Source organism: Colias croceus, chromosome 24 (assembly GCF_905220415.1).
Source record: "Colias croceus chromosome 24, ilColCroc2.1".
NCBI lineage: Eukaryota > Metazoa > Arthropoda > Insecta > Lepidoptera > Pieridae > Colias > Colias croceus.
The window spans coordinates 7751930-7876451 of NC_059560.1; the positions used below are offsets into that span (position 1 = coordinate 7751930).

General features: G+C 34.6%; 5 protein-coding genes across 7 annotated transcripts; 3 read left to right on the forward strand and 2 right to left on the reverse strand.

Annotated features, from left to right (window-relative positions):
- Positions 1-3037: 3037 nt before the first annotated feature.
- LOC123702964 lies at positions 3038-27047 on the reverse strand. Of its 2 annotated transcripts, none has more exons than XM_045650830.1 (5): positions 26800-27047; positions 7525-7921; positions 7092-7259; positions 4037-4172; positions 3038-3356 (listed from the first exon to the last, which is right to left on the reverse strand). In XM_045650830.1, the coding sequence occupies exons 2-5, from the start codon at positions 7748-7750 to the stop codon at positions 3224-3226; spliced, it is 663 nt and encodes a 220-aa protein (XP_045506786.1). In that variant the 5' UTR covers positions 7751-7921; positions 26800-27047; the 3' UTR covers positions 3038-3223. The 2 variants fall into 2 exon arrangements, with proteins under 2 accessions (XP_045506786.1, XP_045506787.1); XM_045650831.1 differs by lacking the exon at positions 26800-27047 and adding an exon at positions 9980-10287.
- Positions 4738-6291, forward strand: LOC123702967. The gene is made up of 4 exons (XM_045650834.1): positions 4738-4810; positions 5032-5164; positions 5432-5523; positions 6039-6291. Exons 1-4 carry the CDS (start codon positions 4762-4764, stop codon positions 6215-6217), a joined length of 453 nt encoding a protein of 150 aa, XP_045506790.1. The 5' UTR covers positions 4738-4761; the 3' UTR covers positions 6218-6291.
- A 2316-nt stretch (positions 27048-29363) lies between the features above and the next one.
- LOC123702962 (pyridoxal phosphate homeostasis protein) lies at positions 29364-31493 on the reverse strand. Of its 2 annotated transcripts, XM_045650828.1 has the most exons (5): positions 31382-31493; positions 31037-31230; positions 30598-30955; positions 29838-30079; positions 29364-29606 (listed from the first exon to the last, which is right to left on the reverse strand). In XM_045650828.1, the coding sequence occupies exons 2-5, from the start codon at positions 31127-31129 to the stop codon at positions 29538-29540; spliced, it is 762 nt and encodes a 253-aa protein (XP_045506784.1). In that variant the 5' UTR covers positions 31130-31230; positions 31382-31493; the 3' UTR covers positions 29364-29537. The 2 variants fall into 2 exon arrangements, with proteins under 2 accessions (XP_045506784.1, XP_045506782.1); XM_045650826.1 differs by having other exon boundaries at positions 31037-31421.
- A 3069-nt stretch (positions 31494-34562) lies between these two features.
- LOC123702667 (huntingtin) lies at positions 34563-82553 on the forward strand. Its single transcript, XM_045650430.1, has 44 exons — positions 34563-34741; positions 34818-34959; positions 35112-35233; positions 35420-35637; positions 35836-35967; positions 36510-36643; positions 36965-37157; positions 38220-38377; positions 38794-38928; positions 39237-39346; positions 39647-39771; positions 40433-41124; positions 43302-43498; positions 43842-43961; positions 44794-45049; positions 45204-45378; positions 45522-45770; positions 46368-46543; positions 46806-47318; positions 47630-47790; positions 49044-49137; positions 49603-49705; positions 50263-50357; positions 51020-51268; positions 51600-51987; positions 52761-52947; positions 53392-53524; positions 53712-53894; positions 54164-54282; positions 54438-54569; positions 55240-55386; positions 55527-56565; positions 56762-56955; positions 57161-57313; positions 57992-58183; positions 58667-58815; positions 69439-69566; positions 76996-77903; positions 77968-78097; positions 78515-78690; positions 79252-79387; positions 79866-80001; positions 80560-80951; positions 81259-82553. Exons 1-44 carry the CDS (start codon positions 34677-34679, stop codon positions 81667-81669), a joined length of 10047 nt encoding a protein of 3348 aa, XP_045506386.1. The 5' UTR covers positions 34563-34676; the 3' UTR covers positions 81670-82553.
- A 1818-nt stretch (positions 82554-84371) lies between these two features.
- On the forward strand, positions 84372-90670 carry LOC123702961. Its single transcript, XM_045650825.1, has 7 exons — positions 84372-84600; positions 85823-85940; positions 86238-86308; positions 87138-87213; positions 89093-89239; positions 89578-89737; positions 90133-90670. Exons 1-7 carry the CDS (start codon positions 84505-84507, stop codon positions 90269-90271), a joined length of 807 nt encoding a protein of 268 aa, XP_045506781.1. The 5' UTR covers positions 84372-84504; the 3' UTR covers positions 90272-90670.
- The last annotated feature ends 33852 nt before the right edge of the window (positions 90671-124522 follow it).

The following is a 124522-nucleotide window of genomic DNA, read 5'->3' on the forward strand; positions in this document are numbered from 1 at the left end:
TATTCTAACGAAAAAATGTGCTTATTTTACCTCAAAACATTTACTAAAACTCATTTCATAATACCGCAAATGAATTTTATTCAAAGCATTATAAATGGTTCCAGAGTAGGCAATATGCTAATGGTCGGCATAAATTTTAACAATTTTTCATCACAACTTGAGGTAAACTATTATTAGCAAATCAAATAGCTATTGTTGTTAGTTGCTTTGACCAAGCGGAATTATTTAAATGGAAACTGGGACAGATTTTAATATTGTATTTATTATACGGGGTTTAAGTTGGGTACGCTTAAATAATGTTTTAGAAATTTGTAGAGCAAAGTTGCTTTCCTGCTTTTCTGCTTACGATGCATTTTGAAGATTAAAAAGGCATCCGGTCGAGTGTCCAGGTAACTTTTTTTCACGACAGTTTTCTACAAAAATAGGTTACGGTTAAATTTTTAGCAGAAAATTATTCGACATTGAATAATAATAAAAAGGCCAGTTTAAAACATGAAATGAGTAGGTACCTAATGACTATCCATTAATAATTATATTATTTTCGGTTTTTCAATGACTAGTTATCGAACTATTCCATGGATAGTTTATTTCATCTCCATCTCTAAAAACGATCGTGTCTCAATGTACTGATGTTACCCTATTCCTCTAATATGACTGGACCGTTTCTAATGAAATTTGTGTACGTATCGGATAGATCTGTGAATCTGACTACATTTACATATTTGCATAATCCTTAAGTGATAAGAGAAAGGCAGTAACGTTTGTCGGAACAGCTAGATAGATTGTATTCCAGAATGTTGTTCATTATATTTTGTGAAAATAATTGCTCAGTTTTAATAATTCTGTACCTAATTAGTATAATTTTTCTACGTGTACTAATACACATTTATCAATAATAGTAATATTAGCATCAGATTTCGTTTATTACACAAAATTTCTGCGTAGCTTTCATAGATTAATTTTCAACAAATACCTAATTAGGAGACATTTAGGTGATCGTATTTCTTATTAAGTAAGACAAAAATAAAACACAAAATAAATCAAATTTGTATTTATTTCCACCATATTACAAAATATAAAGTACACAATATAAATTAGTAGCTAAAAGCATGTAATTACAGAAACTTAACCTAATGGCACTAATACAATAGAACTTAACTTTGAGCTAGATACGTCCTATGACTAAATTCATTTATTCAATAATATTATAAGTAAAAAGGAGCTAATTAGCCAGACTTCAGTTGTCTCTTTCGCTCACGATGGTTGAATCATGCTATCTCACTTTGGCGTCTAATCGTGTGTGCCGTGCGAAGATCGATGTTGTGTTGGTCTATCTACACCTATTTACTTATAACATCATTGACATTATTTAGTTCAAAATATTAAAGTGAATACGTATTTCATATTAATTGTCTGTACAGTGATTTTGTGAAAATTCATTTTATAGGCTTTTTCTTAGAAAATATTCGAGAATTTTTTATCGATGGTACAAATTAAATTACATATATTTTTAACGTCTCTGGCAAGTATATTATATTATATTGCATTTAAAAAGCGATAAATTTTTCAGTATTTTCAAAAATCCTAAATACTGTTCCTAACATAAAAATTTACCACATTTAGGAAACTGAATAATAGCAAATAAATAGCTTCATAAAAAAAATACAATTTCAAGCCATTATTATTAAAAAAACACATAATATATTCATGAATAATACTGTAAATATATAGTGAAATATCTAGTTCATACGTATTAACATTTTTAAAATATTATCACTCATGTTTGATATAAGGCAAAGATTACATAATAAAGTGTAAGCAATTACTTACTTACAAAAATACAAATACTATAAAAGATATTTAATGGACGGATTTACAGATCTTAATATGAGTCAGCCTTTTACCGTTAAAATACTTATCAATATAAAATTAATTAAAAATATTAAGTTCGCAAGGACGCTACGTGCTATGACAAAAATATTTTGGCGCCTGACAAAAACATTGTCCTAAATTTAGAATTAAAGACTTTTTAAACGGATTTTAAACGCGATTTATTCATAATATTATTTCTCTTCTATTGTCTCCCCGTGACCACGCTCACTGTAAAGTGTTCGAAACGTCGGGAAAATAATATAACGAATAAATCGCGTTTAAAATCCGTTAAGTCTATAATTCTAAATGTATAATACTCGCGTAAAATCAAACACTACAAAATACTATTGCCCTAATTTTTTTTCATTTAATACATATATTTTAAGAATCATTTTCTATATAATTCCATAGAATAACTTTATCAGAACTACCAAACATTTAGAAATAAAAAATTTTCACAGATATGACATATAATTTAATCTAAGTTAAAAAATTTCAATTCCAAAAAAACATAGAACACATGAAAATATTAAATTAAAGTTAATACCGTGATCGTGCAAAAATATCTATAAATTAATGCAGTCTGGTTCGTAACGAAAACTGAACTCAACTACCTGTATACATAAGGTCCAATTCAGTTCAATTTAATTTCAATTCAATTCAAACACTATACAGTTCATCCACTATCCATAATTATAACACTTGAAATTCAAACGAATTGCCACAGAAATAAGGTCCAAAATTCACAGGCATCAATATTCAATCACGTGTCATGCATTAATTGAAATTCAATCCACTGCCCATAGCAATAAAGTCCAATTAACCATCATCTAATCCAACAACTTCTAAACTCAAAACTCAACTTCGCCACATCAAGAAAGTCCAAGTCACCAACAACTTTTACACTCGAAACTTAACCTAATCACCATAGCAATAAGGTCTAAAACAGCACGATATCGTGCGCGCGCGTGAAACGTCATCAAGGAACTCCGCTATGCATGTTGCTATTCAATTTTCAACCTTTCCACTATGCAATACGGTCTAATACATCATAATCCGATCACTGCTGCCACTCAATTTGCGACCCTCTTGCTGTAGTAACAAGGTCTTATATAGCATAACAGGGCCAAAACTTCCACTCGATATGCCACTCGACCTCCCCGCAATAGCAATAAGGTCTAGTACAGCATGATGGCGTATGCGTGACGTCATTGACGAACGCCGCTACTGCTGCCACTCGACATGTGACCATTCCAGTATAGCAATAAGGTCTATTATAGGATGTTAGAACGTCAACCATCGCGCCACTACTGCCACTCAATTAGCGACCCTCTTGTTATAGCAATAAGGGTTAGTATAGCATGATGGCGCCATTAAGTTTCTCCTCGAGCGCGGGCGCTGCGTCACGTGCGGGCGTATCGGCCATTGCACTCAAAATACACACGTTGTTGATAAATGCCGCTATACATGCCGCTACTACTAGCCTGCGAAATAAACATTTAATTATTAATGTACTTGCCACAAAAAATTTAAACACAGTCTAACTTTAAACCAGGGATCTGTCACTTTAATAGTTGTACATGTGAAATACGACAAAACCAGATAAAAGAGAACCCGCGCTTAAAGTTAAGCCCTGTCTAAAGCTTTTTGTGGTAAGACAGTTAAAGTATTAAAAATGTTATACACATAAATCTGAAAATTAAGAACATAAAAATGAAGCTCGAATCCGGGGCAAAATAAGAGTCAAAATATTATTTGGTATTTTACTCCATTTAAGCTAACTATGTTGGTATGGGCGATGTTGGTGGTAGTCAAACACGATTTATTATTGTTACTGCGCGAATACACGGCTCGGTGCGGAGCGGCAACGTCGCTAGCAGCGGGCTCACTGCGGCGAGCGGGTATACCGGGTGTCATCGTTAAGAGTGTACAAGCTATAATTATTTCCTAACTATTAAATATATCAAACATACTTAATGAGGAATTGACAATAATAACTTTGTAAAAATATTCTTAGAAATATAGGTACTAAAATTTTACAATAAACACTCATTTATTTTAATCGCGTCTTATTTCCTTCAAAAAGTCTTTATGAAATGTAATCTCTTCTATATCTATCTAATAAATAACCTATTATTAGTATCTATTTGCAATAAAATCTTACCAAAAGGAGATCCCGAGCTCTGCGGTCATGTCGGAGGACCACTTGTTGGCGAGGTCCTCCTCCGACATGACGTTGTGCTGCAGCCGCAGGAAGAACTCCGTCAGCCACACAGACATCGCGCCCAGGCAGAATAGCACTGAAATAAATTATTATAATGGTAATGTTAAAACAAATATTTTTTTTAACTACCCGCAACATTTTTAGAGGAAACAAATTTATTAAATAACACAGGCATTGCGCCCAGGCAGTACAGCACTGAAATATGCTATAAAAATAAAATATGTCAAAGTTCACTCAACAATCAACTGATTGACAATTGATCAGCTAATTTAAGACTACCTGAAACATTCTTTGTGGAATCGAAACGTATTCAATTCGATACATGAATACTATACGGAGTAGCTCTGAAAATTGGAATACATAATATTGATAATGAGTACGATAGACTTTTATAAACATACACAAATGGAATTTAAAAATTTCAGATTACATTATTCAATTCATCTTTAAGGTACTCAGTTATGAATAAAGGCTTTTACAGAACTAGTACTAGTATTAATTAATAACAGATTGAACAATACCATAACTTCATCAATATCTACTAATTAACTTTCCTCTTATAATCTTTCCAATAAGAATTAACAAATGGTAATTAAACCTAGGCTATTATCACTTCAATGGCGTTTCTATAACACCTTCATTGCATTTACAGATAACTTGAGAACATGAAGGTTTTCTTGTTTGTTTTTCTTATTATAATTAACGACTTATGCTGTAAGTATACGTTATATTTTTATTGTTTACTAGCGGTCCGCCCCGGCTTCGCCCGTGGTACATGTTTACGTTTTCTCTACATAAGATCCATCCTCGTACTTCAAGAAATATAATAAAAAAAGAATTATCGAAATCGGTTCAGCCGTTCTCGATTTATGCGCTTACCAACACATTTTGCGATTCATTTTAATAAGATTATCCAAAGCCCTTTGGAATTTCAGATGCAAAAGCAAACGACGGGTTCTCCATCCCGTATAAGCCGTACCAAAACTTCACATTCGACTACGTTCACCGGGGCACTATGAACATATCCTCTTGTGGCAAAGAGCTGCTCACTTGCTGGGAGATTATCAGGTAAAGAACTAGCTAATATTCATGGTAAATATTAGTTAAATAGTTGATCAACAGTGTTTGCTTAAATATTGAACTGATAACTGTAAAGTCTTTAAATGTTGTCGATCCTGACGATATAAATGAGAATTTTTAAATTAGATTTTTCCTATTTTTTTTCTTAATCATATTTTTAACCGACTCCAAAAAAAGGAGGAGGGTCTCAATTCGGACGGTATTTTTCTTGTAAATTATAATTCGTTATGTGCATTCATGTTCGTTCGGTTGCAGACCAGAGAAGATATGCTACAACAAGAATTACTACGAGTCGATATGCGGCGTTCTGAGGCAAGAGTGCAGCGAGATGTTCGGCCCGGTTGACGGTAAATTTATATTTTTTTAGTATATAAATGAAGTCTGGATATTAAAAATATACAATGCGAAAAAGGTATCAGTTTTTATAATTCTTTATCGGCACGCTTTAAAGCTGATAACAGATAATTGAGTTTCTGGCTGTGCATATGACTACTGACACTTTGTACATATTGCCCAATAGACTTACACTCTAGCCATCATCACCAATATTACATATATATAATATAATCCTTTTTTCACACTTATATCATTATTTTTCATCAACAAATAACCCTCAGAGATCCGCCTCTCAATGCCATGGCAACGCGAACGTTGCCACCTACGTAAATGTCCAATTTGGCGACGTTGCCGAACAGTCACCAAATCAGTTTGTACCAAGTTCTTGGACATGTTGGCCAGCGACGTTGCCGTGCCGTCAATCAAAATCAAATCAAAATTGTTTATTTGGAACACAACAACACATTACAAAAACTTTTTGCACGATGGCACCCATAAATGAGTCAAAGCTACGTCTTCTTTACAGACTACGGCCACCTGATGAATTTCTTCGAAATGGTCTGCGAGTACTACCAGCTTCATACAAGAAAATTCTATAGCGACGCTTTTGGACGAGAACTGGGCGAAATACTTGTGAATAACCTGCAGCCGAACGTTACGAATACCACATTGAGTTTTTATATTAAATCGGATAAAAGCCCGTAGAGTTAAGATTTACGTTTTATTGTTATTTGTTAATGTGTTTTGTGTTTGTTTGAGAATATAAAGAAATGTATGCCATAATAGATTTGACTAAAACGTTTTATAATTGTTCATTTGCCATTTTCAGAAATCTACGACAATAATAGACCACGAATAGTGATTTTTTACATATTTAAGCAAGCTAATTCTTACTTAGAGTAGTTAGCATTAGTTTCCGTTAACAGTAGCTCGTATCAATCGTAATTTATTTTTATGTGTACCTATTGGACACTAGTCTTTTTCGTGCGATATTTAGATATTACAATTAGAATATTTTTTCCCCAAAAAAGTAACAATTACATAAACAAATTCGCTAAATGAAACTGTGACATTATAATGGCCGCTTGAGATAATTAATTAGTGTAAAATGAAAGCACGCAATATTCGCCGCTCCGTGGCCCGTGGGAAGGTCGCTACACTTTCTATTGAATACAATTCCTTAATTCATACCGTTTATTATCAACGGATTACGCGTTAATGTAATAGATGTATTACTAAACGATACGCAGCGTGTATTTTACTTTTTTATTTCTATTATTTTGAACATTTACTTACAATTTCGATTATTAGACAATTTTACAGCGAGCTTGGTCACGAGGAGACTGACTCATGTGGTGTAATCGTTTCAGTTTAAGTACATGTATGAGTTTAAATATGATTTTAAGATTTTCACCACCAATATTACGCTCTTGGAAATGTTACGTGTGTTTGTGTGCGTGCCTGCATGCGTACGTATGATGCGGGCATTTGTTCGAGTGCGTACGTGCGTGCGCGTATGTTTGTATACGAGTGTGAGCGTGTGTATGTGTATGTGTGTGTGTGTGTGGGGGGCACTCACCGGTGGCGCAGTTGCAGACGAGCAGCGGCTTGGGCGAGCAGCGCGCGCGCGCGGCCGAGCCGAGCGCGGCGAGCACGCACGCGCCGCCGCTCGCCGCCAGCGCGACCGCCAGCTGCGCCGCCGCGCCGCACCACGCCCAGCGCCGCGCGGGGTGCGTGCCCGACTTTACTGGAAATCGAGTACACGCAGTATGTGAATAAGGATACGCGTGCGGAATATAAGGCAAATAGATGGTAACTTCAATAGACAATTGATCGCGTTAAGCGGAATTGAAATATGTGAGCTATTAGAAAACAAAAACCATAAAATTATTTGTTGAATAGTTCTGATTGGAAATGGATAACATGGTTAAAGAATTACACAGGTATTATCCAACGCGGAGAGAGAAAAGTTATCTACTAATCGATAAATAATGCTACTGAAAAATACTCACTACTGAAATCAACATTCCTTGATCTGTATCCAAAATCCAACTCCTTGTGACCCTCAAACAATCCAAAGCTTATCCTGCCCATCGACTCTGTGGGGTTTGAAAGCCGTCTTGCCGTCGCGTCCACCCAGTGCTGCGTGCCCAGCGACGCTACAATCAGCGCTATGCACAAACACGAGCCGAAGAACGTCGCGAAAATCATCGACCGCTTGAACAGGTTGAGCTTCATCTTGCCCAGACTCGAACCCACTTATCGCAGTTCACGCAGCGGCCGCTAGATGGCGTTGCGTCACTTGTCCTCACGCGAATCTTCTAATCGAGCGTGGGAGACAGTGAAACGGCCATTGTCTGTCATAACAGAGCTTTCCTATGATCTCCCACGGTGAGATTGATGGAAAAGCTGAAACAATGCGAATGTCATGTGTCAAGTCGCTGATGATATGTAAATTGATGCGAATTGTAGAACGCGTTTAAACGGTTTGAACTTGCTAACATTGTGGAGAAAGTTTCCTAGTAGTTATAGTTATTCGCTTATCACGAAGTATAGGAAATTAAATTATTGGCAATGGTATTTGGCATGCATTGGTAAGAATATGTCTACAGCATTTCTATTATCAGTATGATAGACATGTAATTTAATTATTATTAAAAGTGGTAGTAGTTAAATGTTTATAGTAAATATTGTGAGTTCAATTTCTAGAATTTATATACAGCTTACATTAAAACATTAACCTATCTTAATTACAGGCAATTGTACTCTTATAACAAAATGAATTAAAATAAGTTATGTGACCTATAACTTACAAGTAATCGCGTATAATATAATAATTCAATTGCCCTTTAGCTGGCATTCATACATAAAATATTATTGTGAGTTTTAAAAGTTAAACAATTCAACACAGATTATCTAACAATTATTTAAAACAAATGCAGTAACTGTCAGTTTCTATTACGTTTTCACACCTAATTAACTAATTTAAAGAGGTCAAAAACGTTATATTCGCGGGTAGGTATGGGGAGCCAATAATTGAAATATACGAGTGAATCCGGCCGTAACTAGTGAATCGGTTAAAATTCCCAAAGAATTTATCAGTAAGTTTTTTATCGAGTGAGTTGCATATTATGTGGTTCGCTCTGTAGCGATAACGGGTTGACGTAATATAGGTACAATGCTAAGGTAATTATTATACACACGGTCTTTTTTATGTATTGGAACAACCCATGGGTTGCATGCGAAACCGGGGCAAGTTACTAAGTAAATTAGTTACTTAACGTTGAGCGAAATAAATTTAATACTTTATAAAACAACAACATACCTACATGAGCATGTGCACTAACATTTTCCCTATGTTATGACTAAGTTATTCAATCAGCCTACATATCAATGGGTCGCTTGTAGCCGGCGCCCGACATTCCTCGTATCGGAAGACCGACCGGTCTATCTACGTATCTAGGTATCTATCTATCTATCTAGGTTGTCTTGTTTCATCATAGATTTCACCTCTCATGTTTTATTTAGCACTGCATGTACGTGAGTAATAATATACCGATTTGAACATGCTTATTGAATCTGGTTGGTTGTGAAATAGGTTAGTCTGGTCGTGTAGACGGGTTCTGAATGAGATTTTATATGACACTAGCGGTCCGCCCCGGCTTCGCCCGTGGTACATGTTTACGTTTTCTCTACATAAGAACCATCCTCGTACTTCAAGGAATATAATAAAAAAAGAATTATCGAAATCGGTTCAGCCGTTCTCGAGTTATGGAATTACAACGAAAAGTGGCATTGATTTTTATATATTAGAAGATTAAATATATAACAAGATGTTATGATAGTACCTATTTGTTGCACTTACAAAATTAGCAAGTAAAGGTATTGTCGCAAATATAAAAATACGATCGTGACTTCATAATTATATAGCCGTTATAACTATTTCAATAAATAATAATAATTGTTACATAAAGTATGGAGATACAAATAATTTAAAACAACAATGAATTCTGTAACAAATACTAGTCACACTAACTGGTGGGTTTAACTTTGTCATACAGCAATTCAAAGCAATTCCTTTTAACGAAATACTTACATAAACTTAACCAAACTAAAAATATGAAATATAAGTTATTATCTTTAGCATGTTCAGAAAGGAAAATTATACGTTTCTGTTTAAAAATATCAAAAGTTTCCTTACACCGCGACCGGAAGTATTTTAAGCGCAATCTGAGCGGCAATTTAAAGACTAGGACCTAGGTACCTATTCTTATGACGAAAATTGTGATCTTCACTTATAAATAAGTACTATTCCTCAGAAATTAAATAACCTGCATCATGTTTACATGAGCGACCAATAAACATTTAAACTAATTTTACAAACAGCGTCTGTAGGTGTCTAAAAGTTTGTTGTTCGCTTTTAAAGCAAATTACAAAAAATTACAAATTACTATATACCTAACTTACCTACTCAAAATGTCACCAATTCCACTACAAAATGATATCATACTTATAACAATCAAACACAGGTATCAAAAATTTAATTGACAGAAAGTATTTTCTAGTTATCTTTAACTCACTATTAAAAGCCAATCGTACTAAGAAGGAAAACATGCAAATCTACATCCCACGCACACCAAAAACATCACAATCGAAACTTCTAGAACTAATCACAAAGTACACAATAACGTCCAAAACGCATCGTCATTTGGCAGATGCCGTCACGTGGGGTGAGCACCGCTGGGCACTGACCACCTGTCGACTGACGAAATGACGGTCGATGGTCATGTACCATACAGGGCCCCTACACGTAATTTATCCACTAGTGTGTAACCGCATCTTTCATCGTTGTAATTATTAATTAAATTACACGTATATCATGCGTCCGCACATTTTAGATTAAGCTTTTTACTCAGGTATATTAGAATAAATAAATATTTCAATAGAAATATTTATATTTACTAGCTGCTCCGCGCGGTTTCACCCCCGTGGCTCCACTCCTGTTGGTCATAGCGTGATGATATATAGCCTATAACCTTCCTCGATAAATGAGCTATCTAACACCGAAAGAATTTTTCAAATCGGACCAGTAGGTAGTTCCCGAGATTAGCGCGTTCAAACAAACAAACAAACTCTTCAGCTTTATAATATTAGTATAGATTTATTCATTGAGGACGACAAAAAAAATGAAAGAACTGCGTTCTGTCTTATACCGTTTAGCTACTCAAATAAAAATGTATCAATTCATAATCCATCCCAATATTATAAAGGTGAAAGTCGGTACGTTTGATTGAACGTTCTTTATTCAATCACGCAGAAACAATTACACAAATTGGGGTGAAATCTCTCCGGAGTTTTTGGTTTGATTATATAGAATCGTGTGTACCTACTGGCTCTATTATCCTTCTATAAAACCACTTCTGTTACACTGTACTTTGCATAGTAACAAAATTGGAGCCGCTTAGTGAAGAAGCAATAGGTAGGCGCTTGATTATGCGACTTTTTAAGTTTAAGCTGCGAAATTGTACTAGCTGTGCCCTCAGTTTTACCCGCATTGCTCTGCTCCTAGCTCATGTCTTAGCCTATAGCTTTCCTCGAATAACGGACTATCTAATTGTGATTTTTTTTTAATCGGACCCGTGCGTGGTTTCACAAATTAGCGCGTTCAAGCAAACAAACTCCTCAGCTTTACAATATTAGTATAGATTCCAGAGCCTACGTCATATACTTTTGCTTTTATCAGCATATTTAATGAGCGCTCTATAATTCGACTCAGGCTTACGAATATAATAAGAACAGTGATAGCATTGAAAAGTAAAAGGAAAGTGCTTGTCGGCTTGCATTTACAATCTGGCATATTTTGTTTAATGTATGTACATATTTAAATGTTACACACCTAGCAGAATACTACGTTAGATATTATTATTATAATGGATACCTTGAATTACCTTCTAACTTCTTTAAGGCGATTTTTTTAAACTTTGTCGTTAAAAGTTATACCTACATTGTAATATATACATTGTAGTCATGTCAAAAATTATAACAAGACAATTGTAACTATACAGCATCAAGCAGCCAAAAAACGGTAGTGAATATACACACCAACACAGCACACCACCAACCTACCTACGCTTTAAGAGGATTACAAGAGCTAGCTGAAATTGAGTAACTCGCGCACACATTAACACAATCGTCGACGGTTGATGGAGATCACGCCGGAGTATTGTACTAGATGGCGCCACAGCGACGTGAAAATAAGCTATTTATAACAAAACATACCAAAACGCACAAAGATAACAATTATTACAGCTTGACTTAAAAATAAGGTACAATTAGAGACAAACGATACAATATTTAACATTAAATAGGTCCACTTCAGATTTAGCACGTAAAAATTTATTTAACAAATACAGATCTAAGAAACAACTAGAGGAGACAATTTGTTTATTTTTGGTTTGTTGTATTATTATTGGAAAATAAGGATATGGGTGATTAAGTAAAACTAAATCAATGATACTTATACTTTTTTTATTATTTGAAATAATATGTGATCGACAAAAAAAAAACATATTTTAATCGTAACAGTGTAAAATAAAAATTATTTAAATAAGTATACTTTAAGTAAAATTGTACTAAGGACAAGTGATAACTGCGTTAAAAACAACCGACTTCAAACTTGCACTTGCAAAATTTACAAATACCTACAGACAAAAATGCTCATAAAATAAAAACTACTGGGCCTATCCCAATAAAATTTTTATGGGACCAATTCGACACCATCCTGCGTCGAACAAAAAAAGAATCACGTAAATCGGTTCAGAAACCTCGGATTAATCGGTGTACATACATAAAAAAAAAAAAATATACCGGCCGAATTGATAACCTCCTCGTTTTTTTAAAGTCGGTTAAAAATTGAAACCGACTTCAAAAACTAAAGTAAAAAAAAATGTTGTGTGGTTTTATGAAACCACGGTAAAAGTGAAACTTTTTTTCACACTATAGACATTTAACTAAAAATTATCGTATTTGTACGATAATTATCGTACGGATCGTGCGTCACGCGACACTTTAAAAAACAAGCATAGTCCAGAAGTCTAAGCATAGTCGGGATTCATATTGGATATAATTATTGAAGTGAAACTTCTTTATCGGGGTTAGAAAAAAATTGAGCGTAACATTTTTTCTATACGCGTGACATTTTTCCGTTACGCGCCATCTTTTTCTTATCCCTACCACGCGTGATTTGACGTATTTCTGTAAAGTTGCATACAGTAAATTATTTTTTGAAAAATAAGGTCATAAAGAAGTTTCACTTCTTTTAGCACACGCCACATTTTTTTTTAGTTTAGATTCTTTAATGTGTTTTTATTTATTTACATTTAGTTTTAAGCTGTTTCAGATGAACATTACCGTAATATTTAGTTTTAAGTTTCTTTTCAGGTGTACATTACCATATTTAGTTTAAAGCTTATTTCAGACAGTTACATTATATCGCATTTAGTACTCTTTTAGTTTATATTACACCAAATCAATATACGTATTTATTTTTTTAAAGTTACTATAAGCTACTAAAATCTAAGTAACGTATACAGGTTGGCATATGCTGTGAATCGGTTTGCTGGAAATTTGTACCTACTTCTTTGTCGTAATCATCATCTTTGGTTTCGTTTTCCTCTTTATTTTCACCTTTATCTCCATTTTCGCTATTACTTTTGTCTTTGCTTTCAATTCTGTGTTTGTCTGTATTTTCATCACTTTTCTTTATATATGGTTCTCGAATTTTCATATTTCTTGAAATTCGGGGATCAAGTATCTCAGGTAAAATACAGTCAAAATAGAATTTACTCAATTTGTCTTTCATTTCTTTTTCCCAAAAAGTGTCATCTCGTGCAATAATTTCTGTTTTGAGCTTTTCTTTTTCATTCTCCCAAACGGCAAACAAGCAATATTTTTTTAAGGTCACGTGCAGCTGTCCTTGGACTTGGTAATACCAAGCATGTTTTTTATTGATGACTAGTTCTCCTGTTTTTTTTTTTTGCCAGAAGTTAACTTTTTTTTTTTCAATGGCTGCTGCTATGCCCATTTTGTGTGCTGTCAAGGGACACTTTACTTCAACCACAGTATCCTCGCCAGTTAACCCATCAGGCGTTGCACCCAAAAAACACAATTCTTTGTCTATAAATAAACCACAGGGTTTAATTGTTATGCACTCTTGTACAGCCAATTGAGCCAGTGCTGTTTTTTCATTTTTTTGACCATGGTTAATGGATTCTACGTGATTGATATTGCTTCGATAGAGTATATCTTTTACTAAATTAGCACATGGTGTATTAGTACGCCTTTTTATAACCCTGCCAAAATTGGATGCCGTCAATAAAGACCTTCTCATCTCTAGCCATTCTCCATTAGCACTTTGTAGAATTGTTTTTCTTTCTATCGTGGCTCGCTCTTCATCTGACTTTTTTAATGTTTTCATGAAATCATTTTTCATCTTTTCCAGTATTTCTGCCGGTATATCAGGCTTTTCACATGACTGGCCATAGTCCTTATCTCCTTGCTTTTTACCGAAAACTAGTCGTCTCTTTTTTTTTGTATACCTTTTACTAAGCACTTTTTGTTTAAATTTTCTATCTTCCCATAGTTTTAGTTTACCTCTTGGGCTTTTATTGGTCATTTTCTTATAAAGTTTTGACAGTGCATTTTCTTCATTAAATGACACTGCAGAAGCATCGCATCGCGTCTGATATGAATTTTTAAGGGAAAAATTTACTCTCTTCCCTCCTACGTATTTTGCGATAATGCTGTGATAGCGTTCTACTACGTTACTGTCCACGTCATGAAGTAAACTTCGAGCATGACCAGCAATACCTTGTATAGTTATACAAATTCTTTGCCACAGAGAACTTAGAACAAAATCTTTTGGAATATCCTCTTGTTCCAAAAGTCCCGTTTTATTACAGAAATATGATTTGCATTCAAGGTGATTTCCAAAAGCGTGATGATGTGCTTGCAAAATATCTTCATATAGATATTGCTCTTCTGGGCAGGGATCATTTTTGTTCTTTTTTATTGATTTACTAATACAAGATCTCATAGACAAGATTCGTGACGTAGTTATTACTTTTCTGTGATTTTTCAAAAATTTGGTATCAGTTTGGAGGGACTGTATCTTATTACAAAAATTCCTGAGTAAATGATTCCTACATTCTACTTTCTCCACGGTAATATCTTTATATGGTCTTGCCTGCAAAATTTTAGAATACGTGCTGGAGTCACCGTCAGATATCAATCGTCCGTATATTAGACCGTGTGTTGCCAAAGATTTTTTAAAACCTTCCACTATAATCTCACTTTCCATCCCTGTGGATGGACCGGAGTAGTTTTTGGAGCAGAAATGTTCAGGAACTGTTGTTTTTTTCTTTTCAGCACGATCACAATGGTAACAATATTTGTTACGGACTCCCAAATACAAAAGTTTTCCTGTTTTTCTACCTATGATCGCGGCAGCGCCGGATAAAGCAGAATAGTTTTTTTTGTACGACCTTTTAGAATACACACCATCTGCTATCACATCAATGATTGGCGTGCCATTCTTACAAACTCTGCCTTCTGCTATAGCCATATTCTTCTCTTCTTCAGCTGCTTCGTCCATAGACTGTTGTGCAAGTTGCTGCCAGTTCTCGGATAACAATTTGTGATTCTTTTGATACGTCTTTTGAGACATGATTGGCAAATTTATGGCAGATGAAAATTCTTGTAGCTGAGAATGACCACACCCAATCGAAATGGTACCAGCTACAGCACATGTATTAATTGGCAAACAAGTATCATCGTCGTTATTGATAACAAAATGTCTTTTACACATTTTGCATAAAAAAGTAAATTTAGAAGAAAACCCGTGAAGTTTTTCGCCAACTAATTGAATACAAGTTAGTCCACAGTCCAATGGTCCGTGATTTGATATTTCATATAACTTTTTCAAAAAATAGGAAACGTTAATGATTCTCCGTCCAATTTGGATGTTATTTTCAGGAGTAAAGTTTTCCATCTGTAAAAGTAAATGAACATACCTGTAGCATGAAACATTATTACTAAAAATAATTATAATAAGTAAGTTTGTATTGGCGGAATAACTTACTTCTATTATAAAATTTATACCATCGGTGTCTTGATTTTCAGGCTGGACATCATTTTGACTTTGTAAATTATCATAAGCCACCTAAAATTCCAATATCCCATTATTATATATGTGAAATAAAAATAACTACGTTAAAAACAACCGACTTCAAAAACGGAAAAGTAAAAAATAAAAAAAGATTTGATATTTTTAAATACTACATATTATTTAGATGTAAATTAAATTTTTATGAATTTAAATTTTTATGGGACCATTCCGCATCAAACAAAAAAAGAATCACGTAAATCAGTTCAGAAACCTCGGAGTAATCGACGTGTACTGTATACCTACATAAAAAAAAAAACATACCGGCCGAATTGATAACCTCCTCCTTTTTTTGAAGACGGTTAAATAGGGTTATAATAGGGTGTTTTAAAACTTATTTTTTTTTTGAGTTAATTTTACTTTATAAAAACTAGACTTTATGTATAGCCTATGTCACCCGGACAATTTTTACAAAGCTATTGATACCTCATTCATTAAAATCAGTTCAGTGGAACAAACGAAAATACATACTATACTGCCAAAATCATTACCCTTCATTTTGGCTTCGCCGTAGTCGAGTAAAAGGTGGCACGCATGGCAAGATAATGTTACCATGCAACGTGTGGGGTATACTTTGAAAATTACCTGTGTACTATTATATGCTTCTTCTAGTACTGGCTTAGATGAATTTGAACTTGAATCAATAACTTCACATTCATGATCAGTATGGTATACCACTGTATCCAATCTATAAAAAAATAAAATTACGTGAAAAGCCAGTTCTATTTTGTTTTTAGTTCTATGGTTCTCAAGATAATGTTGGAATATTTGTTTATTTCTTTTTGTGGAAATCGTGAGCTCGATGGTACAAGTAAAAGACTAGGTATACTAGTAGTAGTAGGCAAACAACTTGAACAATGACCTTGGCTGTGCAGAAGCGATATTTTAGATATGCTTGAGAGTTTGCCATTAGTGGACCTGCGCGAAAGTACCCCCACTCCGTCACCCAATGTTCAAGTTGTTTGCCCCTAACTATACCTACCTAACAGTCATACACACTTAGGTATAACAAAAAAAAAATATACCAGCCGAATTGATAACCTCCTCCTTTTTTTGAAGTCGGAAAAGGTAGGTACCCAACATCGCAATTTTCCGATAAATCAGTTTTTACAAAATACTAGCGGTCCGCCCCGGCTTCGCCCGTGGTACATATTCACGTTTTCTCTACATAAGAACCATCCTCGTACTTCAAGGAATATAATAAAAAAAGAATTATCGAAATCGGTTCAGCCGTTCTCGAGTTATGGAATTACAACGAAAAGTGGCATTGATTTTTATATATTAGATTACTTACCTTTAGTATTATTATGCACTAGCTTCCGCTCGCGACTTCGTCCGCGAGGAAATAAGAAAAAGGTTTTTTTCATACGTAATTTTCCGGGATAAAAAGTATCCTATTTTATGCCCAGGATAATAAGGTATAATTATACCAAGTTTCATCGAAATCGAACCGTTAGTTTTCACGTGATGCCTTCACATACAGACAGACAGACAGACAGACAGACAAAAATTTTTTTAATCACATATTTGGGTTTGGTATCGATCCAGTAACACCCCCTGCTATTTATTTTTTCAATATTTTCAATGTACGGAATTGACCCTTCTACAGATTTATTATATGTATAGATTACAGCCTATAGATAAGGGGTGTAGGTACTTACGTCTGTAAAGTAATTTCCGTGTTGATATTTTCGACTTTCTTTCTTCTGTAAAAAATATTGATATGAAAACTTTCATAAAGATAATTAATTTTTTTTATAATAATGCTTTATAATAATATATATACTAAATATCACTAAACATAATATCACTAAAATGCTTCTTACCTTTTACTATCGTTCAGACGCTCTGCGTTTGATTTATATGAACGTTTTTTAGTCCTCGTGACTGGTTTTATTTTATTTCCCATACTTCAAAACTAAATAAAATGAATTCTAAAAATAATTTAACAACAAAAACAAACAATTCTGGCGGGAAAAAATCAGCGAAACAAGCGACACGTCCGTCTAGCAACAGGCCTTGGCCGGTAGTGTCGGTACACAGGGGTTCACGCACACATGCGTACGTTTTTGGAAGGTTTTTGGTTTGGGATTAAGAATTTGCGATTTACACGAAATCTATTGATTGGACTAAAAAAATAAATCGACATTATTTTAGTATGTTGCTTGTAGAATTATTTGCCGTAAAAACAGAATGATTGCATGTAGTTTAGTATGGTTTTTAAGCATCAAAAGATTTTTTTAGAGGTACCTTTGTGATTTTTTTCTATCGAATAAAATAAGTTGTATTGTGTTTTCAGCTCGATATCTTACTAGTATATATCCTGAAGAATATCATATATTTATCTTAGATTTTTTACTACAGTTAATCATATACTTTAAAGCATTATAAAACTCGAGTTTTGCCTCGTTTAGCTCTTCTAAGCCCCTTAAAACGCTAAAGAAAGTACACACTACAAACAACCACATTATTTTAAGCTATCCAAAAGATACAACGTATGTACATATTATACCTATGCTTCCGGCAGCCAATGCCGTCAAGCATGAGAGCCCCCGTGGTCCAACCACCTCGACGACCAGCTTGGCAGTGTGAAGGTTAATCTTGTTGGTAAACTTATGTTAATCTAGTGATAATTCTGTTACGATAGTGTAAAATGCAATAGTGTTATATCAAACTGTTTTTGGTTGTCGATTATTCTTTGAAATTAAACATTAGCCGAGTTGAGTTTTAAGGTGTCGTTTAATGTTTAAAAATAAATGTGAGACCAGGTTCAATATCAAGTTTAGAATGGTACTGTTATACCTACAATAATCCGGTAGGAAAGGAAATTATTATTAGAAAGAACCGACAAGAATGTAGGTTTGGCGATCGCTTTCTTTGACTTATTTTTTAAACATATCAAGTGTTGATATCACATAGTACCCCAGGTTATATTCATTTATAATCTTGAAGGCTTTAAAACGTTTAATTTAACACCTGACTGTAACACTAACCCGCTAACCACAGTCTAGAAGCAAGGGCAGTAACCAACGACCTTTACATATTAAATTGACAATGTAATAACTTGATGCGTGTAACCACTGTGTGGGTATGTTTTCTCATTACCAGGTAATTAAAGGAAAATTAATTTAATTAATCAAGTTTGAATTTGATTTGATTTATTTATGACTTTTGCGACAATATTAAATGATAATAAACCGAATCTTTTAAGGCGTTCGGAAGTAAAAGCGAAGTAAAGAGCATAGCATCAGTAAAGTCTAAAGATTTGCTCCTTTGAGGCAATTAAATACTTAAAAAATTTAATTAATAGCATAGACTTAACAATACATTTTGTTACTCAATCTCGAAAAAAACATACGATTTAGGCACAAAGTTCCTTGAAATAAATAAATAAAACTAATGTAAAATGTAGAATATCTAGAGAAGCTTTATTTAATAGAAGCTTTATTTAATAAGCCAGCATAAATGCTTGTATGTATGTCGATCGAATACGCAAATATGCAGGTCATATCACAATGTGTGAACTAGATAACGCTTGCATTGTAATCCGTTGCAGTCACGTTATAAATGTGCATGTATTTTACATATTGTATAAATTAATTAGAATTTAGATGGATTAGTTGAAAGAACCATTGTTAATTATAAAATTAATAATGATGGTAACAAAGACTATAAATTGAAAGCAAAAATTATATTTAGATCCGTTTTAAAAAAAATAATCTGACAGAGATTTTTGGATCTACATATATATCATTCATCATGATTTGGTGTTATGTAAACACAAATATTGTGTAGGGATTTCTTTGAATTTTCTTCCCTCAGCTAACCTGAACAAAACCGGGAGAAGCAGCAGCCAAAATATAGTTAGTTTTGAAAACAATAAACTATTATTATTTATACAAGCTAATCATTACCGAATCGAATGGACATTCACAGAAACAGTTATTCATTGAAAAGTTCCAAACGATCTACAATAACTGTAAACATTTTATTGTTATTGCATTTTGTTGAACGCTCAATGCAATGAATGGAGTTTACTAATTACAATATGCATAAAATATAATACCTACATAATATTACGCTTCTGTTACTTATTATTAAAATATCACCAGTTTGAAAATTTGGACAAACAATATACAAGCCTCTTTACTTTCTTTAATGGGTATATTAATTTAATAACTTTTAGAAGTGGTTCATTTTTTTCAATACCTAGGTACATTTTATAATTGTTATCTAGGAATACATAGGTCACAAATTGATAACTACGAGAGCGAAATCAAATAAAATGGATCGCGTATAAAATCTGTCATTGATAAATCAATCACGAACATTTAGATCAAGATCACGTATCCAATCACTATCTACAACTGTGCTATCTACGAGATCTTTATGAGACAGTAATCAATACTAATATTATAAAGTTTGTTTGTTTGATTGTTTGTTTGTTTGTTTGTTTGAACGCGCTAATCTCGGGAACTACTGGTCCGATTTGAAAAATTCTTTCGGTGTTAGATAGCTCATTTATCGAGGAAGGCTATAGGCTATATACCATCACGCTACGACCAACAGGAGAGGAGCCACGGGGGTGAAACCACGCGGAGCGGCTAGTAGTGTCCCGCCGCGCGCCGCGCGCCGTTTCACCCGCAGACACCGCCGCGCCATAGGTAAAAAGTTTAATCCCTTATTTCAATTCATCATTGATGACCAGGGATTTATTTCATTTCCTATAGTACCTAGGTACTCAAAGTTTCACTCTGAGTAGGAGCTATTTTGCATTTTATGTAGATCATATAAAATTGCGCCTATTGTACTTATTATTGACTAGCGGTCCGCCCCGGCTTCGCCCGTAGTACATATTTCGCAATAAAAGGTAGCCTATGTCCTTTCTCGGGTATCAAAATATCTCCATACCAAATTTCATGCAAATTGGTTCAGTAGTTTAGGCGTGAATGAGTAACAGACAGACAGACAGACAGAGTTACTTTCGCATTTATAATATTAGTATGGATTTTGTTTATGAATACTATAACTCAATATCGATTGTTAGTGCTTATCCAAATGTTAATTACTAACAGTGATTACAATTGAAACCCCAAACTGGTTTAACCAATAATCAATATTAATCGAAACATTTTAAAATGCATTAAATTTTGTTGATAAACTGATGTCACAAAAAAGGGCTTACTTAAACAATATAATTGTTAACGATTGAAGATAACTACACATATCGAATTTTAACATAACAAAATATAGGTAACAATATAATTTAGGAACTTAAACTCCAGTTTCAGAATGAATTCTACCATGTCCCATCAAATGCTAACTTCTAAGATTAAATGGATAAATGCTGGTTTTTCTTTAACGCATAAGTGAAGCCACGAGCTGCAGCACTAACTTCACTAACTACTTAATCAACTAATAGTAAAACTACTACCTTCTCTTGAACTCTGGTTAAACAGTGGTTCCATACACTCCATATTCCTAATTGATGTTAAAAAGAAACTGTATTTGTTAAACTGTTATATCTAACCGACAGTTAACTTGCCGCGGTTAATTGATCCGTTACAATGCGTAACGTTGTTATGTTAACCGACTTCAAAAAGGTTAGCCATTCGATACGTGTACTTTCAGAGTTATTTGCGAGATCATTTATTATAGGCAATTATTTTCAAGTATATTGAATACACGATTTTCTGCAGTGTGTTTGTTTTTAATTAATTGCTTTTTAAGTGCATTCATTAACGGTAGAACCTGTTTAATTAAAATTACTGTTAAATTAAGCAATTACCGCAAAAACGATTGATTAGATCGTACAATTCAAGAATGCATAAATCAGACAAGTACATAGTATGTAGGTATTTACCATATTTATGGTAATTGTATGCAGAGGTCAATTTCTATGAAAATGAATGCAATTTTAAACTTCACAAAAAGCCCTGAAAGACATTTTTAGCAATTTCATAAATAATTAATTAAGCATGGTAGCCTTATGGTAGCTATCACAGAGAGAGTTTGATCGAATGTGTCCGAAATGGTAATAAAATCCAGCCTTTACTTTTGTCGCACCATACTATAATTATAATCCCCTACACATCAAAAGTGTACAAAATAAAAAGCTCTAAATTACAGCCATTGTCTCCAACACACGACAACATTATCATAAGCAAAATATTCAATGCGCAATTGTTTTCACCGTCGCGTCGGGTCGTCGCAAGAAATATTTCGGGCATAGAAAATTATGCACTTTCGATTGTGAGCGTGGCTACCATTAAAATGTGCCTAATCGTCTCGATTTTCGTTTTCACTCATTACATTGTAAACTATTATATAAATTGCGGTTTGTGGTAGTATGTAGGTATCGCGTAACTTCCTCCTGTTTCGTATATTTGTTATAAATTGTTTATTATGTATGTATTTATAATCATACTAAATCACGCAATAGATGCTACATCCACTTATTATTATAGAAAAAAAACTAAGGATTCATTAGTTACGGCATTTAAAAAAAAAGGTACTGTGTAACTAGTTACCTAGGATAATTGTTGAATTTTACGTACAAATATTTGTGGACTAGACAATCTATCTTAGATGCTGTCAATGTCGTACATTTAAATTTCATGAATGAAAATTGAAATTGTGCCCTACGAATTAATTTCTTATTAAGCCTTTTCCTCCGCAATTAAATCTGCCTTCGTCAAGTAAATTCCTTGCACTTTCTTCTGAATCTTCACTTCATAAAGCCTTACAAATCAAACACTGATCTTTCACAATACGCAATACTAATTTCCATAGTCCATACTACCTCGTATCTGGAGCAGAGTTCAACCAATCAGCTGTCAAAGCGGAACAAAACAAGTTTGCGCCGCGGCTGCGCTCGCTCACGTAACAAACCGGTCCAGCCGTGACTCCGCATGAATTCTATTGACATTTATGTTTAGCATAATATTATAACATTTCTTCATATTGCATTATTGGTCCAATGACCTTCGTAATACAAATTTTATGCAAGGCTCAATGTTTTAGATAATTATGGTAATCGGATGACGGATTCGCTGCTGCCTACGACATACCTACCTGCGTAGTTAAAATTAAAAAATCTTTATGTGCTTAGATTAGAAATATTTAAAGTGATTTTCTTAACACCTATAATTAAGAAGTAATAACGCCTTCCTAAGTAGGTACATAAGCAGATACCTAACTATGTGATGTTTCATTTCCGTAGGAAATTGCATGCAATGAGTTACCTATCACTTGAAGAATGACGTGATTCAAATAATATGTACATTGGTGGAACGAAAATGTTTATTTTAATGATAAGGAGTTTTTTATGGAGCCTTCAATCAAAACCAACTTTTCATTTTCAATTACTGAAATCGTTAGGTACTTTTTATTGTAGTAATATTTCGATTGGATTACAACATTAAATAAATGGTAACTAAGTACCTTTATACTAGATTTTACATGTGCCTATGCCTATGTGTTTTTACCGTTACCATCATTTCTCACAAAGTTAATGTAAAACTACCTACCTACATAGGTACTTGACGTAAAGTTTCAAGAACAGCTGAATATAACAAGAAAATTAGATACGAACGTAACCTCCAGAATATTTATCAATACATTACTCAATTCGGAAATACCAGACCACTTAAATGACTGATACCTAAAGTTAAAAATATCAATTATTATTTTTAACAAAAACGAAAGCGTCTTCAAATTGTCAGAACTAGATCATTAAATCGAACCACACGAAAGAATTAGCTTTCAAATAAAAGACGATTCATCAATATTGATTCACCCAATCGAAAGTTATGAGGTATCAAACACAAAATTGTCTAATGAAACCTCTTTTCTAAAGTCAGTTGACAAATGTCACACTCTCCGATGTAAGTGAAACCTAATCCCGTCGCGAGCTTACTTAATTATGATATAAGTTATAGTTATGCAATGCCATTGTAACCAGAACAATGGTGTGTCAAAGTTGGGTCGTTTTACGTTTACGCCATTTTAACGTAGGAAGCGGAAGGGCCGAGTGAATGTTGCCAAAGTTTAAACAAACGGCACTTTGTTTTGTATCGTTTTAGGAAAGATTTGTTTTGTTCTAGTGAGAATTCTGTGAGATGACTAAGCTGTGAAACCGAAAAAGTTTAAATGGACAATTGAAACCTATGGTTACGTAATATGGCGGATACCTATCATGAAGTTTAATTTTTGATAGTCATAATATCATATTTTAAAGCTTATAACATCTGGGATAAGAGTTAATTTAGTATCTCAAACACAGAATAAATAGGAAATAGAATAGTTCATTCTATAAATACACAACGAAATGACGATGTACTTATAAAAACAATTATTTAGAACTCTCGTTACGATACAGTTTATGAATTTCGTATAATATCTGATATATTATTTTACAATCCTGAGGAAAATAATCCGATTCATAACTTGAACCTTTCGAAGTCCAAGGTCATGATTATAGGTAACTGTTACGTTCTGCCCTGCGTCTCGACATAACATCATACATTTTGCGTGAAAGTCGGTGAAACGCGAGCCCATATTATATGAACGTGTAGAAATTAACTGAGATTTAATTACTCAATTGTACTCGTTTTGCTATGGGAGTGTGTCATAATTGTGTGAGAAGATAATAGCTTTGGATCTTAAATTATTGGTTGCAATGTGTTTATTGGAAGATTCGAGATCGCTTTTACCGTTACACAATGACGCTAAATTCTTTTTGTTTGATTTTCTTATGACATTTTTTTTAAAGCTATTGCATAGCTTCTTTCGCGGGTCTTGAGCGCGGGGACCGAATCGAGAAATTCCGTAACGAAAAAACCTCACGCTCCCCTGTCCGACGGGCGGAGGTGTGGCTTGAAGGCATAGCATGCAATAGCTTTACCGCGGCAGTCCCCGAGTGCTACACGTCGTTTTTGTCTTAATCATTGAAGAAAATTTTTTTTAACGCTTTTGATCTCAGATAGTTCTTACACCCTAATTAATTAGTTAGCCAATTGATAAAAAAGACCTAGCAAAAACGACTTGAAAGAAAAGATATAATCTAAATTTATTACTCAAAGAGCAGGGCTCACTCTAGGCTTATAGCGAAAACCAGATGATTGCAGATGAAATGGGAAAAAAAGATATATCCTACAGAAAAGTTTGTTCGAGTTATTCACAAAAACTAGAAAAGCTTTCTTGATTAAAATCCTCAAATATTCTACTAACATAAAAAACATAGGTACCTAATTTAACTAATTACCCATGATTGTAGTTAACAATAACAACGCTAACTTTTTTTGTTTTAATGAGATTAAGTTAAATAAGGTAGATACAGAGCTTAACCTACATTTTGTTTCAAATTAGGTGAATAATTGCTTACATATTGCTTTCACAAATAAATCACTTGTAAAAAATAAATACTTTAAAAAAAAATCTAATAAGTGCTAATACCTATTTAAGAAAAAATTATGAAGTTAGTTTAGAAATGTTGAATTTTTTGATAACTACGGATAAGTACTAGTTTAATCAGGCCTTAGGACGTACTAACATAGTCCAAAAAAATACTTAATTTAACTAAATGAGCTATGGAGCATTTAGTTAAATTAATAATTAATTGTTAAAGTAAATTCATACTCATATGGATGACACTCTACATGCCAAACTTTGCCTGACAACACATCCGTTTATAGCGAAAACTGCTGATTGCAGATGAAATGAGAAAGCAAAAAAAAAATATGGATGACACAAACACATACATTATTACTATAAGTAATCAATAGCGATTAACAAATAAATGTATCTAAGTTTAGACAGCTTTCAGTGAATAATTACAAACCGTAAAAGAATATCAAGTTCTAAGATCAGTATCATAATGAAGCAACTTATTGTTATGTGTCGAAACTGTGTGAGCCGTTACATAGCTAGTCATCTGTTACATTGAAATATTTGAATGTCGTAACTTGAGTTTTTATATTGGACGAAAGATTAGTGTTTAGATATTACTTTATATGATAGTAGTGTAGGGATATCTATAAGGGTCTAAATTCTAATTTATAGAGCGAATTGTAATTTTCGTCCAACAATCTATCTATAAGTAGCTCTGCCTCGTGGATTTACCCACATGCTCCGCTCCTGGTGGTCTTAGCGTGATGATATATTATAGCCTATAACCTTTTTCAATAAATGGGCTATTAAACACCAAAAGAATTTTTCAAATCGGACCTAGTAATTGCTAAGATTAGCGCATTCAAACGAACAAACTCTTAAGCTTTATAATATTATAGTATAGATGTGGTTGTTGCTGACTTTGCAAGTGGTTAAGTTTCTGTGCCATAACATTAAAATATGGCCAGATATCATTCATATGGTTTAAATTAATAAAAAGTCTAGGCTTTTAAAGAAAGACTTTTTAATATACATATTTTACAAACAAACTATATATTTAGATTATCTGAATTAGCCCTGGTCCCTTTAATTTGGATAATCAACATTCTACTGTAGTTATTTTTAGTATATCAACAGAAGAGGATCTTTGCACAATCGAAGTTTTTTTTTAACAACTACAATGTTTCTATCTACTTTTAAATGCAAAACTATTAGTAAGTACCTAGTTAGTTAATAATTAGAAACACACTCACAAATTTCACTACATTTCATAACAATATTAATACTGGTTTCATCATCAAATAGTTAAATTATTTTCGTGCGTTAACTTAAAAAAAATTCTCATACTAATTAGGTAATTTGTTTCTTTTTCTTAATAAAAGTAAAAAAAAAACCTAATATTTACTGATTCGCTTATCACTGATTTAAATGAGATAACTTTAATAACTTTTAAATTGTTATCGTATTTTTCCCTATATGCACAGGATATCACTACGAATACTTGATCCAAAACTATTGAAATAAAAGATTAAAATATCTAGAAAACAAGAGCAAACATTAATATATCAATAAAGTTTTATAAATATAAACTCCTGCAAATCACTCAAAGTTCAAAATTCAAAAGGTCGCATAATTTTAATAATTAACTTTTTTTTCAGAAAAACAAAATTCTTACCTCCCAAGAAAACAAACTTGTTCGTCGGCCTTGTTTCAATTTTGAACAGGATATGAACTGTTCTCTGTTATATTCATGCACCAAACACAGATAGCTTTTCAATATAGATTATAATTTTATATCTTTTTAAAGTTTATCACACATTTATTCACTTTAAACACTATAAAAACGAAACTTAAAAATAATAATTTCGTAGCGCGTATGATGATGTCAATTCTGTCGACGACAGATTACAAATGACATTTGCGTCACGACTCACGTTCAGAAAATGAAATCGACAACTGTCAAAGTCAAACAAACCACAAAGCTTGGATTTGTTCTTGGCTAAGAGCAATTAACCTATAGAGTTCTTATATTAAGACAGAACAAAATACATATTTTCTTATCTACTTACTCTTAGTCAATAACAGCATAAGCCAGATTGAGATAGCGATAGAGTATCTGCACTGTCTTCAAACGTAGCGCGCCGGCAGTCAGTTTGTTTTCCAACCAGCTGGTGGGCTCAGTGCGTCAAGTGTTTTTAACGAAATATTTAGAAAATATAAAGTGTACAGTGTTTCTTTTTATTTGTCAGTGTGCTAAAATAACTATTGTATGTTTAGCAACCGGCTATCACTAGTCGAATGGGAGTTTTGGATATAAACAATGTAAAAATATCTTTCCATCGGTAAGTGATTTTCAGCAAATTGATAAATATTTATGTTTTAAACCTATTTGAAGGTTTTATCAAGCGCTTTTTTGTAATTTTATGTTGTAACTGTAACATTTACCCACTTTATGGGGTTGTGGAATATAAAATAATGAAATAATTTTTAAAAAACGTCACAATAATATCACGTTTGGCATTTTGTTTACCACCGTAGTGTTGTAACACATCTAGCGTATATTATCGATTTATGACAAAAAATCTATTTCATATTAACGTTGATTTATTTATTTTGTTTCATAAATCAGATTTATATGTAGTTGTTGTTGCAAATAATAGATGTAAATTTTTTACCGCAGGAAAATAAAACATACCACGTGGTTGTTTTATTTGCCCTATGTGTTTTAGTTTTCGTTTGTTGTTTATTAATTTCTCTTTCAGATTATTAATAAATTCATTTTGTTTTAGATTTCCAGAGCTAAATAAAAAATGGGTATAAAACGTGAGACATGAGTTGATTGGACGCCGCCACAATTTGCAATATTGTGTTCACTGCATTTCGAGCCTACGTGTTATCAAGATGGATACTCTAGAAGAATTGTGCAATCTTACGCTTACGTTTTTTTTTTGTTCCTGTAGATAATAAATACATTTGATTAAAGAGAGTGAATTTTTATTTTGAAATTTTTTACACATAAGTTACCTACTTTAAATGTGTAACTATGTGAAAATTAAACGGTTGATTAAATGACAGTTCTCATAGATGAGAAACTACTATTGAAATACATACTTAATATACATGCGTTTTCAAAGAAAAACCCGCATAGTTCCCATTCCTGTTGGATTTACGGGATCAAAAGTAATTTTTCCAAATTTCATTGTAATCGGTTTAGTAGTATTCGCGTGAAAGAGTAACAAACATCCATCCTCAAAAACTTTCGATTTATTAGTAGGATGTTAGGAAAATGTTTTCATTAAGACTGTCCTTTTATTAACTTGTTAAAATGCTGCATGATTCCTTCATGCTGACTGTGCCTTTCTCCTCACTCCTTTAACTTTATCATCATTTCCTTCTTTATTTTAAATTACATTTCAAGTTTTATAATTTCTTTTATAATGTACTAACTTTCCGCCCGCGTTTTTAAAGAAAATCCTGCACAGTTCCCGTTCACGTGGGATTTCCGGGATAAAACCTAACATAAGTGTGTATGTACAAAATTTCATTGTAATCGGTTCCGCAGTGAAAGAGTAACATCCCTTCTCACATAATTTCGCATTTATTATATACGTAGGATTAAACAAATAATGTATTCAACTGAAATTAATTATAAGTTTTGTTTTTTTATTATTTATTATTTCACGAAACCGTAAATGCAAAATACACTCACGATTTTATCGATTGAAGCACATCCCATCACTATCACCTTCTATCTATCTAAATACGTACCTATAGTAAAATGGTGCCATGACTATGTTGAAACGTAGCTTGTTGTCTATAGCTGTCTCATTCTTTCATACGACGTTTTCTTTAGATAGAGAGAAACAAATATATGTAAATTGTATACGCTCGATACAAGTACTCTATAGGTTAATTGCTCTTAGGTTCTTGGATTTGTTAGATCGGGAGTTGCCATACTAATGTCATTTATTATTAGATATTCAGAAAAGATTGATAAAAGCGGTGGAAGTAGAAAAAATTATTTGGTCGTACATCACTACATAGTATAAAACAAAGTTGCTTCCTCTGTCTCCAATTACCCCATATCCCTATGTATGTTTAAATCTTTAAACTACGATACGCATTTTGATGAGTTTTTTCACACAACAGTGTTTTTTTTAATAGATAGAGTGACTCAAGAGGAAGGTTGTAGTTTATAATTTAGTTTTACAGTTGTACTTAAGGACGATAAAACAAAAATTAATCTTCATAATATTTATTCAGAGAAAAGTATAATAGAAAAACTAAATAACAATAAAACGATATATCTTAGCCGTAACGTATCCTAGCATATCAATTATATTGATCAACTACGATAACAAATTTTACTTGTATTTTATGGAAGCCCTGATATTTTATCATTTCATAAATAGCTTAAGCTTTTTTTGGTCTTGCACCAAAGATTGTAGTACCGACACGCACCGTAGTGGCCCCCAACTCAATCTAAAAAAAGTAGTATCATATTTTATTTCGTTTCTTTTACTTAAGTAGGTAGGTAAATGCATTTAGATGCAGCTTACATGCTACTATTTTATAGTATTAACTTATTTTTCAAAACAAAAAACTATTTAAGAGCAAAAATAGTCCAACAACAAATCAAATGTGAATTAACTTTATAATTTGCATTTATTTAAATTAGAACTTGCATTTGAAATAACTAATAACATTACTTACAGCATGTTCAAAATCTGTTGACATTCCCATAGACAATTCAACATTATTAACATCCAAGTTAAGGCTCTCACATACTTCTTGTCTGCATTTAGCAAGCAATATGAAGTCTGGATTCGGCCCTCTGGATACATCATAGTCATATTGGCCGATAGTCATTAGCCCTTTGAAATCTAAGTTGGCACAATTCTCTAGAACATGCTTCACTAATGTTGTTGTTTCTTGTGGCTCTATACCATTTTTTGCTGCAAAATGTGTATTGCTTTTTGAATAAAATAAATTAAAAAATGAAAATATGAATCTGTTTTGTTATATTGAATTGAAAGAGTAATCTAAAATCAATGTATTATCTCATGATTAAATAATATTCATCTTGCCCCTAAATATAAATGAGAATTATCATATAGAAAAATTATTATTAGATAAGTACACAAAAATCGTTTCATAGAAACGCATGCTATATCTGTACAAACACAAATTATTTACATATCAGACTTGATAAGGCCTTTTTAAGATAAGACAGACAGACATAATAACAACAGATGTCATCATTTTAATATGATTGCATATAAAACTTACTACATATCCAACACCAAATTTCTTCTATGAAAAAGCTGAGTTTGTACAATATGATTATTAAGATAAGAATTACAAAAATTTCAAACATAATGAAATGAATGATGCAATGCAGGATTGTATTGCTATTTTAAATAGGAACATACATTTTGGATGTATTGTAGTTGGATTAAACTTTGTCACTAACCTTCTTCAGCACTGGTATTAACTTGCACCATAACCTTCAACTTATCATCAGTTTTACGGAACTTCTCCCACTGTTTGTTCAAATTATCAGCAAGTTTAGCGGAATCCACTGTTTCCACCATATACAAGTTGGGGGACTGGATCAATTTATTAATTTTATTAGTCTGCAAGTGACCAATAAAATGCCATTTTATATCTTTACAGTTTTCCAATATTTGTGGGTCGCTTGCTTTATCTGCAAGCTCGTTGACGTAATTTTCCCCGAAATGGCGCTGTCCAGCTTCATATGCTTGTATGATGAGAGGAACTGGCTTGATTTTAGATGCAGCCACTAGAGTTGGTAGTATTTGTGGTAGATCCTGAAATTAGAAGGTTAAGAATATTATGCTTCACATTAAACACATAACGTAATTGTAATACTGAGTTAAAAAATATCTTACCTTATTTCTCCTTGCTACAGCACCTTCAATACGACTCAAGACATTTTTTAAACCATACATTACATCAACTTCGCATCCACTATCACCAGACATAATCTAATGCTTCTTCCAACTTCTTATTAGAAATCTAATTTATATAGGTAGTTCTGTAACTTTTATTTTACGATTTTATAATCACCAGTTATAGTTGAGCTCTGAAACGTTGGTTGAATTTAAATGATTTGAAATAGCTGCGTTTATAGTTCCTTCAATAATCAATACTATAAAAACACAAATCTTTATAATTATTACTTAGCAGTAACAATTATGAAATAGATAATAATTAATTTATTAGCCGAAACTGACCATGCCGAAACTCGACTTGGCCTGTGACCGCAGACTTGTCACTTGACAGTAAACATATTTTGTCAGTTTTGTTTTGTCATTTTGGCATATTTTGTCAGAAAATTCAAAGTTCAAACTTCAGGTACCTATGTACGTAGTATTTATGTCGTGGTCATATCGTAGATTTGATCATTTCATGATATGAGTGGCCATTTCACGAAATGGTCGCATATCGTGAAATGGCCAACATAGTTTGATCAGATCGTTAAATCGTCAACGTTTCACGATTTGGTCATCCACATTTGGCCAGATCGTATAAAATATAAAGAGTCCATAAAATATTAAAAAATTTCAGAATAACTATATTCTAAAAACTTGTTTAATGTCATTTAAGTTAGTGCCGCGGCAGCGGCCGGCGAATGCCAGAAGCGAATCGTTTTTGCAATAGAAAACAGTTAGGTTAGGTTAGGTTAGACTTTGATAAACAACGCACGAGCCGAGCGAGCAAAGCGAGCGTGCCGCGGCAGCGGCCGGCGAGTGCTAGAAGCGGATCGCATTTTAAAAAACAAACAATTATATAATAACTAATATACTTAGTAGTAGTTTCTTAAATTATTTTATTTAAGTCACATTTTTTCTTAAATACATATAAGATATCCACATTTTCTATAGTACTCGTACCTCTTCGTCGTAAATTCTTTGCTATGACTTTCTTCATAATATTGTTATTAAACGAATTATGAAGTTTTTAACTGCGAATAATTTAATTTTCGCCAGCGGCCGCCATCTTATCACATAAACACAGCGCTTGCAGCGCCTCTACCAACGATTAATGTAACTATTTTACGATATGATCAAATAATTTTGATCATTTCATGAAAAAACCGTGCGTTAATTGGCCATATCGTGAAACGATTTCTTATCATTGATCTGCCCAAACCACATCATGATGTGGCCAAACTAAATTGGCCATTTCACGATATGCGACCATTTCGTGAAATGGCCACTCATATCATGAAATGATCAAATCTACGATATGACCACGACATATATCTGTCAACTGTGCTTCAGGGGTTGCTTCAGGGCTTCAGGGTCAATACCAAGTCAATACTCAATAATATTGACAGTGTTGCCACCTTGATTTTCTAAAAAGGGGTTCAAGGCACACAGAAAGGGTTAAAAATTAATCAAAGAGGTGTAAACACGAATAATTTAGTCGCGAGTAGCACCAAAACCCTTTTAAGTGATTTTTTAAGTTATTGCATAACTTCTATCGCGGGCCTTGAGCGCGGGGACTGAATCCAGATATTTAGTAACGAAAAACCTCACGCTCCCCACTCCGACGGGCGCGGAGGTGTGGCTTGAAGGCATAGCATGCCATAGCTTTACCACGGTAGTCCCCGAGTGCCACACGTCGTTTTTTTTCGTTCGATTAGAAATTTGTGACATAGGTAAGTACAGTAGAATCCGTATATAACTTAAGAGCGTTTTTAATGACATTGAAGGGAATCGACAAACACGTCTTATCACATAATTCTCCCAAACACTGTCAAAAGTGTTAGACACAGGCAAGAAGCTTATATCCTCTAATACACTATAAGCTTCTTGGACACAGGTGTTAGATATCAGTCACTATGACGTATAGACGAACAATTTATTAAACATTGGTCACAATCTTGGTCACAATAAACGACATGTTACTACTACGAAGTCATTTTATCCGAATTTTTATATAGAATTTTATATGAAAACCAAACTTCGCTGTGTAATATTATGTCATAATAAGCGGTTGGTCAATATAACCGGAGTCATTAAAAAAACGTGTGGCACTCGGGGACTGCCGCGGTAAAGCTATTGCATGCTATGCCTTCAAGCCACACCTACGCCCGTCGGAGTGGGGAGCGTGAGGTTTTTTCATTACGGAATTTCTAGATTCGGTCCCCGCGCTCAAGGCCTGCGATAGAAGCTATGCAATAGCTTAAAAAGGATTCTACTGAAACTCCAAATTTGAGCATTTTAATTGGTTGACTAAACTGCACTAGCCAATTATTGGAAGTCTCAGCGCGAAAACAAACCTTCTTTTGGTATGGTAAAATGCCCAAAATATATAAAATTGGCCCCATTTTAAATAAATTTTTTGCTATTCGAAAAAAGGCCAGATTACCCTTTTGGGCCTAATGTGTTGAATTGCCGAAAAAGGGAGCTTTAGCCAGAGGGCAAGTAGCAACACTGAATACCTATTGACAATCTGTGGACAATCACATCCAAATCACATCACAGATTGACGCGTTTTGTAAACCTCCTCTGATTATCGAATCACATTCGTTATTCTGAGGAAACTTCAAATAATGACGGATGAAGTTTGAACTACAGTGTGAACCACACTCTGAATAACAAATCATCACAGCCACAGCCACGGAAATATAGACATACGAAGTAATCTATATCTAATAAATACATATATCTATATATTATCTCTTTAATAAATTCTTTCTGTGTTAGATTTCCCATTTATCGAGGAAGCTTATATACCGCAGCCACACTATGCCCCTCATCCTGCTCATCGCGCTGCCGTTATTCGCCGCGACATTGCCCTCTGGCCACGCACTGCTCTACTCGCGCGATTAATCGCGACGCTCTTCATTTCGCACTCGTATTGCCGGTCCTTTGACTCGCGCGCAAAAGCCGACAAAATAGGGAGCAGTGAGCAGGACGATGAGCACGACGAGTGGCATGACGAGTAACGTGGCCACACTATGTCTCTGCCTACTTTCCTCGTTATTTCCACTACCACTCGTCGAGTGTGTGGCCGCGGCATAAGGCTATAATTATTTGTATTTTATATATGGCGCACACAAACTGTTCCGTGTATGGATGTACATTGTACATCTACATCGAAATCCCAGAAGGAAACAATATTTTAGAAACTTAGTTTAGAAAGATTGTATTTTGTATTTGTAGAATTTAAATCAAAGCTATGTATAATATGTTGTCCTCATTATTTTCTTATCAGATTGTTCATCCCAATGCGAATGCATTACTTATTTAAATTTTTATAATAGACAATTTAAGCAACATAAAAGCATAAAATCGTACCTTGCGTACTAAAGTTTAAAGTCTAAACTGTCATAATATAATCATAAAATTAAAAAGATTTCTGAACGACAACCAGAAACGTCAATGTTACATGAATTGATTTTCTGTTTTCGTCTGTCGAGTGTCGAATTTTCTTGTTTGTATATTGCGTTTCTTTTGCGGAAATCGGTATTTACAAATGAAAATGATTGTATATTCTTCAGTGAAGTAAGAAGTAGCAATGAACGTTCTCGAGAAGGCCGAGAAGGCCCTGGAATATTTAAAAAATTACGAAGGTGTAGCAAAGTAAGAGTTGTAAACTTTTTGTTTTGTTTCTATTGGATTTTGTGGGTTTTTACTGATGAGTGTTGCGTTATTGCAGAGGTCATGAGTTACAAGCTGCAGCTGGGACACTGGGCCGGTGTTTGGGAGCTCTCGGCACGCGACCGAACTGCGCTAGGCATTATGCAAATTTACTTAACGTCGCTGTTCCGACTTTGCTAGCATTGGCTAGCCATGAAAGTGTAAGGAAGCCTATTTCATTGTTATTAATTCCATATAACTTATAAAATATGTTGTTAAGAACCTGAAACTTATTCAAAACATAACTGCTATTAAGAATATACATTTCCAATTTAATATTTAAACATTTAACAAATAATAATTTTGTTTCCAGGCTGAAATAAGACTAGTGGGAGATGAAGCTCTCAACAGAGTGGTTGTTGGTGGATTTGCTTTCAATTCTTATAAGACTAATGCCATACTGCTAAATCAGATAGAAGTGTCTAGAAATGCAAGGTATGTTTAATAGAATAAAGAAAATCTACATAATTAAAATAAATGTATTAGGTATATTCCTTTATTATGTGTTTGTATAGATATCTCTTTCAATTATTTTGTGTGTTCTAAATCAAAAGAAACAATTGATTTAGTTTTAAAAAGCATTTTTGAAAGCTATATTATATGTATTGATAATAATTTTAGATGGATCAGAGCATCGCTAGCCCGTATCTGTCTTGGAGACAGTTGGCTACGCCCTGGTATTGGGAAAATAAGGTCTCAAGCTCAAACCCTTTTCCCAAAGTTGAGTGAAATTGTGCGAACTACAAGTGAACTGCCGCTAATTGTTGAGGCTTTGGAGAGTAACCTGCCGAGAATTTTAAATGCATTGGCTGAATACACAACGGATGAAGAGATATATGGTATGTCCGATATAGATTTGGTATGTGTGTTGATATTTTTCTGCTACAAAACACACTTTAAAGGTGATATGTCACAAGATAAATGTAGTTTTCTAAATCCATTAAAAAATAAACAGCAATGTAGTTTCATGCAATGAATCAAATGTCGGCACACACGCTCTTGTATTAAGTTATTTATGTTGATATTATCCTCTGCAGAGCTGTCGACCGCGCTACTGTCGCACATGCAGTGCGGTGAGGCGTCAGTACGGCGCGCGTTAGGCGCCTGCCTCGCCGAGCTCTGCCAGCACCGGGAGACTGCGCTAGCCACTGTGCTTGACAAGGGATATGGTGAGTTAGCTGTTAACAATGATTCATGATTAAGATGAGATACATAATATTTCAGGACAATTTTACACACGGCACAATCTGATCCCATACTAAGCTTATGCTTGTGTTATGGAAACCAGATGGCTGATAAACAGACATTTAATTTTAAATAAATATTTTTAGTTATAGATAATTAACACCCAGACACAGAGCAAACATCTATCAATGAATCAATATCCATGAAAATTTCATTGCTGTCACCGGTGGTATGAATGAGAATGAGATGTTTCACTTTTCACTGCGATAAAACAACACACTAAGTCACAAATATCATACCGTCACACAGACACAAACTCACATCTTTGTGACGTGATAGAAAAATACACAAGATTAAACAAATTTAAAATAAAATTAAAATTTTCCCCTATCTGTTATAATCTCTCTCTATCAAAAAAATGATCTGGCATTGACAGATCACTTTAAATTTCAGCCAAAGATTATATGATTTTTATTTGATCATAGTTAATTGATATGGCAGTGACAATCAATTATTTTATTTACAGAAAAACTGTGGCCCACGGCAGCTGAAGACAGCATCATTATTGGATGGTTTTGTGTTTTCAAAGCTATCTTCCAACAGAATGAAATCAAGAAATTTAGTGAAAATAATGTTTTCTCTGTTCAGGATTTTTTAGAAGTAAGTTGATACTGCGGATACATTTGTTAAAAAAACTATTTTAGCTTCATCTGTATGTTTGTATGTAACAGAGTCCTTCAGACTCGATTTTGACTCTCTTTAAACAGACAGATTTAATTCAAATTTTGTTCACTTATTTAGTTCACGACGTGTTCTCTATTATTCTCAATAGTAAAAATGTATATTGTTAAAAAAAAAATAATAATAACTTTCAGTCGATTTTATCATTAAAGCATGTTTTTATTATATTTTATTTTATCATGAACACCATTTTTTTGTATCGAAAATAAATTCCAACTAATAATATTTGTTATTTTCCAGTTATATCAACTATGCATACACTACATAGATCTTACAACGACAGAGCATAATGTACAAAACGCAGTACTGGAGTGTCTGACAGTGCTTATATCGCAAGCTCATCATGGATACAGGAAAGCGTTGTTGGATAAACATCCGAGCCCTGTGTGTTTGGATTCAAGGACTAGTGGGAAGGGGCATAAACGGAATTTTAGTGAGTATATCTTTTATTTTATAGTTTTAACTTGTTCTTGTACTGTTTATATAAAAAATATGTATTTATAAAAAAGCATTAGAAGGCTATAAAACTTAAAAAGCATTAGAAGGCTATAAAACTAAAATATCAAATTCAACAAAAAAATTCTAGTCCACAAACACAACAAAATAGGAAAAAAATATTATTTTCTTATAAATATATTTTTAGTTATAATATATCAATCCGGCTCGAAGGACCATATTCTTGCAATATTTCTGTTGAGACTTGAGATTTAAGTTAAATAAAAATCTATCAGGACGATTGTATACTGCTGATGTGAATGTGTTGCGTTTTACAACGGGTTTACTGGTTTATTTTGTTTGAAGCGAATTTTGTATGAGGGTATATGAGAGTTACATAGATATTATATCTTTGCGATATAGTTCATCGCGGTCAGCCGATCGGCGGTTAAATCGTATAACCTAGTGTAAGATCCTTACTTCCCTTTTTAGATGGAGGAATTCCACCATTTTGGTTACTTCTTCCATGGAGTTATCATGTCAACCAGTTATTTCACGATTATTGTTTACCGCAGGCAAAATTTTATCAATAACTTGTATTGATGCATTTTGTATTATATTTTCTAGTTTTTTTTTGTTGTTGATTGAATGTATTAATTTATACCTATATTATTTATAATTAAACTAGTGGTCCGCCCCGGCTTCGCCCGTGGTACCTACATGTTTAAACTATCCTATCTCTCAAGTTGGATCGAACTGCAATAATATAATGGCAGTATATGTGATATAAATCTATACTTAATATTATAAAGCTGAAGAGTTTGTTTGTTGGTTTGAACTCGCTAATCTCAGGAACTACTGGTTCGATTTGAAAAATTCTTTCGGTGTTAGATAGCCCATTTATCGAGGCAGGCTATAGGCTATATATTATCACGCTAAGACCAACAAGAGTGGAGCAATGCGGGTGAAACCGCGGAGCACAGCTAGTATTGTTTATTAACACTTTTAAATTAACATATATTATACCAGTAAATAAACATCAATCGAATGATTGATGCAGGTTACACGAGCGCAGTGTCCGCGCACAGCACGCACAGCACGCACAGCACGCGCAGCGCGGGCGGCGCGGGCGAGCTGGCGCTGCGCGGCGCGCTGCGGCTCGGCTCGGCCCACAAGCTGCACACGCCGACCCACAGCTCGCACGACCTGCCCATACAGGTATATGGAACGGACAAACAAACAAAATTCAAATGCAGTTTCGTATAAAAAAAATATTTTCCGAAAATTTCATGTACGAAAGAGTATGAAACTTCGCAAATTCAAATTCATTTATTTACCAATAAACGCACACAAAAAATTTGTAATGTAGAGAAGGTAGGGCAGAACTTACTACACGTGAATAAAAACAAAACATATTCACGTGTAGTAAATTCACAATCGCCTATCAACAGGTTGTCAAAAAAGTTCATTGAAATTAACACTTATTTCGTGGCATTTATGTTCAAAGTTCATTGAAGAAAACTCTGCCTAATATAAACGTAAGCAGAGTTTTATCTCGGACAAATATTGAACACGATTGTTAGTCTTATTCTTACTTGTACATTTTTTCCTTAACTGGAATTATTCAAATTCAGACGCCCGATACGCCAGAAAGCGACAGCGCGTCTGTGGACGCAGAACAGCTAACGCGTGCGGTGGCCGAGCGCCTGCAGCACTATGCGGATGAAGACGGGGACGTCGTTATGCGGGAGTGTGAGGAGACTGTTAAGGTATAATTAAATTTTAAGTTGCATATTGTTTAAGGTTGTATTTGAATAATTATTGCGAATAAAAAATCGATGATAATTATTAAGGGGGTGATTTTATCGTATATATTTATCTTACAAAAAGAAATGAAATATAATTGAAATTGATCGTTTACCATTTCAATTGATAATATGCTTCATAAATATTATCCAAACCATTTATAGGATTACACATAGTGTAAAGTCTAATACGGTACGGTTATTACTGAATCATATTTCTTATTAACTACTTGATTTTTTCCATTGCCTCAAAATAAACATATCTTGCACAGATAAACATCGGATCAAGTTCAGACGACGACGTAAGACTGAAATACTGCGCACGACTGCTCGTATCCAAGTTCCTTCTCGCTGGCTGTAAAGGGCAACTCGTATCGGATCGGTGAGTGGAAACTTAATTAGCTCTGAAAGAATGATTAGAAAAAACCTTACAATGGAGATAATTTAAAAAATCTTATAGATTGGTGAATTTGTTTAAAAAATTTGAAATATCGCGCACGTTTTTACTAGCTGTTAATTGTTATAGACTATCGAAAAGCCTTGAAATTACATACCATAACAATATTACATACCCAACAAAATGGGGCGTTCAATCCCATTTTTAAGGTGTTTGAAAATAAGTTTTATGTAAGTCTCAATTTAATAAAAACTGCTCGTATCTAAAAACTATATCAAAACCCAGGTCTGTCCGTGTGTCTGTGAAGTCATCTGCGTTGTCGTGTCTCGCGGAGATCCTGCGACTGTACCCGCAAATAGCGACACTGTATCTCGATAAGGACGCTGATACTAAACTATTGAATTATTCTAGTAAGTGTCATTAAATCCTACTCCCACTAATATTATAAATGTGAAAGTTTGTGAGGATGGATGTGTGTGTTGGATACTCTTTCACGCAAATACTACTGAACCGATTATAATAAAATTTAGCACCCATTTAGAGGGTAACTAGGATTAACACTTAGGATAGGTTTTATTCCGGAAATCCGAATGGAAAAGGAACTATGCGGGTTTTTCTTTGAAAACGCGGACGAAGCCACGGGCGGAAAGCTAGTCTCATATAATAATCAGCGTATTAAAAATAATTCGTCAAATGTGTTGTTAAGCTGAACTGATTTCTGTATTTTTTTCAAAACATTCCTTGAAGTACGAGGATGGTTTTTATGGAGAGAAAACGTAAACATGTACCACGGGCGAAACCGGGGAGGACCGCTAGATTGTTTTCACTCTATTTCAAGAAAGCAAAAATATTTGAATAAATGATTCTTTTCTTCCAAAATTTTTAAACATTTGTAATTTAATCCTATAGAAATCTGTTCAATTACGTGTTTATACTGCTTACTTATATATACTGCTAAGAAAACATATGTAATTATTTCGTTTCAAATAATGTGTATTATACCGATAAAAAAATGTAATACAGCAGATGTCGTTTAGTCAGTTAATTCCACCATTCATTGAAATTCCACAGGTTCATCAGAAGGTGCAGAGTCAAACCAAGATACTCTCGACGAGTTCATATTAGAACGAAACGTTTGCTTCCAAGACTCGCTCACAGAATCTCTCAGCCAGGATCTATTAAAGAGCTGTGACAGCACGCAACAATCCAAAACCACGAAAGACACGAAATCCATAGAGAAGTCAATAGAAAGCGAGTTGAAAAGCCTAAAAGACGCACCCAGTAATATGTTGGACAGCAAACTGATTGCCAGCGAACTCAGCGCTGATACAAACATGACGAACAGCAACTTCACAACTAATTCCACGGATGAACAATCGACCGGATATCCGATGTCCAGCAGCGGCGGTATTCTATCTTCCAGCATCGATCTAGATATGAAGTTCGACCATTTCGGCGACTCGACGAACGCCGAAACGGTCAAGTTCGACAAAGAGTTCGATAGACGGCCGAAGAAGATAGAAGTCGAGTCGATGAGCGAACAGAGCGAATTGGAATATCAGCATTTGAGTGATATATTACTATTCGAAGATCACAGTGACCCCCAAATAAGGGGGCTAGTGAGGGTCTGCTTGGGACGCTATTTAGTTGCCGCGTTGGATCTCTCGCACGGGGACTACAGCCGCTGGAGGAGTTACGCGGCGCTGCCCAAACATGTCGCCGAGGCTATGAGTGTGGAGAAGCTGATGGAGGTCATTTTGAAGGTTCGTTTTATGTTATGTGATGTAAAATGTAAAAAACATAGACGTGTGTTGCAAACGTAATACACACGACACGTGACATCACTCATGACATACGACGTGTTAAACATAAAAGGGACGTAAAGGGACGAAGGGATAAATTTATACCTGATACATAATACCTGAACATAATTGATATTTTATGACTTTGCAAACACACCACACGTGACATACCACATACGCGACACAACAACAAGTGACTTTCGACATTCGACACTCGACATTCGACACTCGACATTCGACACAACACGTCACTTTCGACACACGTGACACAACACTTGACAAAACACGTGACATTCGACACACGTGACACTCGACACTCGACATTCGACATTCGATATTCGACACAACACGTCACTTTCGACACACGTGACAAAACACAACACGTGTCATTTGACACACGTGACGAAACACGTGACACAACACGTGACATTCGACACACGTGACGAAAACGTGACATTCGACACACGTGACACAACACGTGACAAAACACGTGACATTCGACACACGTGACTCAACACGTGACATTCGACACACGTGACACAACACTTTCCATTCGACACTCGACATTCAACACTCGACACTCGACACTCGACATTCGACACTCGACATTGGACACAACGTGAATTTCGACACACGTGACACAACACGTGACAAAACACGTGACATTCGACACACGTGACTCAACACGTGATTACGACACACGTGACTTTGCATACACACCACACGTGACATTCCACATACGCGACACAACAAGTGACTTTCGACACTCGACATTCGACACTCGACACTCGACACTCGACACTCGACATTCGACACAACACGTGACTTTCGACACACGTGACAAAACACGTGACATTTGAGACACGTGACGAAACACGTGACATTCGACACACGTGACAAAACACGTGACTTTCGACACACGTGACTCAACACGACATTCGTCATACGCGACACAACACGTGACATTCGACACTCGACATTCGACACTCGACACTCGACATTCGACACTCGACACTCGACATTCGACACTCGACATTCGACACAACACGTCACTTTCGACACACGTGACATAACACGTGACTTTCGACACGTGACATTCGACACACGTGACACAAAACGTGACATTCGACACACGTGACATGCGAAACACGTGACACAACACGTGACAAAACACGTGACATTCGGCACACGTGACACCACACGTGACTTTCGACACACGTGACAAAACACGTGACATTCGAAACACATGACGAAACACGTGACATTCGACACACGTGACACAACACGTAATAAAACAAGTGACATTCGACACGTAACACTCGACATTCGACATTCGACACAACACGTCACTTTCGACACACGTGACATTCGAGACATTCGACACACGTGACGAAAAACGTGACATTCGACACACGTGACGAAACACGTGACATTCGACACACGTGACAACACGTGACATTCGACTCACGTGACACACGACACTCGACATTCAACACTCGACATTCGACACAACACGGGAATTTCGACACACGTGACATTAGAAACACGTGACATAACACGTGACTTTCGACACGTGACATTCGACACGTGACACAACACGTGACATTCGACACACATGACGAAACACGTGACATTCGACACAACACGTCACTTTCGACACACGTGACATTCGACACCCGTGACATAACACGTGACTTTCGACACGTGACATTCGACACACGTGACACAACACGTGACATTCGACACACATGACGAAACACGTGACATTCGACACAACACGTCACTTTCGACACACGTGACATTCGACACCCGTGACATAACACGTGACTTTCGACACGTGACATTCGACACACGTGACACAACACGTGACATTCGACACACTTGACGAAACACGTGACATTCGACACACGTGACACTCGACACTCGACACTCGACATTCGACACTCGACATTCGACACAACACGTGAATTTCGACACACGTGACATTCGAATGACATTGCGATGACAATTTGTTATCGTTACTCGTTATTAACCAACTTCAAAAAAAAGGAGGCTCTCAATTAGGCCGGTATATTTTTTTTAACTTTTACGACTGTTTTTTTGATTGGTGCTACACATAGCTTATTATAAATGGGCAGGGTCTATCGGACGAGATCCACTCGGCGGTGAACCACACGCTGTTCACGCTGGCCCCGCTCAGCACAGCGCTGGCGCACAGCGCGGCGGCCGGCGAGCTGGGCGCCGTGCTGGCTGCGCTGGCCAACGTGCACACCAACCCGTACTGGCTGTGCCGGCTCAACCTCGCCAAGGTGTACGAGAAGATGCCCTATGCTAGGTCAGATATTAAACTAGTATTGTGTAAAACGTATAAAATAATTAATTACCTATAACCAAGAAAATGTTGAAAATTAATAGAATCTCCCTAAAAAATGTACAAGATCAATTTAAAATATTATTTTACCTTAAAAAATCTACCGTTTTTAATCAGTAGCATTAGAACAAACTATAATTCTTCGGGCCGATTCTGGCTGGTTGATCAATAATGTTGAGAGATGAGAGTCTCTGTAACAATAAATAATTTCTGTTGTGAGATTCATATAATTATGTTGCTACATCACCATCACTTTTCACTTTTCAATTTATTGACGGAACAAAATTAACAATTTTCTTTTTTTCAGATTATTCATGCTGAGTCCAAACTACAAGCAACAGAGTAAAGTAATAATGGACACCTTATACCGTCTGCTCGCTGACACAGACCAAAAAGTACGATCCGCGGCAGCTAATACCATCGCTGTGTGAGTTCTTTGAATAATACTAAACTGAAACTCAAAGATAAATTGTTTCGATTTGGCTTTAAGAAGAGCTTTTATCGATAAATTATAGAAATAAATACCTACTTTACCAGCATTTACATTTATTATTCATCTGCAAATATAATCTTAAACATAAAATGGCAAATGGTAATTGGTAACCCACAGAAGTTAAAAAAAAATCTAATAAAAAAAGCGTCTTGAATTTTACAACTATTTTTTACGTACTCAGCGCATGCAAAACCTTTGATCTTAGTGCACCAACGAAGGGACAGCCTGTACATAGTGAACTTTATATAATATTATGTTTGATCAATTTTAAAAATTCAGTCTAACAAGAAAAATAAAATCAGCAATTTTTTTTTGTTTGGATTTACTGTAAACGAATTAATCACTAAGTGAACGATTGAATGATCGAACGAATGATCTGTTGGTAGCAGTGCTCTAACTTTGCAAGTTTTATTTATTGTAATTTTTTTGTTTGGATTTACTGTATACGAATTAATCACTAAGTGAACGATTGAATGATCGAACGAATGATCTGTTGGTAGCAGTGCTCTAGCTTTGCAAGTTTTATTCATTATAATAATCAATAAAAAATATTTTTTTTTGCTGTGTTTTAAAGTGTGTGGGCTGAGCACACGCGTCAGAAGTGAAACTTTTTTGGCAAGATTCAAAGATGGTACCAAAATCGACGTCTTACTCCATGACGTGACGGTATTACCTTGAAATTTTACTCTCAACACGCCTAATGAAGTTTCACTTCAATAAAAATAAATACAAGCAACTAAATAAATGATCTACTAACACATTGCAGCATAATTCCCTCCCTATACATACCCCCACGGGCGACCAGCACCTCCTGGCTCGCGGAAGAAGCGCGTCGTTCCAGCGCGATCTTCTCCCTTCACGAGAAACAACATTCGCTTGCGTTGTTACGTCGTGTGCACTGTCTTGCTGACTTGCCGGCACAACTCACACAGGAGAGGAGTGATGTCGATGATGATGTACTGGCGGAAGTGGTGGGGGAACTCGTGGTGCGCATGATGCAGAACGGATGTAGGAATTTTGCGGTGAGATTTTTTTTATTTTTGATTGTTCATTTTACAACTGTTTTTGTGATTTTCAGGTATTTTTTTAATATTTTTATCTTTTTATTGTTGATTTTTATGCTTTATTGACCTTATATGGAATTTTGAAATTATTATTGTGAATATTTTTTGTCAGCAAGGCGCGATCGAAGCGCTCCGGGCGCTCTGCTTGCGCCACCCGCCCGCACAGCACGGCGCTGCGTACCGCGGGGTGGGAGCGGCGCAGCTCTGCGTGCACGCGCTGTGCGAGCGCGGCTGCGGCGCGCTGTGGGCGGCCGCCGCGCTGGACGTGCTGCGGCTGCTGTACCCCGGTATGTATACAGTAAAAAAAAAAGAATCGTCAAAATCGATTCACTCAGTCGAAAGTTTAAAAAGTCGAAAGTTAAAAAATCTAAATAATGCATAAACATATATTTTCATAAATAAATACTCATAATAGTTACCTGTATTCTAGTTGAAATCGACCACATAATGCGCAACAAAACCAACAAGGACATATTCGAGCGCGATCCGCAAGACTTTAGAGAGAAATGGCATTTCTTAGAGAACGAAAGAGTTGCTTCACTCTCCGAGAAGTTCCTACAAGTCACATTAAAGATGCTCAATGTGCTGGTGCATTTGATAGAGGAAGTTAACCCTAATGTGCATGTGAATAAGAGCAGTATTGCTCTGCCGGGCAGTCCGGTTAGGAGGAAGACGCAAGGTGAGTGATTGAGTGAACGATGAGTGAATTATTGTTTTTTACGTGACATAATTAGTGAACGATAATCTGTTTACATGTTTAGATATTATTTTTATAATCTGTTGGACTAATTTAAAGCTTTATCATAAAAGAAAAACATTGGACATTCCAATAACTATACATAACTAGCGGTCCGCCCCGGCTTCGCCCGTGGTACATATTAACGTTTTCTCTACATAAGAACCATCCTCGTACTTCAAGGAATATAATAAAAAAAGAATTATCGAAATCGGTTCAGCCGTTCTCGAGTTATGGAATTACAACGAAAAGTGGCATTGATTTTTATATATTAGATATGTATTAATATTTGTTTCGAAAAAGCCGTTTTCTGACTTAATTATTATTCCCAGAAAACTAAATTTTAATCTAATGATTATGAAAAGAAAAAAGAAGACTTGACTTGTTGCACATGTTTGAAACTAAATAAAATTAATTATTTTCAATTTTTACAAATAAAAAAGATGCATACATTTTTAACATGTAATAATTTGTTTCTCTTTTTTCTTCTGTATGTGTGTGTAAAGGATATTATTTTAATCGTATTATTTTCTATGAAAGATTCGACCCCCCGCAAGAGCAGCATAACACCCGATACAGACGACAAGGCATCTCTGAAGAAAAAACCGACGACTCCCGCCAACTCGCTCAAGGCGAGCTTCGCGGGACACTTTGTGAACGAACCCGTGTTCGTTAAGATGTATGATAATTTGAGAGCTACGTATTCGAATCATAAGGTATTTGCTTGCTTTTTTGAATCAACAAAATGTGAAAATCTGAATAAGGTTTACAATTTTTTTGTTAAAATTTAGTATAAGTTTTAACACAGATATAATATGTTCTTGACTACATAATAGTATAATAAAGTTACCGATAGAATAGCAAAAAAGCTATTTCCCAAAAGTAATTTCTTTTTCAAACTTCCGTTCAGTTACACAGTTTTAAATAAAGATGTATAATAGATTTATAGATTTTAATCCTGCTAATTAATTTTTGTAGATAAACCTGGACCCGAAAAGCAGTATATTCTACGAATTTCTATCTACCGTTCTCAAATCGCTAGCCATACAATTAGAACTGTCAACCGAAAATGAATTCGGGCCACTCACCGAAGAACTGCTCTATTACCTCAAAGTGATAATGCCTCTTTGCCCCGAAAACGCAGTATATTGCGTCACGCAACTTCTAAAATGCCTCTTCGGTACTAACATGATAAATCAGTACCAAGACTATATGAATATAGCTGATCCGGTCCCCAAAAAAGAACCAGCTAGCTTCTACGATGATGTTTTAATGATTAATAGCCTAGATACTGAAACTATACGTGATAGTGTATCTTCTGAAGGAAGTCAGAAGGAGACTAAAGACCCTATACTAATAGAAGAGAAACGGTTGCTATTGGCGATAGAGAATTTTAACAAGAATAGAATGGATCGCAAGTGGAGCACTAATAAGAAGGAGTTGGAAAGATATATACGTCTGTTTGAACCGGTTGTGATACAGGCTTTGAAGGTTGGTGAATTAGAAATTTTAAATATAGATTGAACTTAAAATAAATTTAAAACTTGTCAACATAACTCAACCGATCTATCAGTGTCATTTGACCATTCCATAATATTTTCCGAACGACTGTTTTTAATATCTTTATTTTATTGAAGTAAAATTTCAAGGTCGCCTCGTGGTAATACCGTCACGTCATGAAGTAAGGCAATTTTGGTAACTTAACTTTGAATATTGCCAAAGAAGTTTCACTTCTGACACGTGTGCGCGGCACACACACACTCTTTTTGATATAATTGTGTTTATGAATCGCATGTGTGCAGATGTACACGCTGCAGAACGGCACGGCGCTGCAGCGCGCGGTGCTGCAGCTGCTGTGCCAGCTGCTCTCGCTGCGCGTCAACTACTGCATGCTCGACAGCGACCAGCTCTTCATCGGCTTCCTGCTCAAGCAGCTCGACCTGCTCGAGCACCACGAGATACCGTGAGTTGCGCGTCAACTACTGCATGCTCGACAGCGACCAGCTCTTCATCGGCTTCCTGCTCAAGCAGCTCGACCTGCTCGAGCACCACGAGATACCGTGAGTTGCGCGTCAACTACTGCATGCTCGACAGCGACCAGCTCTTCATCGGCTTCCTGCTCAAGCAGCTCGACCTGCTCGAGCACCACGAGATACCGTGAGTTGCGCGTCAACTACTGCATGCTCGACAGCGACCAGCTCTTCATCGGCTTCCTGCTCAAGCAGCTCGACCTGCTCGAGCACCACGAGATACCGTGAGTTGCGCGTCAACTACTGCATGCTCGACAGCGACCAGCTCTTCATCGGCTTCCTGCTCAAGCAGCTCGACCTGCTCGAGCACCACGAGATACCGTGAGTTGCGCGTCAACTACTGCATGCTCGACAGCGACCAGCTCTTCATCGGCTTCCTGCTCAAGCAGCTCGACCTGCTCGAGCACCACGAGATACCGTGAGTTGCGCGTCAACTACTGCATGCTCGACAGCGACCAGCTCTTCATCGGCTTCCTGCTCAAGCAGCTCGACCTGCTCGAGCACCACGAGATACCGTGAGTTGCGCGTCAACTACTGCATGCTCGACAGCGACCAGCTCTTCATCGGCTTCCTGCTCAAGCAGCTCGACCTGCTCGAGCACCACGAGATACCGTGAGTTGCGCGTCAACTACTGCATGCTCGACAGCGACCAGCTCTTCATCGGCTTCCTGCTCAAGCAGCTCGACCTGCTCGAGCACCACGAGATACCGTGAGTTGCGCGTCAACTACTGCATGCTCGACAGCGACCAGCTCTTCATCGGCTTCCTGCTCAAGCAGCTCGACCTGCTCGAGCACCACGAGATACCGTGAGTTGCGCGTCAACTACTGCATGCTCGACAGCGACCAGCTCTTCATCGGCTTCCTGCTCAAGCAGCTCGACCTGCTCGAGCACCACGAGATACCGTGAGTTGCACACTGTTCTATTTGTGGAAGTTTCAGTTACAGCAGATGCAGAGGCTACAGCTGATGTCGAAAAATATGTTGCCCACCTTGTAAGTAGGAAAAAATACATTTTTATCTGATTCATCAATGTCATTAAATATATATTGTGTTCTGTGATTTACCATTCAATATTATAGCTAGCTTCGTTTCGAATTTCTGTCTAATTTAACATAATTAAAAGTTCTCTATCTTTACCTTCACCTTTAGTTTTATTGAAATCTAATATGCGCTTATTCTCTTTCAGTAATTGCTGCGAACTAGTCAACAGTATTATGTTATTCCTGGTGCAACTCTCGTCATCGAAACATCACTCGAAACAAATTATAGAAATTCCTAAGGTAAGGTTATTCAGTGTCAATAATTTGCATTCACATATTATTAACATTGTAAAAACTTCAGTCCTTGTTTTAATAATTAAATCAACGTAACTGAATCGCACAATTACATGTGTGATTTCATCACTACTAGTTCGTAGAAACATCATGTATTTAAAGACGATAAAATATTAACAGCACTTGCATACTTTATTTTTATTAAACAAATAGGAATTTTTCTGGTTATGAGTATATGAATATACTCATAACCAGAAAACTGGATTATAGTATAGACTATATACACATAGGAATTTTTCTGAATCGTGAATGGGCATAAATCATGTGTTTTTTTATAATATCATGTGTTTATAATATCATCGTGTGTGTCAATATAAAGCGGAGAACTCAATAAAATGATTTTATGATTATTCTATTCGTATTCATTTGATCAGCAGGTCAATTGAGATGTATGTATGTATGTGTGTACAGCTGATCCAGCTGTGCGACGGTCTGCTGGCGGCGGGCGCGCAGGACGCGTGCGCGGCCGGCCTCGAGCCCGTCGCGCTCAGAGTCTTCACATCGCTCGGCAACGGTGAGATAACACTTTTGTGATAGTTCTACTTTATACATTTAAATTGTTTGTGCAAAGGTTCGGGATTATGTTGTGATTGCATTTTGTTATATCGTTTACAAACACAATAAATAAGAGCGGACCTAATTATGAACCTTGAGGGACACCCGATATCACGTAAAAGTAATGTAATGCAAACTCAAATATTAATTAAACCAATCCAGAAAAAAAAAACAGCGTTACTGTTCTCATTACGTTTTGGTAAAAGTGTTTCGTGATTGACTTAATCGATTGCTTCGTTAAAATCAATGTAAATGGCATATACCTAATATGGATTGTTTTAATATTTTACTCAAATCGAATTAGGTTATTAGCGGCACTACAATTAAATTGAAGAAATGCTACTATTTTAAAATTAAATAGAAATTTTTACTTTTATCGATTTTAAATTATGGGTGCTAATGTAATAATAATTAATTTAATTAATTAATAATTAACGTGTAATTTATTTTTAATTCGAGTTGGAAAAGAATAATCAAAATTAAAAATTTGTACTAGAAATCATGTATTATCTCTAGGGACAGGCACACTGGGCCGCACGCAACAGCAAGAACTGCAAGCTACGCGGGAGGTGATTTTCTATATGCTGCAGAAAACAATGCATTTACCGAGGGTATGTAATTGTGTATCTTTATTGTTTAGTAATATTGTTCATGTTACTTTCTGTTTTTTTAATGTCATATAATTTATTATCAACTTTAAGCCCTGTCTTTTTGTTTTTATACTATACAGTTTATTATTAAATTTAAACGCTTTTTAATTTACTCCATGCACTATTTTTGATCACATTAATTTATGCGTTTCGCTTTCATTTCATTATTTTAGAACTAGAAGTGAAACTTTTCTAGGCGCGTTTAGAGTAAAATTTCATGTTATTTTTGTATTATGAATTTTGCCAATTTTAATTTCTGAGACGTGTGCTTGGCATACGCGCTCTATTTTTGTTTACCTCATCACATTGCGTCATAGTCCCATTAATATTATAAATGCGAAACTTTGTGAGGATGTGTATATGTGCGTTTGTTACTCTTTCGCGTAAATACTTTTGGATTGATTACAATGAAATTTAGCACACATATAAAAGGTAACTTGGATGAACACATAGGTTGTATCGCGGAAATCCCAAGCGAAGGGGAACTTTTCCTTGAAAACGCGGGCGAAGCCGTGGTCGGAAAGCTATTCTTAAGATATTATATATTTGTGATGAGAAAAATAAATAAATTTTAATAAATTTATTTAATTGTTGTATATGTGTGTGTGTGTGTGTGGTGTCAGGTGGTGGAGCTGGTGTCGTGCATCCTGGCGGCGAGTGCGGGCGCGGGGGCGGGCGGCGCGTGGCGCTGGGGCGCGCAGTGCGGCGGCACGGCGGCGCGCGCGCTGGCCGCCCGCGCGCCCGCGCCGCGCCCCGCGCCCCGCCCCGCGCCCCGCGCCCTCGCCCGCCTGCTCACCCGCCTCGCGCCGCACCTCGCCGACCAGCCGCAGCTCGAGCTGCTGCTGCGCGCGCTGCTCGCCCCGCCCCCGCAGGTACTTTCTGCCAATTGTTACAAATATTATTTGATTACGCCCAAATATGTTTATAATTGGCCAATATTTGTTCTTTTGGATCATTTAGGTAAACAAAAATATGAAGAAAAAACCTGCTCAAAATGCAAAACATTTAAATATGTACACAATAAAGTGTTTAAATTTTTTTTTTAAACCTACCCTGCAAATTAAAAAAATATAACTCATTTATATAAAAATTTTATTCGAATTAAAATAACTATAACCTAAATGTTATTGTCATGCATGCATGTTCAATTGTTCGTGTCGTATTTCAAATTTCAACCCACACTAACATAATATTATTTTTCAGGACACAGCGCCACGAAAAGAGAAACTGCAATACCTCACGACGATAATGTTGCTCCTGCGCAAAGTTCTCGTGTTAATACCTGAAAGTGAAATCCTGCTATCCATCAACTACCTCAAGGCGACTTGTATCGCGCCACAAGCGATCTTCTTCAACGTGAAACCGAACACAGATCCACTTAATGTGCAAAATGTTAACGAAAGCTGTGCTAATCTGTCTCCAGATGTGATATTGGTCAGGTTTCTGTTCAAGACTCTGACTTTCGCAATAATGGAGATGGAAGACTTTGACAGTGACGTGGAAGACGAGAACTGTGATGAAGACGACAAACTGCTGTATATGGTTGTGGTGAACATCATTGTACAAGTGAAGCATATGCTGCATTTGACGAGTGAGTTTTTGTGTTTTATTCACTTGCAGTATTTTTAACTATAGAAATATCTATTGTGATAATGCGTAAATTTTTGCACTCTTTGACTTTGCTCAAGCTTTTGACTCTATACACTTTGCGTTTTGATAAATAAAATATCATTATAAGTTTTATATTTCGATACCTCGTCTCAGTGATAAAGAAATCTTAACAAACGTCCGCTGAAAGTTATCACTACTAAAAATAAAAACTTTATTTTTTATATTAAACGTATGGTTATGCTCGGTGTACCACATGGATCAATCATTGTTCCTTTTTTATTCATTGTAAATTATTTCTTTGTTTTCCGATTACAATGCATTATTACCTATACACAGTTGAATGTGCTTTTATTTGCGGTGCTCAGTTTACTCTTCATTATTTTTGAGCATTCCTATTTGTGCACTTTTGTCTTTGATGAATTTTCCTTACTCAGTTTACTGTGTATTATTGTTTGTGCATCGATTAATGTTCGTTATTTTTACATCACTTTCTTATACATTTAACATGCATTGTTTTCTGTGCAACAATTATTACTTACACAGTAATCGTATAAGGTGAATTAATTTCTATTCATATTTTACCGTGCATTATTGTCCGTGTAGATATTTCCGTGCGTTACTATGCATTATCTGATCTTTTAGCTCATCTTATCAATAATTCATTTGCCTTCATCTTTCGCTCTATTACTGATGATATTTTCTGTTTAATGATATTTTTGACTTATATTGTTAAATGGTCCGCTTTCCGTCCAGCCGGCTGCCAGTTCCCTTTGACGGCGAAGTCTGCGCAGAGCCTGGTGCAGGCGGAGCAGAGCGGGCTGAACCCGGGGCTGTACAGCCCGGACGAGAACGTGCCGCTGGCCGCGCTGAGCCGCGCCGTGCTGCGCGCCGCGCACGCGCGCCCGCTGCTCGCCGCGCACTGGTCGCACCTGCTGTGCAGGTGGCCAATGTTTTCATTTTACACTTGAAGAAATATGCTGCCAAAATATTTTGTTTAATATAATTATGTGTGTTAGTGACGTGGTTAAAATTTCTGTAATATTGATGTTCGTACAACATCGATATTAAAAAATCAATAGCAACATAAATAAAAATTTTAAATTATTTTTTCAGTTTGTTCAGAAATGTGGGCTTTATTATTTCTTTTATTATAATTATCTAGGTAGATTAGTTAATTTGTGAGACTCGTTTATTATATGTTGTGTTTTAACATGTTGTGTTTTAACATGTTGTGTGGTCATTGTGAATTTTAAAACTTTTTTATATGAAAGCATGTATGACAACAGTCATACATGCTTTCATATAAAAAAGTTTATTTTATTTGTATAAGAACATAACAATGTTCTTATACAAATAAAATAAAAAGCTCTTGTGTCGCGTGCAGGCTGGGCTTCGTGTCGGCGGGCTACTGGCAGCAGCTGGCGGGGTTCAGCCGGCGCGCGCCGCTGTGCGCCCGCGCGGCGCCGCCCGCGCACGCGCTGCACCTCGCCGTCACGCTCGCCGCGGCCGACCACGTGGTAGGTTGCTGGAAAAGTTGGCTTTTTGTAAAAGTTAGGTTTTTGTAAAAGTTAGGTTTCTGTAAAAGTTACGTTTCTGTAAAAGTTAGGTTTCTGTAAAAGTTAGGTTTTTGTAAAAGATAGGTTTCTGGTCTTTTGTTCTGGTCTGGTCTGATCGTTTTTCTACGTTGTTTTGCGTCGTGCGCAGGTGGAGAGCGGGCTGGGGGACGCAGTGGCAGCGACATGGGTGGTCGCCAACCGCACCGGCGAGCTGGTGCGCTGGCGCCAGGAACCAGCTGCAAGCCGCCTGCTCGCCGCGCTGTGCGCCGCGCCCGCGCCCGCCGCGCTGCTGCTGCACGCGCTGCCCGCGCGCTGCCGCGACACGCAGCAGGTGTGTGCTGCTGCGTGATGCGGGAGACGGGCAACCTGCGAGTGACGGGGGCAAGGAACTAAACCAAATTTGCATGGGACCACGTGACAAGCAACAGCTTTAAAAAAAAAAAAGATTCAAGGCTACCAAAATCATTGCCGTACTCCATGACGTGACGGTATTGCTATGACGCGACATTGAAATTTTACAGTCAATGCGCTTGAAGAAGTTTTACTTCGAAAAATAATTTTAGTATACAATTTATTTATGGCAACTCTGTAAATTTCTAGGGAGAATTCGCGTTGAACACGTACAAAATACTGTCGACGTGCCACGAAAGTCAGTCGGGGCCTCTGATATTCTTCATATGCCGCATCATTGGTAAATTGGAGCCTTCACTGGCTGTTAGGTAAGTTAGTTATATTTATTACGTGTATGTTAGACTAAAAATACTATTAACATTATTTTAAAAATTTGTATGTATGTACAACACTCATTAAACTTTTTAAAAATGATGTCATCTACTAAAATAATAAACATTTCATTCATAAAACTATATTCCAGGTTCGCGCAACTAGCAATAGACAGGTGTAACATGTTAAAAGAGTTACCACTAGAGCAGATCACGGGCCAGTTGACTAAAGAAGACGTGCAGGTGGCGCTAGAGATGCTGCAGAAGGACAAAGTGCATTTGAGGTCAGTTCTTTAATATATGTGTTCGATGGAGGATTATTTGTATAAAACTGTGTTGTTTAATTGTGTTAATTGTTAATGTATAATGGAAATAGAAAAGGACCGAGACTACTCCCTTGCAGAACTCCGCAGTCATTAAACTTTAAAATTATGATTTTATTTATGTTAACAGTTTTCATTATTTCAACACGCTGCTCCCTTTGTTTTAAGTACTTTTTAATCTTTTTATTGGTTTACTTCTGACCGCATACTTTTCTCAATTACATGAACGCAAATAATGATCTACAGAATCAAACGCTTTACTCATATCTGAATATTATAGCAGACGCCAGACGCAATATTTATTAAACTTTTTTGTATTTAATGAAAACAACTAAAATTTTAAACTATGCTACTTTCAAAGCAGTTGTAATAATAGTACCAAGTTTTTTTATAATTATTATTTTATTAAGGTGTAGGTTAATTTAAGTGACTACTTTACAGTCAAAACTCATAGCTTCTTACTAAGGCGTAAGAAAATTGGTTTTGACCGGCAATGAGTTACAGTAGCAACAATATTACATCAATGTGCTCACTAATTTATCGATTACACCGCAAATCTTTTTATTCATTAGTTTAATTTATGTGAATTAAAATTTGTGAACCAATTTAAAACAACACAATACAAACGTAGGTACCGTCCGCTAGTATCAGCGCTGAACTCGCTGGCGTGTAGCGCGTTCGACCTGTCCCCGCTCGCGGGCGGCGCGCGGCCGCTCAACCCGCGCGCTGTGCGAGCGGCCGAACCCGCGCAACAGTGGATGGCGCAGGTTAAAGCCAGGTAATTTTATATGTATCACTAATATTAATTAATTGTTTTTTTTAATAAATTGTCACAAGTGTAGGTATATAATTTTGTGCATGTTTCACAGTATTAATTGTCATGTTAAGTTTATACAAATTGATTTTTTGAAATTCTAGATGCTGTCAGCAAGATAGCGCACTACCAAAAGTACCAAAATATACAGATTTAGCGAATTTATTAACGAAATTTTCCCTCGAAGACATCAACACGATGATGTCTTGTCCCGACTTTGATAGAAAAATACTCGGCGCCAGTTTCAAAGTAACATGCGATACATTTATACGAGATTTCCTAAATGTCGTATCCGTTCAAGAATTGAAAGAGATGGAAAGAGAGATAGCCAGAGAAGAAAGAGAAATGGCGAGGGAAAAAGAGGAAATGACGTCATCAGCTATAGATAGCAACAAGATGAACGTTGTTAACATCCACGTTTTCAAGAAAAGCGACAGCAAAGAGTCGAAATCACAGTTCTTCATACCAATGGTTGATAATGATGTTAAAGAAAACTTTGGCAATTTAAAAATCACTGAAGAAGAGTGCGAAATTAATATACCAGAATTGCCCAAACTATATCTAGCCAGTATATCTTCTCTAGACAAATCGTTGGCAGAAATATTAAGACTATTTCCGAAACAAAGTCGACCGCTCAGTCAGTCTGAAAACTTTAACTTGAACGTGGAACAAACGATAGACAGATACACGCGACGGTGCCATCAAGTATTTCAAGATAAACTGTTCTATCAAGAGTTTATGACGATACAGACAATTCTAACCGGTTTCCTTCCATCTCTAGAAAGAGTAGTAAACCTCATTGATGATACGGACTGTGATTTATTGGAAAAGTGCATAGAAAACATACTCCCGAGCACTCTCGCACGAAATTTGGCGATATTCAGTGTGGTCTCGTTGCAGTATTTGTCGTTTTTGATAAGTAACAAGAAGGTGGTAGAAAGTCCGGTGCACAATGACATGTCGTTTCGCGCCAATATGCCAGATAATGTATGTGTGGACCATGTGATTATAGTGACCATAGATAATGTAGCTAAGGCTTTGAAGTTTGAGGAGATTTGGTCAGAGCTTAACGTGGAAAACCAGATGAATAGAATACAGTCGGCTATTTGTTGTTTGTACGCTGTGGTCAAGTATTTAGTCAAGGTATGATAATAAGTTATTTATAATGTGTAATTCTATTTCTATTTTTTTCACGAATGTACAATGCTTTCTTTCATGCATTATTCCAATAGAAATGCTTAGATTTATTTTATAATGAACTGCACCTTAATACACGTTTATTCTATCGATTAAGATGTATTTTGATTTATAAATAAATTAAAATAAACAATTATTTCAGGATATTAAACCACTTACATCCAAATCTCACATACAAACGCAAGATCCAGGGCCCAAAGCGGACATAATAATAACTGGAGATAAGCTGATAACTCTAATCGAATATTGGGAACAGAACTTCTACGTGAGAAGGGAAAATATTCTGGGAAGACGTTATAAGAAGCCCATTGAAGATCTAATTGTTAGTTTATCAAGGTAAGCAGTTTCTTTGAAATTTTTGATTTTTGAAAATGCAAGAGAAAGAAAAGCATTTTTTTAATGCATATTATTATACAATAAATACGATTTCATTTTTCAAAAGATTTCTTCAGTTTCATATTTTTTATTTGTCGTATGTTAATTTTTAATTCGTTTCTAAAATTCTATCGAAATGATTCAATCTGAATCCCAATAATTATAGGATAGAAATAGTGAGCAACATGGCACTTATTCCGCCACTGGCGTGGTCGTGCGTGGAGGTCCGCACGCGCAAGGACCGTGAGCTGCTGCAGCGCGTGGACCTGCCGCTGCAGGCGCTGCAGGACCTGGACGTGCTTGAGGCGTTCCTGTTTAGGTTGGTTTTACTTCTGTTGAAATGAACAAAATAATTCCATACTTTGTACGTTCACTTAATAAATTCTTGATTTATACAAAACTTATTTATTATTTTGCAATTATTTTTTCAACATTGTAACCATTTCTCGTAACATGTGTTGATATAATTCGAAGACAGCTTAGATTTGATCTCCATTTAAAAATTACATTTCGAAATTACAGTCTACATCATAGAGCATCGACCATTTTTCATAGTAACTCTATATCGTCTATATATGCGAAAACCTGTAGTTCGAATATCGGCCTGATCTATGTATTATATATTGACTATTATGTATCTGAAACATTAATTACACCAAATAGCATTATTTTAAATGTAAAGATTCTGCTTCAGGGAACGTAGAAAGCTGTTTTCTATCGATCAGTTTTATTCATCACAATTTGATAAAAAGCTCCAGACAGGTCTATATTAGTTTCCTTTTGATTTTGATATCAAGTTCGAAGCAGGTTTAGCTTAGCTGTTGTTAAGAATAAAATCAACAAGTCGTTTATTTACAAATGAGATATATATATTTATCTTTGGTTTTTTAGAGTAACTGCTACACAGCTAGGCTATACAAGTTTTTTTTTAATATTATAATTGTATATTGTTAAAGTTGTGTTATGAATATAATATTATTCTGCGCTTTCCATGCAGGGTGAACCTGATCGGCTGGTCTTCGAAGAAGCAGTTCGAGGAGATCTGGGTGGGCCTGGTGGGCGCGTTGCAGGGCAACGGGCCGCACTGCGCGGTGCGCGGGCTGGCGCGCGCGCTGTGTGCGGCCGCCGCGCGCCGCGCACGGGGCCGCCTGGCGCACGTGCCGCGAAGATACCTGCCGCTTAGTGATGGGTCAGTGCTACTATTGTATTTTAGCCTTCCGCCCGCTTTCTCTAAAACCTTATAAATAAATCTTTTTGAATCACACATAAAACAATAACACATCAAAATCCGTTTCGTAGTTTTAAAGACTTACACATACACATACATGAAACAGGGATAGCGAAAGCGATTGTTTTATACTATGTAGTGATTATGGTCGCAAAGTACAGTTTTTCGTACATTGACCAGGTGTTACTATAATAGTATAGTAGGCGCTGATGCATAAAAATAAAGCTGCTCGTTCGCATGAAATTGACAAGAAGCTACAATATACAAATAGCATAATTTTTACGAAGCATCGGCTACACTAAGTTTTTAAACTGTATCACCAATATCCAGTTACAAAATAGCAAGAAACTGTATTTTATTTGCCAACCGTAGTAACTTCCGTAAGTAACGAGTAGTATCCTAATATTATGCATAAAATAACAAAAAAAAAATCAACATTTTTAGAATGCAGCGGCTCCGCAGCATTCTTGTGGGCACATCTGCGTACAAAATATTCGACGACGAGAACCTGGAACACATTCCACTTCTCAATGACGGTATAGACGGGTACCAGTACGCACAGTTCAGTACTGAATATCTTAAATTGGCTTCCGGTAAGTGTTTATAGCGTTTGAGATTTTTAAATTTTTTCGTTCTTGTATTTTATCAAAAATTGACTAGAAGGAAAGAAATAATAGCTTGTTGCATCTTAAAACACGTATAGATGATGAAAACAATGACAAAAACGTATAAAAAATAAGCTACCTTAAGGTGATTGCTACGATCTGTTCCCAGCCAATGTCCCGCTAGATGGCGCTGAATTCTACATTTCTAGTTTATTTGAGTTTTTGCGTAATTGGAAAAGATTAAGGTCGTAGGAATAGTCATGGCGATTACTGAATATTATATTTTATTTAAATATGTCATATCATTGCCTTAAAATCCACCCAATTCGGTAAAACCATGCGTTTTAACATCTGTCATTGCATACAGGGTCGTTTACACACACAGACGTATACAAAAATGATAAAGATTGAACTCTAGATGGCGTGAATGTAAAACAAGTTTGGCGTGTATGTATTTGAGTAGTTAGTAGCATATTATATTCTGAATTTCTGATCCATGCCTATTCACTCAAAACTACCTAATAACACTAATGATTTGTAACAGTAAATTATTTCAATAGGTAGGTATTTGAACATTTCCCAACAAGACGTAAGAATAATTATTCGTAGGTATACAAGATACAATAACAAATCTAATACACTATTTATTATTTTATTATTTACTAGCGGTCCGCCCCGGCTTCGCCCGTGGTACATGTTTACGTTTTCTCTCCATAAGAAGTAAGAACCATCCTCGTACTTCAAGGAATATAATAAAAAAAGAATTATCGAAATCGGTTCAGCCGTTCTCGAGTTATGCGCTTACCAACACATTTTGCGATTCATTTTTATATTAGACTAGCGGTCCGCCCCGGCTTCGCCCGTGGTACATGTTTACGTTTTCTCTACATAAGAACCATCCTCGTACTTCAAGGAATATAATAAAAAAAGAATTATCGAAATCGGTTCAGCCGTTCTCGAGTTATGCGCTTACCAACACATTTTGCGATTCATTTATATATATATAAGATTATGTGAAAATAACCAGGAAGGTGAAAAACATATTTACGAAAACATAGTAACATATGGCTATCGCTACAATAATTATATTTCAATTTTATCTTTTTATACCTAGTAGAACTGGCCGACGAATAAAAAAAATCGTATTAGAATACAATATATTACGGAACAAAAAAAGGATTGTAACTGAATTAGGTAGGTATGTTTGTTTCTGGGCGCACCGTTTTCGACGACGCGACGCGACGCGCGACGTAAGCGTATAGGTATAGGTACCTACTTTGCTAAAACAAACTAATAAAATTGTGTGTCTGTCTGAAAATTCGGAAAAGCATATTTTGCAAGTTTGTGATTACTTTGATAGTTTACCGATTTATAATAATTGTAATTGTAATTGTATAATATATAATTTGCAATGTGGTGAAATTTCATAAAAATCACGGGCCAATTTTTTGTTTTGAATCCCACCGAAAATATAATTGCGTTATTAGAATAATTAATTACTATACCTACCCACGATCAATTATTACAATATAGTCTCAAATGCATACTAGAGAAATATTGCAATTTGATTCAATTAAAATGCATAGCATACAAAAATAAATTCACAACACAAGAAATTCCGCGCGCAAATCATAGCGCGTGTCAATGAAATCAAGAATGTTTTATATCAAGCCGACGCGGACGAGCGACGACGCGACGCCGAACAAAAGTACCTACGACGGACGACCACGCTTCGAGTTGCCAAACACACAGCCAAACAACAATAATGAGTAATAAATTGTTTACAAAAAAAACAAGTTTTCCATTTTTCTGTATGAGTAGACAGAACTTCAAAACGCCACCTGCTACGGTTTATATTATGAACGATGGTTATAAAAATAAAAGTTATATTTGTTGGTGTAAACTATTTTATTGATCAATAATTTTGGAATTTAAAACTGTCAACATTGATTACAATAAAACGCAGTTTTATTTTATTACACTATTGTTTTTTATCAAAACATGTATTTGAAGTACAATACCTACCATATAATATTATGCTGATCCAAGCATTTTCACTCAAAACTAATATCACTAATGATTTGTAAAAGTAAATTATTTCAATATACATTTCATAACCAACAAGTAAGAATAATTATTATTATTCCTACCTACAACAACAAACCTAAAACACTATTTACTATGGGAAAATAACCAGGAAGGTGAAAAACATTATATTATTATTTACGATTTCGACGCACTCGACTTTTAGTAAAATATAGGTAGTAGGTAAACATAATATTATGGTTTTGATTTTTGCTACTAGTATAAGAAAACTGCGTGTTCAAACTACTTGTTTGTCTGTCTGAAAATTCGGAAGTACTTTGGTAGTTTACCGATTTATAATAATATTGTATATATCGTTGTTTAAAAAATATTCAAACACAATAAAATATGATATACTGATTTATCACTGGTTTCAGTGATGAACTGATGAGTCAATGTTAGCCACTATGCTTTCGTCATACGTGTGTATGATTGATGTGATTTGCAACGTGGTGATATTTCAGAAAAATCACGGGTCAAATTGTCCCACCGAAAATATAACTGCGTTATAAGAATAACTATACCTACGATAAATTATACATAATACAATATAGTCTCAAATGCATACTAGTGAAATATTTTATTTGAATCAATAAAATAAAAAAAAAATAAAAAATAATAATAATACAAAAATAAATTCACAACACAAGAAAATCCGCGCGCAAATCATAGCGCGTGACAATGAAATCAAGAACTTTCGAGCCGACGCGACGCGGACGACGAAGGAGCCTAACAAAAGTACCTACAATCATAGGCGGCTCGTGACAAAATTGTATGGCCGTGTTCACTTGAAATAAAACAACGAAAATAGGTACCTACAATAGCGTTAGCAGTACAAAAAAAATGAGCACCACATTATAAATGTCTATTTATACACTAAAAATTATAGAGTATTTCAAAACGAATTCAATTATTATTTAGCAATAATTAGAAAATCCCCGAATTTGCATTCGTGATCGTATTCATAGTGTTTGTCTACACTAATATTATAAAGAGGAAAACTTTGTTTGTTTGTTTGATTGTAATGAATAGGCTCATAAACTACTGGACATTTTACCAATGTTTGCAAGTTTGTGATTACTTTGATAGTTTACCGATTTATAATAATTGTATACTTACCTATATCATTGTTTAAAAATATTCAAACACAATATGATATAGGTACTGATTTATCACTGGTTTCAGTGATGAACTGATGAGTCAATGTTAGCCACAATACTAATCACTTTCGTCATACATGTGTGTCTAATTATGTTTAAATATGTCAAGTTACGACAATTAGTTTCATAAGTTACCAATAGATGGCGACACTTTAGTTTTGCATCGCACTAGCGAAATGTTTTGTTGAATACGTATAAGAAATTTCATGTCAATTATCTAACTTGTGTATCTTGTGTATCTTGTGTAACTTGTGTAATATTGTGTTAAAGTATCTAAAAATAAAGTAATTTAAAGTGTTGAGTGTTTAAGTGAATCCCGCGAAAACGTCAATTTATACATGGTGCCGAAACCTAAGATGGACTTTGGACTTTGAAAGACTTAGAAAAATTTCCGATAAGTAGAACTTGTAAAAATTTCATATTTTATTATATGGACTTAGAAAATATTTGAAGATATTTTATTCTAAGGACTTGTAAAAATTTCATAATTTATTATATGGACTTAGAAAATATTGGAGATTTTATTCTAAGGACTTGGAAAAATCTGATAGTTTATTATATGGACTTAGAAAACATTTGAGATTTTATTGTAAGGACTTGGAAAAATCTGAGAATTTATTATATGGACTTGGAAGAAATTTCTGAATTATTCTATAGACTTGGAAGATTATTGAAACTTTGAAAATTTTAAAATTTATAAAACTATATTATTAATATTTAATTTAATATGGCTTCAAAAGTAATTAAAAATCAAGCGGATTTGTTGTCAAGATTAGAAAAGGCACAAATAAACTTTAAGAAGAGTCCGAAAGGTAGAATCACTAAGCAGTATTTGGAAACTAGAATAAAAAATTTGGAAGATTTTTATTTAGAATTCAAACGAAATCATACAGAGCTAATACAAATAGTAACATCGGAACAACTAGAATCTTTACCATATTTTATAGAAGACGACTATAATAAGTTTGAGGAGATATACATAGACCATGTGACGGAACTAAAAGAGAAGCTTGAAGAAGTGTTCAATAACCCGATACCAACATCGAATACGATGACTAGTGACGATGTAAAGCTACCGAGAATTCATTTACCAACATTTACAGGAAAATATGAGGAGTGGCAGACATTTTACGATATGTTTTTGTCGCTTATACACAATAATGAAAAATTATCACCCGTGCAAAAAATGCATTATTTAAAGAGTAGTATCTCGGGAGAACCAGAGAATTTGTTACGAAATTTTCCTACTGTTGATAAAAACTACCAAGAGGCTTGGAACCAATTAACAAAACGATACAATAATAAAAGATATAATTTAAATGCTGTTCTAAAAAAGTTATTTGGACAAAAACAAATTAATAGTGAATCTGCACAAGCGATTAAGCAACTTCTGGATACAACTACATCAGTATTACAAGCGCTAAATAATATGGGAATACCAACAGCAACTTGGGATGCAATTGTGATTTATTTGGTAGTTTCAAAGCTTGATGTACAATCGCATAAACTATGGGAGAATCAGATAAGCACGTCATGTGCCGATGAATTACCAACTTGGTCTCAGTTAGTGGATTTTTTGGAAGCGAGATTTCGTAGTTTGGAGATGATAGATTCGGGAAAACAAGCTGTAAGACATGAGACGTCACAAAAGAAGCAATTGGTTAAAAGTTCTTTTCACGGAGCTATCCTACAGAATAAGAAGACAGAGAATATATGTTCAGTTTGTGGTGACAATCATTATATAAATACATGCACACAGTTTAAGAAGCAATCAGTAGAAGAACGAAGGAATCACGTACAGAATAAGGGGTTATGCTTTAATTGTTTGCAACCTACACATATTGTAAGTAAATGTCGACAATCAATTTGTTGCAAGAAATGCGGACGTAGACATAATACTATGTTGCATTTAGAGAAGACAGGATTCATTGAAAACACTCAAAGGACACAAGAAGAAAATGATGGGATTGAGAATAAAACTTCGTCTACGCTAGTAGAATCAAAGATTGTGGCAAATTTTGCCAAAAGAGAGCATAAAAGCTATCATGTTCTGCTAGCTACGACACTACTTAAGGCTCAGTCAAACAATGGTAACTTATTTATGGTACGAGCATTGCTAGACCAAGGCTCGCAAGCGTCATTTGTAACTGAAGCAACTGTTCAGTTACTCGGTCTTAAACGTACATCTGTTAATGGTTTGGTATCAGGTCTGGGAGATGGTCAAATGCATATTAAACATGTAGTAACATTATGTTTAAAATCGCGTCATAACTCAGAATTTTCTATTAATGTTAAGGCTTATGTATTAACTTCACTTACGTCTATGCTTCCATGTGTGAAATTAGATGCTCCGAATTGGCTCGAACTCGAGAATGTAGAATTAGCGGACCCAGGTTATGCAACACCAGGTAAGATTGATGTTTTATTAGGGGCAGAAGTTTATGCTGAGATTTTATTAACAGGTATGATGAAACAACCCAAGGGAAATTTAATAGCGCAGAATACGGCCTTTGGTTGGGTTTTATCGGGTAAGGTATCTGATTCACTTTCAGATAAATACAAGGCTAAAAGTTTTCATTTACAGGTTAAAACTGACGATGATTTTTTGAAGCGTTTTTGGGAACTAGAAGCTGAGCCAGATATGATCGTTAAGAAATTTACAAGAGAGGAACAATTGTGTGAAGAGCTGTATGAAAAATCAACTGTACGAAATCGAGATGGAAGGTATGTTGTTACATTGCCATTTAAAAATAAGGATCCTGAGTGCCAGTATGGAGAATCGATAGATATAGCTAAGAATAGATTAGTCGCTTTAGAAAGAAGGCTTAAGAATAATCCTAAATTATATGAGGAATATAGACGAGTAGTAGAAGAGTACTTAGTTCTTAATCATATGTCTTTAGTCGAAGAAGACGATTTAGATAATCCAACGGCTGTCTATCTTCCGCATCATGCTGTTGTACGGGAGGATAAAGATACGACAAAGGTTCGTGTAGTTTTTAATGCTTCTAGTAAGGGAACAAATAATGTGTCATTAAATGATGATCTTATGATTGGACCAAAAATCCAACAAGATCTCAGACATATATTAATGAGGTGGAGAACCCATCCCATTTGTATAGTGGCTGATCTTGTCAAAATGTACCGTCAAGTACTTATTAATCCAAGACAGACAAATTTTCAGAGAATTTTATGGAGAACTTTACCAGATCAACCAATTAAACATTTTAAATTGCTCACTCTAACATTTGGAACCGCATGTGCACCATATCTTGCTGTTAAAACTTTACAACGTTTGGCAGAAGATGAGAAACTTAAATTTCCAGTAGCATCAGAAATTACTAAAAATGATTATTATATTGATGATCTAATGACAGGTTGTGATACATTACAAGAAGCTAAAATTATTTACAATGAAATGAATAAATTAATGAAATCTGGAGGATTTACACTTCAAAAATGGAGCTCTAATTGTAAGGAATTATTAAAGTATATTGGAGAAGATAATAAAGAAAAAGAAGAATCTATGCTAATTAAGGTTGATAATATGGTAAAAGTTTTAGGAATTTCATGGAATCGTAGTTCAGATAGATTTGTTTATTCAATCAATTTACCGGAGATAAAATTTCCTATCACGAAAAGACAAGTTTTATCTAATATTGCTCAAATGTTTGATCCAATGGGTTGGATTGCACCAGTAATCATTGTTGCTAAATTATTTATTCAAAAAATATGGAAGGCGCATTTAGATTGGGATGATGCATTACCTGAAGATTTGAACGAAATTTGGCTTAACATACGACAGCAATGCAAGGAAATTCAACGAGTAGAAATACCAAGGTGGATTTGTTGCACTAGTCAAAGTCATATTGAACTACATGTCTTCTCAGACGCATCAAGATCTGCTTATGCTGCTGCAGTTTTTATGAGAGTCATCAATCACGATGAATCTATACATGTCAGGTTAGTATCAGCTAAAACAAAAGTAGCACCTATAGAGAAGGAAGTTTCTATACCTCGTTTAGAGTTATGTGGGGCTGTGCTTGCTGCGAAACTTGTGAACGAAGTATCTCAAGTGATGAAGGTATGCAAAGATAACATTTACGGATGGACTGATTCTACAATCGTTTTAGCATGGCTGAAGGGCGGTGCAAGCAAATGGACAACATTCGTAAGCAATCGGGTATCAGAGATTTTAACTATTATGGATCATGATCAATGGGGTCATGTTTCAACCGAAGCCAATCCTTCTGATTGTGCATCTAGAGGTTTGACTCCAACAGAATTACTTTCACATTCACTATGGTGGTACGGACCGGAATGGTTGAAGAACAGAAATATTGAAATGAAAAATCCAGAGATAGTAGATACAGATGAAGAAAGAAGACAAGTATCATTAATAGTAAAACAAGATAAATGTGAAGATTTTGAATGGTTAAAATTTTCTAATTTGACTAAAATGCTAAAGGTTATTTCTTATTGTCGAAGAATATTACTGAAGAAGGAAGAAAGGAAAATTTTGCCGAAGTTTGTAACAGTAAATGAAATGAATGAAACATTAGAAAAATGTATTAAACAGGTTCAAGGGATTACGTTTGAAGAAGAGATCAAGGTTTTAGAGAATAAAAAGGATATACCGAAGAGAAGTCCCCTTCGTACTCTTTGTCCCATTTTAGATCGAAATGGAATATTAAGAGTCGGTGGTCGGATTGATAAGGCTCACGCAAACCATAACACGAAGCACCCGATAATTATGCCAGCTAAGTCTCATCTTACCCAGTTGTTAATATCGGATGCTCACGAAAAAACTTTGCACGGTGGACCGCAAATCATGATAAATTACATTCGGACAAAATATTGGATAGTACGCTGTAGGGATCTAGTAAAACAACATTTTAGGAAGTGCCTCACGTGCTTACGATATTCGAAAGCATCGAGAGTGCAGTTAATGGGACAGCTTCCAGATACTAGACTGAAGCCTTGCAAGCCATTTACGGCAACCGGTGTTGATTATGCAGGCCCAGTCAATATTAAGTTTTCTCCAGGTCGAGGGGCAAAGTCTTATAAAGGCTACATTTGTCTTTTCGTCTGTATGGTCACAAGGGCTATACACATTGAGGCTGTAACAGATTTAACCGCTAAGGGATTTATCGCCGCTTTTAGACGCTTCACGTCTAGACGTGGACGTTGCCAGGATTTGTTCAGTGATAATGGCACAAACTTTGTTGGTGCGGACAAACATTTACGAGAAATGTTTGACTCTGCTAAATCCAGTTTACCTAATGAAATTGCGGAACTTCTTACATTGGAATTTACGACGTGGCATTTTATACCGCCGCAATCACCTAATTTTGGAGGGATATGGGAGGCCGGAGTGCGTTGTGCTAAGAACCATTTGAAACGGGTCATAGGTGACAGTATTTTAACGTATGAGGAATTAGCTACAGTACTATCACAGATCGAAGCATGTCTTAATTCTAGGCCAATTTCTGTTATTAGTAGTGACGCAGATGACCCTCTCCCACTGACCCCAGGTCATTTTTTAATAGGTGAACCGGTTATAAATATAAGTGATCGTAATTATGATGATTGTAATGTAAATAAATTAGAAAGATGGAATGTTATTCAAAAAATGGGTAATAATTTTTGGCGTAGATGGTCTAAAGAATATTTGGTTACTTTAAATCAGAGGTATAAATGGAATTCGAAATTAGAAGAACCTAATATTAATGATATTTGTATAATTAGAGATGATAACGTTCCACCTTCTAAATGGATTTTAGGAAAAATTGTAAACAAACATATTGGATCCGATAATATAACTCGTGTTGTAACAATTAAGTGTAAGAATGGATATTTAAAACGACCGTTAAGTAAAATTTGTATTTTGCCTAAATAAAAGGATTAGTTAATAGAAGATTATCTTATAAAGTTGTTCAATTTTAGGAAGGTCAGTTGATTGAAGTGTGCTAATATGTATTTGTTTGTGTATGAGTTTAACGCCACTACGTTGATGTATCACGGTGGGCGGTAACGTTTTGTTTAGTTATTTTTTGTTTTGTTTAGAGGTATATTTTAGTTGTTTTTTTGTTCCGGACTAGTCCTTGGTGGGCGGAATGTCTAATTATGTTTAAATATGTCAAGTTACGACAATTAGTTTCATAAGTTACCAATAGATGGCGACACTTTAGTTTTGCATCGCACTAGCGAAATGTTTTGTTGAATACGTATAAGAAATTTCATGTCAATTATCTAACTTGTGTATCTTGTGTATCTTGTGTAACTTGTGTAATATTGTGTTAAAGTATCTAAAAATAAAGTAATTTAAAGTGTTGAGTGTTTAAGTGAATCCCGCGAAAACGTCAATTTATACATATGAACTATGATTGATGTGATTTGCAATGTGGTGAAATTTCATAAAAATCACGGGCCAATTTTTTGTTTTGAATCCCACCGAAAATACATATTATATTACTAATTGCGTTATTAGAATAATTAATTACTATACCCACGATCAATTATTACAATTTACAATATAGTCTCAAATGCATACTAGAGAAACATTGCAATTTGAATCAATTAAAATGCATAGCATACAAAAATAAATTCACAACACAAGAAATTCCGCGCGCAAATCATAGCGCGTGTCAATGAAATCAAGAATGTAATTTATATCAAGCCGACGACGACGCCGAACTAAAGTACCTACAGTACCATTTACCTTCAGTGTACAATACAGTTTACAGACCTACGACGGACGAACAATAATGAGTAATAAATTGTTTACAAAAAAAAACATAGTTTCTAAGGTCATTAGTTTTATTTTATTTTATTGTTATTTTCTTTGAACGATTGGAAATGAAATTACTCAATTTTTACACAGAACTTTGATTTATTAGAATTATGCTCATTATACAGTATAAGATAACGAACGCGAATGCACGACATCTAGCGCGTCTTATGTCTAAACATCGCCTTTCGTTTAAACATTGACGCGCTAGATCTGTAATAAGTATATAGTCTATGCGCTAGATGTCGTGCTTTATGTCGTGTTTCGCTTGGCAAAAGTCACGCACACTACTGTAGAAGTGTCAAATTTTTCCGGTATTTTACTGTTGTTTTTCTAAGTAAATATTGTAAATTATTGATTAAAAAGGTCGAACGCGCACACATTTCATTATAGAGAAGTGATAAAATGATTAGTTTTAAAGAAATAGTGTCTGTGTTAAGTGTTTAGAGGTAATCAAAAATGTATGGAGGGACGGTCGGAACATCCACCTTAACTGTAGATTTTAATTCACGTATTTCGATATTTATTGACTTTAATATAAATTCATATCTTAACTAAATAATTTGATATAATCAGATATCGTCGATGACGCTCACTGGCGCGTGCGGCGTGAGGTGAAACGCAAACGCAAGCGAACCGATATCGACCTCAACAGCTGTCTGCAGCTGCTTATGGACGTCGCCGATGATATGCTGGATCCTAAGGTAAAATGGCTTGTTGGTTGATAGTTATGGATAAGTGAAACTTCTTTAGGCGTGTTGAGAGTAAAATTTCAAGGTTACGTCATGGTAATTCCATCACATCATATAGTTAGGTGTCGATTTTGGTATCTTTGAATCTTACCGAAGAAGTTTCACTTCATACACGTGTGATTGGCACACACGCTCTTTTAATTTAACTGAATCTGCCTCGGAATACATTTTATATTTTTATTTATTTATAACGAACTGTTAGTGTGCATCTTGAATCGACATCATACTAGCATCGACCATGTTCCTCTTAATAACTATATCGTCTATATATGCGAAGACCTTTAGTTCTAATATCGGTTCCATTTGTAGGCAGAGGCGGCTCGTCCTCAGGAGCGCTGGTGCAGTGAACTCCCATAAATAATTATAATAAAGTTATACCTGCTCATTATTTAAAATCAATACTAAATCAAAAAACTCCAATCTAAAAAACTCCAATACTAATATCAATAAAATAAGTACCTTTACACATTACAAATAAAATACATTACATACACTTGTTCATTTATTAAGTAACGCGCGAAAAGGAGCTTACGGAGCGCTCTCGTTTGCGCTCCTATGAAACAACATTCAGTACATTGCCTACATACGAAATCCAATAAGAGTGAAAGAGAAATTTCGCCACACTCCTGCGCGTGAAACAAAATATTTACTATGGAAAAATAGCCATTTTCGGAGCGCCGCTCTCAAGCGACGTTGCGCATCGCATGACACCAGCAATTGCGCGTCACGTTGCCACTCCTATATTATAAACAAACACTATGAATGCGCTCTCGAATGCAAATTCGGGGATTTTCTAATTTTGCTAAATAATAATTGAATTCGTTTTTAAATACTTTATAATTTTTAGTGTTTATATAGACACTAGATTTCCCGAAAACCCGCATAGTTCCTGTTCCCGTGGGATTTCCAGGATAAAACCTACCCTATGTGTTAATCCAAGTTACCTTCTACATGTGTGCTAAATTTCATTGTAATCGGTTCAGTAGTATTTGCGTGAAAGAGTAACAAACAGACACACATCCTCACAAACTTTCGCATTGATCGATTCAATTGATTGATTGATTGATTAATTGATTGATCGATTATTGATCGATGGATCGATTGTTGATCGATAGATTGATCGATTCAATCGATTGATTGATTGATTGATCGATCGATCGATCGATTGATTGATTGATTAATTGATTGATCGATTGATTGATTGATCGATTTATTGATCGATTGATCGATTGATTGATCGATTAATCGATTGATTGATTGATTGATCGATTGATTGATTGATCGAGTGATCGATTGATCGATTGACCGATCAATAACTCGATTGATTGATTGATCGATTCAATCGATTGATTGATTGATTAATTGATTGATTGATCGATAGATTGATCGATTCAATCGATTGATTGATTGATTGATCGATCGATCGATTGATTGATTGATTGATTAATTGATTGATCGATTTATTGATCGATTGATCGATTGATCGATCAATTACTCGATTGATCGATCAATTACTCGATTGATTGATCGATTCAATCGATTGATCGATTCAATTGATTGATTAATTGATTGATCGATTATTGATCGATGGATCGATTGTTGATTGATTAATTGATTGATCGATTATTGATCGATTCAATCGATTGATCGATTCAATCGATTGATTGATTGATTAATTGATTGATTGATCGATTTATCGATTGATTGATCGATTGATTGATCGATTCAATCGATTGATTGATCGATCGATTCAATAGATTGATTGATTGATTGATTCAATCGATTGATTGATTAATCGATTGATTGATTGATTGATTAATTGATTGATAGATTGATTGATTGATTGATCGATTTATTGATCGATTGATCGATTGATTGATCGATTAATCGATTGATTGATCGATTGATAATTCGATTGATTGATTGATTAATTGATTGATCGATTATTGATCGATTGTTGATCGATAGATTGATCGATTCAATCGATTGATTGATTGATCGATCGATCGATTGATTGATTGATTAATTGATTGATCGATTCAATCGATTGATTGATTGATTAATTGATTGATCGATTATTGATCGATTGTTGATCGATAGATTGATCGATTCAATCGATTGATTGATTGATCGATCGATCGATTGATTGATTGATTAATTGATTGATCGATTGATTGTTCAATCGATTGATTGATTGATCGATCGATCGATTGATTGATTGATTAATTGATTGATCGATTGATTGATTGATTGATTGATCGATTAATCGATTAATCGATTGATTGATTGATCGATTATTGATCGATTGATCGATTGTTGATCGATTAATCGATTGATTGATTGATTGATCGATTGATTGATTGATCGAGTGATCGATTGATCGATTGATCGATCAATAACTCGATTGATTGATTGATCGATTCAATCGATTGATCGATTCAATCGATTGATTGATTGATTAATTGATTGATTGATCGATAGATTGATCGATTCAATCGATTGATTGATTGATTGATCGATCGATCTTTTGATTGATTGATCGATCGATCTTTTGATTGATTGATTGATTGATGTTACGATGTATTCGTACGCGAGACCGCATGCATTTAAAACTAAAAAAACAGCCTAATAACATGACCCTAAAATTAACATATTTAAGATATCGAAATTTTTGTAATAAAACTTTAAAAAATTTGAAATTAGCATATGAACGATCGGAATTTTCAAAAGCAGGCAACAACAATAAGTTAATATGGAATAAATTAAAAGAGATAACTAATTGCAAACAAACGAAAACACCTCCGATTGATTTACTCTCGTGCAACAGCGATCCTAAAATTTCTATTAATAACGTTAATCACTTCTTTGGTTCGGTTGGGAAAAATCTAGCTGCTAATATTAAACTAAATTCTAATAATAATAATTTTGGTACTAATTTTCTTGAAAATCAGCAATCTACTCAATCAACATCTATGGTTCTCTTGGAAACAAATGACTTGGAAATCGATGGTATTATAAGTAATTTAAAAGATAGCAGTGCATGTGGTTGGGATGGTATCCCAACCAACTTCATTAAAAAGGCGAAACACATAATAATTCCTTATTTAACTAATATATTCAATTCATGTATAGCTAAAGGCATATTTCCTAATGTTTTCAAGAAGTCGCTTATCCATCCTGTCTATAAGAGTGGGGACAGAAAAGATGCTAATAATTATAGACCTATCTCTGTGCTCCCTGTCCTTTCGAAAATATTAGAAAAAATTCTTAATAAACAACTAATTAACTTCTTGGAGAAATATAATCTACTCTCAAACTTCCAATTTGGTTTTCGAAAGGGCAGGTGCACAGAAGATGCAGTTAATCACTTGGTTAATCAAATAGGTAATCATGTCGATAAAAAAACAAAAGGTTCTAGGTATCTTTTTAGACTTAAAAAAAGCATTCGACACGGTTTCTGTACCGATACTTTTGGAGAGGATGGAAAGGTATGGTATTCGTGATGTTCCGTTAAAATTTTTTAAAAACTACCTCGAAAATAGATTTCAGTGTGTTAAAATAAATGATCATCTTAGTGACGACTGTCCTATGTTATTCGGTGTACCGCAGGGAAGTGTGCTCGGCCCAACTCTCTTTTTAATATATATAAACTGTCTCTGTAATTTAAATCTTGTCAATGGTTCAATTATTAGTTTTGCAGATGATACTTCACTTATCTTTCATGGAGGGAGTTGGGCTGAGGCGTGCTTCCACGCGGAGAACGGCATCAGAACTGTTTCTAATTGGTTGCAAAATAGTCTACTCACCTTAAATCTGGATAAAACTAATTTTATTGCGTTTAGTTCCACAAATTCTTCTCAACCACCTAATGATTTTATATTAAAAGTTCACACCTGTGATACATTCAGTTCGAATATATTATGCAATTGTTCTGCTATAAAAATGGTTCCACACATTAAATACCTAGGAGTTATAATCGATAACCTTTGTAAATGGAAGCAACATATTGAACTTATAACCACTAGAGTTCGAAAACTATCGTGGATTTTTAAAAGACTTAGGGTATTACTGGAACACAATATCATCTTTATGGTTTACAAAGCTCTTTGCCACTCAATTATCCAATTTTGCATTTCGGTATGGGGTGGCACTTTCAAAACGTCGTTATTAATTCTAGAAAGAGCACAAAGAGGCATTCTCAAGGTCATTCTTCATAAACCTTTTAGATATCCAACTGACCAGCTGTATAGGGAAGCTAAAATTCTGAATGTAAGGCAGACATATATATTGCAAATAACACTTAGACAACATAAAATAACACCTCTTTGTGCTGTCTCTTCTGGTAAGAGAAGAAATGACCTTGTATGCTCTAACCTTATTCCGCGTACTGGTTTCCTTCGTCGCCAATCTTCATACATGAGTATATTTTTATATAAAAAAGTCAATAAAAGCCTTTCTATACACAATCTTACCTTAGTAAAATGTAAAAAGAAGGTTACAGAGTGGTTGCTGACCCAGAATTATTCAGATACTGAACAGTACATAGTTCAAATAAAAATTTTGCAAATGCAACCACTATAATGGCCACTACATCCACTCACGCGCTTACACACTCATTCACACATACATTCACACACACACACACACACACGCACACTCATACATACACACAAGCTCACACATGCATACAAACACGCACACTCATTCAAACACGCACGCACAACATATGAGTATATCTACTAAACTTGAGTTAAAATGTATAATTTAAATTTTATTTTGTATAATTTTGTATAAAAAATAGCTAAATTACCTAAATCATTATTTAAGTTAATATTATGCTATAGTTTTGTTATTATTGTGTCATTAAGGAAGGTGGACCCCAAAATACAGGCTGTCCTAGTTTGGGGTCCAAATGTTACATGTTTGTACCTAACCCACAAATTGATCAATAAATGATTTTTATTTTTATTTTTTTTTATTTTTATTGATTAATTGATTGATCGATGTATTGATCGATTGATCGATCAATTACTCGATTGATTGATCGATTCAATCGATTGATCGATTCAATTGATTGATTGATTGATTAATTGATTGATCGATTATTGATCGATGGATCGATTGTTGTTTGATTAATTGATTGATCGATTATTGATCGATTGTTGATCGATAGATTGATCGATTCAATCGATTGATTGATTGATTGATCAATAACTCGATTGATTGATTGATCGATTCAATCGATTGATTGATTGTTGATCGATTGATTGATCGATTCAATCGATTGATTGATTGATCGATCGGTCGATCGATCAATCAATCAATAGAATCAATAGATCGATAGATTGATCGATTCAATCGATTGATTGATTGATCGATCGATCGATTGATTGATTGATTAATTGATTGATCGATTGATTGATTGATTGATTGATCGATTTATTGATCGATTGATTGATCGATTAATCGATTGATTGATTGATCGATTATTGATCGATTGATCGATTGTTGATCGATTAATCGATTGATTGATTGATTGATCGATTGATTGATTGATCGAGTGATCGATTGATCGATTGATCGATCAATAACTCGATTGATTGATTGATCGATTCAATCCATTGATCGATTCAATCGATTGATTGATCGATTAATCGATTGATTGATTGATTGATCGATTATTGATCGATTCAATCGATTGATTGATCGATTGATTGATTGATCGATTATTGATCGATTGATCGATTGTTGATCGATAGATTGATCGATTCAATCGATTGATTGATTGATCGATCGATCGATTTATTGATTGATTGATCGATTGATTGATCGATTTATTGATCGATTTATTGATCGATTGTTGATCGATAGATTGATCGATTCAATCGATTGATTGATTGATTGATCAATAACTCGATTGATTGATTGATCGATTCAATCGATTGATTGATTGATTGATCAATAACTCGATTGATTGATTGATCGATTCAATCGATTGATTGATTGTTGATCGATTGATTGATCGATTCAATCGATTGATTGATTGATTGATTAATTGATTGATCGATTGATCGATTGATTGATCGATTAATCCATTGATTGATTGATTGATCGATCGATTGATTGATCGATATATTGATCGATTCAATCGATTGATTGATCGATCGATTGATTGATCGATTGATTGATCTATTCAATCGATTGATCGATTAATCGATTGATTGATCGATTGATCGATTGATTGATTGATTAATCGATTGATTGATCGATTGATAACTCGATTGATTGATTGATCGATTCAATCGATTGATCGATTCAATCGATTGATTGATTGATTAATTGATTGATCGATTATTGATCGATTGTTGATCGATAGATTGATCGATTCAATCGATTGATTGATTGATTGATCGATCGGTCGATTGATTGATCGATTTATTGATCGATTTATTGATCGATTGTTGATCGATAGATTGATCGATTCAATCGATTGATTGATTGATTGATCAATAACTCGATTGATTGATTGATCAATAACTCGATTGATTGATTGATCGATTCAATCGATTGATTGATTGTTGATCGATTGATTGATCGATTCAATCGATTGATTGATTGATTGATTGATCGATTGATCGATTGATTGATTGATTAATCGATTGATTGATCGATTGATAACTCGATTGATTGATTGATCGATTCAATCGATTGATTGATTGATTAATTGATTGATCGATTATTGATCGATTGTTGATCGATAGATTGATCGATTCAATCGATTGATTGATTGATTGATCGATCGGTCGATTGATTGATTGATTGATTAATTGATTGATCGATTGATTGATTGATCGATTTATTGATCGATTGATCGATTGATTGATCGATTAATCGATAGATTGATTGATTGATCGATTGATTGATTGATCGATTGATCGATTGATCGATTTATTGATCGATTCAATCGATTGATTGATTGATTGATGGATTTAATTGATTGATTGATTGATCGATTCAATTGATAAATTGAATGATCAATTGATTGATCGATTATTGATCGATTGATTGATCGATTATTGATCGATAGATTGATCGATTCAATCGATTGATTGATTGATCTATCGATCGATTTAATTTTGCTGGCATATATTGTAGTAGCATTTTAGTAGCATTTTTTTTTGTAATATTTTATTTTAGGCAAAATTGTTGGCTTTGAGAATGGTTGCAAAAACGGTTATTTATTCTTTTCATTTTTAATAAGTTGTTTAAAGTGTTTACTAAAATCTGCGTCCAGGGACCTGTGTGATTATTTTTTCAACATAATTATCTTTTTTACGATGTTTGGGGGTTGGTGTTATATTATAGTGTTTTTCCGTCGCAGGCGAACACCGGGCTAGCGGCTCGCGTGGCGCTGGTGGCTGCGCTGGGCGCGGCCGGCGCGGCGTGCAGCGGCGGGGCGCAGTGGGCGCGCGCCGCCGGGCTGCTGGCGCACGCGCCGCCCGCGCACTGGCCCGGCGCCGCCGCCGCCGCGCTGCACGCGCTCGCGCTCTGCCTGCCCGTCGCGCGCGCACAGGTACAGCGGCGGGGCGCAGTGGGCGCGCGCCGCCGGGCTGCTGGCGCACGCGCCGCCCGCGCACTGGCCCGGCGCCGCCGCCGCCGCGCTGCACGCGCTCGCGCTCTGCCTGCCCGTCGCGCGCGCACAGGTACAGCGGCGGGGCGCAGTGGGCGCGCGCCGCCGGGCTGCTGGCGCACGCGCCGCCCGCGCACTGGCCCGGCGCCGCCGCCGCCGCGCTGCACGCGCTCGCGCTCTGCCTGCCCGTCGCGCGCGCACAGGTACAGCGGCGGGGCGCAGTGGGCGCGCGCCGCCGGGCTGCTGGCGCACGCGCCGCCCGCGCACTGGCCCGGCGCCGCCGCCGCCGCGCTGCACGCGCTCGCGCTCTGCCTGCCCGTCGCGCGCGCACAGGTACAGCGGCGGGGCGCAGTGGGCGCGCGCCGCCGGGCTGCTGGCGCACGCGCCGCCCGCGCACTGGCCCGGCGCCGCCGCCGCCGCGCTGCACGCGCTCGCGCTCTGCCTGCCCGTCGCGCGCGCACAGGTACAGCGGCGGGGCGCAGTGGGCGCGCGCCGCCGGGCTGCTGGCGCACGCGCCGCCCGCGCACTGGCCCGGCGCCGCCGCCGCCGCGCTGCACGCGCTCGCGCTCTGCCTGCCCGTCGCGCGCGCACAGGTACAGCGGCGGGGCGCAGTGGGCGCGCGCCGCCGGGCTGCTGGCGCACGCGCCGCCCGCGCACTGGCCCGGCGCCGCCGCCGCCGCGCTGCACGCGCTCGCGCTCTGCCTGCCCGTCGCGCGCGCACAGGTACAGCGGCGGGGCGCAGTGGGCGCGCGCCGCCGGGCTGCTGGCGCACGCGCCGCCCGCGCACTGGCCCGGCGCCGCCGCCGCCGCGCTGCACGCGCTCGCGCTCTGCCTGCCCGTCGCGCGCGCACAGGTACAGCGGGCGCGGGCAACGATAACAAGGAGGAGATGCGAACGGAACACGGTGCAACAATATAATGCAAAACCAACACACAAAAAATTTCTTTGCTTTCAGATTTACCTACTTAGCTTTTGCAGAAGCTTTGGACATGATATAACATAAGAATTGTCCGTCTTAATTGTTTTTACATCGATTCTACAACACATTTTGTAATTAAATTTAAAAATCTTTCAAAGAATAGAGCATTGCGGACGATTAAAAACTTCCCTTCATGAATTTTATTAGTTTTATAAATATCTTAAACAGGTGTCCCCCAAGGATATGTATTAGGACCTACACTATTCCTTTTACACATTATTCCCATTTTTAACATACAGCACTATTAAACCGCAACCAAAGCACAACATAATAGCCTACAATCCATAACAGGACTCATCAGCAGTGTACGAGAAGCTGATCCGCTCGCTGTCCGCATCGTACGCACCGCTCCGACAAGCTGCGCTGCGCGGCTGCCTCGCGCAGCTGGCGCTCCGCCCCGCGCCCTCGCGCGGCGTGCGCGCTGCGCTGCTGGACCACGTGCTGCTGCAGCTGGGTGCGCCCGATAGGTACACACACACACACATATTAGAACACACAGATACAGTAAACTAGACGGAAATTGAAACAGGTCACAATAAACAGTACAAAAATTTATTCACAAGAAACAAAATATGTACATGAAAATGCACAGTAAATACACATGAAACGGTGCACAGAAATTAGAGAACAACTAACATCACATATAATAATGAATAGAAAACAATACTCAGGATACCGTACACATTAATGGATGCAAATAATATTATAATATTTTGAAATAAGATAAATAATTGCAATGTCATCGTATCCCTTTTTTTCTTTTTTTTTTTCTTTTCTCTCCTTTACTGCATCATTGCAAATTAGTGACTTATTGTTGCATCATTGCAACAATAAGTCACTAATTTGTGTGATAATTTATTCTATCTGTTATATTTTTTTTCCTTTTTTATTATAGGATTTATTTTCATCTTATGCCAAATCTACATTGTGTGTTCAAACTTTAAAAACATTATTAGTTATTATTGTTAATATTTTTTATTGTATTGTTGGTAATATTGGCAGCACAAAACAATTAAATGATTTCGCAGGATATCAGTATACGCGCAATGTTTATGCTGGACGCTACTATTCGAGCTGGCGGCCTGGCAGCCCGAGCTGGTCACTCGAGCTGTGGATTTCTTGCTCAAGCACCCGCAACATTATTGCACCGATTTGGTTGTTAGAGTGAGTTTCTGTTTATTTTTTTATTAATTATTACGTTAAACATAGATAAAATGATTGAGTAAAAAGTAGGTATAATTATAGGTGACGTTTTTAAAATGGAAAGATTATAAATTATATTAGTCTTATAACAAAACTATATTTTTTTATATACATTCGACACACGTGACATTCCACAAATATTACCAACACATACAAACTTTTTTCTATACTGAACGTATCTTTGTCATTCAAAATCTGTGGATGGATACTCGTAAACACGCTTGCTTGTGTGCGTGAGCCATTTCGGACATTTTGTATGAAGTTTCCTTACTGTATGTATCTGTATATTGTGATTCGGATGTCCCTTGACATCGCTCAAGTTTTTGTTAAACGTCTTTAAATTAAATTTTTAGTTTTGCGTTTTGATGTAAAATTTCTTCTTTCTGAAGCCAGAAACTTGTTATTTTTTAAAATGATACAAATTATAAAATCTATTTAGGGTATTATATCCTGCCTGCGGCTGCGAATATTGCCCAAGGATCTAAAGAAGACGATAATAGAGACGTTGTTGGAGAACATGACGAAGTACTCGGAGCAGCACGCCGTGCAGATACTCATGGTGCATCTGTTTTCTGGTCAGTTTCTGTAATTATATGTTTTTAATTTCCATTTTGGAATTGTAATTTCTTTAGGCGCGTTGAAAGTAAAATTTCAAGGTCGCGTCATGGCAATACCGTCACGTCATGGTAATTTTACGGCGTAGATCTTGGTATCTTTGAATCTTGCCTTGACACGTGCGCTCGATACACACGCTCTACATTAAATGTTGCAGTACGTAAATTATAAACAGTTATTGCACCTTACTTTATTCTTTTCATTTCAGTAACATTTTTGTTACTTACAAAATCAGGAAAAGTTTTACAATTTTTTTTATTACTAATGATTAAAGCAAACTGAGTTTAACATTTTAAAAGTGATTACAATGCAATCGTGACTAAAAATATAGCATGCGTTCTTCCATTATAAAATCTCTTCACATAGTATTTTCTTGTTTGATTTTGCGCGAGTTGATACATTTAGAAATTAAAAAATAATAATAAAATGGATAAATCGCGTTTAAAATCCGTTAAAATTCATTTCTAAATCACTTCACATAATAAACTAAATATCTCATACATTATGTTATTCCACAGCGGGCAACAAGCTAATCTCGCCCAAACAAACGTCCGACGTATCAAACATGGACCCGGACGTTCTAATGAGCACAATGGAGAGAATTACCTTACTCTATCGACTCTTGCGCACGTCACGTACAAGGGACTCTATACAAGCTGCGTCTAATGCTCTACGCTACTTCCTGAGGGAGACTCTGCCCCCAGCAGCTACGTTGAGTCGTGTGGTTATAGAGTTCTTGGATACGTGTCGTTTGTGTAATGTGTGCGGCAAGAGGGAGGGTGGTTCTTGTAATGATGGCAGGAGTGGTTCTTGTATTGATGGAAAGGGTGAGGGTGGTTCTTGTAGTACATTGGTGGATAGACAGAAGTGGATACGGCGGTGTGTGGCCAACTGTGAAGTTGTGTTTGAGGTTAGTTTTTATTTTATATGTTCTTCATTTATGTGTATAGATTTTTATTTTGATCATTTTAAGTGTAAAGTGATTGAATTACGTACTTTGATTTAATAGATGATATTATTATTAAGTTGGTTGAAGTAAATTAGATTTGCAAGTTTGATTTTGTCTCATTTCAAATAAGCCGGCTTCTAATAATGTCTCTTACTACATTAAATATCACAATTATTTTTATCGTATTCATAAAAATCATCGTCATTGCAATAAATAAGATTTTTGTTTCTATTAGATTCAACTGAACTGAACCCTAACTTTTCCACAGGTATTCGAAACGTCAGTATCACAGAATCAACTGCCGATCCTCAGTGGTTGGATGTTCGAAGCCCTCTGCCACTTGATATCGGGGAAAATCTCCCCTCCCTTACTCCCCCCCACACTTCTACCCCTTCTAGTAAGCGCTTCTCCCACCCCCCACTTCAGAGATTCCTTCCCTTTGGCCTTAAACATCTTCCGACAAGGCTTCTACAAACAGGAGCAAGACTTAGGCATATTTAGCGATCTCCTCCAGCCAAGTGATAATATGCCCTTCGCAGATAGAAGGTTCCTGTGTTTGGTGGCTGTGCACTCGCAATTTACTGAGCCGCAATTGATGAGATTGAAAGAGTTGTGCGAGGAGAATGAAGTCTTGGATGATTTGAAGCAATGTTTGAATCTAGTAAATGAGGGTAGCTAGTGATTGAGACTTGAAATGAGATTTTTTTGTTCGTTTGTTCGTTCACTTGTTTGATATGAATAAATCGATTTAATTCGTCAAATTATGCAATTTATAAACGATTTTAGTCAATTGTGTATTGAAAAATTGTTTATGCCTTGTAATGCGAATGTAGTCAATGATTGTACTCTGTTTAAATATATATTTTTTGTAACGTCCACTCAAACGTTACTCAATTTTGAGAATTAAGTCACTCAAAATATAAAAAAATAGAATTTGACCAACATTACATAGATGACAGCTTATCAGCCTAACTGCCTAAAGTCGCAGTAATTAACTCATATTTACTTGAAATTAAACTATTATTATACTGCTTAATATACATACCATGGAAAGAAATTTAACCGTTTAATCTAAAAATAAAGTGAGAATGTTAAGAGTGACTCAATTTTGAGTAACTTTTGAGTGATCGGCTTTACTAATATTATGCAAAAAGTTTGTGAAACGCGGTTGTAAGTAATGTACAGTATACAAAGCCCTTATATATTGGAACAAATTATGTTACTGACGAGTGTTTTTTATGGAAATCGGCTGTTATCAACAAAATCTATTTAAAATATTATATAATGATTTATGAGTTTTTCGTTGTTATGCAAAAATACACATTTTAACTTTCAAAAAATTTCTAAGGATTTTTTCCACTTTCCTTTTTATAAACCGCCTCAGTTGTTTGTACTTAACCGAAATTTAATAAAATTGAAATGCAATAATATATTATTTATTTGATTATTTGACGCTTTCTGTAAAGTTTAGGCTATATAATATTATCGTAGGACCATTCAATTAATAGCTGTTATATTTAAGAAAAAATAAATTAAATGTTTCATTCCGTTTTTATTTATTTAAAATTAAATACTTTTTTTTTCATTTCTATTTCTTTTATTATATAGAAATTGCAATAAAAATAAAGATGATACTAAACTGAAGTATAGTAAATGATTTAATTTCTTGTTAAATGATAGATACGAAAATAATATTAATATATTTTTGTATAAACAAATAACACTTTGAATACATCACACATTATTTTCGAGAATAAAATAGAAAGAAATAATCGACTATCGAAACTTAGTGTTCATTATAACATGTATAGACTTAAGTAATCGCTGAGTAGAAGTTTTTTGAGATAATCTAGTATTTAGTATAAATAATATCGTAATGTATGAAACTGTACAGTACGACAGCCATTAAGGGTTGTCACTTTTTAATTTTGCTCTAAATGCATTGGTTACGTTATTTTGATGCCAACCCTATGAATTATTTAAATTTCGTTTAATAAAATGGTATTTACAACTGTAAAAGTTATATGAATAAAAAGAGTTTGAAAGGGAAAATTTGATTCTCTATGTACCATTGGGTCCTGTCAAAAACGGTCTAGTCGTTTCATTTGGTGCTTAAAAATTATTTTTGTTTATATTTTCATATGCATTCCATTAAAAATATAATTTTAATTAATTTATTTATTTCTATGAAGTGTCAGCCCTACTGTACAGTTTTTTACACTATAAAATCAATTGTTACGAATAGTAGTACAAAATCTAGGATGGCCTTAGTGTTTACTGTAGTCTAGAAGTCATTGTAGCAACTTTCTGTAGAGTCCTAAATACTTTCCCGGGTCAAACAGAGTTTTTCTTTCGATCACATATGATTTTTGAAGTATTATTTTGAATATGTGAACAATTTAGTATATAATCTATAGAAATGAATGATTTTTTGAGTTTGTGTTCATGATATCGTATTAAATAATAAGATTCAGTTGGAAATAAATTATCTTTATTATTTGTTGTACTAAAAATTCATTGTATTTATTAAACAAATCCTGCTTGAACTGAAAAATGTAACTAAGCAAAACTGCTTTTAGCCTTAATTGAAATAATGAATGTCTTGTGTGAAAATATGTGATTTTTATACAATATTTAAGAAATAATATAAAATGTTGTAAGCAAATATGTCGGAGATAAAATGTTATTCGATGATGACGAGGGATAAGGCTATTTTGGCGCGAAAATTCAGAAATTTCATGAATTTTATTATATAATAATATACCCTTTATTTTTAAATGAATTATATCGGTAACTATACTAATTGGATTGAAAAAAAAAATTATTTAGTTTCTATATTCAAAACAAACTTCCTTGCTTTGTTTGGTACTTTAAAATAATTAAAATCTGGATTTAAATCGCTCAACATAGTCTTATTAAAATATAATCTTGAGAAATTTTTGAAATAAATTATTGCAATAATATATTATGATTGGTTTATCTAATGTAAGTGTAAACGTGTATGTAGTCGCACCGTGTGATTCTGAACTGTACTTTATAGATTAGTTTAAATTATATTTTTAAAAGCTTCCGCAATAAATTATTTAATATATTTTGTTGTTTTATTTCTTCTACTAATTGCTGCCAAATAATTTAATAATTTAAGGATAATAAGCAATCCAAAGCAACCCTTTTACACAATTATACACACGCCATAAGGAGTGTTGACCATATTGTGTACACAAACGAATGTTCAATGTGTGATAAAGAGTAGTACCCTCGTGGGATTTTGTTTCAAATTTGTTTTTTACTTAGCTAATTCATTTATTTGTAGGAAAGGTTTGTAGGTGGTTCCCAAAACGCAACACAACAAACTAATTCGTAGATAATGAACCTAATCTAATTCCGCTAGCCAAGATGAAAATTCAACTTCAAAATATTTTCTTTATCAAGCTTGATGAGTCGTACATTATCAGTAATAGCTTATCCAATACTTATCGTAATTATCTGATAATAATTAGTATTGGTCGTCGTGATGGCGGAGACACGACGAAGTTACATTTTTTGTGCATTTCTCTCAGGAATTTTAAGTGTGTTGTTAATTATTGTTGCACTTGCTAGCGAGGGGTGGGTAAGTGCATGTTTTGTTTAAGCTATCAAACACTCACTAAGATAAACATTAATGCAAAGTAATGCTGGTATGATAATATTATATTCGACGTTTATCAATTTATGACGACAAAAATACCTAGGTTTATAAATACTCACTGACCTAATTATTATTTATCCTATATTCCTGGTATGCTTACTATTAATAGGAATGCCATCTGCGGTGCTCAATTTGTTTCAAAACATAATTTATTTCAACTAACAAAAATTATTTTAACGTTAGGTACCTACAATAAAACTACACTTCTTTAACACATTGCACCATATCGACTTGATTTCAATAATTTCGAACAATACCTACCATAAAATGCAAAAAATTAAAGCTCTCCATTTAAGGATGCTCCCTGTACTTGAAAATTGAATATTAATTTAAAATATGTAGGTGCCTATAATCTATTTTTTTCTGGATATAAATACGAACGTTATGTTTTAAAGAAAGTGAAATTCTTACAATAATCTTATGGTACCTAAGTATAAATGTTATCGAAAACAATTCACTATTATATATTTTATTATGTTAAAAAAGGTTCTGCTGACTCTATAATGACAATAAAGAGGAATCACAGTTACTGTTGATAGCTACTGAACAATAATCGTTAACTAATAAATAGACATTTACTCAAAAGTTTGCGTGTAATTCTGTCTTCTTTCCGTTTATAAAAGTAAAAGCTATTAGCAATAAACAAAAACAAAACGTGGTCCTCGAACAAACGCAAACGGAATAATAATTCCAACTTGTTCACCTTTTTATACATAGACAAACAATTTTCAATTTAGGCGAAGCTCTAGCAAAGTTACCAATTGAATTTACATCATCTGACGCAGCTGGCCAGCTCAATCCAACTGGATTGTTATATTCGGCCCAATACTGAATAAAATATCAGCTTTGCAACTTTTTCTTTGTAATAATAAATTGATAACATTTCACTCTAGTCATATAAATTTATTCTTGATATCAGATAGTAAATGTTTTGATTATGCTGAATGCATTGTATTCGCGTAGGTACCAAAGTTAATTTTTAGTTAAAGATTAGCGCGAATTGAACGCTTAATAACAATGATACCTATAAGTATTCATACTGAACGCTCATGACATAGGTAAAAAAGTATAATAACTTTATTTAAATACAGTAGGTATCAATTACGAATACTTTTTCTACTACAGCTGTTCTATAAATTTTTAGGTAGTGTCTACGGGAAGCACGGCTGAACAGAACAAGGACAGCATTATCCGCTATGGCATGTTCAACGGAGAATTGGCGTTACATATCTTCATTACTCCCTCTTATAATAGACTTTACAGTAAGTTTTAATTATGAAAGTGAAAATAGGAATTAGTTTTAGGTTATAGCGCAATTTTATATGTGCTTGTAGACTTAGGATAATATTTTATCATCCTGCATATTGTACTTCAAATTCAAATTGCTTTCGTATTTTTCTGTCTTCGTCAGGCGCTGACATGAAAATTAAACAGGCGTAAAATCTTAAATTTTCAAGTAATTAGCTTATATTTTATTTATCCATAAGTTATATTTTAGTAACTTGTTCCCAACATAATGTTTAATTCATGAAATTAAAATCCAATGGATCTGTTTCCAGTGACATGTTTATCGGACATAAACGCGTGCGCTGTGAGCTGTAAAACGGAGAAAGAAGCGAGGGAAGACGAGGTAAATACCATAAATACCCAATAATTTTATAGAATAACTTAGTATCTGTGGCATAATATTTGACATGCGACTCGTAAAGAGGCGAACTTTATTGTATTGCGTGCCGAATTTTGATGTGTTTTGTTGAAGTTGGAAACTTTGTAACAAAATTATTAGTATAGGTAAAGTACATGAAATTGCCAAATCATAAAAGGACTATTTATACACTATCTATATATGTATATTAATAGACATTGTGGATTGCTTAAAATATAATGTACAAGACGTAACCCTAAGACGTAACCTATTTCGTCACGTAATTACCTATGTAGGGTTTCGTAGATGTCACAAGTCGTCAAATGGGTTTCATTAACGAAGTTTCCTTTCATTAATTTCAGAAGTATAGAATACGATATTATGTTCACAGAAATACATTATTTCTCATAGCCATAACCATGTCATAAAATTATTGATGTTATTGTGACTCTTATTGTTTTCTGTCTCTAGACATGATTTTTTGGTATTTTTATTATGATTAGATTTAATTATTAAATATTATTCATGAATAAAGTGCTTGAAGATAGTTAGCTGGTGCATTAAGATAATGAAAGATTTGTAGAGATATCTTCGAATACTTAATTTTAGATCAATCAAAGTTGCAATTAGGTACATACAGATAATAATATTATATTGTTAGTTTCACACAAAATGTGCCATTTTTAACAACATTTATGTAATGCATTCAGCAGGACTGTGTCTTAAAATAATATTTCTTTATATTTACGTTAAGAAGTTCTTGCAAATTGTAAACGTACACAAAAAAGTTATTTTTTCATTATAATGTTTCTAGGTGCGTGCTCTTGCGCAGGGTTTCCGACCAAACTTAGCCTGCGTGTCGTTCACCACTGTTGATACAAATAATCCGCGTAAGTATAACTATTACAATTACTATTTTATCAATCAATAATTACTATTTATCAACATAATAATAAAGTTGGAAAGTTTCTTTGATGAATCTAATGAACTAGTCTGGACCGATTTCAAAATATTTTCTCCTCTTTGTTACGTACGTGATTATGCTGTTAGTACCACAGGCGTAGCTGTGGCAGACTTTACTTTAATTTTTTTTATTAAATACAAAAAAAAAAAACACGATGACATTCTTACTTGTCACATATCGCACAAAGGCCACCAAATAATCCGACACCGTCACAAAACTTACAAAGTCGTGTAACTAACCTAAAGTCACTTTAGTAACAGATTGCACGTCGCTTTGTCACAGCGCACACACAAACAGACTTCAAAATGAACGCTAGCTAAACATTGATATTAATATTCAGCTTTACATTTTAAATACCACTCAGTTATAAGTATTACTAAATTGTAGTACAAAGCTTGTACAGGTGTAGGCAAGGTGTACATTATTAAATACATACATATATGTAGCGTGATTTCACGTTGTCAATTCAATATCTTCTTAAGCTTCTTTATATATAAAATTCTCGTGTCACAATGTTAGTCTGCATACTCCTCCGAAACGGCTGGACCGATTCTCATGAAATTTTCTGTGCATATCGGGTAAGTCTGAGAATCGGCCAACATCTATTTTTCATATTATGTACCACGGGCGAAGCCGGGGCGGACCGCTAGTTAATTTCTAAATTTCAATTATGCTTTGCATGGACATTTTATTAAAGAAACAATATTTTCGTTTGGTAATTTTGAGTAGGGAGATGAAGTTACACAAAAATATATTACTCTAATTTACTAACTACTAGACGTGGGTGGAGTTTAGTCGGTAGGTCCCTGCACTAAATGGTCGGTGGCACAAGTTACGGGACGCTATGTGAATGTGTCAGCACAGCACCTACAGTACGATTAAAACGTGAAAAGTTTACCTATTTAGCAATTTTTACATACCTAGATACAAAAATTATTTTTTAATTAGTCTCATGTGTTTTGTTTAGAATATTATATATTAGAATATTATATATTTAAACATAAAAAAACATTCAAAGCTGATTTAAAAATCATTATGATGATCACTAAGTATCAAAAACTTTACGGCTTTTAAAGTATTATATTTATAAATCTAAGTATTTTAAAATTATTAATCGGATTATGATCTAAGTGAGGGATTATAAAATATAAGTTGTGTGGGATATTTATAAAACAACGTTTATATTGTGGATTAAAGATAAAGAGAAAGTCACTAAAATCTATTTTACACATTGAGGTATTATTTACTACGTATGCATAGTACGTGGTACATAGTAACTCAATGATTTTACATATTTTAGTTCATGTTTATTTTTTACCATATTTCATTTATAAAATTTACATTAACCTATTCATAATACGGTTATTTATCTTCGCCTATAATATGTTTGCATGTAACCGACTCCTTTAGATACGATTTCGACCCACTCTGTAAACTTAACAAGGATCGGTGACAATACAATAATTTGATGAAATTATCTTATTCAAGCGTTTTTTTAACTACATTTATAAAGTACTAGCTTTCCACCCGCAGCTTCGCCCGCGCAGTCAAAGAAAATCCCGCATAGTTCCCGTTCCCGTGGGATTTCCGGGATATAAAACCTATCCTATTTCCCGGGGTAAAAAGTAGCCTATGTCCTATCTCGGTTTTCAAAATATCTCTATACCAAATTTCATGCAAATTGGTTCAGTAGTTAAGGCGTGATTGAGTAACAGACAGACAGACAGAGTTATTTCGCATTTATAATGTTAAGTATGGATATAATATTGTGTTTTATATAACTGTATGTATTTATTTATGTCCAGTATCAGAGCCGCCTGTACTATCGTACGGGGTGTACGTGAGTCTGCTCACTCTACTGTTCCTGCAGCTGGTACTGGCGGTGCTGTCCGCGGGGCTCGCCATACTGAACGCTACTAAGAACCCTACAGAACCAATATTTGGCTTGCCAGGTAAGATAGTTAGTTTATTTATTCCATGATGATGATTTCAAACTCAAATTCAAACATTTATTTGTTCAATAAGAAGCACTTTTGAATCGTCTTGACTTGACATAGTTTTACCATTTAGTTTATTTCAGAATTCAGACAACGCTTTCTGAACTCTTTAAGTAGAGCAGAACGTTGAAGTAAAATGTACGTTATAAAATAATAATAGTTTGGCCGGATGTTTTTTGCAGAAATAGCAATCTTGTTCGTCAAAATACGTTTGAGAGACTTAAATTACTCAAATAAAACAGCTTTAAAATTTTCTATTTTTTACAATTTTTCATACGAGCTATCTCTTGCAGGTTGTCTCTGGTCGAACGTGGCTACCACAGTGGTGGGTATGACATTCATGCTGTTCTTCGGCATCTACTGGCTGACCTCCGGGTGGAAGGACCACCTCGCTTTCTCCTACATCGCGCTGGGATCGTTGACACCTGGCCCTGGACTTGGTTACTCTTACTGGTTAGTTTGATGTTAGTTTAACTATCATTGGGATTATAGTTTTTTAAGATATTGAAGATACGTTTTAGATGTGTAAAGTTTTGCTGTGATCAGTAGGTGTTGAATAAATTTTTTTTCGTATATAGAAGTTGTATATTTTTACAAAAATATCAGAACCTTCAGTGAGGAGTAAACGATACCCAAAATGTATATATATAATTCGGCAATAATTGAGTAGATAACATGACTTGTTCTCGAATTTTCTAAATAAAGTTTTTAACCAGGTGCAAATTGGTCACATATTTTTAAACATCTATTTATTTTTCTATTAACAATGACATTCCAAACTCGTATATGTTAGACATTAGAGCATCACAAGATACAAAAATAATCCAAAACTAATTTATTAATTTCAGGGTTCTACTAGGTGCTAATCTATGTTCCATCGCCAACGTCGGTTTGATCATGCTGAGAAACTACCTTCTGGAGAGAGACCCTCCTCCCCCCACTATTAAAGTAGAAAATCACTCTGATGGAACCATATTCTTGTATTAAAAACAATCACAAGTTTTCTTCACCAATCTACTTATTTATCCTTAAACTTTCTATTTTTATTTCGAATTCATGCAAACAATTTGCCATCATTACTTGAAGATTTAAATTGAAAAATACATTTGAATTCGCTAAAGAGTTTTCGTCTTCAATGGGACAGTTGTTAAGAAACAAACAAAGTAGGGACCCTAAAATTGTGCGCATTAAGTTGAGTATTGTTGAGATCCAGAACACTTAAGTGGGGAGTTGAGGGCAACTTCCTCGGCTTAATTGACCACAATTCGTAAAGTTGTACTTTGCTTACTGTTTACATTCAGCCTAGAAACTGTAAGTTGTAATGATAAGCGTATTTAGTTGTAAGTTTATTTATTTGTATGTTTAAATAAAGTAATTTTATATTAATGTGTGTTTTATTTATGACCTATTCTTCTTGTTCATATTTTTATTTATTTATAAATTTGCTCTATATGTTTTATTTATTTAGCGGTAAATAGTAAAATTATGTTAAGACAATTCAAAAGTCCTCGTCTAAATTCTAAAAGAAGTCTAATTGAATAAATAAATGTTTGAGATTAAGATGAGTCCGCCAATCCCCAGATCGTATAGGTGCCTGCAGCTCGTGCTTAAGCCTGGATTAAAAAAAATACGATTTTATCAAGTAAAAAGGATATTCATTGCATACCTACATCCCATAAAGTTCATTTTATTATTTTCATGCTAGTAGTACTTACGTGCCTAATTTAAAACACTCGATCAATAGATATTATTCATCTAAAATATAACGAAGTTAAATGTCGCTACAGATATGTAGGTCTAATTGAATGGAATATTCAAGAGTCCGTTTTTGTGCGAAAAAGCGAAATAACGAACTGAATCATTCGTTTCCAACTTAAGTAATTGAAATTTCTCTAAAACGTAGCAAAAAACGAACGGAGTTAGGTAGCGACTGTAGTCTGGACTGCGACTATTCAGTTTTTCAATCTATTTAGTTATTTGAGTATTCAATGCCATTTAGCCTATCTTTGGTAACAACATAATATTACTATTTATACAAAAGCGTAATTGAGAAATTAGTCCACTCATTATATACATTTAAAAAAGAAAGTGAATTTGCGCATCTAATTCTTTGATATATTGTAGGGGATACATAGAAAAGCTTAACTTGTTGTTTTTCGGTAATAACTCGGCTATCCGATGAAATTCGGAAATCACTTATACGACACTTTTTGTTCCTTTTTTTATGCTCTACAATTAAGTCTTGACCATTTTTTCCGTATCATGCATTGTTATCGAGATATTGATCGATAAAGTAAAAAAATCAGGACACATTTTTCGTCGTATTTTTCTCGAAAACTGTAAATTTTATAAAAAAAGACTTTTATAAATGTAATTACAGCGGAATAATGTCATTATTTTTTAATTTTTATTCAATAAGCGCTCATAATGTTTTCAAATATAGGTACTACTTATGTACGTAAAGCAAATGAATACAAATATATTACTTACAAAGACATCTTCATATTCCATTAAACCTCGGAGATTATAATGTTATAGGTACTATTACCCGTACAGAACTTTTTCTTTTTCTTTCTTTCTTTTTCAGCCTGGTTAAACCCAAAGTTGGGTATAGGCCTCTTCATGTGCACGCCATTCCTTCCTGTTCGTTGCCGCTCGCATCCACTTCCTTCCCAAGATCTTCACTATGTCGTCAGCCCATCTAGTAGGCTGACGGCCAACTTTTCTTTGTCCGGTCCAAGGACGCCATTCTAGGATTTTGTTGGTCCACCTGTTGTCACTTAATCTGCAGATATGTCCCGCCCACCTCCATTTCTGCCGAGACACCTTGAGTGCTATGTCTATAACGTACAGAACTACAGAAATACAAAACGCTAGAAAAGTGCATCGATTCATTTTCAAGTGGTTTGGAGCGGCCGCGGCGATCGAGTTGCATCCTATCATTAGACCCTTTCATTTGATGCTGATTCCAATAGCACTCCAGCTTATTGCATTTTTCTTTAGATATAATAATACGATAATACGTTTTCATTTATTAATATAATAATATGTTGTATGAACCTAGTTTTTCATCATGCGATGGAATTGTTAACGGTATGTTAAAAGTTACGCTCGTAATTTATTGTTAAATATGAATTATATTGAAATAAAATATACCATTTAATATCTAAGCATATTATTTTACACTGAATTAGTTTGTATCACATTGCAAAGATAAGGCTACGGATAAAGTGATTGAATGTGGTTGAATTTTGCATAACTAATAAGACATCCCTGGTTTATTGTAAGTTTTATAATGAATTACGACGCTCAAAACCTATAAAAATATGTTTTTAATCTTTAGTTCATTAAAATATTATTTTTACTACCATCAATATTATTTTCACTTTCCTGTGAACGTTCGTGCTCCGATGCACCGCATATGCTGAAATGTATTAAATACGGTGAGATGCGAGTAAAATATGATGCTTTTTATTAAAATAAATGTACACGAAACTTCAGTGTTCCGTGCGTTTGTTCATCAGACTGTGAAAAGCTCTCAGTTAACTTTCAAAGGGCGAATTCTATTTGAATTTTTCGATTCACGCCTCGAGCGCACTATAAAATATTATAATATATCGTACGAAAATGATAGGAATTCTTTATTTTATTATTTTTATAGAATAATATGTAATTTCAGAAACAAATTCAATTGCTGAGGTGAATACCTAAGTGGCGAGGCGGTCGAAAGCGTCACTTATGTAATAGGAAAAATCCGTGTTTCAAACACACCTATTTGTTTGTTTTTCTTTTATAAGAAAAGATTTTGAAATACGACAATAATAAATCTAACTAAAATTCACACAAAAAAATCTAAAGTATTCGATTTGTTTTATTAACAAACTACATATTTAATACATTTTGCATGATTTAGTAGCCATAAAATAATATTTATGTGTTATCTTATGACAGTTTGTATCGCTGGGTAATAAATAACTGTAACATATTTCAGTGAATGCGCTTACAACGCACATTATCACTAATTCCTTAACTAGTTTACAATATTAGGGTCCTCATACAGGTGACGTAGCAGGTACATAGGGGAGAGGGGGGCATAATGGGGACGTTAAGGAAAATACACAGTAACATGATCAACGCAATGTATTTATTAATTAAAATGAATCACAACACTTTGGTTATTTATTAAACTATCATTTGGCATAGAATTTGGTGATGTAAATAATCATATCACGTTATAATTTTAATTTTTTGAAACTATTATGAAAACCCCATCGTGCCCCAGGGTAGGGGCAGAATGGGGTACGTATTTATTTTGCGTCACAATACAAGCACATGTGGATTTCTTCTGTATTGTCGTCATCTACACCAGCACAAGATATATGAGCCCACCGTCCACATAATTGACAAGCCACCCAACCTTCCGAAGACCTTAAATAGTGTGGTTCCCGTCAAGGCAGTACATGCACATGGTATCCTCGTCGGTATTCTCTTCAGAAGTGTCTTTTTGGGTCTTCTGTTTCTTAGAGTTCTTCTTTAACTTGGGGTCATTTGGATTAGAACATTTCTTCGTTCTCTTAAATTGTTCTCGTTTTTTCTAACATAACGGGATACCCCATCGTACCCCGTAGCCATGTCCCCGTTATGCCCCAATTCTCACATTATTTTAAATAACAAATCAAATAAAATGAGTGAGGGTTAGAGTATTTTTGTTCAAAACATATCAATAAATAACTTATCTGCAATAACAAAGTAAATACATGATAGTAGCAACATAAACACTTACCATTTTATAAGCGTATTCATAGTCACTCAAAATTACATGAAATTACGTTGAAAATCGTTTTTCCTATTAAAAATCAAACGTGCGCAGCCTTTCGCCGGTCACTTTCAGACTTAAGAGAGATACAAATTGGCTACCTATTAGCGAAAACAAAACACATCTAGACCGTATAGTTTTCTGTAAGTGTGGATGGCCCCGTCGTGCCCCGCGTCCCCGTAATGCCCCCCTCTCCCCTAATGATACAAGTCCTACTGATATGATAAATGCGAAAGTTTGTGAGGATATATTATGTATGTTTGTTACTATTTCACGGGAAAACCACTGAACTGATTTTGATAATTGTTACAATATATCTAGTAATCAATATTATGTAAACATGTGAAAACTTAAAAATGAACCTGCCAATATTATTACATTCTAACTGATACCGTTCATATTTTATTGTATTGATAACTGGTAAGGTCCGCAAATAAAGAACTGTTATTTGGTATTTGTGTTGCACTTTATAGAACTGAACTAGTCGCGACTTCGTATGTCAATATAATTAGATAACTAGGCTAATGCAACAAGCATTGCTTGGAAATGTTATATTTACATTGTTATAACAGCTGTAGATTATGTTATTTATAACTAGCTAGTAGCTGCCCCGTCGGACGTAGTTCTACTCCATGCCTTATTGCCCTTTTTATGTTTTTTTTTCTCTACGTAAGAACCTTTCTAGAGCCTTCACAAAAACGTTTAAAAAAATTACCCAAATTGATTGCGCCGTTCTCGAGTTTTATGCTTAACAACACATACAGATGGACAAAGAAACAAGAAGTCTGTCATGCGTGTCTGTGTTATTTTTTAACGATAGTAGCGTTTAGCTACTATTATGTATTCTGTGACGATAGAGACACACAATGTTCTCATTTCATTTTTTAATAAATACATTTAGAGTTTTGTTATCTGACCATACCCTGCATCTGCAATCGGCGAGATGTGAACCCGATACGGCACAGAGCATTGTTTGCGAACAAAGCGGTCTGTCTGTGAGTGTACTCTCCAGACGACATTAGCGATGGAGTGCTTGTGGTGGGTTCCGCTTGGTGTTTTTTGTTGTGGCGTGTTTAGATAATTAAAAATAAGTCAATATTCGCCGAACTGACTTGGCCAGTGTGGTTGTTTATGACTTGAAGCCTCATAAGATGTCTGTGTTAGCTCCACTGTGGGAACATATTATATGCCCATATTATGTTGATGATGATAATTAATATTCACTGTCAATTTGCAAAAGCATCTAATGTTTGTATACGGATTGAGGAGCAAACTAGCTTGCTCCGAAGCTCAGTGAATAGATAATATAAGTAAATAAATTACAATGAATTGTTTCAAGAAAATTAAGTGAAAAAGATATTGATTGAACGATGTGACTCGTCAATTAAGTTTCTCTTAGTACTTATCGTTTAAAAAACAAATATATAGTAGGGAAACTGGAGGAAACTGCATTTAACTTAGTCTCCTTAATTTTGTATTACAACATAAATATAATGGTGACAACATTAAAGTATAACTCGATAAATTTTCAGCAAAATATAAATTACAATACCCTCAACACGCCAAGAGGACATTATCTCGGGGCAAAGCGGAACAAAACGCAATAACCAGCTATTTCTAACCACAATGGCGCGTTTCGCACAAACCTACTTATTGGATGTAATGAACGGCTGTAAATCATTGCTTTTTTGTTAGCTCTCAATATATTTGGAGAGTGTCTGGCAACGACCAGTATAATAGACGTCATTTGGCGCTCAAAATATGTACTTTGGAATACCTATTAGGTTTTTTGTAAGACAAAATCAGAACGATAGATAAGCATTTTAAAAATACAACTTATGCTTATTGCTTTCTTAAAAATGAAAATTAAATGAATACCTAATACAGAATATTAAACTTTGGTGGTTACCTTGAATAGATTTTGATTAGGAAATAAAGATAATAATAATTTGACTATCTCAAATCGTTAAACGTTTACGGTTACATCAAAAGTTTAAGAGCGTCTGGAGGAATGGTAAAAAGTTTTTATATGACCTATATAAAGTCACTTTCTTACATTTTATACTGACTTAAATGTTATGAAGCCATTTGACATTGCATTAACGCATTAAAACATAAAAATACGTACTATAGAAATTAAATTAAGTCTAATACTATATCTTGCCTGATAAAGTTAAGTTTGAAACTAATATAACATAATATTTATGTGTGTAAAATCACGAAAAATCACACTTTCAAATGTGAATCGGCCGCCATCTTAAATTTTGCGAATAGTCCAATAAACTCAGTTAATTGAGGTGATAAGTAAAAACAAAAACAAATAAACAGTTTTTATTTAAAAACATAACAGAGTATCTACTGTAAGTATTCTTGTCATTCTATTTAAGAGCCATCAAAACAATCCAGGGTCCTTCCCATTGTGTCGATATGAAGTAACGCAAAATAAATGATCACAATGAATGTAAATGAAGGCAGAGAATGTTTCATTTCTTTCCACAAAGGTTATTGCGTCCATAAAGCTTTGGTATAAAAACGGCATTTTGCTGATGATTGCTCTTATGAGTGTTCTTATTCGCAGGCAGGTTTATGGTAAGTTATACGGAATGCTTCTCTTTGTCAATAATTGCTGACCTAAAATGAAGTAAGTGAAGTATTTCGTCAAATAGTCTCAATTTAAATCAATTATAAACAGTAATTGCTTTATTAGGTACATACTTTTATATACAAATAACACATAACATTATATTATATCGTAAAATTAGAACTATACATGCGCGGTACATTACATTGTATTCATTAAACCTAGGATACATACCGATCAATCGACACAAAGTTATTTATTATTTACATAATTTATTATTATTATTGTATTTGTTAACAAAATTATTGCTATGCTATTGCTATCATGATTCAGAGGTTTGGTTCCCATGGCGTACTCTAGTGCTAAGTGTTATTTAAGAAGATAAGTGGGTGTTACTTGAACCGTCTACGTCACTGGTCAGTTATAAGTGTACTTGTTAATTGGGTTAGATACTGCCTTTGAAATTATAGGATTTACGAGTATTGCGTGATTTATTGACAGTTGAATCTCGTTTGACGCTATACACTAGCTATAAAACTGTTTCATGTTGAAATTATGTAACAAAATAATATTTAATAATGTGCTGGTTTCCAAAGTTCTTTTAACACAGTCAGTTTCTGAAAAATCTCTTAGTATAGGACAAATTCCAATAAGTGTAAGGTAACAATTTGCTGGTAAATCACTTACAAGTGCTGAAGGAATGAAAAGTGAGCCTTAATGAAAAACGATGTATATTACAATAGGTAGAGCTCATTTTCCGAGAGATTTTCTTACAATGTTTCATGCACCACTTTGCTATTTCGTAGAATTCATTACAGCCACTTTTATTTATTGTATGCCAGCATAAGTACCTAGAAAAAAATTACCTGCAAATTACAATAAAATACCATTCTGAATTAGAATTTAATGAAATAAAATATTCAAACTACAAAAAAATAGTGATATTTACTTCTTTCTCCTAAACTAAAGAAAAAATACTAAACATCATACATGATGGGTAATGACCTAGCTACCAAGCCATTCAAATTTACTACCATTATAAGCTCTAATTACACCACTAGAAAAAATTATAACCATGTTTTATAAGAGCTATAATGAATAATTACGTACAAAGGTAAGTGGCTAGTGAAACATAGAACCCCACAAAGGAAGGCTTAATGAAATCTTGCGGAGTTTCTCGTGTGAGAATAATTATTAGCTCTCTAGGATGCATGACTACGATGAGATTTAATATATAATAATTATTTTGTAACAAAATACTAAACCACTTTCAAATTATCAGAACTAAACCAAAATTAAACAAGACCCTTTTCCTTTTTCACAAATGTTCAAGAAGTTATATTGAAAAGCTTCGAATTGTTTGCATTTTAAAATCAAATTTCATATTTTGTTTTCATAGCGAAAACAACATAAACAAGATAATATGTGTATCGTAAGCCTGATGATTAATTGAGAGAGTTTGTAATAAACACCGCCCGAACCGTCTCTCCCATCATTTATACATAAATTTCCCTTTTAACAATAAATTACATCACATCATCACTTTGTAAAATAAAAATCTGAATATGAAAAATTTTAAGCTTTTTTTCCTTCTTACAAAACATATTATATAGCAATGTTCGAACGTGTAAATTTGAAAAAGGATTGAAAAGCTTGATCTTTATTTATTATAGCACTAAAATGCTTTATAAATGAGAAATATCTGCAGAGGGATCGAATCCCGTTTCGTGATCGATTTTTTTCTATTCATAACGAATTTTGAAAATGTATTTACTATTAGAAAGCGGCATCATTTATTCGTAAAACCAGACTATTCCTATCTCAAGTGAAGAATTTCACCAAAATATACCTTACCCACCTTATACATTAAAAATCCAAAATACAAGCAGTTAAAAGCTTTCATAGACAGATGCTCTCTGCCAATTTATCCATCCCAGTTTTGGCGCAGGTGGACCATGATTTACGATGTTATTCTGCACGAGCGCTGAGCAGCCCACCGCTGATTTACATACCAACTAAATTAGCGGGATACGCACTTTTTGAACGCCCTTTGTGTAGGCAAAATGTAGGTAGTTTTTGTACGTGTCTGGTAAATATGGGTATGTATTTGAAGTAAAGAGATATGGGAAATAATATTATGAGTAAAAAGGTGTAGATAGGCTACCAATACAACAATAGATCTTTAAAAACGGCACACACGACTATTGTGAGTGAAAAAGAGACAAAAGAAGTAAAATGTGGTTACTTAGCCACATATGTGTATAATTTGAAGCAAACTTCTAGTGGTGTAATTACAACAAAAATAAACTACTTACAATGTTGTCGACACTCCCTATTTGCATTTTACAGTAAAATTTTCTTTCTTTAATGCTCAAAAATTACACTCAATATGCTTCACGATTTATTGCCATCAACCCAAAGAAAGAAAATATAATATACCACTACCTACTCACACATTAAAACACTCTGATAAATTACACACTCACAGAAATTAATGACTGTCGAAATGATCGACAAACAGCAAATAACGAACGTAATATGACGCGGCCATTTTGAGTATAACAAAAGAATCACATTAATGTGTCAAAAGCCAATCACATCGAGTTAAATCCGTGACGTCATCGCTCTCCTAACACGGTTTACACATTTGCATCCCGATCTCGATGATTGATGAGCGGAATTACGACCGGCTTTTCTATATTTTAGGCACATTTGCAGGAGCGAGCCGTAACTTCGATCATTTTTAAAACAAATTTGATTTTAATTTGCATTTGGTATTCATAATAAGTAGATTGAAGGGTCCGAGTTTACCAGTCATGTAAAAATGTGAATAAAGATTGCTATATTCAGGATATACTTCATTAATTTTTCTTATACTTACATCGTGTTATGTGATTTTTGGTGTAGGAGGCGAGTTTAACTATCCAGCGTAATCTGAAGAAACAAATACGAACACTACTGAGCGTAGAGTTTACGTAGCGTCTATTTTTTATTTCTCTGTGGTAGAGTCACAAATTAATATCGAGGAGCCATAGTTATTTTGCTTTTATATTTATATACTTATCGTTATTCAGTTGATGTTCAACAATTCTATTTCTTATGACTTGCACCACAACTTGCTGAGCTGTTAGATACGCTAAGTTTCATTTATACGCAATCCTTTCCCGTTAATACAGTGAACATTTGAACACTAGAATATAGACTGAACTTGATTTATGGCACTATAATATCCCGCGACATGTTCCACTAATCCATCTTGGAATTATAATTGATTTTAATTAAATCCTACACGTTTCTGCTCTTGTGTTTAATACATAATGGAGTCGATACTAATGCTTTTAAAGTAAATTAGTGTGTTTTAGGTAATCTTACTATGAATATAGATAGTTTTGCCACTGTTTCAATCGGGAAGAACATGATTATCACATATTATGAACTATAAAGTTTTTAATAATTTGACTAACTCTACAAAGAAAAATTCAAGCCAAGCCAAGCTGAGCCGGAGCACGCTAGCTAGATGTTTTTAAAACCGAGTTCAAATAAAGCAATACAATAACTCTAAGTCGATGAAATTGTACGATTTGAAATATATATTTGTTAAAGAATATCGTTTCCAGATGTTATCCGTAAGCTCTGAGACGAGACAAAGACGCTCGTTACTGACCTCTCAGCTAAGATAGCATCACTAAGGAACACTATCCGCTTTTGTTAAGTATTATTTACTTTATAACACTTAATGCCTTTTTAAAGATAAGAAAATACGTTTTAACTCTTATAAAAATCACAATGATGATATACTTCACTAGGTACGTATTCTTAACACAAAGTTATTTTATTTACCAGTCTTTGTAACTGAAAATCACTTGCGATACATACTCACACTCATTTATTCAACTAGTACATACTTTTGAATTGTGAAAATACAGTGAACTATTTACCACTGGTTCGAAAAGCTTTTAAAAGCTCCAATGCTTTTACAAGTATTTATAGTCATTTTAAAATGCTATTATTTATGTGTCCTGTAATTATTAAATAATATTTTGTAACTCGTAGTCCCCAAAACATGTACATTAAAAGTTTAATGCTACCCAACGTTTTTTACCGTGAAATTTAATCTCCCAAAATAATTATCCTAACTCGGTTCAGATAAGGAGCAACCACCGTACTTTATGTCTCCCTCGAACGAATTTACGGCGAAATATTCGTAAATAAAATTACAAAAAGGCGAGCAATTTCACTCTACTTTGCATAATGTAGCCGAAATTTTGATAAAGCGCGTATTTGGTATTTAAATAAATGAAAAACTTCTGTCGGCTTATGTGTGGTTTATGGCGTTCGGCGGGCCGAGTGGCGCGACGTGTTATCGCGACATGATCCTCTTACTTATATAAAAAGCTTAAACTATATTATTTTCTAGCTGACAGTTAAATATGACTTTTATAAAAATATGTATTCTAGTGTGCTAACATAAAAAATTGTAGCTATTTGTAATAAATAAATGATATCAGTGGATTCCAAACATTCACAACTTTTTTTTCTCATGTAAGTAAACTGATTTGATTTGATTTCATTTGAATATAATTTCTTGTTTGCCGTTTTGATGATCCGGTTGACGCCTTAGTTGATAGCCAGTACCCTATTGTTAGATACTAAAGAACATAATATTATAAGGGAAATAATTATATTCTACGAGTTTTTAAGATGTTTTCTGCTAATCGGGGCATATACAAATCGAACGAATCAAAAACCATAATTATTATGTTATAAAAAACCCGACTTTGTTTTGTAGTTTACAGTTCTACTATTATAGTATTGATCAAATGCGAAAAAAATTTGGTAGAATATAATAGTTACGCAAATTATCATTTGAGCCAGTCGGGACGTTGTCGGGGACTACCTTTATGTTAATGGCTGTCGTAAAGCTGGCGATTATGATAAAAAGAGAAAATTCTGTAAAATGGTGGTCGGCGTTTGAATATTTGTATTGGGAACTAGTTATATTTTCTGTTACACTTGCACTGTTCAATAGAATAAACAATAAACTAATATACTCAAACTCAAACATTTATTTATTCAATTAGACTTCTTTTAGAAGCACTTTCGAATCGTCATTACATATTTTTAACATTTACCACCGATTCGATTCTAAATAAATTAAACCAATGAGTACCTACTTACTATCCATTAAGAAAATTAGCTTTTAAAACAATACAACATTAGTATAAATATTTTTAGTTAATGTAATCGTACTTACTGCTGTATAAAGGTATAAGTCCGAGACGGGCCGCAGACCGCAAACTGCAACAGCAAACTGCAAGCGACACCACTTGTTTCTATGAACATCTATGAAATTGATTCTAAGCGCGGCGACACTGCTGCCTGCAGACGCAACGCAGCGATTGTTGTTCGTAGAATGTTGTTCAGATGTTCATAGAAACAAGTGTTGTCGCTTGCAGTTTGCTGTTGCAGTTTGCGGCCCGTCTCGGAATTGTACCTTCATCATTATTTGTCACGCTTTCATCCCCTTGCTTAATCTGTCAAAACTCAGTAAAATAATAACACAGGTCAGCTATTCTTCTCACAGGTAAATATGGTGGCATTAAATCTTACCCAAAGCTGACGTCACCAAATCTTTATTTCCTTTCCTGGAGCCTGTAGGATGTAGGCTGTAGGATGAAATGAATGAGATCCTACAAAAGATTTATAGTTTTCCGCGACAAGGTGGGAGTAACGTTGTCAACTTCCTAAATTATATCTACTCAGGATATCCTGCTGATATTATAAACGCGAATGTTTTATGTTTGTTTGTTACTCCTTTACGCAAAAACTGCTAAACTGATTTTCATGAAATTTGAGTCACACAGAGTCCAGAGATAACTTGGGTTATCATAATATAGGAGGAAACTTCACGGGTTTTCCTCTGACTACGTGGGCGAAGCTGCGGGCGAAAAGCTAGTAAAACAATAAAATTTCTATACTTTTAAATATAAACAAATTTAAATATGTAGCTCAATGGTATTGTATTCCCTACACTAAGCGCTTTCGCCGCATTAAGCGATTTTCCCTCAGGGCAATATTTTATGGATTGGCTCCGTGCTAAATACACGTATTTTTTAAGAGTGGTGATACAAAAATATCTATAACATTTTCACGTATTTTTTATTAATTATATTCAAGCTAACATTTTAACAAAATGTTACTCATAATTTGAAGCTTTGACATCTTACAGCAGACGCCATACTTATCTTATATCCATACATATTTGAAAGCAATTTTAAGCTGCTTTAAAAATAAAATATTATTATTATTATCTGTAGAACAATACTTATACCTCTGACTTCACCTTGAATATAATATCGTAGATTGAATTTTCTTCTTGTTCGCTAATTGAGTGTTAATGAGAGCAATTACTTCACTAATTATATCAAACGTGTGTATTAATGACTTGGCACTTATATGAAGCTTTCCATCAACCTATATTGTGCCTATATGTTACTAATGAAGGATTTAAAACATTTCACACCTTCAATATAAAGCCTTAAGCTAGTGTAAATCAGTAATTAGAGGGCTCTTGTATCGTATTTATCGAGATAAAAATGCTAAAGAGCTTTTAAATTCACCTTAAAAAATGCGATCAATATTCACCTACTTACTGAAGGAAAAGCAATGTTTTTTTTTTTGTGACGTTGTAAAAAATATAATATACATATTATAATATCATGTTCTGTATATTTCACATCAAAATTGGTTCCAAATCTTCGTGATTTCCTTTGATCACAGCCACAACGACACTTCACATGAAAGCTTCAAAACAGAGCGAAATAATTGTATTAAACGTCCGATTTTCCTGTAACCATAGCTCCGAGCGCCAATATAAGCGATTTTCCTATTTGATCATTGGACTGAGCGTGTAGTTCACGCTTCAGAAACATTCCCGACTCGACTTTCAAACCGCACATAGTTTATTCTGTCACTTAAGCTCCGTATTTTTATCACGTTTCCCGCCAAAACGTCGGCCTTGAGGGAAAGCGTTTGAAGGGATCTTTAACAATGAAAGCACCGGATATTCGTGAGGGCCACGAGAATGTACGTATTGTATTATATTATCTGTGTGTTGTGTTATATCCGTGTTTGTGAATCTTTTGGAGTCAACAAATAAACGAATCAGAATGTCCCCTTTGGCTGTTAAAGATTGCCGCTCTGACTTTTGACGGTATTGTTATGTAAATGTTATTTTTGCGAATGTTTGAAAATGATACGTAGCATTTTATTAGTTTTTGTTGGGGGTTTTCGAGTAGTAATAATATGTAGATACTTAGTAAGTGTTGGCCAAATTAATTTATTTTAAACTTTAAGAAGACAATGAATGAATAAAATATGAATAGTTTATCCGTTATCGTTACTTATACTAGAGATGTAATCTGGGCGGCATTATCACTTGTGAGCGATTTCTTCCAAGCAACCCTATAGCGATATTATGGTGACGATGATGAATCTAATCAAAATAAATAAATAAACAAATCTAACATAAAGTCTATAAATTAACAAATTCAATATTAATTATTGTTTGCTGGAGGTAGTAGAGGTATGTGTTTTTCTTGTTCAAATTGACAGGATTTTCAGGTTAATTGTATCTAAGTATATTTAGGTACATGGTTTTTTTTTGCACTGAATTATCAGACCTTCGCTACTTTTTCCTCGTCCTTCGTAGTCTAGACATTCATTTATGTAAGTACAATTGACTAAAGCTTTTTTCACAAACTACGGAACATAGCTCAAGAATCGCCAACCTTTCTTCTTTGTTAATAACCATATTCTAAATTAAATAACAAAGACAATAGCAGTTGTTCCATATGTACCAGTGCATTATAACCGAGTTATTCTCTTTGACTGTGCTTGCGTTATTCACGAGGAATTCTTTCGCACGTGTGAGCAACTGAAAATCGTGATGTTGTTCTGCCGAATGGTAAAGCTATGACAAAAAGGAGACAAAATTAATATCGTCGTTATGTATTACAATTACCAGGAAATTGGAGTTAATTTAAGAAATTTTATTTGTAGGTATTGTTCAGTTTTTATATGATTTTCAATTATTATAATATGTATAAACACAGTTATAAATAGTATATCTGTAAACGTAGATAACTACTGTGTATGGCTTTACACACCTATCCAATTTAAGCTGAATCATGTTTTTATGCAAAGATAAGATAGTTCTATCTTTTTTGTTCGTCGCTCTGTATTGGCCCTTCGAAACCTTAATGCTGAAAGTTCGACCCGATTTAATTAATTTCTTCTTATACGTTTATTAAGTAGTTTTAGTATCAGAATATCGACAAATATTATACGAACATAATATATTATATGTATTTTATAAATGAACACAATAAAACAATAGCATAAAAATATATACGTTTTACCTAATCTAAAAATATTAGGTCTTTAATATTGAACCGGACAATACTACCTTTTTCGTAATCCATTCGGCGGGAGAAATTATTATGATGAATAAAAAAAAATGATATTTGAAAACTAAAACTTTATTATATTATTTAATTACGCAAATATAATATTATTAAATTTTAGAATCGTTCGTAGAAAACTTTAAATACATAATTTGATCACGTTTGAACACTGCGGCTGTTATTATTTTAAATTCAGTGAAAGCAAATATTTGAGAGCTTTATTTTAAGTAATTACTTATTGAATTTCATTTGAATTAGGTATGTATAATCTATAGATTCATTTAAATAACTAAAGACAATAATTATAATCGTATTATGTAAATACCTACCTATTTCATAATATTATAAAGAGGAATGATTTTTTTGCTTGTTACAATATTACAAGGTACCTAAGTAAATAGGTAACCGAAAATGTTTATTGACTACCTAACTTTTTCGGAGTAGTATATGGATTTTTATCACGTGTGAACGAGCGAAGATGACGCAACAAGGCATAATTTAATAGCAGGAACAAAAAATGCCCAAAAATTAGATTTTAAATTATCTAAACGGTAATATAAAGAAAGAAAAGTTGTTCAAATTTAAATTATAATTAGCTATGTTATACGATGTACGTAAAAGACCCTAAAAAGGTAAGTACAATTCAGGATTGTCGTAACTTCATTTTATTACGTACAGTCCTCCGCGTGGTTAATTAAAGCAATTTGGGGGTTGGTTGTAAAAATATTGCGTGCGGTAACACTACCTGAAATGTTTCTGTGAAATTAATTTGGTTCATGTTTTACTTTGTTAATGTTTAATTGTGACTTGTTAACCTTTTCTTATCGAGCACAGATTTACATGGCAACCTTCGGTTTTATATATCGGGTTTTAGCCTTCTGAGGCTATTTTGCACGAAGGTGACTCGATACAATCACAATTCACAACCGTAAGACAGGAAATTATTTATAGTTGCGGTATATATGTAAACTTGTATGTATAAAGACTAAGAGAAGAGGTATATTATAGTAAATATGAACAACTATTAAGAAATGTCGCGCTTACTTATTTAAGATTCGAAAAGATACAAATGAACAATTATTGTGAAGTCGATTGTTACGCTCTACAAAAATGGATTTAATTTTATGACATTTTTGTATATTTCAACACAACTTTTATCAATTCAGCTAAAATGTTTATTGTAGAGTCCGTGTTAACTAGAATTATTATTATTCAATGAACATGCTAAAAACTTCGAACAATTTAAACAGCGGATTCTCAAAAGCAAATTGATTCAGTATCTAATCAAAATGTAAAATGAAAACTGCTAAAGTTGAACAATTTGTTTAGTTCAAATAACTCACAAGACTCGTGATCTAAGCCGTTTGCCGACATAATATTTTATTGTCCAAGTACTATGATAATAAGATCAAATTTAAAGTTTCAATTGCGTAGAAGTCTCTGAGATGCGAAAACTTTACAATAGTAATATTTTATTGTCATCCCTTTCCCTATCTGGGTGGGATCGGACAGCCCATTAATTATTATAGGAATCATAAGTCATATAATATTTCTGAGACACTTTGTAGCTCATACATTTTATTAATAGTTGTTAATAAGTAGTTGTAAGTGAAGGTTAAGTTTTATTTATAGGCCGATATTGCGTGTGATGTCTTTATTACTATGTAAATCCTTGTGTCTGGCCTTTTTTATAGGCGTTCCTAGACTCAGCAGGGGTTCTGATTTCGTAACGATTTTCTTGAGCTGTAAACTATGTTATTAGAAGATAAAAAGATATGAATAAAAACATACGAAGAACTTGTTATATAACAAATGAATGAAGTAATTACCTACATTTGTTTTTGTAATAAGAATCATCTACTTCATTGATTTAGGGAAACAATCAAAGTGATACAAAATTTTACCGAGTCGCCAAGCGACAATAAAAAATGAAAGTGCGAAAAATATAAAACGTAGACCACAAAGATAAGTACGACAAATTATTTTATACATAATACGATTTTTACAGACAATCCTCTCGAGAAATAGCTCCTCTAGAAATATCTCAATATCTAAGATCCTGGATAACTTACAAGTAACCAGATTGTACATGTAACATGTAGTAGGTACATATAGACACCTTCGGTAATTCCACACAAACGGTTTACGTAACTTCCAAAGATCGGTTCGCAATCGAAACTTCATTATTATGCAAATATCGACCTTGGCCCTTAGATCCCAAGGTTCCATTTACAGTTCTATATTTTCGGAGAAACATAACTCAAACGGGATCAAGAATTTATGGCGAGTCGAGGTGATATTGAACATTTTGGGCTTTTATTGTTTTTCATTAAGGGCGCTACGAAAGGGTTTATTTTAAAGGTTTTATTATAAGTATTATTGAAATGGTTAAAACGTTTTCATTAACGGCTTTCTAATTTTATGTGGGTCTAGTCTCTACCGAGACTTGGGGGTATTTTAGTTAAGCACTCTTTGTTCAGGTTTAAAATTAATAAGTTTGTGATTTTAAGATCAATATTTAAGTCTATGTTTTCATTAATTAATTGGTATATTAATTTATATAAAAACGGAATTCTTTTCCATGAGCTGTGTTTTATGAATTTGCAAAATCTGCCCTCTGTTTCCAAAAATAAACGAACAAAAAAAAAAAAAACATTAAATGGAAGTGATTTTCTAGAATAATTACAGCATACACTTTATAACATAATTATCGATATACGTTCACATTTATATATCGAATTTCATCAACTACGTACTTAAAATTGAGTACTAAAATTTAAAAGCTAATATTTTATTCGTTCACTAATCAAAATCCTTGAGTAGCATCTGATTAGGTTAATATTATAAAGAGCAATTATTCTGTGAATCAGACACTAATAGGGTAGTTTAAAAAAATGGTTACCATAGAACTCTACATCTTAACTCAGTCATCTAACCGTGTTTAAAGAACAGTTAGTTGTAGTATATTTTGTACCAAGAATTACTATATCGTCTGATAAAACCAATAAAGTGTAACAAATTTAGTAACAACATTATGTATAATATAGATTTGTGATTTCATCTCCTTCCGCGACCCTATTTATCTTTTGAAGTAAATTACGCGTTACAAATTATTCAGAGTGACACACCTCACTGGAGCGACACATTACAAACATACACATACATACATACATAATATACATATGTACATACTTCTAACTCAATTAGGCGCTTGCTCAATATGGAGTCTTGGAAAGAGGGTACAAAATACAGATATTATTTATGATGGCAGTAAAATTTTCTCCACACAGAAGAAGGCAGACATAAAAGTAATAAAAGGATTTTTCGCTCTTAAAAAAATTTGGTATCTAGTGAAAATCTGTTCTTTGGTACAATAAATACACAATATTATAATATATTTAAAATAACTCTACAAAAAAGGTTTGTATGTTATAAATATTAGAAGTTGTTTTAAAACAACTTTTACGATGAACGTGGATGATAGCGGATAATGATTTGCATATTTTGTTATGAAAATTTCACGGTTTGCTCTTTCGTTGTCAACAAAGTTTATGACGTGTCACTTAATTTGTGGTTGTTAAATTGTAACATTTATGTCAAAAAGATAAGGAAATTATATGGTTTTAACTTTTGACTTAATATTTTTTTATTATATACATTATACATACATATTCGCTTTGTTTCATTCTTTTGAAACAAGCTTTCCAATGCAAAAATATACAAAATATTTCACAAATCGAATTTTCATAAACAACTCAATGATTTAAATTCGAAAGACCTCGTTTCAATATAAGATACTTCATGAGAAATAAATTGATAAAAAACCTAAACTGCAATAAAACTACAATTTGAAATAACCGGAACACGATCGAGAAATATTCAAGTCGTTCATAGATTTATACAATTTTCCTTTTAACACAAAATACTGCAGTTTCTTCAAAAGTTTTACAATTCAAATCGTTAGAAATACATTTTCAATTACGCTTTTGAAACTGCTAGGAAAAAAAAGCTAAATAATTTCCCGCACCGTTATAGAAATGCAGAAAGGAAGCTGGAGGAAGGAGCGGGGGCAGGGGGGTACAGAGGGGGGAGGGGAGTGTCCTTCTCGAGTATTCGAATCTTATTCTTTTTTCCCGTCATTCAGAACGGATATAAAATTTCTTTCGTTTCCACCGGAGCCGGGCTAATTAGGGAGAAGTGACGTTTATAATTTTAATGAGTGCTAGCGAGTCGCCCTGACTTCGCATGCTTTAACGTGCCTCGTGATATTAAAGCGCACGATAATGTAGGTAATATTATGGTTTGATTTTGTGCAGTGAATTTAATAACATACACCTTCTTTCACAGACGGGTTAAAATGAAGAGTCAAAATGGCTCTACTCCGATTTACTTACCAAATACCCGTTCGCCCGTGACGTTGAAAACATCGCAAAAATATTGAAGATACCATAAAACGTTAGTAACAAGACGGTATCTCGTGAAGTTATTCAGGACACCACGATGAAGGCAGTGTCCCAGGCGTCCATTAAAAGTTATATCATAAAATTAGATTGTGTGTAAGTGAGTCATGCTGTTGATGGCATGTTATTACATTAGATGAAGTATCATTGGAAAATTGTGTTGTCAATTATTATATCAACTAGCTTTCTTCCCGCGGTTTCGGTAATGAGCTTCAAAGAAAAGGAAGAAAGAAAATATACCTACATGTACCAATAAAAAATGTATACAAAGTTTTTATAATAAGAAGAAAGACAAGAAAGCTTAACACATTATATAATACCTTCCGTAATAGACAGGCTATCCGTTGGTGAAAACAGAGCGAAATACAGTCTACCTCTAGTTTTTCAGTTTAACTTTCTAAATAAATCGTATTTTCAGTGTGACATTCGACATGAAAATGAAACTTAGAGGTCACTGAATTTCCTATTCAGTTGAATCACATATTATAATTATCATTGACTAGTCCCAATAACGGCAGCTTTTGAGTTAATTAGAAGCTCAAATGCTCGTCGATTGATCTGATATAGTGCTCACCTTATTACTTGCCAATCGAGCCATGTAATAACTAACTCGGGTTACGTCTGGTTAGTGGTTGTATCCAACTGATCTCATCTTTAATTAAGTCTGGATTAAGAGCTGATGCTATCTGCATACTGTCTACGAATCCTATTTGTGTGGAAAAATAGGAACACTAAAATTGTATTCTTATAAAACGGAATAGATTTTATACGCGTAGGATAGTTAGGTTCTTCCGCCTTCTGAAAACGAATAAAGAATAATATTGTCACATATTATGTGTTGCTTTTCTCAAACTCTAAATTGTTACTTGTCACGTTATATTTCTATTTGGTATATTGTGCCGAAAATTTCCAAAATAAGATATAAATTTGTGAACAAATTTCTGCAAAGTAGCGGGAAAAAATATCCAGATAAGTCTGTAATAAAGATAACGTCGGCTGCCTTTTTCGTTTATAAAGCGTTCTTAGGTTGGCTTCGTCATGAATGTGTTTAATTCCACCGGATTATTTTTATATCTACAGACTCTTACAAAATTGCACAGTATGCATTGGAGTAGACTTTAAGGAATTAAAACTGAACTTTCAATCACTTTAAAGTTTTAAGATACAAGTCTGGTGCTATGAAGTAAGAATAGATTAATCCTGCTGACAGTATAGACATCAACAAAACAAGGTAAAATACCATTGCGTGATTGATCCACGTAGAATTATTTTAATTTAAATTATCAATTTTACACAGTCCCTACAAATTAAGTACAGTCAGAATAATTTTAATATCCATTTATCTAAATTAAAAGCGCGAACCCGCTTCGTTTCTAAATCTCCTTAATTTGAAATATGTCAGACTTAATATAAAATATTATGAAACGTTGTCCGTAAATATATGAACAGAGGATGTTACTTTTAACCGAAAATTTTTGGCAAAGCTACCAAATATTTAATCACATCACATAAAATATTTTATCACATTTGAGAACAAGTTCTAGAACTCTTTTTAGATCTTAAATTCTCGTTTAACCTTTGGGAATATAAAATCTATTTTTATTTATTTATTTATTTATTTATTTGGAGATCTTACAGAAACAATTAAACCCGTGTAATATATAAATTAATGACATACAATGGTAACATTAACAATTGTTTCCTCTACGTCTCACAGTGAACATAAATAGAAAAAGTAAAAGAAAAAAAAACTCACTTGTACAATAATTGATAGGTATCTGTTGCAAGGGAGCCAAATACTTAAAACTAACACAGATTTCTGAAATATTAAACTAAGGGAAAGCATTAACTAAGCATGTACATTATCCAACGTTAGAAAAATTATACATATAATTGGCTAATTGTACATTTGAAACTATATCGGGAGCATGAAAACATATCTATTTCATTCAGTTTGTCATTGTGTAAGACACACATTCTGTGAAGTGGCGCGCGTTGTCCTGCGTTGGTTCTGGTATGTTGTAAATGGAAAAGACATTTCGAACGAGTTGGTCGCGAAGGCACACGAAAGTACAAGTCGGCTAGTAGATAAGTTCGAAGAATCAATTTCACCCACGCAAATGCTTCTTAAAGTGACAGCATCAGTTACTGAACGTCTGTTGGTCAAGGACATCATGTTATATTTTTCTAAGAGTTGGTTGTATGAGCATTTGGGAGAGCATAAGCGATAGTTAAGTGTGCGCAGAAACTTCTTCTGTATCATTTCCAATTTATTTACATAGCAATTATAAAATGGATTCCATATAGGAGATACATAATCGAGGTGTGATCTAACTAATGATTGGTAGAGGCAAATAAATGTGTCCTTTCGTCTGAAATTCTTAGTAATTCGAGTGATGAAACCTAACATACGGTAAGCTTTCTTTAATATGTAGTCAATATGTACGTCCATTGTGAGTTTAGCATCAAGATAGACGCCTAAATCACGAATAGTAGAATCGGTATCAAGAATGTGTTCTCCTAGTTTAAATTTTGATGGAATAATATTTATATTTTTAGTAAAACGGACATGTTTGCATTTATTGTAAGATAGGTATAGCTTATTGTGTTTGCAGTATTCGCTAAACCTATCAAGGTCATCTTGTATAAGACGAATGTCATTTTTATTTGATATGGAAGAATATATTTTTAATATATTTTTAGAATTAGAATATATTTTATAATTTATAAATATAGTGAAGAGCAAAGGGCCGAGAATAGATCCTTGCGGAATACCAGATGTTACAACTACTGGAGAAGATTTAAAACCGTTCATTACTACTACCTGGACACGACTTTGTAAATATGAAGAAAACCAGCGGAAAAGATTGCCTTTTATGCCATTGAAGGACAATTTTTTTAAGAGCAACATGTGATCCACCTTGTCAAATGCTTTTTTAAAATCAGTGTAGATGGTTTCTATTTGACACTTTTTATCCAGACCTTTAAAAATATAGTTGGTGAATTCAAGCAGATTTGACAAAGTGGACCTGCCTTTAACAAAGCCATGTTGTTCTGCAATAATAAAATGTTTAAGGCTAGAGGATATTCGACCGTGAACCAATCTCTCAAATACTTTTGGAATTACTGATAGTATAGATATTGGACGATAATTTGCAATATCATTTTTGGATCCAGATTTAAAAATAGGGGTTATAAAAACTGTCTTCCACCTATTCGGAAAAGTTCCTGTTTTTAAACAATTTTTAAATATTATTTGTAATGGCAAAGATATACTTCCACTTACATTTCTTAAAAATATGGGACTAATATTATCAGGTCCTGAGCCTTTATTAGGATCGATATCCTTTAATGCTTTGTATATTTCATTATTAGTTAAGTTTATATGATGCAAATTTAGTATACTTTTGTATTGTAAGCTCCAGGGGTAATAGGTTCAAATACAGATTGAAAGTAATTGGAGAACATTTCGCAAATTACGCTGGGATCGCAAGATGAAGAGTTTGCTAATTTCATTATTTTAGGATAACCTGAGTTGGTTTCTTTTAAGTCAGACGTGTATTTCCAGAAATATTTGATGTTCCCCTTAAGTGATGATTCCACGTTAGCTATATACTTGGTGTAACAATTCCTAATAAGTAATTTTACTCGCTTTCTAAGCAGATTGAATTCCTGATAGTCTCTTAGTGATTTATAGACTTTCCAACGCGTCCAAACTTTAACTTTCTTTCTTAGAGTACAAATTAAACCTTTAGAAAACCACACTGGATAACGTTTAGATTTCGTTTTTACTAAGGGTACCTGTTCCTCAATAATTTTATACATATATTCATAGAAAAGATCAACCGCATCATCAGGAGTGAGGCTACTAAGTTCCGATATCCAGTCTATATTCGAGAGATCTTGGTTAATTAAATCATAGTTAGCTTTAAAAAAGTTTCGTTTCGTTTTGGGAGCGCTACACATAAGGTCGAGTTGAGTATCTATTTCCAGTATGGTATCTAGGGGAGGATGGTGGGGAACTACGTTAAGCAACGGGTCATCTGCAACACAAACAGAAGTTCCTATAATGTTACTTAGGATAAGGTCGAGTATTTTATTATTTTCATTTGAAATTGTGTTATATTGTTTTATATTAAGGTAGGACATTGTGTATGATAATAACTTAGCCGTATCCGTGTCACATGATAATGGGCCCGACGAGGGGCATTCCGATGACCATTTGAGATAGGATAGATTAAAATCACCTATTATAAGATAATTACTGAATGTACAATTTGTATAGATGTCATGGAGTTTGTAAAAAAATCTATCGTAAATATTATTTCTAGAAACTGGTGGAATATAACAAGTACATAAAAGTAAATTTGAGTATGATGGAAAATGTAAATATAATTCTTCTAGGTCATCGGCCTCCAAGTCAAACCTCCTCAAGACATTAATTGAACTTTTAACCATTATTAAAACGCCCCCACCGCCTTTTTTATTAAATATACTAAGATTTCGATCTCGACGAAACATAGAATAATTATTAACCAGTATTTCCGGATCAAGTATACTATTGGAAAGCCATGTCTCCACCAATATTACAACATCGTAATCAGCCGCAAGTAAATTTAATTTTAATTCATTAAGTTTTGTTTTTAAGCCACCACAGTTTTGGTAAAATATAGACAATTTACTTGTTTGCATTATTAAAACAAAAATAATATAATATGTCAAAAATATTTGTAATACTTTTTTTGAATTTTGCTTTCATGCTTCCGGTTAGTAAGATGTACATTACATAATGATTTAAATAACGATACGCTTTAAGAGTGTGACTTGATCTAAACAATGATAGTCACTTTATTTTATCTAGATCACAAATATCTTTTATATGAATAGCACGAGATTCATCGGTTTTCCTAATAAGAATACAAGCATTTTTTACCCACACGTATTTATAGGACATATTTTGCGCATGTTGTCTCACAGATCTAAATAACATTTTGTTCTTGAGTGTTAAATGTTCATTTATATAGAAACGCGCACTTTGAGAGACTGTGGCGGTGGCAGATGTTGGAGTACCGAGCAGGGCCGCGACCGTGAGTGTGCGGCGCGCCCGCGCCGCCGCTATTATATTGTCACGTAGTCTTCGGGAGGAAAGTTGCAGAATAATATTTTTTGGACGATTGCTAGCAGAACCGGGAGCCACACGATGTACGGATCTTATATCAGTCTCAGTAATTTTCACGCCGATTAATTTACCAATCTCAATGGAGAGGTGAATGAGATTTTCAGTCTTTTTCTCGGGCACATTTTGGATTTCCACGTTACAGTTACGGGAAGCTTGATCCAGATCGTCGAACTTGGACTGGAGATTTTTCAGGTCAGCGCGAAGTTGGGTATTCTCCTGAGACAAGTCGGGCGGATTAAAAGATTTAGATGTACTTATTACTTGCTCCAGTTCAGTAATACGTTGCTCCGACTCCAGCAACCGCGACTCTAACCTTTCTATATCACATTTAAACGATGAGGATACCTCCCGAATTGCTGCAAGGAGGTCGTCCCGCCACTTTTAACACACTTTTGTTTGCTTCACCTGAATGTTTGGATGTAGCCGACTTCTTTAGAGTCAATTTTGACCCACGTTATACAGACAGTTTGTATTGTATTGTATTGTATTAGCCTGTTGTGTCCCAATGCTGAGCAAAGGCCTCCCCAAAGCGCTTCCATGAATCACGATCTTGTGCTATTGTAGACCAGTCTTTATTAAATTGGTCCAGTTCATCCCGCCATCTTTTCTTCGGCCTGCCGCGACGCCTTCTAGCTGTGTTTGGTCTCCACAAAGTCGTTATCTTGGCCCACAGTTCGTCCGGCATGCGACTAATATGCCCTGCCCAGCTCCATTTAAGCGAAGCAGCTTTTTGCGCTACATCGGCAATTTTAGTTTTGGAGCGTAGCTCGGTGTTTCGAACACGATCTGTTAATTTAACACCTAGTATGCTTCGCTCCATTGCCCTTTGACAGACTTTCAGTCTGTACTTTTGTTCATTTGTCAAGGACCAAGTTTGTGCACCATAAGTTAAAATTGGAAGAATACACATGTCCATAAGCTTCCTTTTGATGTTTAAAGGGAGATTACCTTTGAAGAAGTCTTTCATGGACCAAAAACTTCTCCAAGCATTTTCTGTTCGCCTTGAAATTTCGCGATCTTGTCTTGCCTGGAAGGAGATTACTTGTCCGAGGTATATGTATTCTTTGACATATTGAATATCTTCGCTATCGACTGTCATTTTGATGTTGGTAGAATTGGTCATAATTTTTGTCTTGGTCATATTCATTTTAAGTCCAACCTCAAGGCTAGCATTGCTTAGTTCTTGTAGCATTTCTTGTAGTTCGCGGGCCGAAGAAGCGAATAGGACGACGTCATCAGCAAAACGCAAGTTTGTTAATTTTGCTCCACCGACAACAATGCCCCGTTCAACCCAACCAGTCGTAAGTTTCCTAAAACATTGACATAGACAGTTTAAAATTTAAATTCTAACTTTGTACTATGGTCAGTGACAATATACATACAATAATTTCATGAATAATTTATAACATTTAATTAAGCGTGCTATTAGTTTTTACAGTTTTTGTTCTCTGAGGTATTGTATTTGCAACAATTACTTAATCGCAGTAGAGCCCTATTTGTAGACCTTCAAAAATCCTACGTATTCTACATGATCATACACTGGAATGAAGGTAAAGGGTGTAAATAAATGCGTCGCGAAGTTTTAATTCAATTATTCACGAGTCATACGGAGGGCTCGTCACCAAGTCAGGCGCGACACGTGAGTGGAGGCTTGTGCTCTCCACTTGACGACCCCTACTATTGGTACTTTTACATGGGAGATGATGGGAATAAAATATACAAATGTTGTTTACACTATTGAATTCTTAAATTAAGTATACCTACTCGATATTGAACAATTTTCATTGCAGTTCTGAATAATTTTTTTTTCAGTCGATGTTGTAAAAATAGCATTGTGTCACAACGCTATGACGATAAAAAGATGATGAACGATTCAATTCTTATCTATTCAATTAGTAATACTTTGAATTTTACGCATTACAAAACCGTATAACGACTTTTCGTAATAATTTCATTTCACTTAATTACGACATTTCGTGAAATACAATATGTCTTGGTTTCTGTTTCAAGAGTACCCTTAGCGCTATGTGAAGTCACGTATATAACATGCATTCGAGTATAACATGGGTAAGGTCAACATAGTAAGGGAATGTAGAACATATGCAATTTGTCCATTGTCAGCGAGCGAGCAAGTATTAGTGCCTTTTCACACGTACCGGTTGCCGGGTAGCCGACGCCGGATACCCGGTTTCAAATAAGCTTTCACATGTCCCGGTTGATGCCGGCAGTATCGGCTAGAGAGCCGACAAGAGTACAGTCTCGTTCATAGTTTCAATTCATTTAATATAAATTATTTTGATTTTATTTTATTGTATTTATTTACTTATTACCTTACTTTATTGTCATGTATCGTTACATCCCTAGTTATTACTATCAGTTGTGTAATATTAAATGATTTGCAAACTAACCAAATGAGTTTTTTTCACCGTCAATAATTTCTTCGAAGTCGGGCTTAAGTATTGCGCAAACTTCCCGCCAAACTTTTTTTGTTTCATTTTTGTCCTTGTACTAAACGCAAGTTTTGTCCCATAAAACTGGCTTCGCTGCCACCAAAGTTATCAATAATTCGATATCTATCTCCATTTTATAGTTTAGAAGATGGTATGCAGTATAAATTAGTCGAGCCTGCGACAGAACTACGCACGCGCGTTCTCTGGCAGACTGTACCTGGGCGACTGACCGGCCGGCGCGTGTGAAAGCTAGTTGCGTGTTCCATACACCACTGTCAGTTCGGCCGCCGGTTAAACGATGCCCGGCGACCGGACGCACAGTGGTGGTTCCGGCGCGCACCCGGCAACCGCCTGCCGGATAGATTACGCCGGTACATGTGAAAGCTATGTACCATGCCCATACACTTCACCACCGGCTAGCCGGCGCCGGCTATCCGGCAGCCGGGTAGTGTGAAAAGGCACTTACGCTTTACAGCCGATTGCGTCGAGACGAGTGCGTTTCCTCTTTCGAGTTTGGTCCTTCGAGGAAAGGTTGACAGTTATTTAGTGCTTCCCTTTTGTTCCACAACTTTTCCGTCCATTATAATATTATGAAGGTGAGGTGATTTACTTTAAGGTGACTGAGGCTTTTTTGTTTTCATGGTTGAATGCTGTGAAATATCGTCTAAACGTGTCCAACTATTTTGCTTAAAATGTACATATTTAAGTACAGAACGACGTTTAAATTGACAGGGATTTAACGTACACTAAAACCACAAACACTAACATTTAACACTATTGTGCCCAATGGAATGTGTCGCCTAAAATTAGTATTATTGCTGTAAAATATCACTAATTTATATTTAGATTCATGATTAATTGTTCACGTATATTTAGTTCATTGTATAAATAATTCAATGAACAATAAATAATCCAGGTCAACCGTCAACGTAACTATTACCTTATTCCCAAATCCCAACTAAGCAACTAGAAACAAACATGAAGTTGGATACTAGCCAATACTTACTTTAGCATTTATTGTAAGTTACACATTTATCAACATTTATGTGAAATAATCTCAGTCTAGAACACAATGTTCAGCAAAATGTTCCAGTAAAACAAACCATGGAGCAGCAAATTAATTAGTTTTTGCCACATTTATTATTCTTTTGATTAAAATCCACCAATGTCCAATTTATTTGGCAGCACACATTTACAAACTTTCTATGTACATACAAGAGACTCAGAGTTCATATTTGTGGTTAGGTCACAATATAGATAAAGTACACAATATATTATATTACTTACCTATAGTGGTCAAAAAAAAGAAAAAAAAAATTATGTAAGAAATAATTCAACAAAACCTCAGTGATTTAAAGAATACAGCGAACAAAAAAAACTATAAGTGTGAACTCTTAGTGTATCTATATTTAGGACATTCGAGTGTGTCACTAAATTATTTAATTTTCAGTAGTAGCTGAAGTCTAAGAAATGATAAGTTTGGTACCTACATAATATGATATAAAAATAAATAATTTTGCTCCCTATCTATGATTCCTATTAAGAAAACAATAGTTCAGTAGCAATTTCGTAACAATAGACATTATTTTATCTTCCCGACTTTAATAAGCAAACCTCATCAGCCTTCATGTCTACACCCTACGCAGTTGATTTTAAAGTGAAACTTATTACATCGTCTCAAACTTTTTGGTCTGTGTAGCGCATGTCGCGTGACGCACGATACGTACGATAATTATCGTACAAATACGATAATTTTTAGTTAAATGTCTATAGTGTGAAAAAAAGTTTCACTTTTACCGTGGTTTCATAAAACCACACAACAGATTTTTTTAAACATACTATTAATACGTATAATATTTCTAAGCACATATTTTGATACTTTTCATCTCTCTAAACGTTTTGAACGCAAAAACCTTGTTCAGTAAGTTAGTCGCGTTCAGAATAATTCGTTTAATGAACTTCAACCGAGCGAATGCACAGAGACGGATTTGCCGCTTTTAATTAACACCGCATATTTTATAATTAGGAACTTTATTTTTTATCAATTACGCATGAGTGTACTGTAAAGAATTTTCTTTTATTGTTATGGAACTAAGAAACGAAAGAAATTTGGAGTTTGGATTTTTATACGTTTACTAGAATTAATTATATGCTCTTATATGTAATGTTTTTCTGCCTTATGGACTCTTTTATTCGAATACATTTGAAAGGAATAGATTTTGATGATAAGTATTATATATTTTAAGATAATAAACTACCTTTTTGTGTGTTTATGAAACATCATACGCCCTACGCCAAGCTTTAACATTTAAATATTTTTACATTGTTATATAATTTAACGAAATTTAACACAAAAAACTCAAAAAAATCCCAAATCTGTGGTACCTATAGTATTAGATTATCTGTGCCTCTAGTCCGTCCCACGACGCGTAGAGAATACCAATTACATAGATCCATATTCTTTGCGTGCGCGGTTCGTAATCACCTGTCGGCTCACTTGATAAATTATCAGCTGGATTCACTTTACAGCTAATAAATATTATGTATGCAAGTGACAATCTGCATCTCATCATGTAGAAAGACAAGATAAATAACAAAAATCCTTACTGTTATTCTATTTTTGCCGGCTTTGCCCGAGTTGTACTGTAAGAAGTGTGTGTACTGTTCACTCTTATAGACATTTTTTTCCTTTTAAACTTCCCATAGTACTAAATGAATGCACCTATGTTACCTTACTCATGCTAACTCAAGTAAAATATCATTTATAGATATAATGTTTACCCTAAAATAAACGAATTAGAATTATTGTCATTGAATATTTCCATCAACAAGACACAAATACGTAAATATAGTAGACATTTAATGTTATTTCAATTGGAACGTTCTTTGATGAGCTCGTTAAAAGTTTCTCTCAGTTGTTTATTTCACTGAATTATAATTTGAAAACAACAAAATTTAAATTCAAGGTTACGCGATAAACAAACAAAACCCTATCGACTCTAGATTATACAAAACCCAACCAAGAATAATAAAATAATATTTTAAACGTTTCTCTATCAATATGATATACTTGCTCCAGCGTAGAGTGAACACTGAACAGGTACCTTCTAGGGAAGCGCGTTCCATCTTGGACCACATCTCAGCTTAACATCAGGCGAGATTGTGGTCAAGAGCTTCCCTATCGACACTAAAAAAAAGCTTATCCTTATTCCCGTTCCTAAATTTCTCATCTAATCTAATATCATCTCTTTATCTCTACATATATAAAATTATCGTGCACAATGTTAGTAACCATACTCCTACGAAACGGCTCGACCTAGACCGGCTGGTCTAAGAATCTGACAATATCTATCATATTTTACATCCCCCTAAAAGTTATTATAATTACTCTTCTTTTCTGCAGAACAAAGTTTGCATAAATACTTATGTTTGTTATTTTGCCTTTCTTTCACCGTGCAACAGTTAGGAGTCTAGATACAGGCTTGTTACCGCAGTGAAAACTGAAATGTCTCAAACGTCTCAACACATTCCCGTGGGAATTTCCTTTGACGCGGACGAGGGCGCGGGCGGAAAGTTCCTCCTGTCATATAATAACTAACTAGTTAAGTTTCCGCAACAGATAGCAAGTAACAGTCAACTCGTATCATGTGACTGTGGCTAACTTTTGTCACTTTTCCCAGGCTTATTAATTTAGGCGCGACCCGCTTGCTCCCGCTGGACTACCGCCATTGATATAGGAATCTAGAAGACTCTATAAATAATGGTAAAAGTTTATTTTTCTCAATGAGGAAATCTATAACCTAACTCTAAGATATATCGTTAAATGGAATACCTCCTTACATTTGTTCTGTTGCAAACATACAAAAAATAGAATACTTGCTGCAACAGAAGAAGTACCTAATGATTATTATAACTTTGATTAGTTTGTAAAGGCGCCAATGAAGATATTATCAAATTATACATATTAATCTAGACGATATTGTCCACCGATTTCAAATTTTTCGAATTCAAATCAAACTTTATCTTTCAAAATATAACTTGAAAAGCACTGTGACACGATTTTAACTCATCTGCTAATAGTTATTATTTTTTCTATTATATCCTTTCTAGTATTCTATTTCTGTGTACATTTCGAGCATGTAACATTAAATGACGGAATTGCGTGAAACGAAAATACATTCAGTCTACTATTTACGAGCTTATTTTGTGCTTCGGTTTTTGCGCGTTTTATTCAATTAGCAGACTTATTGTTAAGTTAACAAAGGATGATTTGGTGCAAAAATTATATATTTATTTGTTTATTTTTGTGAAGAACTATATATTGCAATTCACTGGAATATAGTATAGTAATATTATACAAATGCCGCTTGCAATAAATAGGTACAGAACAAACGATAGTATAGTCAATTTGTGTTTCTTGTGTCTTCTGTTTTTAGGTATTCATATCTATATTAAGAACTTAACAGTCCATCAAATATAATTTATGATTCCATGTTATCCGTTATTTCAAGCACTTGATAGTAAGCGACGCTACGGGTAAGATAGGGTCATACTGAAAAGCAAGTCTTTACTCCCAATAAAAAACACTATTTTAATTAATGAATACCTCAAAAATACAAATTATATACAATAAAGGCAATTAGATTGTTTTAATTACAGATTACAAAACAAACAGGCGACCACACATTAATTCGGCTTTCGGCCGTATTACCATAATCTATACAAATATTATAAAGAGGAAAGGTTTGATTTTTTGTTTCTTTGTTTGTATGAATTGAATAGGCTCCGAAACTACTTGGCAGATTTGAAAAATTCTTTCACCATTCGAAAGCTACATTATCCACGAGTAACATAGGCTAGGTTTTATCCCTGAAATCCCACGGGAACGGGAACTATGCGGGTTTTTCTTTGAAAACGCGGGCGAAGCCGCGGGCGGAAAGCTAGTCCTAAATAAACTTTACTGAATATGTACATAAATCGAGCTCAACAAAATACTCTAACTCTTCATTCACATAGAAAACAATGTTTATTTCGTTTTTTTATTAAACTAAGTGATATTAAATTTGTTTTTGTATTAGATTTAGATTACCATTGCTTGGAAAGGTTTAAGGTGTAAAATATTCATTCACATATAAATATTATGTATTATAAGTAACCGAACAAAGTTTAATTATTTATTACTTTTATTTAGAAAGTCGCGGATTCTAGCTGACATATTAATTATAATCGACATAACTTATTATTAGTAACATAACTTAGACAAAATTACGCTGTAATATTATTCCGTTCACATAACATTTCAATATCAAGTGGCCCAGATGTAAACAAGACCGCCATCTGTATCCAAACTCAGAACTTTACATAAATATAGACTTCCATGTTATCTCTCAAAATTGAACCCATCAATAGTGAACCATGTTTATTTGATAACTTTGGGAAATCAGTTGTAACATTGTATAATATTCACTGTTTATTCTGTGGTTGTTAGTTGTAATCTAAAAGCTCATTCGCGGGACTGTTTGCTGCAACTTTTATTCGGAACACGTTTTTTTATATATTACTATCTGTGCCCCGCGGTTTCACCCGCATTGCTCTGCTCCTGTTGGTCTTAGCGTGATGATAATATGTAGCCTTCTTCGATTAATGGGTTGTCTAACACCGAAAAAACCTTTCAAATCGGGTACTTCCTGAGATTAGCGCGTTCAAACAAACAAACAAACTCTTCAGCTTTATAATATTACTATAGATTTGCATATTGTACAAATAAGCAAACAAGCACAAAAGTATTTGTGACAAAAATAGATGAGATTAAACTTGACTAGGAATAAATAGTGAATTAGAATCTAAAGTAACAACTCATTTCGTCTTATTCTCATGAGAACGACAAATCCTATATCACGTTTTATTCAGATCCAAATGGCTACATTAAAATTAGTTATATCCAACAATACATTCTCGACTCTATTGTAGCTACTTCAGGGTACATTTTGCAGTAACGGTGTGATGGAATTGTTGCATTTTAGACTGGTGGCAGGATTAGCTGAGATTATTTGTCGAAAATTTGTTGGTCCGTAAACGTGGAATTGGCTTTAGGTCCAAATTAACGAACGTCCCCTATGTCCCTATGCTCTGTTGTTGAGATTGAGGTTTGTGACTTTTCCGACGCAAGGAGACTAAATACCTAGTAAATTATGAAGAGAGTTTTGCAACTTTGCACATGTAGTTTAATATTGGAATTATTCGACCTACTCTAGTGGTAGAGTAAGTTTTATGACTATTAAAGTATGTTTTAATGTATAAATAAATGAATATTAGGTAGGTAAATTCTACTTTTGCATTAAGGTAAATTCGCAATAAAAAAACCAACAAAAAATCTAATCTTTCCACTTTAGATTATAATATTTTCTTTATATTATTATAATACTTTATTACTTATACAAAATTTTTTTTAAATATCGTTGGCCAATATTTTGCAATTTCCAAACCTATTTCTTCTTTAAATAAATAAAATTATGATTTCTCAATAGAAATGCTATTAACACCTATATTAAAGATTTGTTAAAGACGAAACCACTTCAATAGCAAGATTCAAATGTAGAGTCGCTACAGAAAGAAGCTTCTACGATGTTCCTTCATATTTTTTGTAACATTACAAATTATTTTGGCATGTAATAAAAATTTCAATTAGTACAATGGAACTGGTTCAATTGTAGCGTGAAAATCTTTAGAAAATTATATAGTCTTTAAAAGGTCTTTAACGACAAGGATTTTAAAATAGAATTCAAACAATATATTAATGTAGGTATGATAGTATCTTTAAACAAATGTTGATGTAGAATCATAATTCATAACAATATGTTATAGATAAAGTATATTTTTATCATACTGCACGATCCAAATTTAACAAATAATATTAATAGCTATCCTACTTGTTAAATAAAGTTTTATAAATAAAAGAGAGGTTTGAAATAAAATAGCATATGAGTTCATAATTTATTATAACTCTGTACGTAGCTACATCCGACATATATTTTAACAAGATCGAGATAAAAACAATTGCTTTAATATGATTACTATTAAATAAATATACATCACATATAATAATATTCTAGAAGCTTACTTCGATACATAATTATTGCTCTTAAATTCTTAATTCTAAATCTATTTACAATATTTACAATAATATAGATTTTTAAATGATTTATAAATAATGATTAGCGACTAAATTAAATAGTTTTTGTCAGAAATATAATTATAGATAACTAAATCTTATAAAAAATTAAATAG

Coding starts and splice junctions, on each gene's coding strand:
- LOC123702962 (XM_045650828.1), bottom strand. CDS start 31,129: ATGTCTGGTGATAGTGGATGCGAAGTTGATGTAATGTATGGTTTAAAA. Junction 30,956..31,036: donor CTGTAGCAAGGAGAAATAAG/GTAAGATATTTT, acceptor TTCTAATTTCAG/GATCTACCACAAATACTACC. Junction 29,607..29,837: donor CAACAGATTTTGAACATGCT/GTAAGTAATGTT, acceptor TACTTTTTTTAG/ATTGAGTTGGGGGCCACTAC.
- LOC123702967 (XM_045650834.1), top strand. CDS start 4,762: ATGAAGGTTTTCTTGTTTGTTTTTCTTATTATAATTAACGACTTATGC. Junction 4,811..5,031: donor TATAATTAACGACTTATGCT/GTAAGTATACGT, acceptor TTGGAATTTCAG/ATGCAAAAGCAAACGACGGG. Junction 5,524..6,038: donor GATGTTCGGCCCGGTTGACG/GTAAATTTATAT, acceptor TCTTCTTTACAG/ACTACGGCCACCTGATGAAT.
- LOC123702964 (XM_045650830.1), bottom strand. CDS start 7,750: ATGAAGCTCAACCTGTTCAAGCGGTCGATGATTTTCGCGACGTTCTTC. Junction 4,173..7,091: donor CGTCTGCAACTGCGCCACCG/GTGAGTGCCCCC, acceptor AATTTATTTCAG/TGCTATTCTGCCTGGGCGCG. Junction 3,357..4,036: donor GAGCTCGGGATCTCCTTTTG/GTAAGATTTTAT, acceptor TTTATTTCGCAG/GCTAGTAGTAGCGGCATGTA.
- LOC123702667 (XM_045650430.1), top strand. CDS start 34,677: ATGAACGTTCTCGAGAAGGCCGAGAAGGCCCTGGAATATTTAAAAAAT. Junction 34,742..34,817: donor AATTACGAAGGTGTAGCAAA/GTAAGAGTTGTA, acceptor GCGTTATTGCAG/AGGTCATGAGTTACAAGCTG. Junction 51,269..51,599: donor TGCTCGCCCCGCCCCCGCAG/GTACTTTCTGCC, acceptor ATTATTTTTCAG/GACACAGCGCCACGAAAAGA.
- LOC123702961 (XM_045650825.1), top strand. CDS start 84,505: ATGGCGGAGACACGACGAAGTTACATTTTTTGTGCATTTCTCTCAGGA. Junction 85,941..86,237: donor CTCTTATAATAGACTTTACA/GTAAGTTTTAAT, acceptor ATCTGTTTCCAG/TGACATGTTTATCGGACATA. Junction 89,240..89,577: donor ACCAATATTTGGCTTGCCAG/GTAAGATAGTTA, acceptor TATCTCTTGCAG/GTTGTCTCTGGTCGAACGTG.